Genomic DNA, 143,210 nt, shown 5'->3' on the forward strand with positions numbered 1-143,210 from the left:
CCAGCAGAGAGCAACCACTGACCTCCTCAAAAGCAGAGTTAGTAGTTTAATCTACTTCCCCTCGTGCTCCTTGTTCTATTATCACTAAAAGTAGAACGATGTTGTTTTGATAAAAATATCATGTCTTAGTCAGTTCATTAATCAGTGTTTACAGCACCCTCTGGTGGTTATTCTAACTAATGCAGCATAGGTGTGGTTTTATTTTGAAAAAACTATTTTGAACGGAAGTTGAACGCAGTTCATGGTGTCCCTTTGGAGATAACTGCTGTCTACACGTTTTATTTTAATAGAACTTTATTGAACAAACAAAAGTTGTACAAGTAAATTCACAAACGTTAAAAAATGAATAAAAATAATTACAGAGTAAATTTAACAAATGAAAACTGAAATACATAATAATAAAAATATAAACAAAATAAAACACAAAAGAGTCTGCTCATAGGATAAAACGAAACTTCTTAAGAGAATTGAGAGTTTTCCAACATTTCTGATTGTTTACTTGACCATATGCTTCTGTTTATGGTTGCATCGCCCATACCAAGTGTAAACGTTTGTAACTTTGTCTTTGTGAAAAAATGTTACTAATATATAATTTTAGTAACACAAATCCTTTTGTTACAATTAGCCTTGATTTGTCAGGTGGTCTGAGATGCCGTTTGTATTACGAGTTGCTTGTGATGTTTTCAGTTTCGCCCTTTTGAATGTCATCAAACCTGTTGACAACGCTCATCGGCCTTCAGAGTGGTGATAAAAGTGCTAAAGGCCCATGCACCATAAAGCACACTCCTCCTGCTTCTCATCAGTGATATTAATATTCCTAAGATGCCATAAACAATGTCTGGGATTTGGATTTCAGCTCCATTGACAAAATGAGGCTAAAATGTTCTCTTCTACTTTGTTAAACAGGTCAAGTATTTAGGTCCGGTTGGGGACACGTACCCCCAGTTCCTATGCCTGTAGTTGAAAATAAAATAAATGAGCCAATGTTAAATTATAATTACTAAACTAACAAAAACAAACAGGCCTAATATAGATAACATATTTAATGGGAGCTGGTTGAGGGAGAAATATATTATCCTGGGCAAAATATGCTTCTATAGAGCTCCGGACGTCACGTGACTCTCAGGGAGTAGACGCCATGTTGGCAGGCAACAAAGGTAAACAAAATGAACGGGATCGGCTTGGATTTTACTTTGTAGGAGTTTACTTCACACTTTAAACCGAAGAAATCGTTTTATATAGTCAGAAATTAAATAGACTAAACATCTCTGACCCTTACTGTGCCCCTGGGATACTTTTTAAAATCGCCAGAAGCTGTCGGAGCGGACTTCTTACCGGACCTGGCCGGGGAACACCTTGGGATTTACCCGGAGGAGCTGCCCCAAGTGGCTGGGGAGAGGGAAGTCTGGGCCTCTCAACTTAGGCTACTGCTCCCGCAACCCGACTCCGGATAAGCGGATGAAAATGGATGGATGGATGGACAAATAACAGATTTACATGTAAGTAGTTTAAATAGAGTGCTGTGCTGTTTGAATGTATAAACTGAACGCCAAGAGAAATCACTAGTTTGATTATTTTCCGTGAATAAAATAAATATGTCAGGCAGGAGCGTCTCAGGATCTGTCTGAGATCTGTCTCAGTGAGACAGATAATAGCAATCCAAAGTGCTTTTTATGTGTGATCTGACAATTGATCAACCATTGCTTAAAAATTAAATACAGCTTAGCCGGTTAATTGCCGTGATCATAAAACACGTAAACGGCAGCACGCAGAACTCACGACGCAACGTTTTACGTGATGTTTACTTGTTGCTGTGAGTAATAAGACAGAAAAAGCCACGCCAAAATAAGTTTAGGAAGCCCACTAAGAATCGTAATAAAAGCATTTAAAATAAATACCATACACAGTTGAGGAAACGTTGGTTTAAGTACCTGATATGAAGCGGTCGCTGCATAAGTGAAAACCTTTACTCTCGGGGTCACACAGCTTCATTTTAGCTTGGTCACTAGCACGTTTTATTACAATGATCCAACGTTTGCGGCGCTCCGGATCTTGGGGAATCCTGTAGATGGCTCATTCCTTATGTCGTCCGCTTCTGTTCTGCATCCTGGGGCACAACAGGAATCTACCATATTTCCCGTTAGATTGAGTTTTCTGACAATAACAAATAGTCCAGCTGCAGCCTTCTGCCTGCCAAGATGGCGCCGTTTCAATTTGAACTGTTGCACGCCGGGAGAAGTGACGTCAACTCCCGGAGCTCTATGTTCAGTTTATCAGAATTAAAGGTCAAGTGTGTGCATGCGACACACATCTGAGGGGGCATGGACTTAATTTGAGCGGCAATGCTGCCCCTTCTTGCCCCACCATAGAGTCGGCCTTGGCAAAGAAGCTTTTAAAAGCAAAGAGTAGATCCATTAACCCAGGATCACAGTAATCTTCACTGAAAGTAGCCTGCAGTTTAGCATCAGGGATTAACACAGTTAGGTTTTAAAGTGGGACAATTCAAAGATGGTGCGTGTGGAGAATATAACTTTTATCTTCACACATGCAGAAATGTAAAGTGTGTTTTTTCTGATTTTCTCTGTTTAGGACTGCAAGTGTACAGGGTCAGGAGAGGCTCACTGCTGCAACTTTACCCCAGCTTGTCCTCCTGGGCCCTAGGCCTTTTTCTTTGGGCCCTGGCTTCTCCCAATCAGGGGCCTTTGGAGTTTCGTGCCCCAAGTGTCAGTGATGGTTTGCGTTCCCCGAGCACAGCTACAGCTACAATCAAACCAGTTTGGATTGTAAACAAAGCAATGTTTGGTTTTTGATACATTAAGATAAAATAATACTTGAACTTTATTTTAGAAGAGCTGCCCTGTGTGAAAGTGCTGACAGGATGGAGGTTGTGAGTTCAAATTCCATTTAGGAAATTTAGTCAGTTGTTTTATTAATTCCAGGGGTCCTCGACTACATTTGTTCAAGTATTTTTTTCTCCAGCAGACACCAGAGAAGGTCAGATGCTCTTCTAAAATAAAGTTGAAATATCGTTGTATCTTAATTTATTACTATTTAAAATGGCCTTGTTTCCCATCTGGGCTGTTTGGTTGTGGTTTTAGTTGTGTTTGGAGAATGTGGACAGTTGTAGATTTTTGGGACATGAAACTGTAGAGGCCCCCAATCGGGGGGGGGGGGGGGGGGAGTTAGGGTTAAACAGGTTAATGATATTAACAATACCTCCTAAACAGGGGGAGGAGCAGGAGAAGGAGACAGACACCAATTACTCCTCAGATCAGCACAGGACTGCGCTGTGAATAGATGCATTTTACTGGAGCTGGTATACTTGTAAAATAAATTAGTTTACTCTTCCTGCGTTTATTTTTATTTTTTTTATCGAGAGCGGGATTTTAAGTTCCCTCAGTCCAGAGGTGGACTGGCCATCTAGCATACCGGGTATTGCCCCCCCACCCCCACCCCACACCCCCACCCCCAATACACTCTACCACCATTCCAGAGAGGGAGTTACTATTCCACCTCCTCCTCCAGTTCCTAATCCATAGAAACCAGTGCCTCAAAATGTCAGCTCAGAATTAGTTTGATCAGCTCCTGAACCACTACATAAACTTTGAGAACTTCGGGCATGCCGTGGTGGCGCTCTACTGGATCTTCACAGGAGACAACTGGGCCAACATCCGGAAGGTATGGTTTAAACTCACACGTGTGTTACGCGATGTTGACTCTGCCCGCTCACGCTTGCCCACCAGAGAATGATCTCTTGTGTAATGCAGGATGCTAGCAGAGAGTGACCTGGACACCTCCTGCAGAAGCAGTATCATTTGGATCACACTGATCTATTCCATTATCCTATTCATTAATTTTGCCAGCAATAAGAGAGGAAAGAGCAAAGGGTAACTATGCCATGATCTGTTAGGTCAAACAGGTCAAAAAGGCCAAAAAGAGACAATATTGCAAATTCCTAATGGATTTATCTTAAATTTGATTAGTTTTGTTATCTTTAAGTTTTGTGAGCACGGCCTTGTTAAGGATGGTGTTAGCAGGTTGGTGTTAGCAGGTTGGTTTTAGCAGGTTGGTGTTGGTTGTGTTAACAGGTTGGTGTTAGCAGGTTGGTGTTGGTTGTGTTAACAGGTTGGTGTTAGCAGGTTGGTGTTGGTTGTGTTAACAGGTTGGTGTTAGCAGGTTGGTGTTAGCAGGTTGGTGTTGGTTGTGTTAGCAGGTTGGTGTTAGCAGGTTGGTGTTGGTTGTGTTAGCAGGTTGGTGTTGGTTGTGTTAGCAGTTTGGTGTTGATTGTGTTAACAGGTTGGTGTTAGCAGGTTGGTGTTGGTTGTGTTAACAGGTTGGTGTTAGCAGGTTGGTGTTGGTTGTGTTAACAGGTTGGTGTTAGCAGGTTGGTGTTGGTTGTGTTAGCAGGTTGGTGTTAGCAGGTTGGTGTTGGTTGTGTTAGCAGGTTAGTGTTAGCAGGTTGGTGTTGGTTGTGTTAGCAGGTTGGTGTTGGTTGTGTTAGCAGGTTAATGTTGGTTGTGTTAGCAGGTGAGTGTTGGTTGTGTTAACAGGTTGGTATTAGCAGATTGTTTTAGCAGGCTGGTGTTAGCGGGTTGGTGTTGGTGTGTTAGCAGGTTGGTGTTAGCAGGTGGTGTTAGCAGGTTGTGTTAGCAGGTTGGTGTTGGTTGTGTTAGCAGGTTGGTGTTAGCAGATTGTGTTAGCAGGTTGGTGTTAGCAGGTTGGTGTTAGCAGGTTGGAGTTAGCAGGTTGTGTTGGTTATGTTAGCAGGTTGGTGTTAGCACGTTGGTGTTGGTTGTGTTAGCAAGTTGTGTTGGTTGTGTTAGCAGGTTGGTGTTCGTTGTGTTAGCAGGTTGGTGTTAGCACGTTGGTGTTGGTTGTGTTAGCAGGTTGGTGTTAGCAGGTTGGTGTTCAAAGGTTTGAAAACAAGAAGCAGAAGTTTGAAACTGATTCTGAACTAAACGGGCAACCAATTGAGTGATTTAAGAATGGGTGTAATTTATATAGCGCCTCTCGAGATAAAAATCATGAGGCGCTTCACAAGAACAAAAAATTCAATAAACAAAAAATCTTCAAAAAAATTCATTAATAAATTTGGTTAAAATTTGAAGAAAAATATAGTTAAGAATTGTTATTAAAATGTAAGGAAAAGGAAAGAGAAAATGAATAGGAAAGAGGGAAATCAGTGGATCCTGGGAAAAGTGGAATAGGTAGAAAGAGCAGAACAAGGGGAGGGTGGTGATGAAGGTCCCACCCGCATGAACAGGTGAGTTTTCAGCTGCTTTTTAAAGGAGACCACTGAGTCCACTGATCCCAGGCTGAGAGAGGTCCAGAGTCTGGGGGCCACAGCAGCAAATGATCTGTCACCTTTGGTCTTTGTATAACATTCATTACATAATGGCACTCTCAAAGCAAAGGACTGTAACGAGGCCTGCTGATGAAGATGAAGGCCCCTTTAGAGGACTCAGAGATGATCATGTAGTCTGATTACTGAAAACACCTCAGATTAACAGGTACAACAGTAAATGTTCAGTTTTCTACACTAGGATTGAGTGTTTTTTATTTAATTTATTTGTTTTTTCAAATCAGTTGAAGTGTCCGTTTCTTGTTTTTGGCTTTTTTCCTGGCTGATTGGATATTTTGCAAAGGCTGCAGTAGTAGGGCTTCCTGAACTTCTGTCAGTGACTAAATACAGCCAGCAGGGGGCGAGAGAGCGCCGTGCTAAAGGTCATTCTTCCTTCAATTAGACAAAGAAGAACGGGAGGCGGGTTAGTCTGCAGGGAAGAAGAGAAGAAGAAGGGCTTCTTTTAGAGGTGAGTACGCTAGTTTTAAATGAATATTTGTGTTTTTTAAACTTTTTAATTAAATAAAAAGTCGATGTTTTTAGTTTAGATCCTGATTTTTTGTGCTCATTTACGTGAGCCGAGGTGGTAAAAACGTCCCGTTTGAAAGCTGAGTCACTTTCTTGCTAGTTTAAAGTTCATTTTTCCAACCCGAGCCCTTCACCAACCTTTCCCTAGTTTTAAAGTTCCTGTGTAGGTTCTCCTGCTGAAGTCTGGGTTCCCACCTAAAGCCTGCTGCTCCCGGGAGTTTTGCGATAAGATTCAGACCGTCCGTTAGTTGTTGTAATTAACGTGTCACTAGTTGTTTTGCTAATAAAATACCTCAGTTAGGACTACTCTGTTAATTGTTATGGTTTTGTATGTGTTCTGTTTTTAGTTCACTTTTCTAATGTTTTTTTTATTCTAATCCGTTGTTTTTTCCCACTTTTCCATCTTGTAGCCATTTAAACCCTGAAGACAAAACCAAATAATTCAGTTTGAATAGTAATAACATTTGGTTATTAAAGCTAAAAGATGATACGTGTTCACAGGTGTTCTGATAAGAGGCCTGTAATGAGTGTTGGATCTTCCCAGAGAGCCTTTAGGCCTTGGTCTGAGTCCAGCTGCTGTTTGGAGAAGCTTGGACATGCATGCCTGCTCTTTTCCAACAGTCACTGAGCAGGAAAAACACATTCAGACTAAACAGACCTGCTTCCCCTCTCTGTGTGTTTTGTTTGGTAGATTTTAGACTAAAAGACAAAAGATGCAGACACCTGCAGAGTCGATCCTCCACAGCGGATATTTCCACCCAACTCTCAGATCCTGGCAAACCTGCGCTACCGATCTGAAAGCCGACAATCTCATCTACCCAATTTTCATCACGTGAGTCAAACGTTTCCATTTTATGTGAATGGGTCTCAATCCTGCGGAGTTCAAAGCACCGATCTGTGGTATTTTTCTGTAGGAAAGTGGGTTTTCTCATGAGATACTCTTGTTTATTTGGGTGTTACAGAGACAGTCCAGATGCGGTGGAGCCCATTGGGAGCCTGCCAGGACAGGCCAGGTATCTATAGCATCATGCACGATGATCCAGAGCCGCAGATGCACAAAGACATGGTTGCTATCAAGAGTTGTAGTGATGTTTTTGTGCCGGGACTCTGGTGGAAGAGTCAACTGGCAGTTTTCTGTGCTCACCGTGGGAGTTGTTCTCAGATAAAAGCGGTCAGGAAGGGCGGATCCACAGCCAGACGCTGGACCGACACCGAGATAAGAGAAGAATTCGTTAAAAACGACAAACCAGGACTCACATTTAGCGTGTGCCTGTTGTGTTACGGTGGCTCAAACAGCTTTTTCACACACTGAGACTCTTGAGTTGTAAAACATGACTTTTATTTTCTGCTTAGACTGTAGCAGTATTCAGATGCTGCTTAAGACTCGCTTTTGTTATGTTGAATGCTGAGTTTTAGATTTTATTTCTATTAAATGTCTCTTAATGCATTTTGGCGAGCTTCTGAGTGTTTTACAGGAGCTATATAATAACACTGCGACTGTAACTCCGTTAGATAAAATAGCCGTTTTTGTTTTTTTAAAACCGGTTTGAATGAAGTTCTCCATCTGTAGATACGGGGTGAACAAGCTGGAGGAAACGCTGCGGCCGCTTGTTGAGAAAGGCCTGAAATGTGTTCTGATCTTTGGAGTCCCGGCAAACATATCTAAGGTTTGTTGAAGTAAAATGAAAGGAAATGCATTTTTATGACAAAACCTGATGGTTAAATGTTGGCCTTGAGATTTGGATTAGTTATATTTTACAGTTTTGACAGAAAAAGGAAAGAATTCACCTTTAAATGGATTTATGAGTTAGAATTTGGAGCCTGGTGTTATGTAAACAAAGCTCATTTCACCAGTTTAATGTTTGAGCTCATCTTTTTAAAACTGTGTTTCGTAAGAACCGAGCGGGTTCTGCACAGGAACCTGGTCTCCAGCGTTCTAACGCCTGAACTCCGATCTGGGGGACACGTTTCTGGGAAGTGGCCCGTTCCACAGCGCTGGTTCTTTGTGTGTTTCCTCATCAGGATGAAAAGGGCTCGGGCGCCGACACGGACGACACTCCGGCTGTTCTGGCGGTGAAAAAAATCCGATCTCTGTTCCCGGAGCTGCTGGTGGCCTGCGACGTGTGTTTGTGTCCCTACACGTCACACGGACACTGTGGTCGGTGGTTCTTTGTGAAGTTGACCTTTTCTGATGTCACACAGATCATCCGTGGCTCAAATTCAGCTCCTTGTTTGTGTTTATTTAGGAATCCTGAATGAAGACGGAAGCCTGAACAATGACGCCAGCTGTCTGCGCTTGGCTGAAGTTGCGCTGGCGTACGCACGAGCTGGTGAGTAGTTTAGTTTCTCCTTCTGGTACGATTGTTTCTGTTGAGTCAGACGTCTGATAACTCGTCTCTGCTGCAACATGTGGACACTGATGAATCCTCGCGGTTCTGCTGACGATCAAACGTCTACTGAACACTCTTTAGTGTTTTGTTTACAGCAGAATTGGGTGATATGACGACATACCGTGTTGATCACTGGCAAGAACTGAAAAATTAACACCAACATGTTAATCTGTTCAAAAATGTCGTCTGGCCTAAATTTAGATTTTTTTATTATATTTTTACACAAGAAAATAGTTTGAGTCGTAGATTGTTTGCAAAATAACAAAAATTCTAAAAATCAATGCAAAAAAGTGATAAAATTGCGACTTTACTGTAAAATAATGAGATATGATGTTTTTTGCCGTATTTCCACCCCTAGTTTTGTGTTTAAAGTATTTATAAAAGTTGATGCCCAACAGACGCTGATCAGATTATCTGATAAATGTTGGTTTTAGGTGTAAACATTCTGTTTTTCATTTATTTATCTAGAAGAAGTTAATAAATGTTGTGTTTTCTGGGCTTTTATTTTGTCATACTGACACTTTGATGCAGTAACCTAGCCTGGCCTGTTTACGTCTACACAGAGAGCTAGTCTGGACGCTGTAGTTTTTTTAGCTGTGGTCAAAAATGGCGTCTGGCGACAGCACAAACATCTTCTTTAGTAGAAAGGCTTTTAGCATTTCTTCTTGTGGTTTTAAAGAGCAAGTCGCCCCCTACCAGAGTATTACTCCACTCCCACTTCCTGTTTGAAAAATGCAACAAATGTTGTTGCCTAGCAGACCGAGAGGGCGGAGCCGCTAACAAATACACACACACACGCAGGCTCATAACGACATTATGACATCATATGGTACCAGCTAACGTTCTAGGGTACCTCTTAGCCAATAGCGATGGCAGATTTAAATTCAAATGCAGTGCAGAGTTTTTACCTGACGACGGCACACCACTGACAGTTTTAGGCAGAAATTTAAGATTTTAACTAAAATGCACTAAAGTGCAAAACTACTGACGACACGTGTCTGCAGCACGATTAGACACGCATTTATATAGTTTATCAGGAAATAAAGTTGATTTGGGGGTGACTTGCTCTTTAAAGACGTGCCCAAGTAATTTAGAACAGAGGAAAGAGCCGCAGTGAGCTCTGCTTCAGACGCCATGTTTATGACAAACTCGGCGTCGTGGTGTGTGGCGTACGCTGCTCACCGCTGATTGGCTCAGTTCGAATTCTCAGGGGGTGGGGTTATTTGAATAGGAGAGTTCCCTGGCTGGCCGGGCTCGTGTGTTGGTAAAAATCTGGCGATACGATTTATTGTGATGATATTTGCAATTTTTAAGACTGAATTGAATCGGAAAGCTCAGGCTGGATGCTTCCAAGACACACCCAGTGTTCTCTGTAAATTCTCCATAAAAAATTTTACACTTCTTTTAAATATTGACTCGGTATCATAATTAAGCAATATAACACTCAATGTCGTGCGTTGTTGCTGAATATCAGCGCTGGTGCGATTCGGCCGTAGATGATCACGCCAGTGCTGATATTCAGCAACAACGCACGACCTCTCGTGTGATGTTGCTTTTATACAACAGGTCTACCTGCTCATTTTATTTTTAGAACAACAATAAGCAACAACAGATTGTGATTTGTTCATTTAATCATTTATCAGGCTCCGCCCACACAAATAGTCCCAACACCAAACGGAGACTCAGACAAGGCTGTTGCTAGGCAACACAAACATTTTCTACAATAACGGTTGGAACGCCTGTGCACAGCGGAGTGATACTGTTTGTAAACAGTCCCAGTGCTGTTATAGTCCAATATCAGCACTCTTGGAAAGTCTCTTGACCAATCAAATCACCCGGTCGGAACTAACTGTTGTATAACTGGAAAAATCGCAATATTTCAGCATAGCTTTTCTACCAAGAAGTAAAAATAACGGTTATAACTTATTTCAACTGTTGAGAAGTAATAGCATTCCGTCATATCGGAGTATCATAAATGAGGTTTGTCTAGATGCATGTAAACTATTTAAACTGTTGTTTTAATCAATCAATCAATCAAAGATACTTTATTAATCCCAGAGGGAAATTAGAGTTTCAGTACACACAATTCAGAGATCAGACATACATGGGCAAGACACGTGACAAGAATTGGTGACTGTGGTCATTCACAACCCTGAGTCGCGCTACCTTAATAGAGATAAGAGAGTTACATGAGGATTGGTTCAGGTGGAGGGAAAAAAGGCACTAAAGAGTTACCCTCCACCAGGAGGGCAGCTTTGCTCTGCAAAAAAAACCACCTCAGACAGATATGCAACAGACTTCAGACAACACAACATAAGTGTCCACTAGGTGGGGTGGTGGGTTGGGACTATCCCCACTTCAGTTCCAGCAGCCACGATAAGCAGCGCATGTCACCTCAGTGTGGATGGGGGGGGCATTGAGGGTTGGAGGGTTGCAGTGACCCTGGAACGTTTCAGCGGCCTTTCCGCAGTCCCGCCCAGGCTGGGATAGGAGGCAGAGTTGAGTTGCCATAGCGACGGCACATTCCACATATCTTCTGAGGGGGGAGTTTTCGTTGTAGCCTTGCAGGCTCAAGGGCACCAGATTCCGATTAGAAATTGTTTGGGGCCAGACAGATAATTTCCTCTCTGTCTTACAGTTTGTTGGTCCTCAACCTCTCAGAATCCCAGTAATGGACGTTAAACTATCCCAATCCGTGCTGATTCGTCCACTCTCTCCTTGATGGCATCCATCTTTGTGCCAAAGAATGACAATCTTGGCCAAAGTCCCAAGCTTACGATTCATTTAGACAATTATGTGAGTCTGTGAATTCACAGCGCGGTGCAAACCATCTCTGAGCTCTGGGATCAGGCCAATATTCCTCGACAGCTCGTTAATTTCCCGACAAGCCAGGTAGCCTCCAATGCCGATCAGCAGGAAACCTGACGCCAACACCACGAATATCCACACGTCTTCTGAGTCCTCCACAGACAGCTGGTCTGTCCCGGCGGGACATCCGGGAGCCCCTTCTCCCGTTCTCATCGTTGAAAAAATGTTATCAACCGCGTTGAGACCAGCTGACGAGATCCATTTTAGTGAATTTCAGTTTCCAGAAAAAATGCAGAAGCAGCCGTGCACCCAGCACCCACAGGCAGGCAACGGCCTTGAGGATTAGATATGGAGGAGAGGAGAGGAGAAGCGTCTGCACCTGCCAAGAGCCGGAAGAAGAACAGTCTTTAGTTGTTTTCTCATTTAGACACTTGGTTGCTGTACTTTTTCTGATCTGATTTAAAGTTGCTTGAGCTGAGTCTGAATGTTCGTGGCTGCAGGTTGTGACGTCATTGCTCCGTCTGACATGATGGACGGGCGAGTGCGAGCCATAAAACAAGCTCTGCTGTCCAACGGGCTGGGAAACAAGGTAAAGAAGCCAGATTGGTGCCGCAAATCCTGTAGTTAAAAATAACAACACGGTAAATGTTGTTTTTCTGAACTTATTTAGATGCATTAGAGCCGTTTAAAGTCAAAAGAACAAACTCATGAAACGCTTCCAGAATCCAGTTTGTGATTTTCTCCTCCAGGTGTCAGTGTTGAGCTACAGTGCAAAGTTTGCCTCTTGTTACTACGGTCCGTTCAGGTAAGCGAACGCCTGTGGTTGGGTTTCCGTCGTCATGGAACGTCTCCAACATCCGTTTTCGTTCAGGGACGCGGCGCAGTCCAAGCCGGCGTTTGGAGACCGACGCTGCTACCAGCTGCCTCCTGGAGCCAGAGGACTCGCCCTTCGAGCCGCGGTGAGTCGGCTTGCGTTTGCGTTCGTCGTCAGGGTGATGACAGCTGGTGATGACGTCATCGCTTTGTGCTGCAGGAGCGAGATGTGAGAGAAGGAGCGGACATGCTGATGGTGAAACCAGGTCTGCCGTACCTGGACATCGCAAGGGAGGTCAAAGACAAGGTGCACTGTAAAATCTGATTGCACACTTTTTTCAACAAAGTGGAACCACACTCTAAATTATGAGTACTTGGAGCTAGGTATTTATGTTGGAGCTACTGATGCTTACAAAATAAAATCTACTTAGATACCGGTTATTTAACTAACACAAACTAGTACAAAGTACTTAATGAACTAGTATTTGAGTTACTTCAACAGTAACAGGGTATCTACGGGTCCTTAAAAAGTCTTAAAAAGTCTTAAATTAGCTTTTCCAAATTTAAGGCCTTAAAAATTACAAATAATCCTTAAATTCAGTTTCCAAAGGTCTTAAATTACCAAAAACCCAATAAACAAGATTCTTTTATTTTTATAAAATTTTCGTGAATTTCTAGTTAGTGTTCAGCATTTTTTGTGTACGATGTTGCCGTAAGCGGAACCGTACACATTCAGTTGGTTGTGAAAGGGGGCTATTTTTAGATGAGCACATTAGCTGGTTAAGCTAGTGGGAGCTTGAGCCATGGGGAAGTTTAATGGTAACTGGATGGCTAATCCCACGTTCGCTACGTGGTTAGCACCGGTTCCAGGCAATAGCTGGAAATTATAGCTTAATTTTAATTAAAAAAAATAGCTTAAATTTGGTCAAAGTGGCCTTAAAAGAGGTCTTAAAAAGTCTCAAATTTGGCTCCCTTAAACCTGCAGATACCCTGAGTAAACTAAGCACATTTTTAAGTACTTTATACTAGTTAGTCTGAGTTCAAGTAACGCACATCTAAGTGTATTTTACTTTGTGAGCAGGAAAATGTTCTAAGTTATTGAAAAGGGATTTTGAGGTGAAGTTTTTATTTAAATTGTATTATTTTATTTAGCTTATTTTTTACATTACCCATTAGTTAAACCATATTGTAATTCTCTTTAGTTTTTAATTATTTTTTTCCTTCTTTAAATATTTTTCCGTTTGTTTTTTCTCATTTTTTTTAAAGGGAAATTTATTTTATTTAGTTTTTGATGCTTTATTTTTTGCAAAATATCTCAAAAAATTCTCGCTGGTTGTCATTTTGAGTCCTAGAATCTCTCACGTGTCGCTGGAGATTAGAACCAGTCTGAAAACATACCAGACAAGTCTAAGGTGACCAGATCCCAACTGGCCAAATGTGGGACGTGATGTTCCAATGTAATGAGAAAAAACCAAAAACAAAAGGTATATTCTGCCTTTTAGCCCTAACATCACTGTTACATATACATGAAGTTATATTCTTATTATCATATATTTCTTGTATACATTTTATCTGAACTAAACAGGAACAAGCAAACAGCAAAAGCTTTACGGTTCCACAGTTCCTCTCACGTTACCACACGACTCTGTAATGGCTCTGATCATTTTAATAACAAAGATCGGCCCACAATAATAAAAACATGCAGGTTTAAGCAGCTTTTCAGAGTTCTCATTCAATGTTTTCCACAACAGAATGATGGTAAAAGTACCAGTAATAGTTTTTAGATCTATTTATGTTTGTTTTTCATTCATTTTCCACTAAAATCAGCATCTCGTTGAAAAAATATCCACTTTTTTGCTATTTTTTCATAATTCAGAAACAAAACGTTTTTTTAAACGTGACGACAAATCTCTTCTAGATTTTAGGTGTGAGAATAAATAAACATCAGATTATAATCTCTAAAAAATTCAGATCTAATCTAATAAAAGTTTCTTACTTTTTGCCTCAAAATTCTGAGAATAAGTGATGAAAGCTTCATTTTCTCATTATTTCTTCACTGTGCTTTAAGGGGCTCAGCACACAAGTACCCCTGATGGCAGTACGCAGATCAGGGTGGGCGGAGTCAAATGTTTGACTCCGCCCACCGCGCCCCGCCCCGATCTGCGTACTGCAGTCAGGGGCTACTCACTCAGCATGTAGCAGGTATCTGAAACCGCAGCACCGTGTCTGTGTTAGAGCCTCCATTGTGTTTATGGACCTGTCTAATTCCTGGAAAACCTGCTTTTGACCTCTTCGTATCAGACTCCGCGCCGAGACATGAAGAATGACTCAGAAACAACAGAGTGTCGAATATCTCTGAACACGTTTAATTCACGAGTTTACAGCATCTTCTCCTCCGTGCTCACTCACGCGTGTTTTGGTGGTTCGGGCGCGCTCCACGCACGCTCCGGATCTGCCATAAAGCCCCGCCTCCGTTTGATTGACAGCAACAGGCAGATTTCTCCACAGTGTCTTCTATAAGGTTGAAACTCGAAACGGGAAACTGTCAATAATGTGGGACGTGTGAAAAGTACTGAAAGCGCGGGACATCTGGTCACCCTAGTCAAGTCTCCAAGCTGTCCCAGACTCGTCTGGCTTTAGTTTACAGGAGTCGGGAAAACGCGAGGCGATTTTGGGAGGCGAACTAAACCAGGAAAATCGGATAAAGACAAAAAACTTGTACAACTCCGCGTGTTTGTGACGCCCCGCATGGCCACCGTGACGGATGGGAATGTTCATCTTTGTGACCGCGAGCAGCTGGGTCTCATTCACTCTAACTTTATTGACAACCTGGTCTCCAACTCGTCTCAGACTTCTCACACCTGCTGATGGTTCCAGACACCCACAGAGTCCGAGACTCGAGTGGAAATTCCAAATTTTTCGAGATGTTCCTGAAACTCTCCTAGGTGTCTGTAGTGAACAACCACATTCCCGCTTTAATGACAGTGTTTTCCTGGTGTTTCCGTCAGTTTCCCAACCACCCTCTGGCGGTCTACAACGTGTCGGGGGAGTTCGCCATGATGTGGCACGGAGCGAAAGCTGGAGCGTTCGAGCTGAAGACCGCCGTGATGGAAGCCATGACCGCCTTCCGCAGGGCAGGTGAGGCGAGATGCCACTGGGGGGGGGGGTGACTTCAGCACCCCGTTTTACATTAGCTACACGTGCTGCTCACCACTGCACCCCCGGCTCACCGGAGAAATGACTGTGGGGGAGAAGAGTACCTTTTCAGTTTGAATCTGTCAGATTTTTGACAAAAGTTTTATTCATGTGAGCCTGGGGGGTTAATCAGCTTCAAATATGTTTAATTCAGTTGTAATATCAGAGTATTAGACCTTTTTACAAGTTTAAACATCAGATTTACAGAAAACCCAAATAAACGTCCCTTAACAGCTGAAACCAGGGGTCCAGGTCCTCGAGAACCTTCTCAAAACTCCAGAAACACGGGGCTAAAGTCCTCTGACTCGCGTGGAAAATAGTCCCCAGTTCGCGTCCGCCTGCTGCTCCTCTGTGAGATCCTGGTTCATCTGCAGAATAAGCCGAATAATCCGAGTCACAATCAGCTCAAAGTGTTTAAACCTCGACGGTGAAGCTTCACCTTTCAGGAGAGAAATGTTATTGATTGATTTTCAGCAGAAATCATTCAAACTTCAGACAAAATGTAACTGGGTCAAAAGCAACAGTAAAACTTTGGATTAGTCGTATTTTTTTAGTCGTTGTGAAGAAAAAAACCTGAAGGTACTAATAATAACATGTTACTCTCTTTGACATTGAATGTGCTACTACTAGTTTACCCGTTTAATCATAGATTCACTAGAATAAAAACAGTGAAGTTTGAGTAGATTCACTAGAATAAAAACAGTGAAGTTTGAGAGAGAGAGAGAGAGAGAGAGAGAGAGAGAGAGAGAGAGAGAGAGAGAGAGAGAGAGAGAGAGAGAGAGAGAGAGAGAGAGAGAGAGAGAGAGAGAGAGAGAGAGAGAGAGAGAGAGAGAGAGAGAGAGAGAGAGAGAGAGAGAGAGAGAGAGAGAGAGAGAGAGAGAGAGAGAGAGAGAGAGAGAGAGAGAGAGAGAGAGAGAGAGAGAGAGAGAGAGAGAGAGAGAGAGAGAGAGATCTGTCTTCTCGATCCCCAGTGAGTCGTGGAGGATGGCTGCTTATACTGAGCCAGGACACTCTGGAGGTTTCTTCCTGTTAAAAGGAAGTTTTTCCTCTCCACTGTCGCTGCATGCTTGTTCAGTATGAGGATTGCTGTAAAGACTCTGACACTAGTCAGTGACTCGATGCAACCTGCTGGGCTCCTTATATAGGAAACTTTTTACTGATTGGCTTACTGACCTGACCTGTGTTGTAATGATAACTGTGTGAAGATCCTTGAGATGGCTCTTGTCGTGATTTGGCGCTATATAAATAAAGTTGAATTGAAGGTTTGTTTGTGTTTACCTGTTTTTACAGAAATCACAGGTGAGCGTAAACATCCATGACTTCTTTAGTGTTTAAATGAGGCAGCAGGTGGTTCAATTAAAATCAGAGGTCAAAATCAGAATGAATGGTTTTGGTTTTACTTGTTTGTGTCTGATTTGTGATGCAGGTGCTGACATCATCATTACCTACTACACACCTGAGCTGCTCACCTGGCTGAGAGAGTGAAGAATGACGAACCTGCAGCTCTGATTCAGTTCAGGTGGTCTCGGGCTCATTTATGATGAATGTTCAACGTGTAAAGATGATTTTCTGTAAGATGAATATAAAACAAGTGTTTTTATGGAAGGTGATTTCAATGTTGGAGCTGCCTGAGAGGATTTGTATTTTCTGCTGAAGATGATTTTAGGAAAAGTGGGAATAAAGATTCTAAAGATGTTTCATATGGAATATTTTCTCAAAAACAGAATAAAAAACTTTAAAATAAAACGTAGAACAAAAAATTTCACCAACATTTTTACTTTTACTTTAAGTTTTAATTATTAAAGTAATTCTGTAAAAGTTCAAACCTGAATGATTACACTTTCTACTTTATAGTTTAGAATATAAAAAAATATATATCCTTGATTTTACAAACTTGGTTCAGATTTTTTTTGCTGTCCTATAATGAACACCTCAAATTCCACTGTAAAAACAAACTAGGAGACCTTTAAGGGTCAGAGGTCATGAGACTCCGCCTCAAAACCAGCTGCTCAACCCTCTGCCTGAAGGAAGGAGGCTGACTAGAAAGCTGGATCTGCCGTTTCATCAGAAATAAAATAACTTATTTCTAAACGTGACGGTAAAACAAACCGATGATCATGACGTCACAGTCGGGCCTCAGGGCTGAAAAGTGCAGTACCACATACAGCCACTAGAGGCGTCTTCTGACAACTCATGGCTCAAACATATCTTTCCTTCATGCTTTAAAAGTCCAATTTACTAACAAATATGATTTAAATAACTAAATAACATAAAATAACTTCCCTCTGATTGCTGCAGTGTTAAAGTCTTAAAGTCATTTATGTGATGGCACCATCTAGTGGCTGACACGCATATCACATGTTTCCTTTTCGTATTTGCAGCCGAAAGCAACGCCTCTCGTTCATGACCCGCTCCTCTATCTAAAACCTGTTGTTTTACAATCTTGCCCCTGAAGAAGAAGAAAATATAATTTCTATATCGTCTCTCAAGATAAAAATCACGAGGCGCTTCACAAAAACAAATAATGTAAAAATACAAAAAAGAATTTAGAAAATGTTTAAAAATGTATTTAAAATGAGCAAAAATGGACAATTGTGATAAAAAATGTTAAGAAAGAGAGAGAGTGAGCAGGAAAGAGGGAAACCAGTGGATCCTGAGGAAGGTGGAATAGGTGGGGAGAGCAGAATAAAGAGAGAGCGGTGAAGAAGGTCAATGCTCCGAGTTGGTAAGAAGGCTAACCATGAATTACAACAAACTACAAAAGTTAGGGTTGTAGGAGTTAAGCGGGCCATAACTAAAGCAGTGAAAACTGGTAAAATGAACTTCAATGAATTACAAAAAACAGTGACGACTAAAAGTGGAGAACTAACAGAAATTCTGTATTTTGGGTAGATAAAAATGCTAACCAGGTGTTACTTGGTGCAAGACGACTGTAACTAAGGCAGTAAAAGCTGGTACAATGAATGGCAGACCAGAAATAAAGCTGTGAAACTGGTACTAAAACTACCAGATCGGGTAGGAAGGCTAACCAGGAGTTACTAAGTGTAAGGTGACTAAACCAGAGCAGCACTGAGTGGATTACTAAGCAAGTGAAAACATTAATTAGGCTAAAGGCGGAAGGTGGCTAGAACTAACGCAGTAAAAGCTGGTACAACGTACTACAAACATTGATGATTAAAATTAGAAACAAACAAATTCATTACTTTGAATAGGTAGGAACTAGGCCAGGGGTGTCAAACATGCGGCCCTCGGGCCGGATCTGGCCCGCAAGCAGGTTAAATCCGGCCCGCGAGATGGTTGTGTAAACTTTATTTTCATACTTTACAATGTAGAGTTAAAATAAACTTATCTTTGTGAGCAAGTTTTCTCTATAACGAGTGTAAATAAAACAAAGCTGCACTCAAGGCTCACACAAGAACTTGAATCACATCCTGAAGTTGGCCGCCACTCAGGATGTGACTTCTGATGTTGATGTGCTGGTGAAAGCTAAAAGATGTAAAGAAAAATGAGTCAAATATACTTTTAAGTGCTGCATGAAACTGATCTAGCCATGTTATCTGTAATCTCTTTGAATCACTAAGGAAAGTTTTTTTTATTGATTTATTAATTTTTATTTCTTTCAAATTTTCAAGTACACTTCAGGTGTTGTACTTGTACTATTTTGGATACACTGTCCTCAGGCTGCAGCCTTGTTTTATAGTGATTGTATTAAAACAAAGAAAACAATCTGAAGTTGTTTTTAATTTAACGGTCCGGCCCACTTGGGACTAGATTTCCCTCAATGTGGCCCCTGAGCTAAAATGAGTTTGACACCCCTGAACTAGGCTAACCAGGAAGTGTGAGGTGCAGAAAACTAACGTCGTATAAACGAGAGATAACAAAAAGTGGTCAGTCGGAAATAGCAAAGTATACGAAAGCATTGATTAAACTACTAAAACTAACAGTGAAACGGGTAAAATGAACTACAAAAACAATGCTGGACAAGACCTGGAAGACTAACAGAATATCAGTTAAGCATTGAGTAGTGTTGAGTTGTTTATTTGCACTCCATATAAGTTCATGTATTCATGTTTGTTTATTTTGTTCTCATTTGTCAAAAGTCCCTTGCTCCGCAGTTTTGCTTTACCTGTTGTGACAACCAATGAGATTGCTTTCAGCACTGCATAAAAGACGTGACTGGAATAATAAACTCCGCCCTCTTGTGAATGGAAGCTGACATGTCCGTATGGTTTGGTTTTCTCCGTCAACCCTGATGATGACAACCTGGGAATGTTGAGCTCTGCTAACAAGTAGTGAACTAGCCAGCCAGGAGTTACTGAAAAACATTTATTAAGCTAAAGGTGATTATTATTATATAATTATTAATAAAAAGCTACAGGTGTGAGGTGAACTAGGAATCTTAACATAAGGAAAAGAGTAGCAGACCAAATACTGAGCCCTGGGGCACACCACATTGGAAGGAAGCCTCCTAAGGGCAGACATCACCAAACGCTGACAGACATGGTCCCATCAGACACGTATGATCTGAACCAATTCAGGGCGACTCCCCTTAGGCCAACATAAACTTCCAACGTTAAAATAGAGCGGTCAACCGTATAGAAATACGGTTTCACCAGAATCCGTAGCCAGCATGGACGTCACTAGGATTGAGATATAGGGGGGGCTTAGCCCCAGGAGCTTGACCTCAAACGTTTTTTGTCACACCCTGCAAAAACTTTGTCAATTAATTCATTATCTGAAGAACATTTAACAAAACCTATTATTTTATCACTTTCTTTTCCTTTCCTACTTTTGTGCATTTTCTCTCTTCTTTTTATAAATAATAACACTTAATCAGTTCATTAGTGGGGTCTATGTTGAAGAAAGATTTTATGTAAGTCCATTAAAAATTAGATATGTTATATTTCCAAATAAAGCTATTCATTTCAGTCTACTGCACTTAACAGGGGGAAATGTTGTAGTCATTTATTTGTTTAATTACAACTTGTTTAATTATAACTGTTACTGAAATGTGACAATAAAGAACAAATGAATAATTGTAAAACTTTTTTTCTGCCAAATGAGTGTGCAGTTGACAGTTTTAATATATGAATAACACTGCTATGATATGGAATAAAGGAGTGTGTAATTAACTATTACAAGACAAAATAACAGTATATATAAAAATATCCAGCAAGTAGTAGAACTTATAATACAGAAAGTCAACTATACAGATACAACTTGACATAAGGTTGCAGGCCAGATGATAATTATAGTTATTTTTTTCTCAATGTCTCTTACCTGTTCACTCCTAAATAGAAAACTGTTCAATTTTGCTTGGGAACTTTGTGCTCAGGTAAATGGTCATAACGATGCACTCGCCCCTGTTTTCGCTGTAGATCACTGACCTTGACCATGCAGATCTCCTCAGCATCAACCCCCTGGTCTCTCTCCTGTTCCTCACTCTAGGAACCTATAATCTTCGTATATCCATCTAGCCAACACATTGAAAAACATTTTCAATTTCTAATGCCAAGACAAATGCTACTATGCCATTTAGTTTTCACTCACAATAATTGAAACAGCCATTGGTGGATAAATGGGACAGAATATGGACAACTGTTAGCCTAATATAGCCTATGCTTGGTTGCTCATGATGATGGCATTTTCCATAACATCACATTAAGCTGCCAAAATTTATGTTAAAGTTAGACGGGTACAACATCTCCTTTCTTTACCATAGGTAAACATAGGAAATATTAAGCAATTGACAACCCACATGGAAAGAAGTCATAAACGTATAGGTTTTAATATATGTTTTGATATAGCTTTTAAATATATGTGACATATATAAAACTGGCTGTTTATTATAGATACATATATGTACCTATAATATAATATATATATATATATATATATACAGGTGCTGGCCAGTAAATTAGAATATCATCAAAAGGTTGAAAATATTTCAGTAATTCCATTCAAAACGTGAAACTTGTACATTATATTCATGCAATGCACACAGACCAATGTATTTCCAATGTTCATTACATTTAAATTTGATATTCATAAGTGACAACTAATGAAAACTCCAAATTTGGTATCTCAAAAAATTAGAATATTCTGAAAAGGCTGAATATAGAAGACACCTGCTGCCACTCTAATCAGCTGATTTACTCAAAACACCTGCAAAGGCCTTTAAAAGGTCCCTCAGTCTTGTTTTGAAGGCACCACAATCATGGGGAAGACTTCTGACTTAACAGCTGTCCAAAAGACAATCATTGACACCTTGCACAAGGAGGGCAAGACACAAAAGGTGATTGCTAAAGAAGCTGGCTGTTCGCAGAGCTCTGTGTCCAAGCACATTAACAGACAGGCGAAGGGACGGAAAAAATGTGGTAGAAAAAAGTGTACAAGCTCTAGGGATAACCGCACCCTGCAGAGAATTGTGACGACAAACCCATTCAAAAATGTGGGGGAGATCCACAAAGAGTGGACTGCAGCTGGAGTCAGCGCTTCAAGAACCACCACGAGGAGACTCATGAAAGACATGGGATTCAGGTGTCGCATTCCGTGTGTCAAGCCACTCTTGAACAAGAAACAGCGCAAGAAGCGTCTCGCCTGGGCCAAGGACAAAAAGGACTGGACTGATGCTGAGTGGTCCAAAGTTATGTTTTCTGATGAAAGCAAGTTCTGCATTTCCTTTGGAAATCAAGGACCCAGAGTCTGGAGGAAGAGCGGAGAAGCACAGAATCCACGTTGCATGAGGTCCAGTGTAAAGTTTCCACCGTCAGTGATGGTGTGGGGTGCCATGTCATCTGCCGGTGTTGGCCCACTCTGTTTCCTGAGGTCCAGGGTCAATGCAGCCGTCTACCAGGAAGTTTTAGAGCACTTCATGCTTCCTGCTGCTGACCAACTTTATGGGGATGCAGACTTCACCTTTCAACAGGACTTGGCACCTGCACACAGTGCCAAAACCACCAGCACCTGGTTCAAGGACCATGGTATCCCTGTCCTTGATTGGCCAGCAAACTCGCCTGACCTTAACCCCATAGAAAATCTATGGGGTATTGTGAAGCGGAGGATGCAATACGCTAGACCCAACAATGCAGAGGAGCTGAAGACGACTATCAGAGCAACCTGGGCTCTCATAACACCTGAGCAGTGCCACAGACTGATCGAGTCCATGCCACGCCGCATTACTGCAGTTATTGAGGCAAAAGGAGCCCCGACTAAGTATTGAGTGCTATACATGCACATTCTTTTCATGTTCATTCTTTTCAGTTGGCCAACATTAGAGAAACAAACATTTTTTCATTGGCCTTTAGAATATTCTAATTTTCTGAGATACCAGATTTGATGTTTTCATTGGTTGTCACCTATAAATATCAAAATTAAACGTAATAAACATCGGAAATACATTGGTCTGTGTGCATTGCATGAATATAATGTACAAGTTTCACGTTTTGAATGGAATTACTGAAATATTTTCAACCTTTTGATGATATTCTAATTTACTGGCCAGCACCTGTGTATATATATATATATATATATATATATATATAATAGAAAATATATATATATATATAATAGAAAAAATATATAATATAGAAAAACGGTCAATAATATACATTCGGCCAGATTCTGATTCAGGTTTTTAGTGTGGAGTGATTTTTGTGCCACCAACTGGAGTGTGCAGTGATAAATCTGCAAGAGCACAACGTCGTATGCAGCCCTCTTTCTGCATGCTCAACTCCGTCTCTGCCTGCACAAATCTCCCTGCTGTTGCTCAATTTGCAATTTACAAAGCAATGTAGCCTCTCCGTCAGCCAATCAGAGAGCTCTCCATTATGCAATCAAAGCATGTCCAGGAAATACTGGCAGGAAAATTGCACTTTTTTCAGATAAAGAGGACTTTATATAATTATATTTAATTAGGTTGATTAACCCTCCACTTTTCCTGGGACATTTCCACTGTTCACTTCCTTTTACACATCAAGGGATCATTTATGTCTGACCAAACAGAGAAGAAACACTTTATATGTTGAAATTAAAAGTCATTTTTAACTGAAAAGAGTGCAATTTAGCAGTTTTAGGAAAGGGCAATGTGTATTTTCTGGAAGTCAAATATGGTCACCCTAATCATGACACATGAATTACAACAAATTATTTTGCAGGCAGTGGATGGTGACTGGTAGCTAACCAGCAGCAGAAAGCAGTTCAATAAGCTGTTAAATGGGTGTTTTTCTGTAAAGCAGTATTTCCTGGACATGCTTTGATTGGATAAAACAGAGCTGTCTGTGATTGACTGTTGGAGAGGCTACTTGTTGAGGAGAGCAGGGAGAGATTTGCATCGCAGAGACAGAGTTGAGCCCACAGAGGGCTGTAGCTCCTGCACACAAGCGCAGAACAGGTTCTGTTTGTGCAGACTCATTACTGTACGCTCAAGTTGGTGGCACTAAGTCACTCAATGAACTGGCTGGCTGGTTAATCATGTCACTTCAGGGGAGTTTTCCGACCATTTTACTTGACATCAAAGCTTTTCATTATGGTTTGCGGCATGTAAACATGCTAGCGGAGTTAGCATTAGCATGTCGGTGCGGTAGCATTTTCCACTCTCGTCTGAACTATAACCTTGAAATGTTAACGGTGTGCTGCTGTTGCTGTCTTACCCTAATGTGATGTTGAGTGACTTACATGAGCGCTGAGCAGGGTTTGCTCATCGATATATAGGTTTTTCTGTATCGACCCGCCCCCTGACTTGTCAACAAAGCTGCGGGCTTAAGGAAGTGGAGGAAGTTCTTTCTTGATACTTCCTGTGTGCGACGGTGTAGTTCTATATTCATTAATTATTATTTCTGTTTCAGACTAAAAAACTCATGTACCAACTGCACGTGTCGTGATTGTGTTCAGCATGTAGATGTGAACAAATAAAAAAAAGTTAACTGAAAAAAATAAAATAAACCAAAATGATAGGGGGGCTTGTGATTATTTTAGGGGGGCTGAAGCCCCCCTAAAACGGACCTAACGACGTCAGCGGTAGCCAGGAAAATGTCATTAAAAACGTTATCAGTGCAGTGCGCCTCCGCCAGACCTCTCTTTATGACACTAAACCAAACGTTTATTTAGAAATAATATTATGAAGCTCAAACCGTAACATTTTTTCTGTAATAATTCTCCTCAGCAGGAGTTTGAGCGATTTGACTAAAATCGTTCCAACAGCAACTCTAACTGCGATTTTCACCTAAAACTGGTTATTTTAAAACTTTTAAACTAAAACAGTGAAACAGCAGGACAGAAACAAAAAATAAACACGAGATTAGAAAAATAAAAACGATTCTAGATCAAAGTAAAAAAAATAAACAATGAATATTTAGCAACCTATCAGAGAAAAGATAAAATAGGTGCAGATTTCCATTGTTTTAGAGCCTGTTAAGTGAAACGGAATCAAAAAGGAGTGAGGTTTTAGGTAAGAATGAACGGGTGGAAATATAGTCAGGCAACAAAATCGGATGAAAGCGTTAAAGCTTTGGTTTAAAGTTGATCAGCCAAACAGTGAAGACAGCAAAATAAACCAGAACAAATCAGATCGATTCCACAAAAAGACAGATAATGTTTTATCATTTTAAACATTTTAAACATAAAGTCAAAGCAAACAGGAAAAAGCTTTGATTACAAATCTTTATTATTCTGTCCTTTTTTTTATCAGAAAGACTCTTGGTGCAGAGCGTGAGGCAGCCTGCAGGGGGAGACTCGTTCCTGTACTTCTCTTTTATTTCTATAGACTTTTTAAATTCGCACACAGTAAAAAGAAAAAGCTGAATTTTAACTCGGTTTGCTTTAAATCTTGATTTTAGAAGCAAAAAAGTCAGATTTTTTTTAGATTTGCTTCATAATTTTTGGGAAACAACATCAGAGTTATTATTTAAATTCGGCGTGCTGATCAGAGAACAACAACAGTCAAATATATTTAGTAGCTCCGCTGAAGCTGACAGGAACTCGGAGGTTCTGGTCCAGGACCTGGAGAACCCGTTCGTGTCAGTGTGACGTTTGTAGGGGGAGGGGGGCTGCTGTGATTTAAGCCCCAGCCACCCGGACGTTTGTTATCACTCTGAGGGAGTCTGGCACCGGAGGACCGCGCTGCACCGGGAAACGCGCTGTGGAAACTACAACTCCCTCTAAGGTGGATTTTACGCAGCGGGACGCATGGCGCAGACCGGCACAGCGGGATAACGCCTTTACCGACTCTCGCTGACTTTAGCAACAAACAGCAGGACCCCTCTGGTGTGGAGTGACCGATCCGTGGCCGGCAGTGCCTCCTCTCCGCGCTGTGCGCCCTCCGTGTCCGTGCGTCGCTCTCCAGGACCAGAGACATGGGATGCAGGAGCGCGCTCGGATGCTGCCTGTTCGCAGCGCTGTCCTGCTGCCTCCTCCGCGGCTGCAGGAGCAACATCACGGTGGCCGTGATGTTACCGGACGACCACCAGAAGTACCCGTGGGCTCTGCCGCGCGTCTTCCCGGCCATCCTCATGGCGCACGAAGACCTGGCCGGTAAACACAAGCTGCTGCTCGGCCGCACCATCCGGATCCTGAACTACAGCACGGAGGACCCCGCCGCGCGCACGTGCGCGGTGAGCCGGGCGCAGGTGCTGGCAGTGGACGCGAAGCTCTACGTGCGCCCGGATGTGTTCTTCGGACCGGGTTGCGTGTACCCGCTGGCCTCCGTGGCGCGCTTCGCGTCCCACTGGAAGTTGCCGCTGATCACCGCAGGAGGCCCCGCGCACGGCTTCGACGACCGGGTGGAGTACCGGACCATCGTGCGCAGCGGGCCCACCACCACCAAGATGGGGGACTTTGCCAACGCGCTGCACACGCACTTCAACTGGACGTCCCGGGCCGCGGTGGTCTTCTACGACCTGCGGCAGGACGACCGGCCGCACTACTTCCTGACCGAGGGCATCTTCTTCAACCTGGACCGGGAGATGAACGTGACGATCGAGGCCCGACCGTACACCGACGAGACCGACTACAAGGAGCTGATCGCGTTCATGCAGGAGAACGGGAGGAGTAAGTTCAGCAGAGCTCCACTTTCTCACCCTCAGAGCCCAAAGTTCAGCTGCTGATGGGCTTCTGTTGACGTCACCGGTTTAATATCACAACAGCAGAAACGGATCTGAGCTAAATAATAGATACTTAATAAATCCCTCCTCACCATGAAACGTTTCAGCTTAATAAAACCACCTGAAGCTGAAGCACTCTTTACTTGATGGTTTAAAAACACAAACATTCACTCAGAAACAAGGAGCTGGAGGATCCAGAAGGCCTCAGCTGGAATATTTGTGCTGATTTGTGGAAAAGTTGCAGACAGCTGCAGAGATGGTCTCAAACAGGCTCGTTTCTGCAGCACTTTTATGAAATCAGCTTTAAAACTTAGGTTTTCCCCCTAAATCTGAGGCTGATTTTGATATCCAGAGATAACTTGTGAGCACAGAAACCCAGAATGGAGGAAACATCTGGAGGGAATCACCTCTGGAAGCAGCTCAACGTCTCCATGCTTCCAGACAGCAGGCCCGGCAGCGTTCCGGTTCTCCTGACCCACTGTAACACGGAGAGGGGAATCAGCTGCTGCACAGAGCTGGAGGTCATATGAGCTGATGGGTTTGTCCGGGCTTGTCCTGCCTCGGCATTCCGCTCGGCTCTCCTTCATCCCAGCAGAATTCCTGCAGGCAGAAAAAGGCAGGAAACGTTCAGATGAAGCTAATTTTCGTGCAAAATTCACCCAAAACACATCTTAGTTTTCTGGTGAAGTTTGTTTTTCCTGGTTAGGAATGGCAGCAGAGTTTGTCAAAGGCTTGATTCCCAACAGACAGGAATGTTGTCCAGTTTTAAACTCACTGGAAAAAGAAAGAAAATGCCGGGCTCAAATGATGCACCAACTTTCTCTATAAATCTTTTTTTCAGGACATAACATCCAGATAAAGTCTGGAATTTTCTGTTATTTACACACAGCAGCAGAAATTCCCTCCTGGTGATCGAATTTGCAAACAAGCGCCCACGCTGCAGGGAACAGAAACACGGATTCAGAGGAAAATTCATTAATTTAGCTGCAGTAAAACCCGCTAAAATCAACTCTTCACTCATAAAAACTCATCTGGTCTGAATTTTAAAAAGTCTACATGATTTTACAACCCTCACACGTCTCAGAACATCCCATAATTTACCTTAAATGATAAGGTAACGTTGCCTGGTGCAGTGTTGCCTTTTTAAACACCACTGTTTCCCTGCTGCCACACCTGACTTAAATGAATGAGTGGTTAACGGGCATCTGCAGCACTTGATGTCCTCCTGAGGAGCCGACGTAATCCTGGTGTGCTGAAGCAGAGACATGGAAAACCTGAGGACCAGGGTTGGGAAACATTGGCCCAGTGAGGGAAGCAAAGTTTTTTATTAAACATTAAAATACCTTTTTGAAAACACAGAATAAACACATAAATACCAACAGCTGGATGGTTATTACATGTTTGTAACAGACTTGAACTAAAAATGGATCCGGCCGTTTTCCGTCAGGATTTGAATCCAAAGAAAATGAAAAATACCACCTTAGAAAATTCTTCCAGATGATTTTCCTTGTTTGTAGACAGAAAGCAGATTGGTGACTGAATTAGACCACGTTTACATTTAAACTCTCGATATCTGGATGTTCTTTTAAATTAAAGAGCAAGTCACCCCCAAATCAACTTTTTTTCTGACAAACTATATAAATGCGTGTCTGATCATGCTGCAGACTGCAGGAGCTTAATTACCAGGAGCATGCATGACTTTCCACTGGTGTAATTAAACAAGGCTTAATGCTACAACACAAAGATGTCGACTGGGACACTGAAACTATTTTATTTGAGCACAACGTTTAAACTGTTAAAGAGCAAGTCACCCCCAAAACAACTCATTTTCCCTGATAAACTATATAAATGCGTGTCTAATCGTGCTGCAGACAAGTGTAGTCAATAGTTTTGCACTTTAGTGCATTTGAGTTAAAATTTTGAGTTTCGAGCTCACCCGAAACTCTGGCTGAATAGGACCCACACCCACCCTCAATGTGTTTATGTAGAAGATCATCAGGGGGTCTTTTGTTCCCTCTTCGGGGGGAAACTCCCACGGGGTTTAAATCTGGGACTCTCCACCATTTGACCTTAGAACTGAAGAAGCCTCTCGGATGAGAGGTGAAACGTCTTCAAGCAACTCAAAGAAGTCCAGATGCTTTTCTTTCAAAGCTCATCAGACTACAATGACCTGGATGACTGAGAACCTTCACAGACAGTTAAAATTTTAATTTTCTGCCTAAAACTGTCAGTGTTGTGCCATTGTCAGGTAAAAACTCTGCACTGCATTTGAATTTAAATCTGCCATCGCTATTGGCTAAGAGGTACCCTAGAACGTTAGCTGGTACCATATGATGTCAAAATGGCGTTGTGAGCCCGTGTGTGTGTATTTGTTAGCGGCTCCGCCCTCTCGGTCTGCTAGGCAACAGCATTTGTTGCATTTTTCAAACAGGAAGTGGGAGTGGAGTAATACTCTGGTAGGGGGTGACTTGCTCTTTAAGAACCAGCTTTGATGCTTTGTTTATGGAATTTCAGAAAAGTTAATAAAGCTGGAGCTTCAGATCCATCCCTGATTCCAGAAGATGTGAAATCTGACGTGTGTTTGCAGGAAAAATGCTGTGATTTGTTTAAACTTTCTCCCTAGGCTGTGATCCCTATGCACAGCCTCGCATTGATTTTAATAACTTTAATGTACTTAAGGTCTGAAGTCTGTGCAGTAAAAACAAAACAATGCACGTACTGGACTCGGCAGATCCTCCATCTTTGATGACATGAATCGGTGGTGGTGGGGGGGGGGGGGTACTGTGCATTAGATGATGAAACTGTTCTGAGGATTTGTAGAGGTGTGAGCTTCTAAAGGCCACAGCTGGAGGAGGCGTGAGCCTTCGAGCATCAGAGCTATAAAAAAACCGCCTCATCACCCCGATCAGGTGTCTTTAGCCTCGTCTTAAACCCGCATTAGCAGGAAGCCACGATCCCTACAGATAAACACAGAAACAGATTCAGATTGAATGTTGTGAGAAAGACCCTGGTCCAGGATCTGCGACGGGACGGAGTGAGAAGGTACGGCATGAGGACTGAGACATCCAGCAGCTCGGGTTAGACCCACCTGCAGTCCAGATCCGCCTCCCGAAGACGAGGAAAATCAAAGCTTTTATTGAAGAGAGGTGGCAGAATCATTTTGCTAAGTGGCATCAATCCTCTCACAGCCAAACGCATCCAAGTTCATTCAAATCAAGGTTAATGGAAAACGAAGACAAACAAAAACCTGAAAGCAGCAAATTCTTTGTCTTTTATTTCCATTAAATTCAATAAACTGAAGATGGTTGGAAAGAATTTGCGTTGCTGAATGAAAATCTAAATAAAATTATTTAGTTTTTTTAACAATATAAAAGTTTACGTATTTATTGACACAATTCAGTCCTATAAAGGTTTCCATGCCTCCCATCACCTTTCAGTAGTTTCATGTTAGATGAAGGGTCGGTGTTGTTCCAGCAACTCCCCTTTAGAAAAAACACAATTCAAAGGTCCAATCCCCCTTTCTTTAGGCCCCGCCCACAAGCTATACTGGAAAATGGCGAACGCAACAGAAACGTTCCACTACCAACTAGAGAACATAGTGTTATTGTACTTTTTGGACCCGTTGGCACCTTTTCTGCCATAATTCCTGATGTAACACACCTACGAAAGCCTCTGGGATTCTGACACAGTCTGATGCTGGTCTGGAGTTCTCGCGACTCTGTCCCTGTCTGAAAGGTTAAGAGAAAAAAATCCACTGGGACGTTTAGACATCCAACTGGGAGGACTGGGATTATTAAGAATTGTTTATGCTTGACGCGTCCGCGAGGTCCGCACGTCTCCGCACGGCGAAATTGTGTAATTTTAACAACCACGCCCCTCCACCGCGCCTAGGAAATTTTCTAACCACGCGGACGGTCCGACGTGGAAAAACATGGCGGACCGGCAAGAACTAGTACGGCAGAGGTTGGTAAATACAGACATTTGTATGATTCAGCTCTCAGAGATCACCGTGATCAACATGTTGTTAATAATTCTTGGAGAGAAATAGCTCGCACTGTCGGAAAAGACGAGGACGCTGTTAAAAATGCTGGAATGCCATGTTGTAAACAGTAATTTTTACTTCTACTATGGTGTAGTGTTGGATGCATGCCGTAGAGCTCCATGCTACTCCCTACGGTTTGGGAGAATATTGGCTCACCGCAGAGACGAGCCACACGAACCATAAACGCTGCGAGTTGTGAAGCGCGTTCCATCCGCGAGCCGCATCACCAAGCGGAAAGTGAATGCATCAAGCATAAACCAAGCTTTACACTGGAACCCCCCTCTGCTACGTCGGCTCAGGCTATGTAATCGTGTAACAATTTAGCAAGCTAGCTAATGTAGCTAGCCCGGCTCAGGCTTCACTTCCTGTTCAGCTGCTCCAAGCTGAGAGCGCACAATTTGTTCAAAAGAAGGGTATGAGCAGAGGGACAGCTAGAGGACAGCCTGATGGATAGATCAGGCTCCAACCATTAAGGACAGGATGCTCAGTGATTGGCTGAGATTTGTTTTAGGATTTTGTGTTTCAGAGGCAATTCAAATTATTCCTTATTTTGACATAACATTTACTTAATGGTTGCCATATGAGAATCTTTCATGCTATTTGGTAAAAATGCTCCAGAAAAACACGGATTTATGTTTGTTTTTGTCTACTCTAAGAACCCCTGGTGACGGATACAGCTCAGCTACAGGATCAGCCCAATAACCATTAAACTGACTTACAGGTGTTAGCTTAGTTAGCTGTGGCCACCATCTTTCATCGGGTTGACTCTAAGGGTGTTTCTCAGTGCCAAGGAACCTCGCCTTGATGTCTTGGCCCCGGCCCGGTTGCCTAGGAGATACGTCATCGGGAGCCGCCAAGATGTGTTCCAATGTTCATGTTCTACCAAGGCTTGTGTTCTCCATTTGTTAGCCGTTTAGCTAGCTGAGCGAGGACACACGGGAGGTGTCTTGTAGCCTAGCCTTGGTCAAAAATTACCCAGAATACACCGCGGTATTTTCAAAAAGACGGCGGATCAGAAGCCGGCAGCTACTTCGGGGACAAATTTCAAGTTTAAAAGTAAGTCAGCTAATTTAAAATGTTTTTTTTAGATGCAAATAAGTTATCTATGGTTGGTTAGTTGCTTAGTAGTTGCAGCTTCGGTGGCTAGCAGGTAGTAACTCATTTATATTTTTAATTTAATAAACATATACACAATTTAAAAAGTAAAAGTCTCGTTACATATTTATATTGAAACTAATACGTATAAAATATAACATTATCTCCCGTGTCACGTGACGTTACGTGACCGCCGTGGAAGCCGCGGTCACGTGATGCAAGTCTGTTCCATTTAACCGTTTTCTTTGACCAAGGAAGGACAGTGTCCTCGTAAGCAAGGCGCCTGGCATTGAGAAACACCCACAGCGTTTATCAGCTGTGGACAAACATCTGATGGAGATCTTCTAAGAGATTCATTCAAATCTGTCCAGCGGCTCATGAGATATTTAGCTAACAAACACAAGTACAGACAGGCATAAGCAGTAACACCCACATGGAGGCTTGTTAAAGCAGCATGAAGGGCTCATTACAAAGTCCCATTTTAGTCAAATTACTGAGAACTTTTTTCTGTCCCTCGCTGTCTTTGTGTCCTGAACGGTAGCAGCTCACAGCGGGAGTAAAATGAGGATCTCATCATAATCACAGAAATCATGTTTCCACACAAAACAAAATAAAGATTCACCACCCACAACCTGCTCCCTTCTTCTTCTGTTGTCTGAGCAAAGCCAGCCAACAAATTTCCAACTGAGTCGAGCAAAAAAGAAAAAGAAGCCTGTCAGACAGATCAGATGATACACAAACATGGAGCCGGGGGTAGCCTGCCTGTCAGGAGATCAACCCAGATTCCACCAAAGGCAACAACAAACACTTGACTAGGTGTAGTTGGATCAATCTACCTCCCTTTTCCTTTTCAAGCTTTGTTTTGTTTACTTGTTTTTTATTTGACTGTTTCCTGTCCTGTCTGTCAGATCTTCCTGCACCTCCTCTCAGTCCTCCAGAAAAACTGCTGCCTGGCTTCCTACTTTTTCACCTCATGATTTACTTTTGAACTAAGCAGATCAAAGGGAGCTACTGATCAAAATAAGTCTCGGTACGCTGAGAGTAATATAATAAAGGTTCAAACTGGATGTTTTTTGGGCTCCCCCTAGGTGTGTCAGTCGAGGGCCTCCGGGGAGCCCGGCTCCCCTGAAAAGGTGACGGGCTCCCCCTAGCTCTCCTGTAATTTGAACCATGCATAGTGCCATTGGGGTAAACTGGCCAATTAGCCTGAAGCAAATTTTAATTGAATGTCCTGACCGAGTGGGAGGGGTTAACCAGTCTTTTCTTTGTAGGACTATATTACGGGGTTGCGTTTGGCTCCTGGGCCATTTTGAGCCCCAACAAAGTTTCATTTGACATGAAGCAGCGCAAAAGACAGTTTCCTGTTGTAAAATGCATTACTCCCATATTTTAAATTTAGTTTGCTGATCTGAACAGTTTAAACAGAACATAATATACCTCTTATTAAACCAGTTATAATACTTCTATGGTCCAATCAAAACACGTTTATGAAGTTATTTGCATCAAATCCACATAAAGCAATCTCCCAGCTCTATTCGTGACACTTTCTGTGCCTTTCCACAATGAGCCATTTCAGAGCTCTGTCATTCAAACTCAAACACACCATGGCTGGCCACGCCCACACATCCCCTGATTGGCTTCTCTGTGACGAGGAGCTTGGCTATCCAGGAGGGGCTCAGAGTTGAGCTGCTGCTCCTCCAGCATTGACATGTGCGGGGGTTTCCATTGTAATTTTCCTTATTGTGATGTCACAATCAGGGACCTTTACAAACAGCTTGTAGAATGATGATTCCTGAAACCAAACACAAATGGATGTTATTGTTCATGTTTGGAGTGTGTGTAGAGGCAGTGGAGACCCATGTGGCAGCACGATGGGATGCAAATAGGGAGATTTACATAATTTGTCCCCTTTAAGTGACAAAAACACAAAAAAGTCTAATCTTTGATATTTTCACACCCTGTTGTTGGGTTCCTCAGAGAGACTTTAGAATAAAATGCATAATAATAATAACCTGGTTGCTTGTTTGTGTCATGAGCTCTGTGTTGTTCCAGCACTGATTCAGCTTTGTTTTTGTTTAAATGCTGTTTTGTTTCAGACTCACTCAAGTAAGTCTCTTTGTCTGTGGAGCTGTCTCCCAGTTTCCCACCGATCTGAGCTCAGTTATATAACCAAAGTCCACAGATCTGGCAAATGAAAACCTGCTACTGAAATGATCGATAAAGAGCGAGTGAGTGTTATGTAAGAAAGGAGGAACAGCGGCTGTCTGAAACACATATTCTGTGTTATCTTATAAAACTGCTCGTTTATCATCTCCAGCAGTAATTCAGCTTCTATTTTCTCACATCTGCTGTTTTCTTTGTGATGATTTCAAATGGGCACGGAAAATGGCTAAAAACGCTCATCTGCCATGTTTTAGATCAACCAGTTGTGTCTTATTTGTGTTACACAGCGTTTGTGATTCAAATAACAGCTTCTCATCATTTCTCATGTATTTTTGTTGATTTCCATGAAACATTAAACTCCATCATGTGACAGGAACGGACTAGAACGGGACGAGGGACAGCGAGGCTGATCAGGGTAAAGTACAGCAAGGATGACTTTTCCCCTGGATTTATTTTGGGAATGGTCCAGGAGACGATGGGAAATTTCTACATGTTGCAGGAGACGAGAGTTGAGGTCAGAGACTTCTTTGGTCGAAAGAGCGAGGAAACGTCTGCTGACCGGGAACTCCAGTTTTCTAATTCATGACTCAGCAGCAGGAGGGTGTAAGTGGCAGGATAAAGGCAGGAAGCTCAAACGTGTTCAGAAAAAAGGTCCCCGGTTTGATTCTTACAACTGCCTAGAGCGCCGTTGAGCAACGCAGGGGGGTATCAAAGACAAATATATGATTTCTTCTCCTAAGTTTATGAACATCGTTGACTGAAAGAATTTTATTGAGACTCCTCTCCATCTAAAGCAGGGGTGTCAAACTCAAACTCACAAGGGGCCGAAATGAGACTCTGGCACGGAGTCGAGGGCCAAACTTAATATTTTTTGAAAAAGTGACAGCAAATTTGCACATTTTCTTTATCAATATATATACATATATGCAATTTTGAACCTTTAAATTTGGAAACAAACATATGTCTGCATTAACACTGAATGTGGAATAACCAAATGACACACGAGCAAGTCAGTTACAAATAAAACACATCAGTGGTATTCATTACTTGTGGTATAATCAGCATTTTAAAATCTATTCAGGATTTATGTTTTCTTGTTTATTCATTTTTCTTATTTTTATTCTCCTTTTTTCTCCTGTAATACGTGTCATCGCTGCTGTGACGTCTAGCTTTCCCCACTGAGGAACAATAAAGGGATTTTCTATTCTATTCATCTATCTGCAGCCTTTCCACTTCCTGTTTACTGTAGGTTAAATCTTTTCTCACGGGCCAACAACAAAATAAAAATATCATTTTATCTTAAATGAAAATGCAACATCTCACCTGTTAACTTTCATGTTTTGGAGCAGAAAAAGAGCATAAAAGCAACATATTTAAAGCTCAGTTTGCTCCACTGGTTTACTGTGATGCTCACCTGTTCCAGCCAGATACCTGCATCATGGGGTTGATCTGAGCTGAGGAGGAGACTCCTGTTGTTTTGTTCATCTTCATCATAATAATGACAACATTAGATGACAACAGGAGCTCACATAGGTTTGTGCTGCTGAACATGTCTGAGCAGCTTGACCACGTTGTTGTGTGTCGGGGAGGAAACACAATGACAGAGTCGTGCTGGTTTGAGCGTGTCGCTGCTCGCTGGAGTTATATCAGCTCTGTCTGGAGGTTAGTTGGAACACTTTCTCTTTCAGTTGTGAACACATTACTGAGTGGCTAGAATCTCCGTTTCTGGGCTTCAACGTCAGAAAACAGCTGAGTGAACTCGGCGCTGAGTGAGAGGAGTGTAGTTTGTCCGAGACAGCGGAGCTGCAGACACCCAACTACCCCTGACTGCCTCGGCGCTGAAAAAACACAAAGGAGGGGGCGCGTCTGCTCCGTGCTGGCGCCGCAAAGCATCATGGGAGTTGTAGTCTTTGCGGTAAAATCGGCCAGCGGGCCAGTTTTAATATATTTTTGATATTTATCTCGCGGGCCACATAAAAATGCTCCGCGGGCCACATCTGGCCCTGGGTCCCATCTCCCCAGGTTCCACCTCCTAATCTCTCCACCACAGCTAATATCGGCTACATTAGCCAATGAAATGTGGCTACATCTCGGTCAGTTTTGCTGATAAAGCGCTAAGATTTGGTATTCTAAGCAGAGGCGTGTCCAGGGGGTGGCCTGGGGTAGCATATGCCACCCTTGGAATGTGATTGGCCACCCCACTGAATTTCCTTTAAATAGACTTGACCACAAAAAGTTTGGGGTAAAAAAGAAAAAGTATAACCATTGGTGCCACCCATGCATAAAGAAGTGTACTACCTGGGCCACCCCATTTTAAACGATCTGGCCACGCCACTGATTTTAAGCCTGTTTCACACTGTTTGGTTTTTGGCCACCGTAACGGACCACCTCGTGTCACACTGCAAGCTCTAGCGAGGTGGCACACTGTATGGCTCAAGATTTCAGTGAGTGCAAAGCTAAAGCTAACGAGCATACATTGGTAAAAAGGAAAGAAAGCGCTAGCACCAACGCTTCTTTTATTGTTAGATATAAAGAGAGGGCTGTGGCTTACTGCTCATGTTCACACTGCTACTGGTGCATCGTTCTCTCGTCACTCCCTGGGTGCATTTTCATTGGTCGATTGGAGACTGAACTAGATTTTCTAACTCTGCTTGAAGTCTGGGTTTGATCATGAGAGTGGACCTGTCTCCATGGACGACCAGAGACCTGAGAATCACACTCACCTGCACCGTTTCTCATTGTGTCTCTATTTATGATGAAAAAGAGCCGGAAAACGCTCCGTGAACCGGACTTTAGTAGTGAATCGTTTCTAACAGGAATTCCAACAGATCCCATAATAGCTTGAGATTAAGGCGGGAAATTTCTTCAGAGAGCTTTAAGAAGTCTCAACTAATGTCCATATTTGGGAGACATGAAATGAAAACATCATCCATTCTGCAGCCTTAACCTCCTACAGATCATGAGCGACTGCAGGCTGAAGTGTTTTTAGAGTCTGAGAGCCAAGTCATCGTTTTAAAGTGAGAGACTGAGATGAATGTCTTCTCCTCCCCGTTCTGTGTGCAGTTATTTACATCTGTGGGCCCCTGAGAACGTTCCTGAGCATCATGAAGCTGTTCCAGAGTGAGATCCACGACCCTGAAAACTACGCTATCTTCTACCTGGACGTGTTTGCAGAAAGTTTGGCGGATGGTAAACCGTGGCAGCAGCCGAACTTCGACTTGCCCAACCCCATCGAGGTCTTTAAGGTAAACGAAACCCGGATCATGTAAACCTTGTCTTCCTGCTTCTGTAACTGGGAACGAAACCCTGGAACTGCGTGACTTCATGAATGTTCATTCACGAGGCTGAGGCCAAACGCACAACTACAGATAAACAACGGTGACACTTTAATGCCGCGTGTTTATGGAAAGCCGAAGTTCCACCGGCTTTTGCTGGAGTGGTTGGAGGCGCCTCCACCACTTTAGGAAGTGAAATTCCCAAGTGACATTAGTGAATCAAAGGACGTATTGTCACAGGAAGACATTCGGCCTCCACTAATGAATGAAGTCGTACACCCTCAGAGATGCATTTGTCAATTTATCTCCTTTAATGTCACACAGGCCTGCCTTAATTGTCTTAATTTATTCTTCACAAAGTTCAGAAGGAAGAGTTGTTTTCCGGAAGCATTACAGTAATTAGACTTGATGGTATTTTAGTATTGACCCTTTGCACCGACGTCACCTAACCACGTGGGTCCACCATGGTGGACGGCAAAAGCGTGTAAATAGTGAGCGACACGGTTACTAAACAGAGGGAAAAGTAGAGCCTGAAACTGTTTTTGCGATCAAAACAAAAACAAAACTGCTCCAGCATTCCTTCAACTAGTTCATGCCCAGTTCAGTTATCAGAAGAAGTAGCGCATCTAGCGGGGGCTCATAGAGAGCGGTATGCTAACTAGCTTACCAACGTTAGCTTACGTTCTCTCTGCAGCTGTTCACCGACGTAAACATGTTGCTGACTTTGCCTAAATTCACCTCTCTGGATTTATAACTTTATGTTGTAAACAGCGTTTCACTTCACACCAAAGCTGATTGTTAAAAAGTCCGGATCCCTACCAGCTTCTGTTGCTGGTGGTGTTACCGGGTTCAGCTGCTGCTCTCACACCGGAATGAGAAGAGCTCTGAACGCCGACGCTCATATAAATAAATAACGTCATTTTAACACACTTAATCATACATCAGAGCTTTAATATTGTTAAAGGGACTTTACGGAGTTTTGAATGTTTATGCTCGCAATTGCCCCCTCAGGCCAAAAGTGTAACGGCAGCTTCAATAGTAGGCTCGTGCACGAGGCGCGCATGCTGTACGTGCACACTCCTTAACGAAAATAACAGCTGAGACAGTCCCTTGTGTGTGTGTGTGTGTGTGTGTGTGTGTGTGTGTGTGTGTGTGTCCCGGAGGGCAGAGGACAGGAGAACTTACAGCTAATTAATTAAATAATTTGGTTCTGTAGCTTTCTCTTCAGCACAGCCGACAAAGGTTTATGATGGGTCAGTCCTCCTGCATGCTCAGATCATTCCCTTCCCTTGCTTTAAAAATTGTTCCAAAATGAAAGTTGAACCCACATCTTTTTTATCTGTGAATTCAATGCCGTTCGGCGAGTCTCAAATAAAAATTTGGGCGTCTTACTGTAAAAAAATATACCATTAATGTAAAAAAGAAACTCTAAATAAACTATGTTCACATTCAGAATCAAACCCGAATCTACCACATGAGAATCCGACAACTTACCAGGTGAGCTATAGCACCAGCCAGGGGTGGACTGGCCTATCTGGCATTCTGGCACTATCCCGGTGGGCCGCTTAGTCAAGTGGGCCACTTGCCCAGCTTGGGCCGTCCCAAACCAAGCCCCCGTCTCACATGCGACAATAGAGACAAGTCTGCGAGCAGCACACACAACACCCCGTCCCTCCCCCCACATTTGGCGGGATAGACGAGTCGCAAGCAGCAACCTCCCCTACGGAGGGCCGACGGTTCATAAAAATGCCAGGGCCAAATTTTGGTCCCAGTCCACCCCTGGCACCAGCAATATACTTTGTATCTGTAACGTTTATATCCTTGATGACAGCTGAAACAACGTCAAACCAAAGAACGGTTCGGAGTGAAAATGGCTATTTTGTTGCTAATTTGCAGGAAATATCTAGAAGAAAGTTCTACAGAAAGTAGCTAAGGGTCCTCAGAAATGTAGCTAGCTTCGTCACTAGGCGTTAGGAACAGCGACAAAGACTAAAGCTACGGATAGCAAATGCTACGGGCGATGCCTGAGCGTGAACGCACATGAAGCAGCCTGCTCGACCCGAGCATCTCTCTTTTTCTGTGATTTTACAGAAAAACAGGCAATCACAGTAAAAATGCCAGGGCTCATTCTACAGGACCAGGGCATTGCAGGAGAATGTATGAAGAAGACATTTATTATTTCTATACATGTTTTGGCTGTCACACTTCCATAATGCACCTTTAATAATTGTCTCGCTTTACACTACAGAGGACGGAGCGCAGCCTCCGTGGTGAAATACCCATCCATCAGGATTATCAATAACTAGTATAAACACATCACATTTATCCCTGTCCCTGTCTTCCTTGTCAAATAAATGAACGTTAATCTTGCCCGCTAACAACACGTTCGCTGCTAATCTGAGGCCTGCTAGTCCGCTTGATTGATCGCTGCAGTTCATCTCCGTCCTCAGTCTCCATCAAAGTTATTAAAAAAACAAAACGAGTCGAGTTTACGTCCTCGTCTGTTAGTGCAGCCAAGGCAGCAAGCTAAAACCATTTTACTGTCAAATCAACTCAATAAAAGCCATAAAAGGCTACAATCTGGCTTGTTTTGGCTAGCTTCACTGGAGTTTCTACGGGTGTAAACGGTCTTTTTGCCGTCCATCATGGTGAAGGGGGCGGTCACATGAGTGGCGTGACGTCACGTGCAAAGGGTCAATAGAGGCTGTTCACAAAGTCTCAGATTATCTAATTTGTTAAAATAGAGTTTATAATCCACAGTTTGAGTCAGGAGTACATTTCTGATCAGCTGTAGTCAGATTAAAACATCCTGTCTCTGTACACAACGTTTCAGCCTGTAGCTAATATGAAATTATAGCTCTGTCGTCTGGTTTAAGAAATAAACAGATGTAATCTAATTAAATGCAGTCTTACAGCTTCATAATCTGCTGACAGCTCTAACAGGTTCGCTTCAGAGCGGATAGCTTAGCTCCTTAGAGCCTAAAGCTAACATGGAGAGAGTCACGCATCTAGCCACTAAAAACTGTGGTCACCGTTCAGAGCTGAGCTCCTATCTAACACTGCTTCAGGCTTCTTACATGACTTTGCTGTTTTAAGGATTAGTGTTGACTAGTTATCGTTGGATCTGCCTGTCGTGGTAGCAATCCCCGAGCCGGCTGGTGGACACCAACGGTTAGGGATGCTGTCAAGCGGAAGAAAAAGTCCTATCAGGTATTTTTGCCCTGTGGGACTCCAGAGGCAGCTGATGGGTACCAGCAGAGGTTGTGAAGGCAACACCCGGGCATGGGAGCGCTTCGGTGAGACCATGGAGCAAGACTTCCGAAAAGCTTAGAGGAGATCCTGGTCCACCATCCGGTACCTCAGGAGGGACCGGTGTCAGAGCTTGGTCTGCATTACCGGCAGTAAGTCGGGCTCATTTCCGGTGAGAGTTGGTCTCCGCCAAGGCCGATTTTCACCGATTCTGGTCATAACCTTTATGGACAGGATTTATAGAAGCAGCCAAGGTATGGAGGGCATCCGTTTTGGTGGCCTGAGGATCAGATCTCTGCTTTTTGCAGATGATGTGGTCCTGTTGGCTTCATCAGAACGTGATCTTTAGCTTTCACTGGAGCGGTTCTCAGCCGAGTTTGAAGCAGCTGGGATGAAAATCAGCTCCTCTAAATCTGAGACCACGGTCTTGATTCGGAAAAGGGTAGAATGCCTTCTCCGGGTCAGGGATGAGGTCCTGCCCCAAGTGGAGGAGTTTAAATATCTCGGGGTCTTGTTCACGAGTGAGGGAAAACTGGAGCGTGAGATCGATAGGTGGATTGGTGCTGCATCTGCCGTGATGCGGGCGTTGTACCGGTCTGTCGTGGTGAAGAGAGAGCTGAGTCAGAAGGCGAAGCTCTCGATTTACCGGTGGATCTACGTTCCTACCCTCACCTATGGTCATGAGCTTTGGGTAGAGACGGAAAGAACGAGATCATGGATACAAGCGGCTGAAATGAGTTTTTGCTCCGAAGAGTGGCTGGGTTCTCCCTTAGAGATAGGGTGAGAAGCTCGGTCATCCGGGAGGGGCTCGGAGTAGACCCGCTGCTCCTCCACATCGAGAGGAGCCAGTTGAGGTGGCTCGGGCATCTGGTCAGGATGCCTCCTGGACGCCTCCCTGCAGTTAGAGGGATCCTAGATTGGGAAAACAGGAAACATGATCCTGAAGAATGGCTACTGAGCAGAAATCATCACAGGGAAAATTTCTGTCCCTTAAAAAAACTGAAATTCAAAAATCTGTTTTTCAGAGCTAAATTCTTATTCATCAATATTTATTTTGCACTTTCTCACCAGATGAGCATCAAACATGCATTAGCGTGTACATATAGCATTAGCATACATTGTCATAATAACCATGTGTGCAATAGCTGATTAAGAGGGACACTTTTGTGCTGTCATGTGGGTCTCTACTGCCTCTGTAAACACACCAGTGGTGAAAAAACAACAACTTTCATCTGTTTAATGCAAGTGTTTCCAAAAAGTCCCTGTTTGTGGTGTCACAAACGAGGAAATTACAACAGAACCACATCTTACATGCAGGAGAGAGCTCCTGCTGGAGGAGCAGCAGCTCTACACCCAGCCCCTCCCAGACATCAGAGTTTCTGAGCTTGCAGCAGCCAGAGCGGGGCGGTGGGGCGTGTATGGGGTGTAGCTCAGGAGGAAGAGCGGGTTCCAAAAGGCTGCAGGTTCGATCTCGGCTCCTGACAGAGATTTCTGCTGCGGTCCTTGGTCAAGACACCTAATCCACCTTTCCTGCTGGGGGTCGGAGGGACCGGCGGCAGGCCTCCCCTCTGTCAGCGCGCCTCAGGGCAGCTGTGGCTACGATGTAGCTCATCTCCACCGTGTGAATGTGGTTGTGAATGGATGAATGCTACTCTGTAGGGTAAAGCGCTTTGGAGTCGTCTGACTGTGTGTGGATCGTTTGTCATTAGTCCCGGCCTTCCGTGTTAACACAAGTCTGCATGTGTTAAAGCTCGAGTCAGGCTTGTCTGTTTAGATGTTTACGTTTAAATTCAAACGCGACCTCCATCAGACTCCGGTGCTGGGGTCTGGGCCTGAGGAGCCGGGGTTGTGCTAGCTGAAGATTAAACTTTCAGGAATGGATTAAAAATGTGCAAAAACGTTGGATTTGAGAAACGTCTTCCTGCTGTGTGAAAACATCTGATGATTCATGGAAACCTTCAGATTTTTATTATGTTTCTTCTAAAATAACAAATCGTAGTTTAGGTTTTCCAGTTCAGGATTAAACGTGATGCAGTCAGAATAATCTGCTAATCTGTAGATACGATTTCTCGTGAGATGGTGTTGGTTTCCAGTCTGCATGAAAATCTGGGTCAATCACAAACGGGTCGGCACATTATTGATAAAAACTTCCGTTGTTTTTGTTTTCTTTCTTCTTCTGAAATCGCAGAAGCTTAACAGCTTTCCTGTTAAACACACTCATCTTGCTGGAAGACCGCCCGAACCACAGATTGTGACGTTCTCTTCACTGTTTTTGCTCCACGTTGAACGTGCGACTGTCTGCAGATCATAACAGGGATTATTGTGGCAACGCGCCCCCTTAGCAGCAGCATGTGGAGCGTTGTGGTGAGCTGCGTGGTCGTAACACGAAGAAAAAGAACGATCTGACGCGTTTCGGCTGAACAGCAGTTGTGACGAGGCTTGTTTTGGAGGCTGCAGGTAGACGGGAGGAGGATCAAAGATCAGAGCTGGTAAATGTTTACTCTGAAAAGTAACGCAGCAACAAGCCAAATGACCTTTTAGGTGATTTTGAAATTTACTTCAGTCCTTATTTTAGTAAAATACCTTTAGCTGCATCTGTTCTTCCTTCTGGTTAAGCGTGAACTCTGCTTTTATGTGATTTACATTCAAAACAACAAGGCGGTCTTGGTGGATTAAAGATGGGAAATGAGCAAATGTGCATTTGATAAATTGTAAATGGTCTGTATTTGATATAGCAACTTCTAGAGTCCTGGAACCCCCCAAGGCGCTTTACAACACAATCAGTCATTCGCCCATTCACTCGCTGGTGGTGATGAGCTACGATGTAGCCACAGCTGCCCTGGGGCGCACTGACAGAGGCGAGGCTGTCGTATACAGGCGCCACCGGTCCCTCCGACCACCACCAGCAGGCAACGTGGGTTAAGTGTCTTGCCCAAGGACACAACGACAGCGACAAACTGAGCAGGGCTCGAACCTGCAACCTTCTGATTACGAGGCAAGCGCTTAACTCCTGTGCCACCGTCGCCTACAAACATTTGTCTTGCTTTTGTCGCTCCTTGAAGGATTGTCGACATCTTTCTAGAGAAAACAGAAATCTGTGCTGTGGCTGATGGCGACAAACTCCGAACAGGGGGCTTATTACCCCACCCATGTGTTTGAGAGGCTGGGCCGGACCCACGGGGGCAGACGCGTATTTACTTAAAGGGACATTATGGAAGTGTGACAGCCAAAACATGTATAGAAATAATAAATGTCTTCTTCATACATTCTCCTGCAATGCCCTGGTCCTGTAGAATGAGCCCTGGCATTTTTACTGTGATTGCCTGTTTTTCTGTAAAATCACAGAAAAAGAGAGATGCTCGGGTCGAGCAGGCTGCTTCATGTGCGTTCACGCTCAGGCATCGCCCGTAGCATTTGCTATCCGTAGCTTTAGCAGCAGAGAGAGAGGCAGTGCCACTTTGTCGCTGTTCCTAACGCCTAGTGACAAAGCTAGCTACATTTCTGAGGACCCTTAGCTACTTTCTGTAGAACTTTCTTCTAGATATTTCCTGCTAATTAGCAACAAAATAGCCATTTTCACCAGGGGCGTGTCCAGGGAGTGGCCTGGGGTAGCACATGCCACCCTTGGAATCTGACTGGCCACCCCAGGTGCCACCACACTAATTTACCTTTAAATAGGCTTTTCATTGTCCACAAAAGGCTTGGGTGTAAAACAAAAAAAGCATAACCATTGGTTTCACCCATGCACAAAGTTGTGCCTCACCTGGGCCACCCCATTTTAAAAGATCTGGACACGCCACTGATTTTCACTCCGAACTGTTATTTGGTTTGACGTTGTTTCAGCTGTCATCAAGGATATAAATGTTACAGATACTGTGAATGTTACTAGAGTGTAGCTTACCTAGTAAGATGTCTGACTCCCATGCAGAAGACCTGGGTTTGATTCTGGATGTGAACATAGTTTATTTAGAGTTTCTTTTTTACATTAATGATATATTTTTTACAGTAAGATGCCCAAATTTTTATTTGAGACTCGCCGAACGGCATTGAATTCACAGATAAAAAAGATGTGGGTTCAACTTTCATTTTGGAACAATTTTTCAAGCAAGGGAAGGGAATGATCTGAGCATGCAGGAGGACTGACCCATCATAAACCTTTGTCGGCTGTGCTGAAGAGAAAGCTACAGAACCACATTATTTATTTAATTAGCTGCGAGTTCTGCTGTCCTCTGTCCTCCGGGCCCCACACACACACACACACACACACACACGCACGCACGCACGCGCGCACGCACGCACGCACACACACACACGCACGCACGCGCGCGCGCACACACACACACACACACACACGGGACTGTCTCAGCTGTTATTTTCTTTAAGGAGTGTGCACGTACAGCATGCGCGCCTCGTGCACGAGCCTACTATTGAAGCTGCCGTTACGCTTTTGGCCTGAGGGGGCAGTCGCGAGCATAAAAATTCAAAAGTCCGTAAAGTCCCTCTACGGGGGATTTCATGAAAATCTTTAAAGTTCTGCCGGGCACGTGAACAAAAGCAGAACTGACAAACTGACCTCATTTACGCAGAGTACAGATCTGATGTGGAGCAGAATCCGAGCGGCGTCTGGACGAACTGCTGACTGCAAATCGTGTGACCAACGTCTCCGGGAAGTCTTCCGGAACCATCACACACTGTGAACCGATGTCCCTGTCATTAATGACCACAGTAGTGATGTGTCGGTCGCGAACGAACCGGCTCTAAGAGCCGACTCTGTGAAGTGAACGACGGGAGCCGGCTCGTCAGTAGGAGCCGTCACCCCCCTCAGCCCCCCCCCGCTTTGGTGAAAGTTACAGCCGATTGGTCAGCATGTGTAACTGCGTGTCCAAACTGTCCACACACAGAGCAGTAGGGGCGGGGAAGAGGGAGGATCAGACTCAGACCGGGCGGAGGGAGACGAGAGGGAATGAGTGCGATGAAGACGGTGAGAAAATGAGCGACAGCAGCCGGAGATGTCTTAAAGTGTTCAGTTAATAAATCCATAGAAATGATAAATATTTGATATACTGCATTTTTTTACATTAGTAAATCATTTTACATGTAGTTTTGCATTATTTTGGTTATAAATGTACTCTACTCAACAGAAAATCTGAGGAGCCACTTGGGAGCTGAAAGAGCCGGCTCTCTAAAAAGAGTCGGAATTCCCATCGCTAGACCACAAATAGACAGAATGATGCAACATGGGTTTTATCAGCCAATCAGCTGGCTTTATCAGAATATTCATGCAGATTTCCATTGGTCATTTATAGCAGAAAGTGGGTGGGAGGCAGGATTCATAAAGCTGTGCGTAAGCAGAGATTTGGAAAGTTTCATAAACGAAGCCCGAGTCGCTGTATTCCTGTATTTTACGGAAGGTTTTAGTGAATTCCTGCATGCAGGAAACCTTTAGGCTGCACGATGCACCAAGCATCTGTCTGTATTCCAGCTCTGCATGCAGACAAACCCCCACACCAGCTGGTATATTAAAACAAAAAAATGTTGTTTGTTAAATAATAAAATGTGATTCATCAAAACTATCGTCGTGGCAGCATTTTAGACGAGCAGCTAAACGTAGAGCGGCCCCGTCGTCTGTTCAGCTCTGGATTTCAGACCCTCTTTGTGTCTCCTTCCAGTCTGTTTTCGTCATCACGTACCACCCTCCGGATAATCCCGAATACCGGGACTTTCAGAGGAAACTCCACACCCGAGCTCAGAGGGACTTCGGCGTTCGCTTGGAGCCGTCGTTGGTAAGTCTCTGCCTCTTTAACTTTTTACATCTGATTCTGCATCCCGCTGAGCCGGATAGTTGTCTGTGCTTGATGATAAATGATCTTTACGACGCTGTTAGCAGCTGCAGACGTTTTTTATGAGCATCTCATAAAAAAATACAAAACCATGAAGTTGTTGGAAGAAAAAGTCTTGATGTGAAACCCTGGCAGGAAGATAAGCAGCCTCCATTACTCGGGCGTGTTTTGATCAAACCTCGTTTTGCAGATGGACTACATCGCTGGCAGCTTCTATGACGGCTTCTTGTTGTACGCCATGGCCTTGGAGGAGACTCTGGCGGAAGGCGGAGCCCAGAACGACGGCATCAACATCACGATGAGGATGCAGAACCGCCGTTTCTGGGGTGAGCTGATGTCCACATTGTGTGCATTTAGAACAAATCACGGAACATTTATCCTGGATGTTAGACAAACACTGAGCTCTGGTTTACATCAGTTATCTCGCCACAAAGCAGCATTACGGAAACTAATGGGCCATTCCCATCTGTACCGGGTCGGCCCGGGCCGGGTAGCGTAGGTTGTTTACATATCTGGGTGGCCTGGTATTTTTCCGGGCCAACCGAGGCTCATTCTCAGCCCTCTTCTGGAGGGGGTCTGCTTCAGGCCGACCAGGGCCAACACACCCACTGCTGACAGCAAATTCACACCTTCCATTAGAGCAAGCCTCTGATTGGTGGGTAGAATCAGCCCACATGGGCTTAAGGCAAGGATGTGTGGGATCAACCGGGCCAGGCTGGGGCCGACTGGGGCTACCCGGCCCGGGCCAACCCGGTACAGATGGGAATGGCCCATAAAACACACCAGTGACCCCAGAACGAGACTGAGATGATCAGAAGTATTCAGGTCTGACTGACGATGATCACCAAACCCAGCATAGATGGTTGAAGAAGAAGAAGAAAATATCATGTCTATAGCGCCTCTCAAGATAAAAATCATGAGGCGCTTCACAAAAACAAAACATGTAAAAATATAAAAAATAATTTAGAAAATTATTTAAAAATATATTAAAAATGAGCAAAAATAGACAATTGTGATAAAAAAATGTAAAGAAAGAGAGAGAGTGAACAGGAAAGAGGGAAATCAGTGGATCCTGAGGAAGGTGGAATAGGTGGGGAGAGCAGAATAAAGAGAGAGAGGTGAAGAAGGTCATACAAAAGCCAGCTTGAACAAGTGAGTCTTCAGCTGCTTTTTAAAGGAGACCACTGAGTCCACTGATCTCAGGCTCAGGGGGAGAGAGTTCCAGAGTCTGGGGGCCACAGCAGCAGATGATCTGTCACCTTTGGTCTTTAGCCTGGTGCTGCACAACCAGTAGGCTTTGATCACTGGACCTCAGGGACCTGCTGGGGGTGTAGGGACTAAGAAGATCACCAATGTAAGATGGTGCTTGTCCATGTAAGGTCCTATAGACCAGAACCAGGATCTTGAAATGAACCCTGAAGTTGACTGGCAGCCAGTGACGTGGGCTCTTCCTGACTTATGCAGCTGATCACGTCAAACTCACAGAAGCAGAGTGATGATGGAAATCTGCTTGGGCTGGAAACCTCCATGAGGGCTTTTTGTTTCAGGACATCTAAAAATCACTCAGAAAACTTGGAGGTGAGGAGAACTTTTAAAACGTAGCAACGAAGCTCCTATTAAACAAATAATACACCAATTAGGCAAAATAAAAGTATGTGAGCTATGAAAATCCTGCAGACTTTACTTTAGGATGAGTTTGGCTCGTGCACTCCAGGGCCACTTTATTAGATACACCTCTTCAGTTGTTTGAACACAGACAGCCAATCAGGTGGCAGCAAGTTGATGCAATTTGGTATCCAGATAATTAAAACTGAGCCTCAAAACACCGGAGGAGGAGGATTTACGGCACTTAGCTGTTGGAGCCAGACAGGCTGGTCTGATTTACTCCAAGTTAAACCAGCTTTCTGAAAAAGATGTGGGGGAAAAGCATGATGTGGATGAAAATGTCAGACTGCACAGCAGCTCAGATCAGCTCCGGTTCCTACCGAGGTCTGCAGAACACCAGCTGCTCCAGATGGACTCCAGCAGCAGAAGACCACACCAGGTGTTTCTCCTGTCAGCTCAGAATCTGAGGCTAGAATATCCACAGGATCACCAGAACTGGACCAGAAGAGACGGGAAAACCTTTCCTGGTCTGATGAGTCTGAATTTGGTGTCACCAACATGAAAACATGGATCCATGAAGACCAAAGGTGACAGATCATCTGCTGCTGTGGCCCCCAGACTCTGGACCTCTCTCCCCCTGAGCCTGAGATCAGTGGACTCAGTGGTCTCCTTTAAAAAGCAGCTGAAGACTCACTTGTTCAGGTTTTGGTGTGACCTTCATCACCACCTTCTCTTTCTTTACATTTTGAATCACAATTGTCTATTTTTGCTATTTTTAAATATATTTTTAATCATTTTCTAAATTCTTTTTTATATTTTTACATTTTTCCGGCACTCGCAGAGTAGAGATGCTTCTGCTTTTGCTCCCTTATCTTTTTTTCCCCAAGGCTCTTTGTCCTGTCTGCCTACAGAGCGCTTCTCTGCATTTCTTCTGAAAATCCCTATTTTTGGAAATGGACTTAATTAACTGGTCATTCAACACGATTGATAAGATTTTTTCTACGATGAGAACGGAGCAGGGGGCTCCCACTTGCCCTCAAGGGACACACGCAGCGGGATATATGTTCGATTCCTGGAAAGAATGGAGGATCGTATGCCTCTCCCAGCTGTCCATTGAGGACGTCGAAGATATGTGGATGTTTGGCCTGATGATCACTAGATTTCTTCTGATTGGAGTGGGAGGATATCTGGTTTTCTGGAAATTTGGGAAGACGGGAGCGATTGGAGGGCGACCCGCACCCACGGAAAGCACCGCCCGGGCGGTGACCTCACACACTGGGACGTTACTCGAGGTGAATCGTAAGCTGGACAGTGTTCTAGCTGCGTTACCGGTATTAGTGCGCAAAATGGATGTCATCTCGGAGAGGGTCACCGGACGGTGTGGAGATGTTTAAAACCTAAATTGGCTTCACTGGAGGACTTGAATGATCGGTTGCAGACTGAAGGCAGAGAGGAAAATTATCTCTGCCTGACCCAAACAAAGTCTTGTTATCCAAATCTGACGCCAAGGCAGCTTTCAAGCTGCTAACAACAACCACCCCCCACGAAGGAAGGAATGCAGACAGATGCTGTGAACACCCCCCCCCCCCCCCCCCACGCCTTCAGATTGTGGACTTCTGGCCAGCAAGGTCATCAGCCTGCAGGAATCAATGTGCTCTGCGCCCCTCCCAAGATTTCCCTCCCTCCTGTGGCTACATGTGGCTGAGCGCCATACAGGGCTGCTCCCGCTGGGGAAACAGGATCCCAGCCCCCCCCTCTCGCCGCCTCCCTATCGGAGTCTCATGTTGTGAACTGTGATGTTCGTGCTTATATGTTTGAAGCGTCTTTTTTGCATAGTAAAGCTACGCCCTGCCGGGAGTAACTCTGGTATGCCTTTTTCCCCCTCCCCCATTTTATCCTCATGTAATTCCCTTTTCATCTATTAAGGTAGCGCGACTCGTGTTGTGAAGGACCGCAGTCACCAATTCTTGTCATGTGTCTTGCCCATGTATGTCTGATCTCTGAAATGTGTGTACTCAAACTCTAATTTCACTCCAGGATTAATAAAGTTTTGATTGATTGATTGATTGATTTTTTGTTTTAGTGAAGCGCCTCGTGATTTTTTATCTTGAGAGACGCTATAGAAATTATATTTTCTTCTTCTTCATTGTGGTGGGCAATCTTCTGGTCTCACTTTGGACCTCGTAGTCCCACCTGAGCCTGGATCAATGAATGAATGAATGAATGAATGAATCAATCAATCAAACTTTATTTATAAAACACTTATCTTATAAAGGATGCAACTCAAAGTGCATTACAGATTAAAGTGACCCTAAATCCCACCCCTCCCACACCATTTCAAACCCCCCGAACCCAACTCTCGTACACACACACACACACACACACACACACACACACACACACACACACACACACACACACACACACACACACACACACACACACACACACACACACACACACACACACGCCAGAATTTGGAAACACTAATGAATCAACATAGAATCTATGGTTTGTTTTATTCAAGACAACATCCCATTCAGGGGGAGGAACTTAAAACCTATACTGCAGCCAGCCACTAGGGGGTGCTTTGTTTCACATCAGCTTTGTTTGGTTCTTGTTTCTAGTGCAATATAATGTGTTTGTTTCAACTAAATTTGCATTATATGATGTTAATATAAATTGTTTCTGTCACTCAGGGGTGACGGGATTAGTCACCATCGATGACAAAAACGCAAGAAATATAGACGTGGACCTGTGGACAATGACTAACCAGGAAACAGGAGAGTTTGGGGTAAGTTACGTTTATTTTTTTCATTTATGTTTTTTAACTCCAGTGTAGTTTTTAAAAATAAATCTCTCATCTTATGAGATCAGTTTGGACTATTAGGGCTTATTTAAGGCTTTAATCTTTTTCTTCAGTTAACAATCCCATAAGAGCTGACGGTGTTGGAATGACATTAGAGTAAAGTTTTTAACTTTAATTTATTTTTAATTTACTAAAAATAGTTAGAAATAAACAGCTTTTGTGGGACATAGTTAGTTTATTATCTTCCAGTGTTTAATTGATAATCTCATATTTTATTTGCGTTAAAATATTTCTCTCAGATTTGTTTTGGTCGAACATAATCTTCCATTTGAACTCTAAAGACAAAAAATGCTGAATTAAGAGCTGCTAATAGCAGTAGAAGAATAAAATTGTGTTTTATTGGGATGTCTTTCCATTTTTTATGCAGATGACACTCAGATTATGATCCAACGAATCAGCAAAACAATTGTTCTGCAAATAGAGTGTTGAGGGGCAAAAGCTTGGATGTCGTGTAACTTTTAGCATTTCAATGACAAAAGACTGAGGCTTTGCTGTTTGGACACAGGGTGGATAGTCCAAAACCTCACGTAGATCCGGGCTCACCAAATCAGTACGTGTTAACCAACCTTGAAGTACAGCTTAAATCTGACACTCGTATAAATTCAGTAGTCAGGACTTTTCCATTTAAGACAGCGAGCTAAGGTAAAACCTTCCCCATCACTGTATCCCTTTGAAATGCTGATTCATGTTTTATCACCGCTGGGTCGGCGTTAGGATGCTCTATGTCAACCAGAAATCAGCCTCCAGACTTCAGCTGGTTCTAAATGCCACCGCTCGGCTTTTAACTGGTACCAGAAGGCGTGAACACATCACATTCATCCCTCAGTATCTGGCCGCTCCGCTGCAGTCATACATTCCCTCACGCTCACTCAGGTCAGCAGATCATTTGCTGTTAGTCGTCCCAAAAACAAAGACGAAGTTGAGAGGTAATCAATCATTCTCAGTTGCTGCCCGCAATTTGTGGAGTAGTCTACCACTACATATCTGACAATCTGAGTCTGTGTTTTTAGTTATTCCCTTAAAGGTGTGGTTCACTGAAAAAAAATACTTATTTTCTTTAAATGATTATTTCTGATTCTAACGGGTCACTCTGAGTGTTTCATGCAGGCTGTACATGAAAATAGTCTCCTACACCTATCTCCTGCATTAGCTTCTGACAGAAAACAGATGGTGAAACTCTAGAATTAGAAAATCCTGACAGATCTACGTCACACTGTCACTTTTTCTCTTAACTGATGGCACCATCTAGTGGCTGACAAGCATATCACACCAAAAGTCTGTCAAGCCGTTTTTTTAAGATGGTGACTCAGGGTTTCTTGTTTGTAAATGTGCTTCTGTAGCCGACAAACAGAGCTAAACACATTTTTTTTACAAGAATTATTCTCATGTCATGTTGTGCTTTCATATTTTTATGTTTTAACTCATTCACTGCCATTGACGACTAAAGTCGTCATTTGCATGTTTTTACTGTGTGGGCGTCGGACGAGCCCCCGCACCGTGAGAACAAACATCTCAGCTTTAAAGCTGCTCCTCATCCACATACGTCACACGTCACGTGATCAGGAAGCAGAACATCCATGTGTTAGGAGATCGTTTTTGGGCCGCTGCTGTAAAAAAAAGTGAGGCGCGAACCGGAAAAGCATCTGCTGATCACAATTCAACAACGGATTATGAAAAAATGGATAACGCGCGGATTCTTCCTGATGTAAGAGGTGAGTCTCCACTTTGTTTTGGAAGTTTTGGCGTCGACATCATCCTAGCGCGCAACGTTCGGTGACTCTTAAATAAACAGTGAAAACGGTGAGAAACGCTGGCAGCAAAGGGCTTTACCGATCAGGAAACGGCTGGCAGCGAATGAGTTAAAGACTTACTTGTCTGTGAAAAGTTCATCAACTCTGCATTAGCTGAGGTACTTCCTTAAATTTGAAGCAGTTAAGCGGTAGTCTAACGCTAGTGGTCAGTTCTGGTCAGTTTCCTATTGCACGAAGCTCTGCGGGATAGGGGGCGTGCTTAGAAACAAAAAAAAAAGACGTATCGCTTACATTATATCACAGTTCATGGTAAGACAATCACTTTTATGGATTTCTGAAAAATCATACATAACTTTTGGAGAAAACTCCGGAAAGCTACTAACCGTTAGCATTAGCAACTACACCACACAGCAGAACTCCTCCAGGCTTGTGTTATTTGTGGAGATAAAACTTTAATGTTGCAGAGCAAACAGAGTCAGTGGTAGAGTCGCGCTGCTGTTAGCCAATCAGAGGGGAGATGTCCACCTATCAGGAAATAAGACTACAGATCCTGTCATCTGAAGTAGGGATGCAACGATACCACTTTTTTCCCAACCGATACGATACGATACTTGGATCTGGGTACTCGCCGATACCGAATACCAATACAGATACTTCTACCATACAAAAAATGCAATGATTTGGAATACAGGTTTTATTTTCTTCTCTGATTTCAACAGGAAAAGACTGTGAGGTAGATAAAAAGTAAAATATATGAATGGAAATCATAACAAAACTAAAATATTAGGTGAACAGAAATGACAAGTTACAGTGAAGCCATTTTCAAGCAACTGCATTGGTATCAGTTCCTGGTATCGGTTAACTTCTACCGATACCGATACTGGTATTGGTGCAGATACCGATACCAGTATCGTATCGGTGCATCCCTAATCTGAAGCTCAACTCTGATCTTGATGACTTAAGAAAATGATGCGCCGCTGCTTTTCCCTCCAGAGTACAACTTAAAAGATTTGTACTAGAACCCACCGCTGATGTAGACGTTCATCGAGTGATCCGCACCGTTAAAGCTAATTTTTTCCCACTGGCTTTTAACTCAACATGATGTGTTGGTTTTCAGGTACTCTGTTTTACTACTTTACCTGTTTTTTGTGTTTGTACATATGGACTATACCTATAAGATGTACACCACTTTGGTCAATGGTGCTGTTTTTGCTTTTGGTGAGATGAAATCAAATCAAATGTTTAATATCATGAACACAAAGCAGATGTTGGTGTCTGAACAGAACTTTGAGGTCTTAACTCCTCTAAAGATGAGATGAATAAAACCTCAAATGCTGCTGTAAACGGTTCTCATGCTCATGTCCGTTTTTTCCTCTGAGGGGTGAAGAAGTGGGTTAGCTACATTTGACTTCAGTTAGAATTTGACAGCAGTCCTTGGGGCGATCAGCGTGACTTCCTGGTCTCATTTCTCTTTGCTTTTAATGGGTTCTTTCATATTGACCCAAGTTAGCAGCCGACTGGCTGAAAGCATCAGAAACGCTTTCAGCCTTCCGGATCTCAGGGTTGGTGGGCAGTTACGATACCTGAGGTGTTTTCTTATGGTTATGGATGTTTGGATTCATGTGTGGATTCATTTAGGTTTTATTTCATCTTTAGTTTTTCATTCATCAGTGTGTCAAACTCGTACTTAAAGATCACTAATGAGAGTAAATATTTCCAGAATGCTGTTCTGTTATTGGACTTCTGTGTAAGATGCAGTTTGGTCATAACAAATATATTTGAACATAAGAATGCCCATCGGTACACATGGTGCCTGGGCAGCCTTGGTCACAGGTCAGTGATTGACCTTGTACTCATCTGACCTGTGGCCGTATGTTTTGGACAATTGGATGAAGGTAAGAGTGACAAATCACTACCTGGTAGAGAGTTGAATCAGATGGCATGGGAGGACAACACGTAGAACTGCTTGACCAAAACCTAGGGTGAGGATATGCTGGGAAGGCCTGAAGGAAGAACCTTCAAAATAGTCTTCAACTCCCATGTCTGGCAGTGCTTTCCTGTGTCCCACTGGGGTGAGTCTGAATTGGCCTTGTGGATGCAGCTAGTTGTCCACATAGTTGACCATCCCATCTAAGAACAGGATGGGAGGCAGATCTTTTAGTTATCAGGCTCCTCTCCTGTGGAACCAACTCCCAGCTTTAGTCCGTGAGGCAGACACTTTGTCTACTTTTAAGAATAGGCTTAAAACATTTTTATTTGATAGGGCCTATGGTTAAAATCTGATGTTAGCCTAGATCTGGACAAGTGGGGGAGTAGAGGGAGGTGGAGTGTACAGTCGGTAAAGACGACTCTCCCTTGCCCTGCCTCCTACATGCCTCCATCTAAAAGGCTAGGTTATCCAGAGTTATCTCTGTAGTTATGCTGCTATAGGCTTAGACTGCTGGAGGACACACTGACCTCTAGGGATGAGCGAGTACACCACTATCTGTAACTGTATCTGTTCAACCATCTAAATTATCTGTATCTGTATCTGTACTCGGAATGGGCGTGGCATAACCCGGAAGTGGGCGTGGTTTACATCAATATATTATTTCAAGTCTGAAATTGATATGGATTGATCAGAAGTTGATATGTGTATTGTTTATTTGAAAACTATTTACAGAGCAGCTTCAGAACTGATATTAAATATTTTTGATCACAATAGTAAAGAAATTATTTCAGAACAAGTGTTTCAATAAAACCAGAACATTAATGTTTAAGTGCATGAATTAATACATCTGAACTCATGCAGTAGGAACTAGGAAATATGAAATGCTAGAACCAGACACTTTATATTTTTTTTATTTTAATTTGATTAAACAGATTTTTTTCTTAATGTTCTTGGCGTTTTCCCACACAAAGTTAAACAAAACAATGTTGATTAAGGTGTGTGTGTGTGAGAAAGAGAGAGGCAGTTAAAAAAAAACCCGACCGGAGCGGAGGCAGTGACTGACGCAGCACGTCGGCTCTGTCTTGTCAAATGCACCACGTACATTACGAAAAAGTAACTTTAAATATTAAACTGAAAAAGAAGCAAACTGAAGAAAACCTAGGGAGTTCTGAAGAAACGTGAGCAACAGTGAAGCAAGCACAGAGAGATCCGTTACTGTGTGTGTGCGTGGATGAGCCGGACGGACTGAGGTCCCGGCCGGCTAGAGAGTTTTGTGTGTAGGGAGGGGCGGGCGCTCTATGTGACTGGCCAATCACAATGCGTGAAGACAGTCAGTTACCCAATGAGGATTTTCTTTCAGCACGATTACAGATATTTATGAGTTTTACTCATTTCATGCTCGTATTCGTCAAAAATGCTTTATCTGTACCGGATACTAGTCTGAGACGAGGATCCGGCTCATCCCTACTGACCAATTTCCACACTCGACTACTTTCTTCTACAATCTGCTCTTTAGCTGTATTATTTCCTGCTATTTCAGCTGTTAACTTTATTTTTTCTCTAAGTGTTTTTCTCCCTAAGTGTGGTGGCCTCATGAAGGGGGCCGTAGGCTAGCACACTGCTGCTAACCACTTAAACATTCTCCATCTCCTGACAGGGACGAAATTTTGATTTCAGAAGTGGGGGGGACACAGCAGGCTTGTGCGGATTTGGGGTGGGGGGTTTTATGTAAAGACCCCTTGACACATCACGTGCCCATCTCAATAATTTTTCCATCCTCAATATATATATATATATATATATATATCAAAGTTAAAAAATGTACAACTCTATTATTATTTTTATTTATTATCATTATTGAAGAGCAGTTTTGGCTGTTGACAATGGATAGGCCATTGTATTTATTGTTTTGGGTCTTTTTTTATTGTTTTTGGTGCAACATTTTCTAACCGGGAGTGAGATTCCATTTTTATTTAATTTTTGTTTGTTATTTTTATTCATTTAGAAGTTCTGGTTCTGGATATTTCAATGTTAAATGAAGGTTTATTTGTTGCATTTTAAAGGGTGTACTTGCATTATTATGATATATTAACATTATATTAGTGGTTATTTTGGTCTAGATAATGTTGACAATGATATCGTTTATCATCAACAATTTGTTGGAAAAAATATCGTCCAGCAAAATTTGTTACTTTCCCAGGCCTAGTCAAAAGTATAAAAATTATTTATACATAAACGGTCCCTCCTGAGATCTGGCCGTTTGTTCATTTGCTGTGTTAGAGGACATGCTGAACTAATGTTTTACACATGATCATCACCCTAACATTTGAGTGTATAAAAACATATTAAATATGTTTTTCCCTTAAAAGTGTTTAAACAGTTGTTGCATTTCAACACACAAAAAATAAAAGGAAAAAATAAGATAAATCTAATGAAAAGTGTACATCTTTGACATTAAGCTTAAAAAAATCTGTTGACGATGATGATACTGTTCATTTTTCAGAGCTTTTTAATGTGAAAATATGCATTGCAATAGATAGGTTTACAATAAAGTTAAATGATAAAAGTTTTGAAGTTACACTTCTACTACTACTACTACTAGTAATAATAATTATGATGATAATAGTAATAAAAAATAATAATAATTATAATAATACGAATAAATTGTGTCTGAGGAGTCAGTTATGTGGAGGAGATGAGTTTGTAAAAGTTAGTTTTGAGTATGTTTGTGAAGGAGGAGGTGAGTCTGAGCTTAATGCAGGTCTGTCACATGTTCCAACTTACGTTTTGACTTTGAAAGAAGTCTCTTATATCCACTTTTCGTTTTCTTGACATGCTGCCTCCTGGCTGTGCCTAACTACCAAAGACTCACAAATGAACACTTATTCAAATGTTATATAATGGAAGCTGAGCTGAGCTCTGATATTACACAGCGTCTAGTTGACGATGTGACTCAGTACCGGTGTTCCCTAGCGGCTCCAAACTAGCAAAACAACGTGAGCACGTTCTGACTGTTTACAACTTGAGTGACAGCAGCAACAGCCAATAATACGTTAGCAAGTATCAGCAGAGCCAATAGATTAGCTTTTGGGCGGGTCTAATAGGAAACCGGTTTCCGTTTCGGTCCTAGTGCTCAACCAAATCCTTTTAATGGAGCGTAACATTGTTTTTGGACGGAAAAAAGTGCAGGGGACCAAAACTGCCTTTTGAAAAAGTGGGGGGGGACATGTCCCACCCGTCCCCCCCCAAAATTACGTCCCAGTCTCCTGATAATAACTTTTTGCTTTCCTTGACGTTGAATGTGCTACTACTAGTTTACCCGTTTAATTATAGATCCACTAGGATAAATACAATAAAGTTTATCTCTCACCAAATAGAATATTTACTAAGACATCACAATGTTACCATAGAAACACTACCTGGTATATATATATATATTGTGTGTGTGTGTGTGTGTGTTTGTGTGTGTCGGCTCTGTCTTGCTGCTTATACTGAGCCAGGATTCTCTGGAGGTTTCTTCCTGTTAAAAGAGAGTTTTCTTCTCCACTGTCGCTGCATGCTTGCTTAGTATGAGGATTGCTGTAAAGACTCTGACACTAGTCAGTGACTCGATGCGACCTGCTGGGTTCCTTATATAGGAAACTTTTTACTGATTGGCTTAATGACCTGACCTGTATTGGATTATTTACTGCGTGAAAGTCCTCGAGACGACTCTTGTCGTGATTTGGCGCTTTATAAATAAACTTGAATTGAATTGAAGTTGTCATAACGTTGCTGGTGCTAGCCCTGGTGGTAACCCATGGACTCAATGGTGGACATCATAGGTTAGGGAAGCTGTTGGGCTGATGAAGGAGGCCTACAGGGCATGGTTGGTGTGTGATCTTCCAGAAGCAGCTGACAAGTACTAAAGGGCCAAGCAGTTTGCAGCGGTGGCAGTTGCTGAGGCAAAAATTCAGGTATGGGAGGAGTTTGGTGAGGCTGCTTAACCAACAACAGCCTTCCCCATCATGAGTCAAGATGGGCGAGTCCATGAATGTTAAGTGACAGTGTCACGTAGATCTATCAGGCTTTTCTAATCCTAGAGTTTCACCGTCTGTTTCCAATCATATTCTATTTTCATCTTTCGTTTAATGTTCCGCGACACTATCGTTGTTCTTATCGTCAGTTTTGTGGTTGTGTTCAGCACCTTGGGCTTCTGATAAGCTCGTGGAAGATGCTTTATAAATAAATAAAACTGAACTGAAACTGAGAAGCTAATGCAGGAGATAGGTGTAGGAGACTATTTTCATGTTCAGCCTGCATGAAACACTCAGAGCGACCTGTTAGAATCAGAAATAATCATAAAAAATGTTTAATTGTATTACTAGAAAGAATGACTGAAATGGAAGAAAATAAAATCCATGAGAGAAATAAATGAGCTTTGCAGCTCACAACGGAGCGCTAAGACAAGATGGCCTTCAGTAAAAATGGTAAATGGTCTGTATTTGATATAGCGCCTTCTAGAGTCCTGGAACCCCCCAAGGCGCTTTACAACACAATCAGTCATTCACCCATTCACACACACATTCACACACTGGTGGTGATGAGCTACGATGTAGCCACAGCTGCCCTGGGGCGCACTGACAGAGGCGAGGCTGCCGAGCACTGGCGCCGCCGATCCCACCGACCACCACCAGCAGGCAAGGTGGGTTAAGTGTCTTGCTCAAGGACACAACGACAGCGACAGACTGAGCAGGGCTCGAACCTGCAACCTTCCGATTGCGGGGCGAGCACTTAACTCCTGTGCCACCGTCGCCCCTCGCCGACTCTTCCCCTCGGCTAAAGCACAGCAGCTTTTTCAGACAAGGATCGTCATCAGCCATCACTTCCTACGTTGTTCTGATCAATCAATCAATCAATCAATCAATCAATCAATCAATCAATCAATTTTATTTATGAAGCACTTTTCAAACAAAGTGTTTTACAAAATGACCCCAAATTCCCATAACAGTTTAAAAACATTAACAGACATATGCACACACATGCACGCACGCACGCGCGCGCACACACACACACACACACACACACACACACACACACACACACACACACACACACACCAGTAAAAATTTACATTCGGCTGAGTCCAGATGAGCCAAGTAAGGTAAGTTAAGGAAACGCCATCAGAGGAGCCGTCTGCCCCGGCAGCATCAGGCCTTCCACAGCAACTAAGCCAGGGCGCTCAGACGACCTTTGTCATGGGTGAAAGCCTCAAAGGGCTTTTGGAGACAGGACACAAGTTGTTAAGGGCGAGGGTGAAAAACACACTAAGTCCTCCAAGCAATGGTGTGAACAACAAATTATTATTATTTTTTTAAAAGCAGAAAGAGAACAAGAAATTTGCTCAGATAATCAGTTCCTAACTTTGGAAAGGTGTGTTACAGGATTTGTTTCCTTGGTTGGTAGGTCGTGGCTTACTTCAATGGAAGTACCAAGGAGATCATCTGGTCCCAGACAGAGAAGATCCACTGGCCCAGTGGAGGACCACCACTAGATAATCCTCCTTGTGTCTTCTCCACTGACGATCCTTCCTGCAACGACGGTATGTATGTGTCATTAAGCCCTTGAACACTTGAACTATCCCTAACCCAACAAAACAGGAATGAGAACAGGAGGCTAAATGCTAATGTTAGCATGCTACTGAGAAAAAACACATAATTACTTGTACAGGAGAAAATACACTTTCATACCTCCAAGGCTGGGAAACATTCCCAAAAAGGAACAAGAACTCTAAAATTAATTATATTTTTTTGTTACATTTTAATTACAGCTGACCTAGATGGTGTTTTATTTAGAAAGGTTTGGGACAACTACAATAAATAAGTGAATCAAATATAAAGCAATGCTATTTCTATTCAAATTAGAATCTGAAAATCCTCTCCCGGTTTAAGGAAATCTACAGAAACCTTCTCACACAGCACTCGTATAAGCAGCTTCAGGTCTGGTTAGCTGATTTCAAAATGTGATTCTGCACGCGAGTCTGCCTAAAGGGGAAGAGTGTCTTTGTTCTTCATCCTTTAAGACCTGCAGATCTTTCTCTCTGTCACTTCCATCCTTGCTGTGAACATTTTCTGTTTGTGCAGAGCGATCAGACGCTAATTGAGTGAAAACTTCTCTAGCATGCTGCACATGTTTCACGCTGTTTGCTTTGAAGTGTGATGCTGACAAGGAGCAGATAGCGGGAGTGAGAAAATCACAATAAACTCATGAACTTTACAAAGTTAGGGAGAGTTTCATTGGATCAACTTTGACTTTTCACTAAACGTTCTGGAGTAACCTTTAAAAAACCAAGACACAGAACTTCAACATATAAATGACAAAAACCAGTAAAACAAGTCCAAAAGTCACAGGAAACCCTAAAAACAACAGTTTTGTTGTTGTTTATTCAACAGCTCCTATGCTGTTCTCTATCATCTTGTATTTCCTCATATGAGAGTAAAAAGTAGATTGTTAAACCTGGGTTCGTGTTGACATTTAAACAAGAAAAAACACTGATATTAAACATAATGGACCATGTTCCTGGTAGCAGAGGTCTAAATGTGTTCGCATGTTTCAGAGCCTCTTTAGATAAGGTCAAGGTCAATTTTATTTATAGAGCACATTTACAGCAGCAAAGCTACACCAAAGCGCTGCACAAGGTAAACAAACCAAGATAGAACAGATCAACAATAAAAACCTAAAATAAGATGAGCACACAGCAGTCACAATCTGTAATAAAAACTGTTAAGATGCTCAAGTCAGCCTGCATTAAAAGCCAAATAAAAAAAAACAGCGACGGCACGAAACCCAGGACCGACTCAGGCTCAGAAGTCGGTTTGTGCTTTTTTGGTTCCTTTTATTGTGGGCCACTCTGTAGCCAGGATTCTTCTGATTTCTGTGTTTTATGACTCTGTTCTTTGCTGAACCGCATATTTAACCTGCTGAAGATTGAAGATGCTCCTGGTGAATCCCGGAGACCCGTTTAGGACGGCAGCAGTAAATCTTAACAGCTTCTGGTGTTGGCTGAGTTTTAATTCATAGCATCAGCTTAAGCCGTGATTTACAGCCAGACTTAATTATGAACAAACATGGGAGCCGTGAAGCTGTTCTGGTGGTTTGACTGACTGCAGCGGTGCAGCCGGACTCCAGGAAGTCAGCTGAGATTTACACAGAACCAAATTCTTTCTCTGAGAAGCGCCGATGGACATCTGCTGAACATACGACGGCGTAAGACTTTTTCTTTTTTATGTCTCCTATTCCAGGTCAGCTGCCAGTTCTGGGTATCGTAGCCGTTGGCTCTGGATTGGCGCTTATCATTTTTGGGATCTCCAGTTTCCTCATTTACAGGTGAGTTTGATGACATCATGGCACTTTCTGTCTGTGCTGCTTTTCACTCAAATTCTACTTAAAGATCAAAAGGGTGAAACAGCGGGGATAGAGACGGAGAAAAGTGTTTGAACTGGGAGTTCTTTGGGTTCTGCTTCGGTATTTATACAGTGGTTGCCACAGCAACGGCTCAGCAGGTGACGGTGCTGAAGCAGCAGCAAAGTGTGCTTAAGCTGCCAAGTGAGATCATGTTCTGGCCCCAAAAGCTGCCACTCTCATTTAACGATGGTATTTTCCTCAGTCTGTGTTTTAAAAAGGCCCGTATTTGTAGACTTTTATGTGATTTTTTTCTAATAAAAAATATTTTGTATGACCAGAAAAATGTATACATTTCTAACTGTTGCCATAACTACTCAGTGTGTGTATCTGTAGTCACACATCACACCCAAACAGGCAAACGCGGTCCTTCCACGTCACGTTTTAGACTTTTAAATTCATGCACGCCCGTAAAAGATTTTAAAGTCTTGTTAAGATTAGCTCTATTTTATAAAAAGGCTGTTTAAACGTTACGACTCTTAATTTCACTTTGCTGTTTTACACCATATTTTACCAAACAGAGTTGATGCATTCAAAGATACTTTATTAATCCCAGAGAGAAATCAGAGTTTCAGCACACACAATTCAGAGATCAGACATACACGGGCAAGACACATGACAAGAATTGGTGACTGTGGTCATTCGCAACCCTGAGTCGCGCTACCTTAATAGAGATCAGAGGGTTACATGAGGATTGGTTCAGGTGGAGGGAAAAAAAGGCACTTCAGAATAGGGCCCGACCGATATATCGGCCGATATAGAGGTCATTAACACTATCGGCTATCGGCCAAAAAGACGAACAAGTAAGTAACATTGACCTTTTTCTGGTAGACATTCTGGAATATTGTCAGACAACTTCCTCCGCTCTTCAGCAGTCTTTTCAAACTCACGTGGTTCACCCGCGGCTCGCGAAAAAAATAATGCAGACGCCGAAACGATCGCTGCACGGCGCGGGCTGGAGCGCCGGCGCGCAGCGCTTCGGCGGCCCATGTGGCCTATAGAATAAGATAACAAGAGCGACGAATGAAGGCGGTCCTCATTTCGCGGCGCTTCGGCGGCACACGACCGTTGTCGCAGCTGAGGACGGGCGAGGGGGGGTTGGCAGCAAAGCAATGAAACGCTGTGCAGGGAGTCCCCCTCCTCTCCCTAGCTGGGAGAGGAGTAGGGGCGGTAATACGAGAAAATAAACATTCCTCTCTACAGTAGAATAAATCTATTGTATTTTTCAGCCTTATATTTTACATAAGGCTTATACACTGCCACATACTAGTCATTTAACGTATCTTATTTTTATTTTCCTAATACTGTCGGCTTTGGAAAGGATCAAAACACAAAAGTGTAAAACTCCACAGACTCAGAAAACAAAAAACTTGTTGTTGTTGTTAGATTTATACTGACTGAGTTTGTGTGTTCTGTTGTTTTTGAGATTGCTAAATAAATCTTATTTGCATTACTTGGAAACCCTAGTGAGTTATTGAGACACTTCTTTGGTGTGTAACAGAGAAATAAGTTAGCATCAAAAAGGCAGAGGATGAAGGGTTTAATCTTAAGAACATTTGTATTTATTTCTTTTTTGTGAGGGACATTTATCGGCCATTATATCGGCTATCGGCCTTTGTTAAAAGTTTTATATCGGTATCGGTCCCAAAAAAAAGCATATCGGTCGGGCCCTACTTCAGAGTTACCCTCCCCCAGGAGGGCAGCTTTGCTCTGCAAAAAAACACCTCAGACAGAAATGCAACAGACTTCAGACAACACAACATAAGTGTCTACTAGGTGGGGTGGTGGGTTGGGACTATCCCCACTTCAGTTCCTGCAGCCACGATAAGCAGCGCATGTCACCTCAGTGTGGATAGGGGGGGGGGGGCATTGAGGGTTGGAGGGTTGCAGTGACCCTGCAACGTTTCAGCGGCCTTCCAGCAGTCCCGCCCAGGCTGGGAAAGGAGGCAGAGTTGAGTTGCCATAGCGACGGCATATTCCACATATCTTCTGAGGGGGGAGTTTTCGTTGGAGCCTTGCAGGCTCAAGGGCGCCAGATTCCGATTAGAAATTGTTTTGGGGCCAGACAGATAATTTCCTCTCTGTCTTACAGTTTGTTGGTCCTCAACCTCTCAAAATCCCAATAATGGATGTTAATCTATCCCAATCCATGCTGATTCGTCCATTCTCTCCTTGATGGCATCCATCTTTGTGCCAATGAACAAATCTCCGCCAAAGTTCCAAGCTTACAATTCATCTCGACAATTATTTGAGTCTGTGAATTCACAGCTGAACATTGCTAAGCGTACGTAGCACACTCAGCAGATTTCTGATTCTGGAAACTCAGCAAAGAGTTGATAAAATAATTCTCGAGAGGAGCCAGTTGAGGCGGCTCGGGCATCTGGTCAGGATGCCTCCTGGACGGCTCCCTGGTGAGGTTTTCCGGGCACGTCCAACCGGGAGGAGGCCTAAAGGTAGACCCAGGACACGGTGGAGGGACTATGTCTCTCACCTGGCCAGGGAACGCCTTGGGATTCCCTGGAGGAGCTGGCCCAAGTGGCTGGGGAGAGGGAAGTCTGGGCCTCTCGCCTTAGGCTACTGCCCCCGCGACCCGACTCCGGATAAGCGGATGAAAATGGATGGATGGATGGATGGAAGTAGTGTTGAAATGTGGTAATGTAGTGATGAGTCAGCAAAAGCTGTGAGGAGGGCTCACAGTTTAGTTTTCCTCGACTCTTCCATGAGAATCAGTCTGACGGCCATTTACTGCCTGTATGACCCCCCCCCCCCACACACACACACACACACAGCTATATGGTTTTCTCATGTAATCCTATTTTATCTGTTGCAGTCGGCTCTTCAGTTTGTAGTCACGGATTCGTTCTGGCCTGACTGACGGGCTAACGGCTAGGGAACCTGCTCCGTTCTTAAAACCTTCACAGCGACTTGTGAAAATATGATTCTACAAACCTGTGATGCCTCTTCAGATCATGTTATGTAATATTTCCATCATAAAAATGGAGCTGCAGCTAAAAAAACGTAAAAATCTAGCTAAAAAACAAACGCGACGACGGTGCTGGAATGCAGTTTTTGGGATTTTGGAGCAGGCTCCTCTTGGACTAGCCGTTATCCTGTTAATCCTGTCAGAACTAATCTGTGTCTCCAAACTGAAACTGATCAATATGCTTCCTACAACAGGTAAAACACCTGCATTATCCCTTTAAGATGCTTACTAAGCATCCCTCTGTGTTTAAAATTTCAGTAGTTGAATTTAAAAAATGACACCATTAGGAGTTTGGCTAATGGTTGAACTGGGATAATCGAGCCCCTCAGCTGTTTAGCTTCACGGGGAACTTTTTTAAAGAGCAAGTCACCCCCTACCAGATTCTTACTCCACTCCCACTTCCTGTTTGAAAAATGCAACAAATGCTGTTGCGTAGCAGACCGAGAGGGCGGAGCCGCTAACAAATACACACACACACAGGCTCACAACAACATTGTGACATCATATGGTACCAGCTAACATTCTAGGGTACCTCTTATCCAATAGCGATGGCAGATTTAAATTCAACAACAGTGCAGAGTTTTTACCTGACGACGGCACAACACTGACAGTTTTAGGGCAGAAAATTAAAATTTAAACTAAAATGCACTAAAGTGCAAAACTATTGACTACACCTGTCTGCAGCATCTGCAGCAAGGAAATAAAAGTTGTTTTGGGGGTGACTTGCTCTTTAACGGTTTACATGTTGTGCTCAGCTTTCAGCTGTATAAATAAAATAGTTTCAGTCGACATCTTTGTGTTGTAGCATTAAGCCTTGTTTAATTACACCAGTGGAAAATCATGCATGCTCCTGGTAATTAAGCTCCTGCAGGAGCTTCTTAAGCCCTGGCTAATGTCACGGGCGTATCTGCGAGTAAGGACAGGAAATGAATGTTTCTGCTTCTTCTTCACTGATCTTATAAATGCACTGACCTTAAAGATGGGCTGATCTTTACGCCGCTGCACAGCTAACAAAATCACGTGGATAATCTGAATATGTATCTAATACTGACCATTAACACAAACCAGTGTTAATCACCAGCCAATCAGAATGGATTTTGATCAGAGGAGTAGCAGAAGAAAGATGGAGGAGCAGCTTTCCACCTGAGGTAATTTCACTAAATCTGAGTTAATCATGGCACAAAAATCAAATAACTAACAGATAATTAGATGCAGGGGGTGAATTTAATCCCAAATAAATTAGCTTCTTCTTCTTCTCTTTTATTCCTCAGCTCACAGTTCAGCGAGCGCTGCAAGGTTTCCAAACTGGCTAGCTAGTTTTCCTGAACTGGTCGGGTAAGTTTGTGTCTTTGTACAAAAATATAATAATAAAAATAAATGATTGCATCCAGGTTTAACATCAATGACAACAAGTATCTATTTCTATTGTGGGAGTGGAAAGCGGGCAACTGTGATGCATTTGTGGTCCTGACCCACATTTGGGAACTTTCAGCTCTAAATTTAGAATATTCCACAAACTTTGAACAGACCTGAACAGCGAGCCCCTTATTGGACTTAGAAGCAACTTCACGCTCCCAAATGACATTAAGCTGTAGAAGTAAACCTCCAGAGAGAAGCTGAGCCTCTTTCCTGAATTGAATTTCACGTGTCGGAGTTGTTTAAAAGCAGGAGCTAACGGATCACTTCCTGTTTTTGCAGACAGCAAAGCAAGCTTTCACCATGGACCCAGAGGTGGACGGCGGAGCTTCCCAAACATCGGCCAGCTGCCGAGGGGCGTTTGACATTTTCAGAACTTGACCTACAAATACGCCACTAGAACGTTTTACGTGTGTTGTCACTGTCGGTACTTTCTCAGAACAGAAGATAAGCTTCTCAACCTCAAGGTGCAATTCTTACATCTAGGATGCTCAAACATAATTTTATATTTTTGATAAGAAATAAAGTTTTTATAAAACTTAAATATGTATAATTACCGCTGCTTTGATGCTGTTTTCATCAAGTACATAAACTGTATATTAAAAAACAATCTGTGGTTTCTAGAGGGATTGTGATTTGTGGGCTCTATGCTCAGATTATGTGAGATTACTGCCGTATTTTGAACAAAAACACAGAAAAAAGCTGAATGAATAATTGGCAGCACTGTAAAATGTACGCAGTAGCACATCTGACTGAAAGTAAAACAGAATAAAAGAGGACTTTTGTGTTGAACCCTCTGCATCTTTGTTTTGCTTTTATTTTCTCATTAATACCAGCTCAGTGGCCTAGTGGTAAAGCGTCCGCCCTGGGAGGTTGTGGGTTCAAATCCTGGTCGGGCCATACCAAAGACTAAAAATGGGACCCAACGCCTCCCTGCTTGACACTCAGCTTTAAAGGTGCATTATGGAAGTGTGACAGCCAAAACATGTATAGAAATAATAAATGACTTCTTCATACGTTCTCCTGCAATGCCCTGGTCCTGTAGAATGAGCCCTGGCATTTTTACTGTGATTGCCTGTTTTTCTGTAAAATCACAGAAAAAGAGAGATGCTCGGGTCGAGCAGGCTGCTTCATGCGCGTTCACGCTCAGGCATAGCCCGTAGCATTTGCTATCTGTAGCTTTAGCAGCAGAGAGAGAGGCAGTGCCACTTTGTCGCTGTTCCTAACGCCTAGTGATGAAGCTAGCTACATTTCTGAGGACCCTTAGCTACTTTCTGTAGAACTTTCTTCTAGATATTTCCTGCAAATTAGCAACAAAATAGCCATTTTCACTCCGAACCGTTCTTTGAACGTTGTTTCAGCTGTCATCAAGGATATAAATGTTACAGATACAGAGGATATCACTGGTGCTTTAGCTCACCTAGTAAGATGTCAGACTCTCATGCAAGAGACCTGGGTTTGATTCTGGATGTGAACATAGTTTATTTAGAGTTTCTTTTTTACATTAATGGTATATTTTTTACAGTAAGATGCCCAAATTTTTATTTGAGACTCGCCGAACGGCATTGAATTCACAGATAAAAAAGATGTGGGTTCAACTTTCATTTTTCAAGCAAGGGAAGGGAATGATCTGAGCATGCAGGAGGATGTCACACCCTGTCCTGTCTCCCCATTCTGTTCAGTCCTGTGTCCATGTTAATTGCTCCCACCTTTCTCTCGTCTCCCAATCACCCAAGGTCCCAGCTCCTCCTGTATTTAAACCCTGTTAGTCCATTTTGTCTGGTTGGCTCATTGTTTCGTTATCCAGCGTGTGGTCATCATTAAAGGCTCTTACTCGTTCTGGTTTGTCTGCCTGCCTGCTTCCCTCACCCGCGTGTGGATCCTTGCCACCGCTACACTCACCGGCACGCGCTGACAGAATGAGCCAACCCGCTAAAGGATCCAGCGGGGAGATTCTCCCCTGGGAGTGCTTGCTTCATTTCCTGACCTCCAACCACCAGCTGGCTTGTCCTACTCCGGCGTCGCCTCGCCACAGACGTCGCCGCCGAACTTCAGCCTCGGTGGTCCTCTCCACCCTCCCGGAGCCAGATGGAGACTTGGATGGGGAGGCGCAGACTGACCGCTCCTGCTATGTGGGCACCAGACTGGCTATGTGCTCCCCCGGAGTTGGCCCACGGCGTTGGGAAGGATGCCGGGCTGCGCCGTCACCCCTTGTCCCAGGACGGAGCCGCGAGCTCGCTGCTGCCCCGGCTCGGTGCGCCAGCTTAGACCCACCCCCAATCAGATCAGCAGTCCCATCTCCGGTCCAATCAGCGCCTCCGTCATCAGCAGGCGAAGGAACCACGCCTACACCCCAGCTGACAGAGCTCGCCGGCCTCCAGGCGGAGCTTGGCCGGATCCTTCAGCTCGTCAGCTTCCAGGAGTCCCAGCTGGACACCCTATCCTCCCCGAATCACCAGGAGAAGGTGTTGGTCCAGTCAGCAGCTCCCTCGTCTCCAGGCCAAAGGATCGAGTCCGCAGTCCACCCAGCAGAGCTCGCCGGTCTCCGAGCTGAGCTGGCCCAACTCCATCAGAGCCTCAGTCTCCAGGAGCTCCAGCTGGACACTCTATCCTCCCTGCTCTCCCAGTTTCCGGCGCCACCAGTTCAGTCCGTTCGAGTCCCAGCAGTGACCCTTGAGGCTCTTCCCCCGGGCCGGCCAGTCCAGAAGTCGGCAGCCCCTCCTGCAGCGGCTCCGCCTCCACTCCAGAAGTCGACGGTTCCGGTCTAGAAGTCGACGGTTCCATTCCAGAAGTCAGCGGTTCCGGCCCAGAAGTCAGCGGTCCAGAAGTCGGCTGTTCCGGCCCAGAAGTCGGCGGTTCAGAAGTCAACGGTCCAGAAGTCGGCTGTTCCAGCCCAGAAGTCGGCGGTTCAGAAGTCGGCTGTTCCGGCCCAGAAGTCGGCAGTTCAGAAGTCGGCGGTCCAGAAGCCGGCGTCGGCGGTCCAGAAGCTGGCGCCTCCGGACCAGAAGCCGGCGGTCCAGGTCCAGAAGTCGGCGGTCCAGGTCTAGAAGCCAACGGTCCAGAAGCCGACGGTCCAGAAGTCGCCGCCTCCAGCCCTGAGGTTGTCGCCGCCGCCTCCAGTCCAGAAGTCAAGGACGTGTCCTCCGGCGTCTCTGCCTCCGGTCACCGCCAGTCCTGCCCTCACCAGGCCTCGGGCCCCCAAGAGCCCATCGTTGCCTCCTCCTCTGCCCCAGGTGCAGGCCCCCGGACTCTACTGGTCCCTGCCTCCTCTCCATCGGTCCCTCTGTCCCTCTCGGCCCTCCCTCCGGGTCCCCCTCCTCCCGCCCTGCTCTATGTTTCTGTGGGTGTCTGGAATCCACCCTTTTTTGGGGGGGGGGGTACTGTCACACCCTGTCCTGTCTCCCCATTCTGTTCAGTCCTGTGTCCATGTTAATTGCTCCCACCTGCCTCTCGTCTCCCAATCACCCAAGGTCCTAGCTCCTCCTGTATTTAAACCCTGTTAGTCCATTTTGTCTGGTTGGCTCCTTGTTTCGTTGTCCAGCGTGTGGTCATCATTAAAGGCTCTTACTCGTTCTGGTTTGTCTGCCTGCCTGCTTCCCTCACCCGCGTGTGGATCCTTGCCACCACTACACTCACCGGCACGCGCTGACAGAGGACTGACCCATCATAAACCTTTGTCGGCTGTGCTGAAGAGAAAGCTACAGAACCACATTATTTAATTAATTAGCTGCGTGTTCTCCTGTCCTACGGCCACACACACACACACACACACACACACACACACACACACACACACACAGGACCGTCTCAGCTGTTATTTTCGTTGAGTGTGCACGTACAGCATGCGTGCCTCGTGCACGAGCCTACTATTGAAGCTGCCGTTCTGCTTTTGGCCTGAGGGGGCAATCGCGAGCATAAAAATTGAAAACTCCGTAAATTCCCTTTAAGGGGTTGGATTGGGGGGGCTTAACCACCAGATAGTCCCTGAGCGTAGCCACAGCTGCAGCTCACCGCCCCCCACAGGGATGGGTCCGATGTGGAGATGTAATTACACCAACGTGTGATGATGACTAATAGCACTTTGACTGTACTTCAACTTAGAAGTGGGTAATTTAATCTTATGTGAAGCTAAAGCTGGATAAAAACTTAAAATATTAGATTATTTTTATTTAAAGTACCAGAAATCTTACTCTCAAATGACTCTTAACAGCATATCTTTTGTAGAACACTTTATGACATTAAAAATTATCTCATTTTGTAGAAAAATGTTAGCGTTCGACAAAGGGAGTGAAAGATGTTGGAGTCGAGACCGTTGGCGGCTCCGAGTTGATTTTGGAGTCTGCCGAGCAGCAGGAGTGTGAGGTGATGCTGAGCAGAGCGGCGCTGACTTTGTTGTTTTAGCGGAGGGGGTTGGTCCAGCAGGAAGGTATTCACAAATGGGAGCGCTGAAACAATAGGCCCAGTGTGAAGCCCCACACTTTGCCCCTCTGGCTGCCAGGAGTCTCTAAACAAGCCTCTTTAAATAGAAACGCACCTCCTCTTTATTTGGTGGTGTTGGACGCAGCCGGAGGGCTTTAATGTCCTCAGAAGGCTTGCAAACATGAGCGCATCGTTTACGTTGTGGAGCTGCCCGACAGCAAAGTTTGTACTGGTGACACAGAGGCAGAGAAGCCTGCACGTTCAGGGCCAAGTTGGCTGAAACACGGTGATGTGCGAGCGCTGCAATCATTCCCCGCAGACATCTGGAAGTGTTTTACACCTTTTAGATTGCCCTGGAACGCTCCGGCTCCTCTCAGTTTTCATTCTAAGTCTCTAACCAAAAAATAAATCCTTTCCCTCCAAGAAGAGCAAGCAAATACAAGCAAAATGAGGAGCGTTGCTTCTGAAACTGCAGGGTTTCACATCTGAATACTTTCTTGGGTGCGATCATTAAAATGTCATGAAAACAGCAGCTCCTGTGAGATTCGCCCCAGATGTGTTGGTTTGCTGGAATGCCTCTTCTACATGGAGGCTGCCGATCAGGCCGGCGTTCAGAATAAAACACCCAAACACTTCAGGAACATCACCAACGAGATCACGAGGAGATGGATCACTAAGATGTGTGGATATTCGGGGGCTTGCTGTCATTATGGAGCAGCTTTTACTCCCATCTGCTGCTTCTTGTTTCCACAAAAAGAGACAAAAACAATCAAATCAGTGGATTCCAGACCTCTCCGACCGCTGATGCTGGAATGTTGCTTTCACACAGCCTCCCTGTCCATCTACAGAACGTTTGGCCCTTGCAGATCTTTGTGGGACTGATAAAACCATCAGAATCCTTTCATTTTAGTGCCACTTATTGGAGCTTCGCTGTCATTGTTTCACCTAGAATTTTATTTTATTTGTTTTAGTTAATTGAAAACTAAACTTAAGATCATTCATCAACACCTGCAACAGATAAGAGAAGGTCTTGGATCTCAGAGCCGACCCAAACGCCTCTCCTTGGCCCTATCCCATCGGTTTGGATCCACGTGGCAGGGGTGAGGAGTGAGCACCACCTCAGCCCTGCCACGTGGACCTCAAGGGATAAACCATCAACACTGCTCAACGGTCATCTTTCCTCACGGGGTCACACCCATGAAGACAGTGGGGGGGGGGGGGGGGGGGGGGTGTAATCAAAACGAATAAAGGTGCAATGCAGCACATCGCCACAGGCTAAACTCTCCCAGAGTTACCACAAGTGCCACCCCAAAAATGTATTCGGCCCCATCTGGCCACCCCTATCAAAATTTTCTGGAGGCGCCCCTGTCGCTCTTCTTTCATTTCTGGATTTAAAAATCTTTCTGCCTTTGAAATCAGCATCAGTATCATATTTTAATACATCCAGGCTACTTGTTGGTGCTTCTCTGTATCAGCAGCACTGACATGTGCAAACATTCATCTTCCTGCTTATTGAAACTTTAAAAAGTTGCTTTCAGTTTTGCCAAACTTCAGTTATGGATGTGTTGGATTAAGTCGGAGCAGCGGGATGTGCGGATCTCCAGACTGCTGTCTCAGTAAATCCTGGATTCAGGGCAAACGGAGCAGATCTGCTCCGTGTTTGAGGTGATTTAAGACCAAATCCATGCTAACATCTCACAAATCCCACTTCTTCTAAACTAAACGTTGAATCGACGGCTCGCCCGTTTCTTTCATCCCATTTGTTTGGGAAACATCGGCTTCTGTGTCCTCGTTGATCCTCATACCTGTTGCTGTAATTACAGGAAACTGAAGCTGGAGAAGGAACTGGCGGGAATGCTGTGGAGGATCCGGTGGGAAGACCTTCAGTTTGAAAGTCCCAATAAATATCACAAACGAGCAGGAAGTCGACTAACCCTCTCACAGGTGAATCGGAGCTCTGTTTTCCCATCATCCTGGACGTTTGACTCGTTTTCCAGTAGGAGGCCCCTGGACGCGCCACGGCCGTAAAATTAGGCCCTGCTGGAATGTAAAACACTAATTGGATCTGTCTAAAGTTGTTTAAACACTCTTGCGCTGCGTGTTAAGATATGGCCACTTGTTTTTCTTAGAAACAGAAAAAAGCTGCAGCCCTGCGAGCGCTCCTAATCCTTTGTGAGTTTACACATTCCTGAGAGCTTTTCCAGCGGTTTGTTGAAGGTGGCCGGGCTTACAGCGGCAGAGACGAATTAAAACCGCGGTTAAAATAAGCTCTGGTCTGGGCCGCGCTCCATTAATGCCTCCGCACGGCCTTCCAGGACCGGGCTCTGTCTTCTGGAGGCTTTGGATTCTGAAACGCTCGAGCACACACCTTTTTCACGACAGCTTTCCAGCCCGGTTCCTGCTGTAGTCTGTGGAAAACAACCTTTAACCCCCAAACTTTGTGTATTTTCCACGCCAGCGTGTATTTAGCTGAGCATGGGGACGGACACAGAAATCCCTGTTTGGGAATTTATGTTGCATTAAGGTGGAATTTGATTCCCAAATGAAGTTTTTTTCTCCTATGTGGACTAACAGACGACTTTTCTTCTCGCTGCTCCCTTCCATCTTCTCAGAGAGGCTCCAGCTACGGCTCCCTGATAACTGCCCATGGAAAATATCAGCTGTTTGCAAAAACCGGCTATTTTAAGGTAAGGCTTAGTGAGTTCTGACATTTTCAACTCCTGCACACACTCCTTCCCCACCCACACACATGTGCACAGAGAAAGCTGGAGAGGCGAGAGGAAGAGAGTGCGTGGGCGAGTTTAGGTAGCTGGTTTTAATGTGAGCTGCAGAATGCGTCAGTTTCTTCTGGTTCTAAACTCCCGCCTCGTAGTCTGGACGCCGCCATCGCATTGTTGCTGCTAATGCATCCGTGTGAGAAGGAGGAGGCGTGAGGAAACGTGACATGAACGCGGCGCTGGAATTAAAGTCTGTTTACAATAGAATGATGCTCGTTATGTATATATGTCATGGGTTTTCCACGGGGAGGTGCAGGTACGACTCTCAAATCCAAGCCAGACCACAGATGATTGAATCCAGAGAACAAATGCAGTTGCACAAGAGCCGTGAAAACGTGCAAATACTGCAAAATCAGCCTTTAATTCTGCAGCAAGATGCAAACACTCAGTATTATCAGCTCCTAACATGCATTTTATATTACATAAAGCTTACAGGAACGCAATCAAACGCACAAACGTGCAACCATGTTTGATCATTACAGCAACAGTTTTTACTCCTAGAAGGTCACCGCTGTGGCTCGGAGAGATTGCATCCTTTGTTTACAGCTTCTCAAACAACACACGCGGTTCTCCCTCTGCAGCAGACGGAAATAGGCTCCGCATGCACCTGCAGGCTCAACCCAGCGCCGCCTTCCTCCCTTCCACCGTCTCTCTTTGTGCTTTTGTCGAGCGTGCTGCAGCTCCCTTCTCTCTGAATAAAGACGTTGTCTGCTAACTCTGACTGGTTTCTCTGCTGTTGCATGCAGGGGAACCTGGTGGCCATCAAGCACGTCAACAAGAAGAGGATAGAGCTGACTCGGCAAGTTTTAATGGAACTCAAACATGTAAGACTTTTCATGCTAAATGCCAACATGATTTATTCTTCAATGCAGAAACGATTTGGTCTGAACAAAGTGCAAGTGTTGGTTTTTATTCGGCTCAAATTCATGGATGTTTTATAAAGCTGTAATTGTGACTTTAAGGAATATTAAAGTTCCTGATTCAGATCCCAATAACTTACTATGCTAACTAGGTTAGCGATGGGAATTCCGGCTCTTTCGGCTCCCAAGTGGCTCCTCAGATTTTCTGTTGTGTAGAGTACATTTATCACCCAAATAATGCAAAACTATAAGTAAAATGATTTACTAATGTAAAAAAATGCAAATATCAAATATTTATCACTTCTATGGATTTATTAACTGAACACTTTAAGAAATCTCAACTTTCCGACCGCTGTCGCTCATTTTCTCACCGTCTTCGTCGCACTCATTCCCTCTGGTCTCCCTCCGCCCGGTCTGAGTCTGATCCTCCCTCTTTCCCGCCCCTGCTGCTCTGTGTGTGGACAGTCTGGACACGCAGGTACACATGTAGACCAATCGGCTGTGGCGGGGGATGGGGTGTGTGTGTGTGTGTGTGGGGGGGGGGGGGGCGGCTCCCGATGACGAGCCGGTGCAGGATCGGCTCGGGGTCCTTCGACTGCCGATGACGTCAGAGTAGTTGATTGGCTGAACATGAAGCTTACGGGATTATCACGTTATGATTCTGATTGGTCAGAACAAACTTGCGGTCGTAGTCTTAGCGGTTGTAGTCCTGTAGTCCAAAAATCAACACTTATTGGAGAAAATGTGTTTGAATTTCTAAAGGAAATGTAAAATATAAGCAAATGATAAACTGTGACCCTCAGAAGCTCTTGATGTTGATGAAATGGGGCAAAATAAAATATAAGAACTTTATTGAAAGACACCAAGCAACATTTAGAGTCAAAGAATGTATTTAGATACCAACTAAGGAAATATACAGACGAACTCCACATGAACACTAACAGATGTGGCTTCACATATAAGAACTGTTTGTTTGTCAGTCCGATGTTGGTTTTATGCAGTTTCACATTCTTTACAAAACAAAGATAACATGGTGTTTTATTAACAAATTACAGTTATAAAGAAAACATTTAGGTGATAACAAACAAGAATTTATTAACTAAACTGCTGATGTCTTTCCTAAACGTGTGTGTGAAAGCCGATTAGGTTTGCAGTCATGTGACGTCATCGGCAGTCGAAGGACCCCGAGCCGATCCTGTACCGACACCGGCTCCCGTCGTCCACTTCACAGAGCCGGCCCTTAGAGCCGGTTCGTTCGCGACCGACACATCACCAATCTAGGTAGCTTGGCAAGCTAACAACAAGCTAGATTTTTCGCAACTTTCAGAAGATCTGAACAGCTTGATGCTGACTTACAATCAGATGGAAACTCGTTATTAGCTGCTTTATTTGGTTTGGGCCGACTAGAAGGGTAAAATGGGTCAAACAGCCAAAATGTGCAAAACTCTTATATGAAGAAGATGAGTTTAAATAAATGTGGCTGCTTTTCCTACACCATCAACAAGAGTACCTGAAAGAAATAAACATTTATTGGTAGTATTTTCCCAGTTGCTATGAATGGATTCACCCTTTCGGTTTTTACGATGTACAAGATTTCGTCTGACAGCATGTTAGTTTTTGTTTGGAGACGAGAAACGGACTCGTGTCTGAATGTGGATTTTTTCTGACTCAGCGTGACAGCAGAGGTGTCGCTCACTATCTTTCATGTCAGAAGCCTTTTATTAACATCTTTACCGGAGAGCCGCGAGGCGCTGCAGCTTGTTTTTCATAACAAAACGGGAACGTCCTCAACCTGATATCGGCCACAGCAGCTGCTGAGGTAAAACCTCCTTCAGGCTGGGAAATATTTACGAGTAAGCGATAAGAAGGCTGAAAACTCCCAAGTAAATGCGGTTTGGTGATGGAAGCAGAATGGCACGGGGGGTGGGGGGGTGGGGGGGGGGATTCCTTGTGTTCTATTAGATCAGGGGTGTCCAATCCTGGTCCTCGAGGGCCAGTATCCAGCACGTTTTCGTTTAACCTGCTGCAACACACCTGATTTCAATCAGCAGGTGATTAACAGGCTTCTGCAGAGCCCGATGAACTGCGGCACAGGTGATTCAACCAGCTAATCAAGCGTGTTGAAGCAGAAAAACCACAAAACCTGCTGGTTACCGGCCCTCCAGAACCGGGATTAGACACCCCTGAATTAGATTCAACTCAAGTTTATTTATAAAGCGCCAAATCACGACAAGAGTCGTCTCGAGGACCTTCACACAGTAAACACTCCAATCCAGGTCAGGTCATTGAGCCAATCAGTAAAAAGTTTCCTACATAAGGAACCCAGCAGGTCGCATCGAGTCACTGACTAGTGTCAGAGTCTTTACAGCAACCCTCATACTAAGCAAGCATGCAGCGACAGTGGAGAGGAAAACTCCCTTTTAACAGGAAGAAACCTCCAGAGGACCCTGGAGGTTTCCTGAGTTGGGAATGAGACCGGCAGGCGTGGACTGGATGGATGCTGGTGGAGAAGACTTTTGGCTATTTTCTTTTACATTTAATCTACAGCAGTCTAGTTAGATTCTGGGTCTCGGCACAGAATTATGGGTCATTTTGTGTGAGCTGCAGTCCGCTGGAGGGGAGCGGTTAGTGGCCACCGGTCAGCAGGCTGCTGTCAGAGTTGGCAGCTTTTAGATACCCCGGCGGCCTGATCGCCTGTCAAACCTCAGCTCACCAAAAAGCCAACCAGATGGAGGAAGAGACGGGCCTGCCAGAGGAAACTTAACTGCTTCTCTTCCAGGGAGCAGCAGGGGAACATATATGGGCCAAAAGGCAGGCTAACAGCATCTCCTGAGTCATGAAACAGGAGCCAGCGACGCTCGGCGTGACAGCGACTGTCACTTACAGAAGGAAGGAGCTGTGTTGAAACGACGTTCAGCGCTTTAGCGGTTAAAGGCTGACTGCAGACTCCTGTGCTCACGCGCTCTGTCTGCGTTTCTGTGTGGAGGAATGAAAGCAGGAGGATTGTGCTGCTTGTTGCTACAAAAGAACATTTCACACGTTCTTAAGGACAGAATCCAGCAGCAAATGTCCCTCCTGAATCTCTTGACCTCAAACATCTGCGCCGCCGCTCGTATTTTAATAGATGTTTCACGTTTCTGCTTCAGGAAGACCAGAGTGACTGGAGACTTTTTCTCTGGTGGAGAAGATCTACTCCTCATGCTAAAGAGCGGATCTTTTAATCCTCCCCAGCACACTGGCCCATTCATAACCTCCGAAGGGCGATTCATGCGTTACGTGCGCGCGTGTCAACGGTGAGCGGCGCCGCAGCTCGACACAGCGAACGGCACAAGCAGGTCGACTGCAAACAGACGGCTCTGCTGAAAGGTTGGCAGCGTTAATCCAAAACCGGGTGCACAAATGAAGCGTCAGTCCTCTGTTTCCATGGAGTTTGGGAATGTGATGGTTGGAAAGCACGGAGCTAACAGTTGCCATGTGTTTGTGTGGTTGTTTTCAGATGAGAGACGTTCAGTTCAACCATCTGACCAGGTTCATCGGGGCCTGCATCGACCCTCCCAACATCTGTATCGTAACAGAGTACTGCCCCCGGGGCAGCCTGCAGGTAACATCTGCAGATCACATTTGAATCATAACCCAGTTAGTGTTAAACGTTTTTATGGTGCAGACTGATTTAGTTTTACTAGAAGGCTGTTTTATCTCTGCTTCCTACGGAAGCGTATGTGTAGCAAAAATCATGTTTTTACGCAGTCGCAGAAATGATATTTCATTTTCATATCACCACTGCTGTGTTTCTTATTTACTGGACTAATGGATAAGCTCAATATTTCTTAGAGTTTAGTGTTTTCTTCATCCACGTGTGCTGAAAAATCATCCGTCAGAGGAAACAGAAAACAGTTACGATTGTTGGAAAACGCACAACCACGCTCAGAATGTTACTGATAACAGACGCGCTGATTTGCTATCAGTTTTTTTACATATTTTCATTTTGTTTTCCAAAGTATTTAGAGACAAACGGTAAACACGTCCAGGGCGTTTTCCTGGTTTTTAAAAGTGTTACGGCGGTAGGAGTGAGCGCAGCAGGAGCCCGACGCTTGAGCTGCTTTTGTGGCGTGTTCTCCGCCCACTCTCGGTGTCGGTACAGCATCGGCTCGGGGACCTTCGACTGCCGACGACGTCAAAGTAGTTGATTGGCTGAACATGAACCTTACGGAAGTTACGTAATCACGTTACGTTGTTAACACGTTACGTTGGCCCAGGCAAATGTTTCTGTTGGAAAGATGGACAACTTTTACAAAGAAATCCATCATTACCTCTTTATACACTTTTAGCATAGAGCTGCATGTATATTAGGGCTGAAAGATTAACTGCATGTGCAATTAAATTGCGATGTGAAAAAAGGAGATTTTCTAATCGCAAAGGCTGCAATTTGGCAGCGAGTGGTTAGCGCAATGCTAATATTCATGGAAAAACCCATAGAAATGCTAATGCTAATATCGCCGATTACATTATTACAAATTATGAATTAGAAACGTGCCAAATGATTACATTTGGAGTCTAATAGAAAGTAAAACTACCATCAATCAAATAAGTACAGACAGGTATTTTAGTAAAGCCAGAAAACTTTTAACTCCAGAGTTTTGGCTTGCAGCTATGAGCGTACCTGAACTACTCATGGACAAGACGTCAAAAACTCTAAACACAAAATACTTCAATAAACGGGACACACTTCTTTCCTGCAAATACAATTTCACAGGTGTTGCTAATACCTATGATCCTTCAAGGTATGTGCTCAAAGAGGAGTTCAACATTATGAATAAAATAGTGTTTTATTTTACAAATACCATTATAAACACAAACTTACGTCTTAAGAAACATTATTTTAATAACGAAACTGCTAAATTCTTTTCAACAGTATAGATGTGTAGTGTATTTTGTCCGAGTGGGTTTGCCGTACTTTGACGTCATTGGCAGTCGAAGGACCCCGAGCCGATCTTGCACCCGAGCAGATCCTGTACCGACACCGGCACCGTTGGTGAGTGTGAGGCAGATCGACTGATAGCGACTTACCGTAATAAAACTTCTCTTCCTTCAAAAACCGTTGGAGTTTTTCTGATGACACAAACTGTTGTAGAATCGCAGTAAATCAAAGTAAGCCTTTCGGCTTAGTTCGGTGTTAAGCTCCATTCATGCCGAGGAACGCGGGTCAGAATCTGTGTGGCTGCACAGTGGAGCAGATCGGGATGTGGAGCTGCTGAATCTTCTTGCATGGTGTCCATTTCTTCCAGAAACCGCATGAGGACCACCGTGAAGTTGAAGAAGTTGCACGAGCCATAGAAAGTGAGAAGTGTGGCAGCTAGGGGCATCCGGTTTATTTTGAGATAAAACCCGTGTTGCGTCGCCACTTTTGTTGTTACCAATGACAGCGATGTTAGTTGGAGGAGATGAGTGTGGCTTCGTTTACCAGCTCCTTTCAGGAGCAACTTTGCGGAGATGTTCTGTACACGATCCAGTCTGTAAACGGCAGTCCGTCCGGAAGCCACGCAGGTTCTGGTCCGCGTCTGTTTGCACTTGGAGTGAACGTGGCGGTAGAGCGGTGTTTGTCCGCGAGGTCGGCACGGCTCCGCGTGGCGAAATTGCGTCATTTTAACAACCACGCCCCTCTACCGCGCCTCCGCACGGCCCAAAATTTACGCACTGCGCACCTAGGAAATTTTCTAACCACACGGACGGTCGGACGCGGAAAAACTTGGCGGACCGGCAAGAACTAGTATGGCAGAAGTTCATAATAATAATTCTTGGAGAGAAATAGCTCGCACTGTCGGAAAAGACGAGGATGCTGTTAAAAATGCTGGAATGCCATGTTGTAAACAGTAATTTCTACTTCTACTATGGTGTAGTGTTGGATGCATGCCGTAGAGCTCCATACTGCCCCCCACAGTTTGGGAGAATATTGGCTCACCGCAGAGACGAGCCGCACGAACCATAAACGCTGCGAGTTGTGAAGCGCGTTCCCTCCGTGAGCCGCATCACCAAGCGGAAAGTAAACACGTCAAGCATAAACCAAGCTTTAGTCCCTACACCCCCAGCAGGTCCCTGAGGTCCAGTGACCAAAGCCTACTGGTTGTGCAGCACCAGGTTAAAGGTCAAAGGTGACAGATCATCTGCTGCTGTGGCCCCCAGACTCTGGAACTCTCTCCCCCTGAGCCTGAGATCAGTGGACTCAGTGGTCTCCTTTAAAAAGCAGCTGAAGACTCACTTGTTCAAGCTGGCTTTTGTATGACCTTCTTCACCTCTCTCTCTTTATTCTGCTCTCCCCACCTGTTCCACCTTCCTCAGGATCCACTGGTTTCCCTCTTTCCTGTTCACTCTCTCTCTTTCTTAACATTTTTTTAATCACAATTGTTTAGTTTTTGCTCATTTAAAATATAGTTTTAACCATTTTCTAAATGCTTTTTTAAAATTTAAAATTTTTTGTTTTTGTGAAGCGCCTCCTGATTTTTATCTTGAGAGGCCCTATAGAATGATACTTTCTACTTCTGTAGATTTCATTAGAGTATTAGCTTCTAGTGTTTTGATGTTATGATGTCATTTCCTGACATGTTTGTAAATGTTACAGTACATTGCAAATATAGCGCTGTAGCTTGATCTGAAGAAAATCGTGAATCGAGTTGAAATCAGAATTTCTGCCAGAAATGTTGTAAATCAGTCGTTTCCTAAAATCAGCAACAGACGGGCTCCTGGTTAGGGTTAGGTTCTGGTGGTGTTCATAAACTTTATTCACAGAAACAATGAGATGGAGTCTATTTTCAGAAGAGCTTTCTATGCTTTGAACCGCGTTGTTTTTCACAGCAGACGCTAACCCGACAATCTACTTTTGCTGGAAATGGCCCGTGTGTGTTTAATTCAATTCAATTCAATTCAATTCAATTCAATTCAAGTTTATTTATAAAGCGCCAAATCACGACAAGAGTCGTCTCAAGGCACTTCCCATAATAAACATTCCAATTCAGGTCAGTTCATTAAGCCAATCAGAAATAATGTTTCCTATATAAGGAACCCAGCAGATTGCATCAAGTCACTGACTAGTGTCAGTGACTTGATGCAATCACTTACTTTGATTTACTGTGATTTAGCGCCTTCTCAGGGTTCTACAGCCCCCCAAGGCACTTCACAATACGATGTAGCCACAGCTGCTCTGGGGCGCGCGGACAGCGGCGCCACCGGTCCCTCAGACCACCAGCAGCAGCAGGCAAGGCGGGTTAAGTGTCTTGCCCAAAGACACAACAGCAGTAGGAGCTGGGATCAAACCTGCAACCTTCTGATTACTGGACAACCCACTCCACCTCCTCAGCTACCGCTGTCCCGACGTGATGACATATTTATTTTGAACTGATGAGAAGTTCTCCGTGTTATAATCAAACTGGTTCTTGGCCTCCTGACTTTAACGAACACGGAGGAGGCGGGACTTCATCAGCCTGACTCTGCGCAGGACATTTAGGCAGATTTGATGTAGCTGGATGTCAAAGCCGGACCTAGATTCCAGGAAGGGGGCCAGATTCGGGGCCTTTGACTCGTTCGTTTATCTCCGGCTGAGCGTGAAGCATGAAGATGACCAGAACAGAGAAGTGCTGGTTCTGCTCATCCTCCTTGAAGACATTATTTTGCAGAACTGAGTTGATGAGAAGTTACAAGAGATGAAATGTTCCTACAGTTTTGCATCTGCCCTTGCTTTTCAGGACATTCTGGAGAACGAGAGCATAAACCTGGACTGGATGTTCCGCTACTCGCTGATCAATGACATAGTGAAGGTAAGTGGCCTTCAGGCCGAACGCACAGCTAGCAAACAACCCAGATGTCCACGGCGGATTATTGATTCATATCACGAACGCCGGCAGAAGCTTGCTTCTTACAGATGTGCACAGATTTGTCCTGGTTGCCATGGTTTCACATGGACAGGAAGTCGACAGAGGCAGAAAAGGAAAAAATCAGATCTTCAGCTGAGTGTTCAGCAGGAAACTACAGTTATTAAAGCTAAAACGCCGTCAAATGTGTTGCTGAAGTTCAATCGGAGCCGGTCGTGGATAACGAAGCAGCTTCTTTGTAATCTCTACAAACAAAGACGGCCTTTAGTCAGGAGCTGGACGACATGCACGGCTGAGCGCTTTGGTTAGACCGGTCCACACTGATAGAAATGTTCTGCAGAGAAGATGTTTGACTCACTGTTTCCACCAAGTTGAACACGAGAGCAGCGAGGACTCGCCTTCCCCTTCCCAAAGGAATGAACGGTAGTTTCACTGAAATGACTGAGCCGCCCTTCAGACTCCTGCAGCAAATTTAAACCTGCCAGGCTGCATTATTTCCATTTGTTTGTTGCTTTGATGAAGAGAAAAAAAGAGCAGTTTTAATGCTTCGCTTTTCTGCACCAGGGAATGAACTATCTCCACAACAGCTACTTCGGCTGCCACGGAAATCTGAAGTCATCTAATTGCGTGGTGGACAGTCGATTTGTTCTGAAAATTACGGATTATGGCTTGGCCAGCTTCCGCTCATCCTGCGAGAATGACGACTCGCACGCCCTCTATGCAAGTAAGTCTATTTCTTGTTTTCAATCCCAAACCCGTCGGCTCGTTGTTTATTTGTTGTTGTTTTTTTCTCCACTCAGAAAAGCTTTGGACAGCTCCTGAGCTGCTCATTTACGACCGCCACCCCCCTCAGGGGACTCAGAAGGGTGATGTGTACAGCTTTGGCATCATTCTACAGGAAATAGCTCTGAGGAATGGACCTTTCTATGTGGAAGGCATGGACCTCAGCCCTAAAGGTAAACACCAGCCTTCTTCAAAAGCGTCTCAAGGACTGCAATGACCAATTTCACTTAATATGGTAAATGAACTGTATTTGATATAGCGACTTCTAGAGTCCTGGAACCCCCCAAGGCGCTTTACAACACAACCACTCATTCACCCATTCACACACACATTCACACACTGGTGGGGATGAGCTACGATGTAGCCACAGCTGCCCTGGGGCGCACTGACAGAGGCGCCACCGGTCCCTCCGACCACCACCATCAGGCAAAGTGGCTTAAGTGTCTTGCCCAAGGACACAACGACAGCGACAGACTGAGCTGGGCTCAAACCTGCAACCTTCCGATTACGGGGCGAGCGTTTAACTCCTGTGCCACCGTCGCCCAAATTCATCTGCTATAAATCTGCACATTAACATGGTAGGCATGCACACCAAAGACGAAGGAAGGACGCTGAGAAATCTGTGCAAATGCAAAAACACGGAAAATAAGCGGGGTCCTTCCACCGCGACAGAATTCAAGCTGTGTGCTTTTCACTGGCGTTTGAGAATGGAGCTCTGTGAGGTCAAACTACTTTATATTCTCTGGCAGACATGCACTGAAGCCAAGAACACATGATGACCAGACGCCCAATCAGGTGGAGTCCCACAAGCTAGCACAGGTCGTACCTGAGACATAAAAACTGGATCGTATCAAACGACGACAACAATCCAGGCCAAACCATCAGTAGGGATGAGCATTGTTGACGAGTACGAGCATAAAACAAGTAAAACCCGTGAATATCTGCGTCTGTGCTGAAGGAAAATCCTGACTGTCTTCACGCTCTGTGATTGGCCAGTCACATAGAGCGCCCGCCCCTCCCTACACACAAAAGCAACAGACGACCCGGCCCGCAGCTGCTGTCCCACACACACACACACACACACACACACACACACACACACACACACACACACACACACACACACACACACACACACACACACACACACACACACACACACACACACACATACACTGGTACACGGTTGGAGTGGATGGTTTTCAACACGAGCCACAGATCTAAGTTGTTATGAAAACTTAGTGGAACCTAGCTGCACTAGTAAGCGTCTACGGAGCCAGCTCTGGCGTGAGTTAACGTGATGAGCAGCTCCTGTCTAACGGGGACAGCGGGCGGAACAGGACCCGACTGGGGAGATTCCCCGTGGGCCGGTCTGGTCGGTGTTTTGGGCCGGTGTTGACCCGTGGTACGCCGACGGTCACCTGCTGCTGATGAGAGGATTTCTCCTGTCAGTGTGGAAGGACCAGGTGAGCTGCAGCCAATGAGCTTTTGTTAGAAACACTTTGTATGCCCAGGCTGCAGTGACCTGTTATTTATAGTTTATAATTAATATTAAGTGAATGCACAAAACCCACAAGTGATGTAAAATTAGATTAAATACGCCTGAATATTTTCTACCTTCCAACAAATTTGATTATAAGATTTATGGAAAGAAGAGTAGTTATGATTCGAAAGGCAATCAAATACACACGATACCAAAACAGGATAAATATAAAGGAACGTTGTGTATCACTGTATGGAGACAAAATGTGGAATAAATTAAGTACCGAAATCAAGAATACCAAAACAATAAATACCTTTAATAAACATCAAAAATGAAACGCTTCGCTTATATGATGCTATGAGATGAACGTATTTATGAAGTAGAGAGAATGAAGGGAAAACACACATTGTTTGTTCTACTTTGTTTCATTTTAGCTATTTTTGTGTGCGTGTTGTTTTGCATTGATTGTTTTCTCCTTTCATTAATATAAGAAGAAAAAAATATTTTTGGGCATTTTTATTTTCTCTCCATTTTTTTCCAAAGTTAAAACGGTAAACCAGGTCAGACATTTTTTTAACTATAATAACTTTGTTTGTTGTTCATTTTCTGTTGTCGCAAACCTATTTTGTTTTTATTTGTGAATAAATGAAGATAAACTTTAGAAAAAAAAAACTCAAGCCTGGAGGAGTTCTGCTGAGTGGTGACGTCTCTGACGTCAGAGACGTTCTCTGCTGTTTCCTGGACGCTGAACCAACAACAGCCTTCCCCGTCGTGAGTCCAGATGGGTGAGTGCATGAATGTTAGTGACAGGGTGACGTAGATCTGTCAGGATTTTCTAATCCTTTGAGTTTCACCGTCTGTTTTCTATCAGAAGCTAATGCAGGAGACAGGTGTAGGAGACTATTTTCACGTTCAGGCTGCGTGAAACTCCCAGACAGAGCCGTTAGAATCAGAAATAATGATTAAAAAATTTTTCAGTGGCGAACCTCTCTAATAATCCACAACAATAGCAACAAAGGAGATAATACACAGCAATAATGATGAGGCTCAACAATAATAAATGATTAAAAAACATCATAAGGTGGCATCACACCCAGGATCCTGAAAACGTGTGCCTGCCAGCTGTCTCCTGTACTGGGTCATCTGTACAACCTGAGTCTGAGTCACAGAAAATCCCAGGACTATGGAAGACATCCAGCCTGGTTCATCCCATGTGATGAAGGTCCTGAAGAGACTTGTCTTAGCCCAGCTGAGGCCGCAAGTGAGGATGTCTCAGGACCTCCTACAGTTAGCATACAAGCCACCTTAATATTTAATCAACAGCACCTCTCTGTAGTTCCTGTTCTACATAACACTAATGTAACTGATCATTGTCCAAATAATATTCTTACTGATGAAATTTGAAAAGTTATGAACAAGTAGAAATTACATTTAAGTAATGAGTCATCTTCATAATAACAACTGCACTAGTAGGAATTAATTCATGAAGGTGTCTCCATCCTTCAGTGCTAACCCTGACCGATTATCAACAGTTAAACCTCTGTCTTTTTGCAGAAACTCAAAAAAGGCTATCAGGCAAATATAATTAAAGGTGCGGTTGACTGAAAAAACATTTTAATGGTTATTTCTGATTATAATCTGAGTAATCAGAGAGTTTCATGCAGGCTGAACATGAAGATAGTCTCCTACACCTATCTCCTGCAGTAGCTTCTGATAGAAAACAGACGGTGAAACTCAAAGGATTAGAAAATCCTGACAGATCTACGTCACACTGTCACTAACATTCATGGACTCGCCCATATGGACTCATGACGGGGAAGACTGTTGTTGGTTTAGCGTCCAGGAAACAGCAGAGAACGTCTTGACTAGTAGACGCTAACCATTAGCATTAACAATTCCACCACACAGCAGAACTCCTCCATGCTTGTCTGATTTGTGGAGAGGAAACATCAACGTTGCAGAGCAAACAGAGTCGCTGGTAGAGTGAAGTTTTCTAAGCAAAATCTCTGAAAAGGAACAAAAGATATTTCAGGGGTTCAAAACCTTGCTAGAACGTAATCATGCCTTTCATCAGTAATTTATAGGATGTGTGTGTGATTTATATGTTAATACAGATGTGAAATCAATTCATGTAAAATTATCATGAAACCGTGATTATTTCTCAGACTGTAACCGTTCCACCAACGGTTATAATCGCTGCAACCCCATGTGGAAGAAGTGGAGAACTACAGCTACCTGAGTGTTGTGATAAAACAACAGACTGGACTGGGCTTCTAACACGGAGGCTGTGTACAAGACGGGATTGAGCAGACTCTACTTCTCGCAGAAGTTGAGATTCTTCTATGTGTGCAGCAAGATGTTGGAGATCTTTTACCAGTCTGTTGTTGCCAGCGGCTTCTTCGTTGCTGTTGTGTGTTGGGGCAGTAGCATCAGAGTCAGTGACACTACTTAATAACACCATTAGGAAGGCTGGCTCTGTACTTGGTCTCAGACTGGACACCTTGGAGACCGTGGTGGAGACGAAGATGCTGAATAAACCTTTATCCATAGTGGACCATGACTAGCACCTCCTCCATTACACAGTAGACAGACAGGCTGCTACAGCTCCGCGGTGGAAGGGAAAGATCCAGGAAGTCTTTCCAACCATATGCCATCACATTGTACAATAGCAACAACTAAAATCTGGTTCATAATATACAGTTGGTGTGCTTTCACGTTTTATACTTAATGGCCTTTTTTATATTGCTATTGTTTTTAACTGTCTTAATGTGTGCAATGCTGCTGCTACACTGCAATTTCCCAGCCTCGGGTCAATAAAGTCCATCCATCCATAAGAATAAGCATCTGTAACAATGCACAATAACAACGATAAACAACTATAACCATGCAAAATAGAAAATAAAAAGAGGTTAACTTTTACAGCTTGAAACAAATGTGCTTCCTATTTTTATTTGTAAGCATCAAGTTTATTTCTCCAGCACAATAAAGCCCAGGACACCGTACTGAAGAACACATCAAGGTCCATTCAACTTAGCCCAAGTGCCTGGAGTTAGCTTTAACATACCTTACTAGCATTAGCATCCTAAATAAAATAGCCTTTTGCACGTAAGTTGGACATTGCACTTTGACCAGTTTCTTTTCCAGACCCCACTCTTACGAGCAAAAATCCAACCTAGGAATGACTGAAGGAGAAACTGTACCAAAAATTCAATTAACACACTGAGAGTGTAAAACCCTCCTGGGTGTTTCCTCCAGGTGATTTGTTTGATTATAATCTTTTATTCACAGTCATGCTTGGTGCTGATTGCTCAAGAGGATGCTACTTATCCATCATCAGACTGAGGGCAGTTCAAGCTAACACCTGTTCTCCACTGTTTTTATGTAAAAACAGCATTATACTAAATATAAACTACTAATAACAGCCTATTAACAGGCTATCGGGACTCTTGATGGTATTCAGAAAGGGTTAGAGAGAGAGAAAAGGGCTTTTACAAAGCTCAGCTACATTTGAATGAAAGAGGGAACATCTGCGCTAACAAACAGCTGAATATTAATCACAACATTAACAAAAATATAATGCCACACAATATTAGCAATATTCATAAATACACGTGCCTTTGTGTTTTAGCTTTTTTCAGCAGAACATCCGCTGCACTTAAAGTCAGAAAAAGAGATAAAGACGTCCCACCGAAGGAGTTACCAGCTGTTCGTTAGCATGATCAGAGCGGCAGCCAGTTGTAATTAATCTCAAAACCAATCAGTCAAGAAAGTGAAAGAAAAACAAGTTTATCGCATAAGAACACAGTTAGAACACGTAAAATATTCCTGATGTTTCTAACTGATGTAGAAGTGGGGGTTTGTCCTTTTTTTTACAGCTAGCTTAATTTTTTAGCTAATCTTATCTTAGCTAATGCTAGCCTAGCTGGATCCTGGGAGAAACATCTGCATTTGTCTGAAAATGATTATATATATCAAATCTTTATTGGGAGAGATGGAGTGATGACAGGAATTCCAATTAACTTTTTGAGGCAGGAAAGTTTTTAGCGATTTTGAACAAAAGTCAATAAGTTATTTTACACTAACATGACAATTAAATCACTAAATTTACAAATAATAAAGGGTTTTGGTGATGTTATCAACATCTTTGATCAAAAACATATTTTATGTCATCAAAACTTAACTTTTTGTATGTTAACAAGTTAGCTGAAGACTTTTATGTTTATTTACATTATTTAGCATCAAATCATCAAGTCTTTAAAATATGCGTGTTGGTGTTCTGATTCTGGACGTTTCTGCGTCCCTTCAGAGATCATCCAGAAGGTGAGAAATGGTCAGAAGCCGTACTTTCGGCCAATAACAGATAACAGATGCCACCCAGAGGAGCTGACGATACTGATGGAGGGCTGCTGGGCAGAGGACCCCGCAGAGAGACCCGACTTTGGCCACATTAAAATCTACATGGCCAAACTCAACAAGTAAGACCACACTTCTATTCTCACGTCAATCTAAAGATGTTTTCATTTAAAGGATTAACTCACCTAACAAAACCGTTAAAATGGCAGAAACCTTCAACAGGCAGGGGCTGTTTTATTTAATTTGACTCAAATTTATGCAATGTTGACCATTAAAGTGTGAAAGTAAACCAACTCCAAAGCACAGAACGATTTCTTAATGTAACATTTGCTGTGTTTTCCATCTCCCTCAGATCTGAGATAATTGGACAAATTGAGAATGACAGAGCCCCCCCTGGCCAAACTATCACTCTGTCCTGCCAAGTCCGATAAGTGAGCGCAGAACCCTGTGTTCCTCCGACTGCTCTGATAGTCAATGCGTTTAGTCATTTTGAAAGAGCAAACAGGAAGAGTCATGTTCAAATAATCACTCAAACAACCTCAGAGATAAATGTCTGTGAAGGTTCTCAGTCATCCAGGTCATTGTAGTCTAAGGAGCTTTGAAAGAAAAGCGTCTGGACTTCTTTGAGCTGCTTGAAGACGTTTCACCTCTCATCCGAGAGGCTTCTTCAGTTCTAAGGTCAAATGGCGGAGAGTCCCAGATTTAAACCCAGTGGGAGTTTCTCCCCGAAGAGGGAACAAAAGACCCCCTGATGATCTTCTACATAAACACATGAGCCAAGGTGTGAGGGTGGGTGTGGGTCCCATTCAGCCAGAGTTTCGAAACTCACACCTTGGCTCATGTGTTTATGTAGAAGATCATCAGGGGGTCTTTTGTTCCCTCTTCGGGTAGAAACTCCCACTGGGTTTAAATCTGGGACTCTCCACCATTTGACCTTAGAACTGAAGAAGCCTCTCGGATGAGAGGTGAAACGTCTTCAAGCAACTCAAAGAAGTCCAGACGCTTTTCTTTCAAAGCTCATTAGACCTCAGAGATAAATGTTTGTTTGTGATTGCTGACAGGCAGACAGGAAGTGCTGTCTTTGAGTCTGCTTCCCTCCATGAGAGCAAGTGTGCTTGTGTAAGAAACAAAAGTTTGAGCCCGTGTTTCTGTTCCTGCTATTGTTTTCGATGATCTTATGAATCGTTCATGTGCACATTTTGGTTGGACGTTTAAGTTACTGCAGGAGGGGAGGCCTGCATGTTCCTCTGAGTGTGACAGACCTGTCAGAAAGGATTGCTGTAAGGATCTGGGCTGTGACACTAAAGCAGACACGTAACAGAACCCAAACACAGCGTTTGCCGTTTGAATCTGTTTCAGAAAAGAAACACAAACAGTAAATGTACATAAAGCTGGAGATCAGTGATTAATCAAGAGATCAGTGATTAATCAAGTACTCGGTTAATCTGTGAAACAACAGTTATTTCAAACATTTTACTCTAGAAGAAGAAGAAGAAGAAAAGATGTTTTCTATAGCGCCTCTCAAGATAAAAATCACGAGGCGCTTCACAAAAACAAAAAACGTAAAACTATAAAAAATCATTTAGAATATGATTAAAAATATATTTTTAATAAACAAAAAATAGACAATTGTGATTTAAAATAAATGTTAAGAAAGAGAGAGAGTGAACAGGAAAGAGGGAAATCAGTGGATCCTGAGGAAGGTGGAATAGGTGGGGAGAGCAGAATAAAGAGAGAGAGGTGAAGAAGGTCATACAAAAGCCAGCTTGAACAAGTGAGTCTTCAGCTGCTTTTTAAAGGAGACCACTGAGTCCACTGATCTCAGGCTCAGGGGGAGAGAGTTCCAGAGTTTGGGGGCCACAGCAGCAGATGATCTGTCACCTTTGACCTTTAGCCTGTTGCTGCACAACCAGTAGGCTTTGATCACTGGACCTCAGGGACCTGCTGGGGGTGTAGGGACTAAGAAGATCACCAATGTAAGATGGTGCTTGTCCATGTAAGGCCCTATAGACCAGAACCAGGATCTTGAAATGAACCCTGAAGTTGACTGGCAGCCAGTGAAGCTGGAGGAGAAGCGGGGTGATGTGGGTGTGTTTGGAGACTTCCAACTTGTGCTGAGAATAGAAGCTCTGCCTTCCCCTTTTTAACTCATTGGTCTATGAATGTTGGACGGAAAAGTGACTTATGCCTCATGATCAACCACCATCCCAGGGCTAGACTACTGTTTGAACCTGCCTCATGCTGGTCTCACTGTAAGGACTGACTTGGTTTTCATCGCAAACACCTTGATTGTTCTTGATGTTCTGCTTGAATGTTTGATATCGTCCCAAGAATCTTTGTATTTTTCTTCGTATGTCACACACAGCATTTCCTTATCATGATGTCCGACAGTAATAACTGTCCCTTTGAAACACGGGGGGTGTTTCTCAATGCCAAGGAACCTTGCCTTGATGTCATGGCCCCGCCTCGATTGCCTAGGAGATACGACATCGGGAGCCGCAAAGACTTGTTCCAATGTTCATGTTCTACCGAGGCGTGTGTTCTCCGTTTGTTAGCCGTTTAGCTAGCTGAGCGAGGATACACGGGAGGTGTCTATTAGCCTAGCCTTGGTCAAAGACTACCCACAATACACCGCAGTATTTTCAAAAGGATGGCGGATAGGAAGCCGGCAGCTACTTCAGGAACAATTTTCAAGTTTAAAAGTAAGTCAGCTAATTTAAAATGTTTTCTTTAGATCCAAAGAAGTTATCCATGGTTGGTTAGTAGCTTAGTAGTTGCAGCTTCGGTGGCTAGCGGGTAGTAACTCGCTTAAATTTTTAATTTAATAAACATATATACAATTTAAAAAGTAAAAGGCTCATTATATATTTATATTGAAACTAATACGTATAAAATATAACGTTATCTCCCGTGTCATGTGACGTTATGTGACCGCCAAGGAAGCTGCGGTCACGTGATGCAAGTCTGTTCCATTTAACGGTTTTCTTTGACCAAAGAAGGACCGTGTCCTCGTAAGCAAGACGCCTTGCCTCACAAGACATCGCCTCATAAGGCCAGGCGCCCTGACACTGAGAAACACCCGGGATCTCTAAGCATCAAGCTGTGGTTCACGTGAGGCATAACCAAAATTATTTAGACTTGAGAACTATTTGTAAGTCGTTTGGTGATTCATTTCAACCTTACAGCTGAGAAGTATTACAACCTCTGATTTTTACTGTTAGATTGATGGATGGAGTATTAGGATTATCACCTTCATCAGCAACCAGCCATACCCAGCCCTGTACGTGTCTACTGCCCTCAGATGAGGGACATAAATGTGGGAAAGGCCTATTTTATTTCTTTATTACTGTTATGTTGTTGTAGAATGACATTATTAAATGCAAAGCAGATGTTTATATAGTTGTATTAACATTAGACAAAAGGATTAATGCAGAAACAGGACAGAAAAGCAACAATATAAGTTACTAAATGATTAATCAGTAAATGTGTTTCATCATGATTGTGTGGGAGTATTTGAACAAGGCAGACAGTGACTGAGAAACCCACTCATTGCCATGACCTATAAAGATAACCACATTCGAGTGCCTGAAATGTGACTGTTCAAATTTATTCACTACAATGTGCAAATTCCACAGTTGGGTAACAGAACATTTCTGGGAAATCCTCAGTTTTTGTTCCAAAGAGGAAAAAAGATTTTTCTGTTATTTTTGAAAACAAAAAACATCGACTTTGACTCCGACCCTGTCACTCATAGCTAAAGACACATTAAAATATGTTGCAGGGCTTTATAAACAGCATTTTAAGAATAAGTACGTGAATTATATTTACATATACACAATTAAAATAATATTTCCTCAGTTTAGAGGTTTGCTATGCTCAAGGAGGCTGAATGAAGAATGCATTTTAAAAAATGATTGCTTACAAACAAATAAATGTGTTCAGTTTTTGGTGTCCAGTGAAGTTTGACTTGACAACAAACGATGGCGGATTTGAATCATTTGTGCTTTAGATGCTTTGATCTTGATTATGTTCAATTCAACTCAAATTCAATTCAAAGATACTTTATTAATCCCAGAGGGAAATTAGAGTTTCAGTACACACAATTCAGACGTACATACATAGACATAGACACATGACAAGAATTGGTGACTGTGGTCATTCGCAACCCGAGTTGCGCTACTTAAATAGAGATCAGAGGGTTTATATGAGGATTGGGTCAGGTGGAGGAAAAAAGGGCACTTCAGAGTTACCCTCCACTGGGAGGGCAGCTTTGCTCTGCAAAAAAACACCTCAGACAGAAATGCAACAGACTTCAGACAACACACAACATAAGTGTCCACTAGGTGGGGCATGCAGCCGCGATAAGCAGCGCTCATCACCTCCGTTTGGAAGGGGGGGGGGGGGGGTATTTGGGTTAGAGAGCACAGTGACTCCTGGAAACGATTCAACGGCCTTCACCGGTCGCAGTCCCGCCCAGGCTGGGATAGGGAGACAGAGTTGCCATGGCGACAGCAGCATTCCACATTTCTTCTGAGGGGGAGTTTACACTTGATCCTCACAGGCTCAAGGGCACCAGATTCAGATAAGAACTTGTTTTGGGACCAGACAGAGGTAATTTCCTCTCTGTCTTAAAGTTCTGTTGATCTCCAACCCCTCTGAATCCAATAACGGCGTAATTAATCTATCCCAATCCGTGCTGATCCGTCCACTTTCTCCTTGATCGAATCCACCTTCTGTGCCAGAACCTGAATCTCAGCCAAAGTTCCAAGCTTACGACTCATCTCGACAATTATATGAGTTTGTGCGCTCACAACACGGTGTAATCCATCCCTGAGCGCCGGGATTGAGCCAATATTCCTCGACAGCTCATTAATTTTCCAGTGAGCCAGGTCACCACTCAGGCCAAACAGCAAGAAACCTGACCCCAACACCACAAATATCCAGACATCTTCAGAATCCCCTACAGACAGTTGAGAGAGGCAGATTGTCACGAACTCCTCCAGCTGACTGCATTCCATTCATTCCTGCCACTAACGTGGCGACTGACGTCATCACGCCGACACTACTTAAGGAAGTGCCGGCGTTTCATTCATTGCTCAGTCATCGTTCTCACCAGACTTTGCATCGAGTCTCCAGTCTTACCAGCCCTCTAAACCCTCAAGCTACACCTACAGGAAATAACCACGCCGGTTATCTCCGTCTCTCCGCGTCTGGGCAACAGAACTCTCAGTCACGCTTCAGATCTGCCAACGAACCCGACAGAGATCAGGTTCCACTGTTTCCAGGAGTCCATGATATGCCCAGCTGGCTCTGTCCCAGAGGGGAAACTGGGAGCCCCTTTTCCCGTTCTCATCGTTGAAAACATTTTGTCAATTGAGTTGAGAGACCAGCTGACCAGATCCATGTTTAATAATTTCCAGTTAACAGAAAAAATGCAGAAGCACCGTACACCCAAAGACAGACAAAGAGCCTTGGATAAGATAGGGGGGAGAGGAGGAAAAAAGCGTATGTACTCTCCAAGAGCCGGAAGAAGATAAACCTCATCTGCAGGACAATTGTGAAGATTTATCAAATCAAATAAAACTTTAATCATTCTAAAAATAATTAATATTATCTTTTCATTAACCAAGTTTGTTTTCCCCAACCCCCATCACCTGAGTTACATCGTTTGGAAAACAGTTGCATTAGTAATAGCCAGGGTGTTTCTCAATGCCAAGGAACCTCGCCTTGATGTCTTGGCCCCGCCTCGGTTGCCTAGGAGATTTGTCATCAGGAGCCGCCAAGACGTGTTCCAATGTTCATGTTCTACCAAGGCGTGTGTTCTCCTTTTGTTAGTCGTTTAGCTAGCTGTGCGAGGATACACGGGAGGTGTCTTGTAGCCTAGCCTTGGTCAAACATTACCCAGAATACACCGCGGTATTTTCAAAAGGACGGCGGATCAGAAGCCGGCAGCTACTTTGGGGACAATTTTCAAGTTTAAAAGTAAGTCAGCTAATTTAAAATGTTTTTTTTTTTAGATCCAAAGAAGTTATCTATGGTTGGTTAGTTGCTTAGTAGTTGCAGCTTCGGTGGCTAGCGGGTAGTAACTCACCTATATATTTAATTTAATAAACATATACACAATTTAAAAAGTAAAAGGCCCTTTATATATTTATATTGAAACTAATACGTATAAAATATAACGTTATCTCCCGTGTCACGTGACGTTACGTGACCGCCGTGGAAGCCGCGGTCACGTGATGCAAGTCTGTTCCATTTAACAGTTTTCTTTGACCAAGGAAGGACCGTGTCCTCGTAAGCAAGACGCCTGGCCTCGCAAGACATCGCCTCGCAAGGCCAGGCACCTTGACACTGAGAAACACCCTATGTCACAGCTAGTAGAAGCTAACCAATAGCCGTCTTTGTGTGTTCATTCTGTGTGTTTTTCCCAACTGCTTTACTTGGTTCTTAATTTAACACAGAAGAGACATTTTGGCCACTGCTGTGGTCTTTTTCAGAGCTAGCCGCTGTTGGTGGCGCCACTCCCTTCTCCGTTCTTCCGCGAGCAGCAGGGGACGGTGTTGCCCTCTGCTGCCGGCGCTCTCCTAGCCGATGACACAGTCTCGTGTGTGATCCAGCGTGTAGACCCCATCGTCTCTGTTCATGGTTGTGTGTGCATGTCTACTTATTTCTATGGCTTCCTTAATCCATTTTATGTATTTTATTGCTCTGTGTTTACGATCCTTGTCCTAGTGTTACTGTTAGCCAATCAGGGGTGATATGTTTGCATATCATGGATATTAACGAGTAAGACTCCTAATCTTGTATTTTCCCACAAAGCCCCAATCCTGACCAACTTTGCCCCCTTGAAACAGGAACACCAGAGATTTTTCTGCACAGGAAACGATTCATACGGCTTTGTTCAGACTAGAGATCAAAGCAGATTTACAGAAATAACGAGTGACTGGGAGATTCAACGCCACCTACTCATCTAAGAGTAGGGACAAAGGTAGAGAAAGCAAAAATGAGAGAAAAGTTTGCAAGGTGATGTCAACAGACTAGAGACAACATAGGACGTCAACAGTGGGCATAAAAGATGGATAGAATAAATATCAGTCAGCTCAAATCTGAAATATTCATGACAACAAAAGGTTTTACAGTGTGCTGCAAGTCTACTGTTTATTATAAAAATATGCAGGGAGGGGAGATGGGGAAAGGTCCGAGTCTGAAACCAGTGTAGGATGACATTCAGACCCTTAGACAGGAGGAGAAATCACATGAGAAACAGTCCAGATCGATGCAGCCACATGGACTCATGAGAACCTCAGAAATCCATCGCCACTCAGCGCGGCGTGCAGCAGCATCCAGAGATGTAACCCGACACCGCATTAGTATACAGTACACTCTGATGGACAGGAAGACAGTAAACACGACTCCATGTTTCAGGAGCTGTGAGGGAAGAATGGAGGTGCAATCTGTCTTCCGAAGAAAGACTTTGTGGATCAAAATGTAATTTTAGCAAACAGACGCTTTCTGAACCTCAGCTCAGACCTCTCTCTGTTTGACCTGGTAGCAATAAACAGGAATAAGTCCAACAACTGAAGACTGAAGAACAAATAAGAGGTAATTTAGCATTCATGCAAGAAGTGTACATCAAACACTTTTTCTGTACCTCTCTGATCTTCTTGCGATTTATACTCCCGGTCGCACACTCAGGTCCTCTAGCCTATTGTTCCTCGAGGTACCAAAAGCGTGTTATAAATCATGCGGACAAAGAGCTTTCTCTGTTGCCGGTCCTAAAATGTGGAACGAACTTCCAGCCGCAGTTCGACTGGCATCCTCCTTGGCAGTTTTTAAGTCTAGACTAAAGACACACTATTTTAGCCTTGCTTTTAACAGTTAGCTGTTATTTTGGTTTTTACTACTCTTATTTTATCATCCATTGTAAGGCTTTTATCGGAACTTCTTTAATGGCTTGTTTCTTATCTGTTGACTGTATTTTATTGCTCTGTTTTATGTTTTTATCTTTGTTATTGTGCGACTGTTCAGCACTTTGGTCGGCCGTATGGCTGTGTTTTAAAGTGCTATAAGAATAAAGGTGGTATAGTATGGTATGGTATGGTAAAATTCTTAAAACTTAACTAAAGTTTTTATCATGAAATAAATAAATTTAGAAAATTTTTTTAAGAAGATAAGTTTAATGAGAAATTGAATGAGAAATTAAAATCAGTAGTACAATAAAATAGTACATCAAAATAACATTTGCAGGTTTACAAGCAAACACACAACTTACACAATGCTAAGAATGGGTGCAGGCAGAAGCAGAAGCTTATAAGCCCAACCCCCCAAAACCTTTGAACTTAAGCAAAAATTTAGAATAGCATACCAATTCCATAATTTTTACATCATATTTGAAATGTTTGGGAATATATAAATATATGTTTGGGCTGCATGGTGGCGCAGTGGTTAGCACTGTTGCCTCGCAGCACGAAGGTCGCAGGTTCGAAACTCGGCTGTGGCCTTTCTGCGTGGAGTTGCGTGTTCTCCCCATGCATGAGTGGGTTTCCTCCGGGTACTCCGGTTTCCCCCACAGATCACTACATGCCCTACAGGTTATAAACTGTAAGTCGCTTTGGATAAAAGCGTCTGCTAAATAAATAAACATAAACAAATCCCCATTCTTGCTTTATAAAAAATAATGACCTTTAATATTTTATGCATTTTTTCATTGACTTGATTCATAATATTTAATCACATTTGATTTAAACAAACCCTTAAACTTTACCATTGTTGAACAATCTTTTTGCTCCTGGTCTAATTTATTCCACACATCAACCCCAACACAAGAAACACAACGTTGTTTCATTTTAGTTCTTACTTTAGGCTTTCTGAACATTTTATACCCTCTGAGATCATAAACACTCTCTCTGATCTGGAACAGATCCTGAATTTGTTTTGGCATCAAATTATACATCACTTTATACATAAACTGTGCAGTTCTTAATTAAACTAATTCTCTTAGCTTTAATACTCTTAAACGAATAAAAAGTAAATGTGTATGCTCTCTACAAGCTGCTTTATTTACAAGTCGGATTACTCTCTTCTGAATTATAAACAAAGGCTTTAAGTGGGTTTCGTAGGTGTTTCCCCACACTTGAACACAATACATGAAATAAGGCAGAATTAAGGAACAATACAAAAGATATAAAGCTTTTTCATCTAAAAATTCTTTAACTTTATAGAGAACTGCTAATGATTTAGATAACTTTACTTTAATTGAGTCAATACGCGGTTTCCAACTTAACTTTTTTTCTATGGTTACGCCAAGAAATTTTATTTAATTCCCTCTTTCAATTTCTGTATAATTTATTTTGAGATGTGTATCCGCTGTAATTGCTCTATTAGTAAATATGATAAATTTTGTTTTATTTAAATTTAAAGTTAATTTTTTAAAGTTAAACCAGCACTTTAATGCATTTAATTCTTTCTCAACCTTGTCCATTAATGTTATTAAATCTTTCCCAAAACTTAGAACATTCGTATCATCTGCAAATAGTATGAAATGCAGTGTTTTAGAAACTAAACATGTCATTAATATAAAGAATAAACAACAAGGGACCTAACACAGACCCCTGTGGGATACCGGTGGTCACTGTCAGTAGCTGTGAATCAGTGCTGTTAACGTGGGCATATTGGAGTCTGTTCTCTAAATAACTCTTAATCCAGTCATAGGCCACACCCCTGATGCCATATCTACACATTTTTTTTATTAATAAGTCATGATTAACAGTATGAAAAGCTTTGGTCAGGTCTAAGAACACCCCAACAGCATATTGTTTGTTGTCAGTTGCATCAGATATTTTCTCCACTAGATCAACAATTGCCAGAGAAGTTGTCCGATCACGTCTAAAACCATATTTTTTGTTCAGAAAGAATATCATGATGCTCAATAAAGTCATACAATCGTTTATGAAATATTGTTTCTAGTATTTTGGAGAATTGAGATAAAATAGAAATTGGTCTATAATTAGAAAATTAGTTAAGACTAAGGCTGAACGATCCAATGCTGTTTAAAAAAATGAGATTTTCTAATCGTAAAGGCTGCGACTGGTCGCGAGATCTGGGAAAGTCATGTGAATGACGAGGCGAGCGCCTCAAACGGAACAGGAAGAGAAGAAAACGCTGCGCCTTACCCTGTCATAAAATGGCCTCAACAGAATCCAGCGCTGCTGTCATGATCCTGCCATGCCCTGACCTCCATGCTCCATCATTCATCTCATCAGCCTTCATGCATCACACCTGTCCCCTCATCAAGCTCGACAGAATCCAACGCTGCACACAGTTCGGTACCAAATAGGAGCCACACATCAGTTGTGTGGAATTCTTTTAGCGACAAAAAAGAATCCAAAATGATTCAAATGAAGGCAACTGGACTTCTTTGGTTTCTTGGAGATGTTTTGCTTCTCATCTGAGGAGCTTTGTCCATTCTGACTGGAATATGGGAGAGTCAAGCTTGTAAACTGTAGCTGTCTGTTGTTATTTAACTAGCAGAAACTACTCTGTGTACCCCTCCTCTCTACCGCCTGATGAGTCGTTAGCCTCTATTGTGAGGGAGTGGTTGTGTTGATCAGATGCAGGAAGGTGTGACCTAGACTGAAACTGCTTGGGAATGACATCCAAAGCTGCATTCTAGGTGCTGGAAAGGTGAAATCTAAGCCCCTCCCCTATTTAAAGTGCGTTTTTCATGTTTGACATAGAAAGCTTCTTTTACTCAAACCATCCATCTTCTCTGTCCAGAATGTGTACTTTGTCCTTTTCAAAGGCGTGTCCTTCAGGTGTAGGTGGACTGCAGAGTCGTGACCTAAAGAGGTGGCGCTCCTGTGTGGCGCCATGCTCTCGTGTAATTGTTGTTTGGTTTACCTCGGGCTGTTTAGGCGCCCAGAGTAGTTTCTGCTCGTTAAATAACAACCGACAGCTACAGCTTGACGCTCCCATACCCCAGCCAGAACTGACAAAGCTCCTCGGATGAGAAGCGAAACATCTTCAAGAAACCAAAGAAGTCCAGTTGCCTTCATTTGAACCCTTTTGGATTACCGTGACCTGGATGATGAGAACTTTTACCACCATACAGAACAGATGATGCTGCACAACATGGGGTATTGTGCAGAGCCTGCCTTTCTACTTTTGCTATCTCATTACGAACCTTTATCAACACCTAAAAACACGTTGCACCACTATATACGAGAGCTGAATGGCTAAAGTGCCAGCAGCCAGGGCTTCAGCCTCCAGTAAACAAACTAAAGCCTGAGTCATGCTTCTCCGTCTGCGTCAGAGCGGAGACACGCAACGTCCCTGCGGGCCTGCCGGAGAGCTCCGCAAGGACGGACGGAGTCGAGCTCTCTTTTCTAAACATCCGTCAGTCAAGACGGACAATGCAAGCTTGTGATTGGTCAGGACGCCGTTGTCGTCTACAGCGCCGCCATCACGCCCTCAAAAACATAAGGAGAGCCGAGGATAACTAGCGGCAGACACGGAGAAGCTTGAAGAATACCTCGCGAAAAAACTCCAAAAACATGAACGTTTAATCCCCCCGTGACTGGAGGAGTGAAAAGATGCGCAGCAAGCGTTTTCTTTGTGGACGGAAATGACAGGAAACGTGGGTTTAGAGGTGGCGAGTGCATGAAGAGGTGGAGGAGAATGAGAGACAAATATGTCCGTGTTAAAAAGTCTCTTATATACAAAAACACAATATAAACACACTATCTTGGACCGATACATGACAGGATACCACAGAACAGCGCTACGCCCTCTGCTGTCCTGGCGGGGAATTGCTTTGCAACACTCCCCAGGAGACGGAGAAGTATGAGAGCAAAACGCTTCCGTCAATCCGTGCGTGTCTGTCCCTTGCGGAGCTGACGGAGAAGCATGAACCAGGCTTTAGGGGTCGTGATGGATGCTAACCTAAAAATGGACATTCATGTCAACCAGGTAGTCAAGACCTGTTTTTCCCACCTGAGGCGTCTCTCTAAAGTTAAGCCTATTTTAAAAAGGAGTCATCTCCATTCAGTTGTCCATGCCTTCATTGTAGTGATGGGAATTACGGCTCTTTTTAGAGAGCCGGTTCTTTTGGCTCAGCTCACCAAAAAAAGCCGGCTCTTTCGGCTCCCAAGTGGCTCCTCAGATTTTCTGTTGCGTAGAGTACATTTATAACCAAAATAATGCTAAACTATATGTAAAATAATTTACTAATGTAAAAAAAATCAATATATCAAATATTTATCATTTCTATGGATTTAATAACTGAACACTTTAAGAAATCTCCACTTTCCGACTGCTGGCGCTCATTTTCCCACCCGTCTTCGTCGCACTCTCCTCTCTCGCTCGCCTTTTTCCTCTTCCTCGCTCCCTCTCGTCTCCCTCCACCCGCATGTGCTCTGCTGTGTGTCTGAGTCTGATCCTCCCTCTTCCCCGCCCCTACTGCTCTGTGTGTGGACAGTCTGGACACGCAGTTACACATGTTGACCAATCGCCTGTAGCTTTCACCAAGGCAGGGGGGGAGGGGAGGGGACGGCTCCCAATGACAAGCCGGCTCCCGTCGTTCACTTCAAAGAGCTGGCTCTTAGAGCCGGTTCGTTCGCGACCGACACATCACTACTTCATTACCTCCCGTCTCGACTACTCTAACTCAGTGCTATACGGTATCTCCTCCTCCACTCTCACTCGCCTTCAGCTAGTGCAGAACGCAGCAGCTCGATTCCTGACCGGCACCAGGCAGCGAGAACACATCACACCGGTTTTAGCAAATCTCCATTGGCTCCCCATCCATCTCCGGATAGAGTTTAAGATCCTGGTTTTTGTGTTCAAATCCCTCAATAACTTAGCACCTGGCTACGTGTCTGAGCTCATTCACCCTCATGTTCCTACGCGATCCCTCCGATCAGCCGACCAGCACCTCCTACATGTCCCTAGCTCCCGCTGTAAATCCCGCGGGGAGTGCGCCTTTTCAGTTTGTGCACCGAAGCTCTGGAACCACTCGGCCCTCCCGATCAGACTCTCTTCCTCTCTTTCCCTTTTTAAGTCTCGTTTAAAAACTCACTTTTACTCTCGGACTTTTAATTCAGTTTAACTTATTCTCTTCCTCCTTTTATTTTGTATCTGAATCACTTGATTTGAATGGATTTAGTTTTTATTTTTTGATTGTTTTTATTGTGTGTTTTTGTTCAGGACGTTGGTCGGCTCTCGTGCCGTGTTTATGTGTGCTAAACAAATAAACTTGGTATGGTAAACAAACATTCAGCCAACGGAGATCAGAGTTGTATAAAAAATTATGTGTAATAATTCTGATATTTTTGGTATTTTCTTACTGTGTCCCGTTTCTAATTCCATTTTTAGTTCTTTTTTATGACAGAAGAGGTTTTTTTGCCTTGCTGACGGTTTCGTTTGCAGAAGTGTCGGAGTAGGAAGTGACGCCACCGTCAGCGTCAGCTCTGAGGAAGTTCTGCAGTCGGCAAACAAAACTGTCAGCAAGGTAAAAAAAAACTTTTCTGTTATAAAAAACAACTAAAACTGGGATTCTGATATTGTTTATAATAATAATACAGAACATTTTCTGTATATGAGCCATAAAGGCGCCTCCTGTTGGGTCAGGTTTGTGTAAAGAAAAAGATTGCATTACTTAATTATTAGATTAACACTATTCACGAATTTAGTTGTTGTTTTTCATTAGAAGCTGTCAGCTTATTGAAAGTTGAGATGATTGGGTAGAAAAGATCTGAATCCATCCAAATCCACAGGGATTAACATGGGAATGGGATCTGGGAGTTAATGGTTAACGTCACATTCGAGACTTTTTCTGGCCTTTGAGAGTTCACATTACTGTTCAAACCTTATTAATGTTTCTATCCATTAAAACATAAAAGTTATTACAACATCTAATTATTCTTTACTATAAATAAAGTTTTTTTTTTGCTTAAAGCCTTATTTGAGGCTCATTGTAAATAACTTAATAATTATAATTACCCCAACTACGCAACCACAAGACCTGATGAAGATGGTCAGAAGTCTAATGTGCAGTTTGAAGTCATTATAAAAACCATGTTACACAAAAACAGATAAATAATGATGTTAATGAGAATCAAGTGAACAGATGTTTGGACTCAAAGCCGTTTGGAGACAGGAAATGAAGACAGTCTTTTATATTAATGTCCAGTTTTCTGCCACCTTCTGACCCCTGCTTGGCTTTGACGCAGCTCTATAATTAGCAGGATTATTATTAGAAGGCTGAAAGCGAGTCTGGACTACGGTGCCGATACGAACCACATCCTGATGCAGATTATTTTAGACTGACGCGCCTCAGGATGCGTCTGCCGTATCTGCTCTGAGTGGGTTAGAGTGGTGAGGTCCTCATGATTGATAACCTCGGAAGCACTCAAGGATGCTCTGGACAGCTCCCCCCCCCCCCCCCCCGAGCTTTAATGCACTGTCTGCCGGTTATTTTCATTAGCTAAATGCATGTTGTTGACATGACGTGATGGGTGGCTCGTTATTTTTGGCGTGAGTGTGAGCTTGAAGGGTGAGGTAAGCAGAGGGTGCTCACCGCAAACAGCTGTCCTCTCCACGAGCACATCTGGAGTTCCAGAGACGACCTTAGATGTTAATACACAGATGTTCTGGGGCTTGGGTGCATTTCTGAATATCTGATCAATCTTTGATATTTAAAAGGAGATCCGCCTTTAGGATGCTGTAAAGAACCAACAGACCGACTGACAACACACATTCTGTGACTCAGGCGGATGAAATGAGTTTCGTAGGGTTTGATTAAACATCAGCAGCTCTAAAACGTCATGAAAAGCCATCTGATGCTCCATTGTTGGTTAATTTATTCAATAAGTCTGTTGAAGTTGTAGCTGATTTATGCTTCTTAAAGAAGTGCCTGTCTGTGTGTGTGTGTTCCTGAGTAATCCACGTCACGAACAACTGGACTGACTTTAATAAACCTTTCTGACAGCGGATGGGACTCTAGCTGTGTTTGCAGGAAAGGCCGCCGCAGCTGTTCAGCCTCAGCAAAGACAAAAACGGCAAAACTCAGGTTTACAGCTATGGAGCTAAATTATTATGGGGAGAAAAAAGTCTCAAAAGACCTGTGTGTGTGTGTGTGTGTGTGTGTGTATCTTCATTTTTGTGTGGATGTAGATTTGTATGTGTATCTAGATCTGTGTGTGTGTAGATATATCTAAGCATGTGTAACTTCATCTCCTATATACAAATCACTGCAAACACACACACACACACACACACACACACACACACACACACACACACACACACACACACACACACACACACACACACACACACACCACCACCAGGTGCACATGGGCAGAACTACATTACACACAGATCAGTTTACCTCTAAAACATCTGAAACTGTCTAAGATAATAAGTGTCTCATCATAACCGGACTGCAACGTTTGCAGGTTTAACTTTTACTGACTTCAGAGGAAAGATCACCAGGATGCAGCGCCATCTTCTCGTGCCTTCTTCTGGTTCGAAGCCTGTCAGAAAAACACTTTGTCATCTAGCGGTCATTTCTTATAACAGGAGCTTCCTTTTCAATTTTCAAGAAACTCCTGAAGACCCTGCTCTTCAGAGAGCATCTTCTAAACTAGCACCCTCCCTGCACCCGTCCCCCTCTCTACTGTCCACTCCTTGTTCCCTCCTCTCCATGACTGATGTCAATGTTGTTGTTGTTATTGTTGTTGTTAGCCTCAAGGGCAACATGCCGATTATCACTTGTAAGTCGCTTTGGACAAAAGCGTCTGCTAAATACATAAACATAAACATAAACATAAACATAAACATAACACTTTGACAACGTTTTCATGGTTCATAAACACACATATGTCTAAATAAACAATTTTAGATCATTAAAAATTAAATGTAGGTCTATCTTTTATACCTACAGGATCACAACATACTATATTTTTCCACAGAAAAACATATTTGTCCTGTCAAGACAAAATTTGACTAATTTCAAAGGAAATTCTGATTTCCCAGCTTCCACCCAGCATTCAAACGCACCATGTACGCACAAATCAGTCAGGTGAGAAAAGAGTCTCATAAAGATTTTTGTACTTGTAAACTAATCTGTGTGTAATGTAGTTTTGTCAGTGTGTACCATCTGATAAGTGTGTGTGTGTGTGTGTGTGTGTGTGTGTGTGTGTGTGTGTGTGTGTGTGTGTGAATTCAATGATTTGTATGTGTAGGAGCTGAAGTTACACATGAAAATGTAAACACAAGTTAGAAATCAAGAGTTACACATGCTTAGATCTACCCCCCCCCCCCCCACATACACACACACACAAATCTAGGCGCGCGCACAAACACACACAGATCTTTTGAGACTTTTTTCTCTCCATAAACTCTCCTCTGTTGCACAAGATTGTGCATGAATTTCAAGATGTGACCAAAACATCTGGAAATCAGTCATTTCTTAAAAGTTATTTTGATTGGCCTTTTCAGTGGCGCTCATTGAAACGTGGAAATTGTTTAAGGGTTAATACCCCCCCCCCCCCCTAAAATGTTTGTATTGATAAAAATACCTCCTCCAGTCCTGGCCACCATCCAACAGCTATTAGCTGTTTCCCTGCTCCATCACACCTGATTTATTTTAATGAGTGATTAGCTTTAGTTGCAAACTGAAAGGTGCCGTTTCTCTGCTCTCAGTGAGCTTAAGTGATCCCTTAAAGCATGATTTCTTTTCCACAATAACGCCTGTCACTAAATTTTATTACTGGAAAAAAGATTATTTTAATTTCTGTGAAGGAAAACTCCCAAAGCCGAACCCTGTCAGTCCAGGTCTAAAGACACTGGCGTTACAACCATCAGCCAGATAGAAGTCTGTAAACCCACGTTTAGAGGAGACTTGTTTATTCTGGAGCTAATGGTTTCTATTCTAAGAGAACGCCTATTATACTCATTTATTCACATTTGACAGGATTCACAGCATTTGCAAATAATGAGTTTTGATTTTGTTGTCCTATAAAATAAATAAAATGTGTACATTCTGTGTAACCATTGATGTGGATGTGTGATGGAGAAACGTAAGCTAAGTGGTCTTCATGATTGGATCCAGAGAGTTTTCACTCATTAGTCTTTCATGTCGCTCTCTGATTTCTGCTTCTTTAAACCTTAACAGCAGGTGGGCGTGTGTAGGTTGTGTGACCCGGCAGAAACTGGGAAGATGCCAGACATTGATGCTTTTAGCTCCCATGGCGGTCGGCGTGACTCACCTTCTTTCTCCGTCTGAGTAAATGTGCGTTTATGTGCGTAAGCGTGTGATTGTAGAAATGGCCTGGGACATTATACAATACACACGTTATGCAATTACTAAAACCTACGTGAGATGTGATCGCAGCGGTAGTTATGAAATGAGTCCAGTCATCGGACATATGGAGTGTTTCCCTCTGTGTTTAGGCTCTTTTCACATTGAAGCTTCTTCAACTTTCATGTCTTAGAATCAAATCAAACTTTATTTATCTAGCACTTAATCATGCAATGCATGCAACTCAAAGTGCTTAACAAATCAAAAAAGGCCCCGCATGCCCACATGCCCTCCCATCCCCAGAATTTTAAAAACAGTCTGACAATAAAAACTCCTTCACAACACTCATCCTCTGACACACACACACACACACACACACACACACACACACACACACACACACACACACACAGAGAGAGAGAAAAAACACGATGGGCTGAGTTTAGATGAGCCAAACCAGCTAAGATAAGGAAACACCATCAGGGGAGTCATCCGCCCCGACAGCAGCAGATCCACAGCAGCAGCCGAGGCACCGACACAGGGTGTGCCCAGGGCAGGGAGGGCGGAGATCCCCACCTCCACCCAGGCACACCGGGAAAGCACCCAGGCCGCCACAGCCAACCACCGCCCCCGGGGCGTAGGGCCCCCACAGAGGAAACACTGGAAAAAGGTTAAATTAATGTTAAAATATAAAATAATAAGAGCTAAAATGAGAATTGTAATATAAAAAGTTATATAGATATTAAAATAATGTTGATCATAAATCTATGGTTAAAAAAATTAAATAAATAACCTAAATTAATACATTTAAATAACCTAATCATTTAGGAAGGCTGGACTGTGTCTGAGTCATGTGGACACTCCACCGATCTGCTTCAATGAAGGAGGGCCTAAGCTGACGATGCAGTTGGTAATTTTCTGATCCATCTACATTCAGAACTTTTTCCTCGGTCGTGGACCTCACACATGGCGATGAAAAATCCTGGGTGTATTAGTTTTGGTATCACAGTGTGTGTGGTGCGACTACACGGATCTTGGAAGATCAGTTATCACTTTGGAGTAGACAAACGTGGTGGAGGAGGTGATTACAAAAGCAAAACTTGCGGCTTGTGTTTACTTTCATTTTCAACATATTTCCCTTCAGGAGCTCGGCAGTAACTCCCCCCGTGATCACGACACCTCCCCCTGTTGCACCAAGTCGAAAAATGCATTTTAGTCCAGTGTTGCGGTAATTTCACTACCAAGTGTGGCGGCACGAATGCCGCAAAATTCCCACATCGCGTTCATAAGACACGCCTGGCAGTGTTACGCTGATCTGCTGGCATGGTGTGTCCTCTAAAAGGAGCTTATGAAGACGAGAGCACCACACGTCGCTAAAGTGTCTGATGACTTTATCTTTAGAGCCATCACGGTAATCAGTCGCTTCCTTTAGGATTCCAGTCAGGAATCTTGGCGTGACCTTTGACCCAGCTCTCACCCTGGATTCTCATGTCAGTTCTCTTGTTGGCTCTTCCTTCTTCCATCTCAGGAACGTTGCTAAGCTCAGTCCCATTCTGTCCCGCTCTGAACTTGAGACAGTTCTCCACACCTTCATCTCCTCACGCGTAGACTACTGTAACTCTCTTTTCACGTGTCTGAGCAGAACCTCCCTGAACCGTCTACAGGTGGTTCAGAACGCCTGTGCTCGGCTTCTGACCAAGTCCTCCAAACACACCCACATCACCCCGCTTCTCCTCCAGCTTCACTGGCTGACAGTCAACTTCAGGGTTCATTTCTAGATCCTGGTTCTGGGGCCTCATTTATCAAGCTTGCTTATGCACAAAACGGGGTCGGAAAACTGCGTAAGCAACTTTCCATGCATACTTTGGGATTTATGAAAGAAAACTTCGCTGAAAAATGTGCACAACTTTAAGTTGACTAAGGACCTGGCTTACACACATGTTGGACATGGAGAGCACCTGCAGTGCTGCTGCTGAGAAGATACAATTATGAAATCCTGCAGCATTATCACTTGTACCGCTTCGTTTTCACACAGAACAAGACCCCCCACACGCACGCACGCACGCACACACACACACACACACACACAGCCTGAAGCCAGAATGCAGAATACCAGCGGGGGACAGATTGAGACAGAACATCATGCATCTGTGACGGTGAGCGTCCTGCCACTGTGACCCGATTCATCATGCGCCCTGGCTACTTGGACAAGGGAGATCTCTGTTTGGCTGACTGGTTAGCGTATGTGACATTCACCCGGGAGTCTGGGGATTGAATCCTGATTGGACCATTTTTTTATATCCGCCACAGATCTCTCTGAAGAAGTCAGCATTGACGGCTTCAGCAACGCTGTGCCACTCCGTGGATTTTCTCTTATTTGTTTTGCAAAAGCACTTCCTTTCATTTCTCCAGCTCACCCACAGGTACCTCAACTTCTGCTTCTGTGAAATAGCACTTCCTTGATCTGCGGTTGTGATCGAATGCTGCAACAAGCTGGCTTATGTATATGCATGAGATCCACAAGGCACTTTGCATTGACTATTTATGGCAGTAAGTGGGCGTGGTGAGGGCGGGATGTGACTAAAAAGCAGCTGAGAATGTTTCTAGATAGTTTCTGATTTATGAAGCGGAGACTGCGTGCAGCCGTGCGTCCTCCATGTTTGATAGATCACACACCTGCTTGGCATAAGTACATTTTTTTTTGCTGAGCTTAAGTACGGTTTTAGTAAGGACTCTATACTATGTTTGATAAATGAGACCCCTGGTCTATAGGGCCTTACATGGACAAGCACCATCTTACATTGGTGATCTTCTTAGTCCCTACACCCCCAGCAGGTCCCTGAGGTCCAGTGATCAAAGCCTACTGGTTGTGCAGCACCAGGCTAAAGGTCAAAGGTGACAGATCATTTGCTGCTGTGGCCCCCAGACTCTGGACCTCTCTCCCCCTGAGCCTGAGATCAGTGGACTCAGTGGTCTCCTTTAAACTCACCTATTCAGGCTTTTTCGTGACCTTCGTCACCTCCCTCTCCTTATTCTGTTCTTATTCCTCCTTTCCAAGAGACCAAAGGCTCTGAAGAGATGATATACCTGGGAAGACCCAGGCTGGACGATCTGGATGAGAAAACTAGAGGAACCAGTCCAAAAGAATTTAATAATAATATGATTGCACATTTGTATGGAGCTATTCCAAATTAGGGACCCCAAAGCACTTTACATTAAACTATTCACACACGATGGTGATGAGCTACAGCATAGCCACAGCTGCAATACTGTATTATACTCTATCATAATTTGTTGTTGTGGAAATCTGCTTTTTTAAACTCCTCCTCTTAAGGTCAGGAAACGAAGGGAACAAACAAAAGCCAGGCTTAAGTCCAGGCTCAAGACCCACCTATTTAGGTTAGCTTTGATCTAATTATTTACTATAGTTTTATTTCTTGTTTTACATGATTTATATTTATTGCTTGCTTTGCGTGTTTTATATGATTATATTTTAGCATTGTTTCATTATTTAATATTATTATTTTACTGTCCATATGATTTAATTTATTAATTATTTTCTTACCTTTTGTCATTTATATTTGCTCTTTTATTTTCATATTTTTACTCATTTTAATCCAGTGTTTCCTCCGTAGGGGCCCTCTGCCCCGGGGGCGGTGGTCGACTGTAGCTTCCCGGGCGCTCTACAGGTAGTGTTTAAGTGGAGGTGGGGGTCTATCCCCCCCCCCCCCCCCCCCCCCCCCTCTGAGCGCCCTGACATAATTTGGAAGACCTGATGCTGCCGGGGCAGACGGCTCCTCTGATGGCGTTTCCTTGCCTTACCTTACTTGGCTCATCTGGACTCAGCCGAATACAAATTTTTACTGGTGTGTGTGTGTGTGTGTGTTTGCATATGTCTGTTCATGTTTTTTAACTGTTATGGGAATTTGGGGTCATTTTGTAGAGCACTTTGCTTGAAAAGCGCTTTACAAATAAAATCTGATTGATTGATTGATTGATTGATTGATTGATTGATTGATTGATTGATTGATTGAAAAGCAGCTACAAATCCCACCCAGAGCTTCTACCTGCACTGATTTGGAGGAAAAGCATTGTCTCTTTGGTACAACTTGTGATTTTCTCTTTCACGGTGTGGGACATTTTCCAAGAAAGTCCAGTTAGATGTTTGAAACAGAAGCAATGGCTCACACCAGTCCAACACTGGACCTGTCTTGTGCTTCGTTGCATGTGTGTCTCACAGGGAGGGCAGCACCAGCATTCTAAACAACCTGCTGTCCCGGATGGAGCAGTACGCCAACAACCTGGAGAACCTGGTGGAGGAGCGAACACAAGCCTACCTGGAGGAGAAGCGGAAAGCTGAAAACCTCCTCTATCAAATACTACCACAGTAAGACGAAAGAACACAACCACCAATTAACTAGAAGTCAGTAAGTTGGGCGAACTGCCACCATGATCCAGAGACACTCTGTCGGCCGGTCGGAGCCTCTGTGTTAATTAAAGACAGGACTTTTTCCAACACTGAACGTTACTAACAGGAACACTTCTCCCTGTGGTGTGATCCCGCTGCAGATAAAAGGAGACCGGAGGAAGCTGAGAGGCAAGCGGCTCATTAAGGAGAGACCGAAGCAACAGAGAGTTTAGCCGATAAAACCACAGAGACAAATCCGGTCTTTCTCAGTCGTTTATCCTTCTCTCCCCTCCTCAAGTCAGAGGCAGACAGTCAGAAAAGGGCCTGAGAGAAACAACAGATTTGATTTCTCACCGCCGTCCTGAATTAAACAACCTGACCTCAGTCTTGTTTTGCCTTTGGTGTCATTTGATTAAAGCAAAATTAGCATGAGCAGAGATTAAATGACATCGATGTAACCAGGCGTTCGGCCAGACCTTAAAGAACGTTCAGTAAACACCTGTTCTCCGGCTCGGATCATCGGATCTATTCTTGTTTCTGTATTTTTACAAACACTCGGATCTTCCAGCGTTAACGGTCTGACTTTTCTCTGTCTTTGTGAAGTTCTGTAGCGGAGCAGCTAAAAAGAGGTGAGACGGTGCAGGCGGAGGCCTTCGACAGCGTCACCATTTACTTCAGCGACATCGTAGGATTCACGTCCCTGTCTGCAGAGAGCACGCCACTACAGGTACGCCGTATTCAAAACGCCTCAAGTGGGTGATTCCCACTCTGCTAGACACCATTTCTGCCTGTGAGACGTTCCTCGACATCTCCGAAGCTTTTCCAAATCTCCAGTCGTGATGGCGGCTGCGGCGAATCTTCCTTCCTACTAATGCATTAAAGAGCTCATCAGGATCAGGCTTCTACCTCCGGTGTGTCTCACAGATCCCACGGAGTGTTCCCACACACAGGCTGGGACTGAAAATAGTAGCGCTGATGGATGGAAGAACATGCTGACGCAGAGTTGAGTCACGTTATCTGAGCTTTCTTGACTTCAGGCATGGTGTGTCACAGGGTCTCAGTGCTGATGGGCGGCAGCTCCACAACAAACTCCCTCTCATCTGCACCACGTTCTCACCCTTAAAGAGAGTTTAAGCCCTTCTGGTGGAATGTTTCTGTGTAAAACTGTAACCCGAATCCTACCGAACAGCCTCTGTTCACAGTAATGTAGCCCAGATGTACTGGAACTAATAACGTGTGGCGGTTAGGACAGCAGGTGCAGAGATTTACTTGCTGATTTATCACTTTAGTCTGAGATATGAAAACTAAAATCACTATTTTAAAACTGAACATTTTCTTGTCTGTTGTTAATGTAACAACTATATCATTTAGTTGAATTAATTTATGTAATTCTATAACAAAATAACATTAATAAAGAAATAAAAGTGGCCCTCGCCACCTGTAGATCCTCCACCAGGGGGCAGTGAACACGTATAGGACTACATATGGCAGGTTTCTGATGAAGGCACTAATACTGATGCTCCATCTGGAGGTTTTAAGGCCAGAAAGGGTTTGATGAGAGACAACCAGCTACATAAACCTTTCCATCTCCATTAGGTTGACATTACAAGCTCTTTTAAGCTAAAACTTTGAGAAATTCTTGCCAGATTTAACCCTGGATGCGTCAAAACTAGGGTGGCCAGATCCCAACTGGCCAAATGTGGGACGTGATGTTCCAATGTAATGAGGAAAAAACCAAAAACAAAAGGTATACTCTGCCTTTTAGCCCTAACATTACTGTTACATATACATGAAGTTATATTCTTATTATCATATATTTCTTGTATATATTTTATCTGAACTAAACAGGAACAAGCAAACAGCAAAAGCTTTACGGTTCCACAGTTCCTCTCACGTTACCACATGACTCTGTAATGGCTCTGATCATTTTAATAACAAAGATCGGCCCACAATAATAAAAACATGCAGGTTTAAGCAGCTTTTCAGAGTTTTCATTCAATGTTTTCCACAACAGAATGACAGTAAAAGTACCAGTAATAGTTTTTAGATCTATTTATGTTTGTTTCTCATTCATTTTCCACTAAAATCAGCATCTCATTGAAAAAATATCCACTTTTTTGCTATTTTTTTCATAATTCAGAAACAAAACAGAGACTCCGCCCACATTTTGCCCCGCCCCGATCTGCGTACTGCAGTCAGGGGCTACTCACTCAGCATGTAGCAGGTATCTGAAACCGCAGCACCGTGTCTGTGTTAGAGCCTCCATTGTGTTTATCATGGACCTGTCTAATTACTGGAAAACCTGCTTTTGACCTCTTCGTATCAGACTCCGCGCCGAGACATGAAGAATGACTCAGAAACAACAAAGAGTGTCGAGTATCTCTGAACACGTTTAATTCACGAGTTTACAGCATCTTCTCCTCCGTGCTCACTCACGCGTGTTTTGGTGGTTCGGGCGCGCTCCACGCACGCTCCGGATCTGCCATAAAGTCCCGCCTCCGTTTGATTGACAGCAACAGGCAGATTTCTCCAGTTTCTTCTATAAGGTTGAAACTCGAAACGGGAAACTGTCAATAATGCGGTACGCGTGAAAAGTACTGAAAGCGCGGGACATCTGGTCACCCTCGTCAAAACTGCTATGCGATTTTTACACTTGTAAACAACCATGTGATGCAAACTCATGTCTATAAAGTTGTAAAGGATAATAATTGCATGGAACATTGGTGACACCGAAGCTGTTTGAAACCTTTAAAGAGCAAGTCAACCCCTACCAGAGTCTAACTCCACTCCCATTTCATGTTTGAAAAATGCAACAAATGCTGTTGCCTGGCAGACCGATAGGGCGGAGTCGCTAACAAATACACACACACACAGGCTCACGACAGCATTGTGACATCATAATGTACCAGTTTACATCATAGCATACCTCTTAGCCAATAGCAGTGGCAGATTTAAATTAAAATACAGTGAAGAGTTTTTACCTGACAACGGCACAACACTGCCAGTTTCAGGCAGAATATTTAAATTTTAACTAAAATGTACTAAAGTGCTAAACTATTGACTACACGTGTCTGCATCACGATTGGACACACATTTATATAGTTTATCAGGAAAAAAAGTTTATCTGGGGGTGACTTGCTCTTTAAAGAGTCGGTTGTGAAGGGGGCTACAGATTAAAATGAGCAAATATGCTATAATCTGGCTCGTTTACGGTCTGTAAGAAAAGTACTTGATTGTTCATGAATGTGCACGGCCCCAAATAAATAAATAAAAATAAAAGTACTCAGAGATTCAAAGTTCAGCTGGAAGTTATTAAAGGATTTTGCTTATTTACTCATTTGATGATGTTGTACTTTTAAAAAACTGTTTCTTTTCACTGTTTATTATTTCTTACTTATAAATAAATTTTGGAGGTTTAAACTGTGAATCAATATTCATAGCATGTTTAAGTGGGTTGAAATTGGAGCAACCTACTTTAGTCTTCCATCTATATTTCTGTGAACAGAGGCCATTCAGGTATGAGTGACAACATGAATTTTGCTCAAATGCACGGAGACAAATGTCATTTAAATAATGGGACAAAAGATGCTGGAAAGCACATTTAGTCCAACCCAGAGAGAGATGCTGGGGTTTGAAAAGCCTCGTGCCAAACGCTCCCTCAGCTCGACCGGTAATTGCCGAGGCCGCTCCGTGTTTCCAAACAGTTATTTTCCGAAAGCTGCGGAGCATCTCTGACATCCGTCAGTCTGAGAGCAGTTAGCGAACAAACAGCTTGATGGATGTCACCTGAGCCCAGAAACACCTGGGGAAGATTTCACCATCTAATGAAGGAGCCAGCTGTCTGTTTCAGGGTGAGAACATGCAGGGGAGAACTGGAAAAGGCAAAGCAAATAATAAAAATACGCAAAAACACAAACTTTACTCTGGCAGCAGCCGTTTGCCGCATCCTAAACTTCTCATAGAATGACTTTGTTTGAAATAAATACATGGATTAAAATAACCTTAAGAGATTAGATTAGACTCAACGGATAATTAATTTTTGTCCTGCGCCGTCCCAGATGTCATAAATACTAAAATAAAAGCATCGATCAGAAGCGCAGGTAAACCACAACTCCTGCTAAAACAAAGTTATGCTAAAACCTTGTGTAGTGCACACAAAATAATGGTGTGATCATTTATTTGTATGCACTACACATAATTACGCCAAAAACACGAGTAAATGAGCGTTTAAACTCAAACTCTAACTTTATTTATACAGCACTTAATCCTACAATGCATGCAACTCAAATTGCTTAACAAACTTGAAAAGGCCCCACATACCCCCCCCCCCCACCCCACCCCCAGAATTTTAAAAACAGTCAGACAATAAAAACATGCCCCCCCCCCCCCCCCCCCCCCCCAATGGAAAAAACACATTGGGACTGAATTCAGATGAGCCAAACCAGCTAAGGAAACGCCATCAGGGGAGCCATCCGCCCCGACAGCAGCAGCCGAGGCACCGACAGAGGGTGCCCAGGGCAGAGAGGGCGGAGACCCCCACCTCCACCCGGGCACACCTGGAAAGCACCCAGGCCGCCACAGCCGACCACCGGCCCCGGGGCAGAAGGCTCCCACAGAGGAAACACTGGAAAAAGGTTAAATTAAGGTTAATATATAAAATCAAAAGAGCCAAAATTTGAATTGAAATATAAAAAGTTATATAGATATTAAAATAATGTTGATCTTAAATCTATGGTAAAAATCTCTGTTTAAAAATAGCACGTGTAAAGAAAGAATACATAAATAATCAATCAATCAAAGCTTTATATATATATAGCGCCTTCCGCAACCCTGTCGGGTAGCCCAAGGCGCTGAGCATGGTACATGACAAAGTTAAATATGGTGAATAAATCGAAAATAAAAGCAGTTCAAATTACAAAAAAAGGTAAACATTTTAGTAGAAGACAAAGGGTAAAACAAGGGATAGAGTGAACCAATGAAAACAGGGAAATAAAATCAACATACAAGAGGGCCAAATTCAAACACGTTCAGGGAACACCAAGGGGAGGAGGTGGGTTTTTAGGCGACTCTTAAAGACTGGCAGAGATGGGGACAGCCTAACTGAGGGTGGCAACTGGTTCCAGAGTGACGGTGCTAGGACTGAGAAAGCCCAGTCCCCGCGAGTAAATAAATAGCCTAATTAATTTATTTATTTAAAAAGTGATAGTAATCAGCTAAAATCTAAGCTAAAAAGATGGGTCTTGAGCCTGTTTCTAAAAACATGAACGTTGTCTGCGGCCCTGAGGCCCCTGGCAGCGGGAGCGTTACAGCGGCGTGGCGAGTCTGGTGATCATGTCCTGAACGCTCTTGTTTTATCTCTTTTAACATTGCTTTTGTTGTGGCGTATCTAGTTCAATGAATTATTGAGAATTTACCAAATGATCAGTATTTCACCCAGAGAGCCTAGTCACGTGGGGCCTGACAGAAAATCACGTGTTACCAATTTAACCTTATTTCATTAGAAATTCACTTTCCAACTCATCTCCAAGTTTAAACACACGTCTTGCATTTTATGACTCACAGAAAGTAAACCGTGACAAGTTCACCATCCAAAGACTCTGCAGCCATTCCGAGAGCGGATTTGTCCGACTGTCCAGCAGAATGTGGTTTTACGGTCTGCAGACCCTGTGGAGGTTGAATATGGCTTACAGGACTTGTTAAAAATCTGCTTTTGCACTGAAACCCGATCCTGTTGTCTGCAGGTCGTCACTTTGCTGAACGATCTCTACACGTGCTTTGATGCCATAATTGATAACTTCGATGTGTACAAAGTAGGTAGAACATATCTAATAAAAGCTTGTGGTGTCATCATATTGCTGTAATACATCTAAATGATGACATTATTGATGGTCTTTGATTGGTCCGACAGGTGGAGACCATCGGAGACGCCTACATGGTGGTGTCCGGGCTGCCGGTGCGGAACGGTAAACTCCACGCCCGAGAGATTGCCGGCATGTCGCTGGCTTTATTAGAGCAGGTCAAAACGTTTAAGATTCGACACAGACCCAACGACCAGCTGAGGCTCAGAATAGGAATACACACAGGTGAGTCAGAGTCTGACACGTAAAGAGGGTTCAAGTCTGACAGACATCCCCGACGCTGCTCTTTGTGGACAGCGGTCGCGCCATTCGGGGCGCTGAGCAGAGAGCAGGAAAAGCAAAACCCATCATTTATTTTTCTTTCAGAGGCAATTTTCTACTGAGTGTTTTTTTCTTCGGGTCGCTTCAAAATGAGAAAATTGTTCACGGCACTCAGAGTCCGTCCACAAACAGCAGCTTCTCTCGCACAATTTCACCCGTTCCTAAGTGAGTTTCCCTGTAATTTTTCCAGAATTGGAGCTATTTTCTCCCTCTTTGGCAACAGGAGGTTAACCAACCTATTACTAATCCCATTAAACTGCCCAGGATTAAACACGATGTTAGAGCTTTTTAAACAAGTCAGGCTGCACCCGTCCGCCACCGACTCAGAGAATAAAACCAGCTAAACAAAAGCAGATTTGGTGAGAAAACATTTCAGTGCAGCTGTAATCATTTCCTGTTCAATGATTTCTTCATTTAATGTCAATTGTGCATTTTAGTTGTTTTTTTAATTGTGTAAATAAGCAGATATTTGTTGTAGAACTGCATCAGATTAAACATGAATGCCTACATAATATAATAAAAGGCTGTAATAAAGTGAAACATGAAAGATAAAATCAGCACGTGAACATGTAAAATAGAACTAAATAACATTTTCACACACTTGCAGAGATAAAATGACAGAATAAATATTGAGTAAATCACCTAAAGGATACCAAAAATGTGAATTATTGCATCTTTATTGATATTCTGCAGAAGTGCAGAACCCCTAAATGATCACAACACGAGTCAAGCATCAGAACCTTTTGAAATAAAACAAAATACATCATGATTAATATTAGTTTGTAATAGCCAACCTCTGGAAATGCACACAAAGGTTGTGAATAAACACTTCTATCGTGCTCTGTCTGCACCATCATCTATTTACAAGAGGCTTTTGACCCAGTGTTTAGACTGCGTCCTCTCATCACAGCTGTTTGTTTTATCCAGACACTTGACATGCACACAGAAGTGGGCCGGCGCGTGTAGGCGCCGCCGCCGTAGCGGAGCTGATTGTGAGATGTGACTATGTTTGGGTTGTGCTCCTCAGGCCCGGTGTGTGCTGGTGTGGTCGGGCTGAAGATGCCCAGATACTGCTTGTTTGGAGATACTGTCAACACGGCATCTCGAATGGAGTCCAACGGAGAGGGTGAGCGCAGCTGTCAGCGGCTTTTTGTTCTCCCCGCGTATTTATTTCTTTATTTCTCTCCCACTGCTGCAGTGCAGGCTGAAAATCTCCAGACGACAGGCAGGAACATATATCACACCAGTCTATGTGATGCTGTACTTTTTCTTTTTGCTGTTCGTCACAGATTTCCTTTACACATCAACTCTGTCACCCAGTCCCGATAATATAGACATATTTGTTTAGGACTTTTTAGAAAACTGAGATTTGAAACTAGATTCACCTTATGCTAACAAATATAGGGATGGGTACCTTTGACATTTGAATCGATCCGGTACTAATTCCCGGTACCTAGGAATCGATACCGGTACTTAACGATACCAATTTTCGATACTTTTGAGTGTTTAATATTTTAATTCTCTTTTATAATTAAATATATATTTTTCTCAATATATAACCATATTTCTTTGAACATCTTAGGCGTGTTCTTGCTGTGTCGTATCTCTAATTCCATGCTGTAGTTCTTTTTTAAAACACAGAACAGTGAAACGTAGCGGGAAAACACGTAAACAAAACTGCTCTGTGTTTTAAAAAAGAACTACAGCATGGTATAACCATATTTGATAAATATCACGATAAATAACATACAACTGTTTGTATTTTAACATCGTCCTTGTAGTTTTATAAGCTGATAATTAAACTGAAGCAAACATCTTAACTGTGAACTAAATTTACTGTGTATCTTCATTCCTTTTGCCGTCCTTTTTCTTTTGATTTTTCCTACTGGGAAGTTAGAATTTCCGAGGAGAAAGCGAACGCACCATTAGCTGATAACCGTGGTGGCAATGGAAGCTAACTTATCAAGCTAACGTTATCTTAAACTGTTTATTTAGCTGGTGGAGCAGATTAAAACGATGATGCCTCACACTTAGATCGTTGTCACTGGTTTCATCTTCATCCAATCACCCGTCGCATTTAGTAAAGTGAAGCCAAACTTTAGAGCGCGTTCATGTTCTTCTAGTCGGAACTTCGGAGTTCCGAGGAGAAAGCGAACACCCCATTAGTGAAATGTAAGCTAACATATCAAGCTAACGTTATCTTAAACGTTTTATTTACCTACCGGAGCAGATTAAGATGAGGATGTCTCACTTAGATCGTTGTCCCTGGTTTCATCATCACCCAGTTACCCATCACATTTAGTGAAGTGGACCCAAGCGTTAGCGTGCGTTCTTTCTACCATGCTGCTCTGTTTACAACTCGCTCGCAGCGACCGACGACATAACGCTCTTGCGCATGCGCAGCTGTCTAGGCAAGTTCTCGTTATGAAGGACGGGTACCGAAACGAGGCACCGTTTCAAATGATGTGAACTGGTGCTCAGTCGGTACTGTGGAATTCGGTCGGTACCTTAAAAAGTACCGAATTCGGTACCCATCGCTAAACATATATGAGCTTTTTGGAGGAAATCTTGAAGAAAAACGTGTGAGATGATTTGCTGTAAATGACTCTTAACTACTGACACACTAAATTATGGCTCAGCATCTGAACAACCGCCAATTATAACCGTTACTGTGTTTGCTAAGGTTGATCAGCTGTGGTGGCCATCTTTAATGTGGTCCACTCTAAAGGTTTATGAGCTGCCCGTGAACACCCGGACATTATTTTGGGGGGTTTCTTCACAATAATCAATTTCTGATCTTAACTGCTACTGACAGGAGTCAGAAGTTAGGAAACAGTGGTTTGATGTTTTGCGAGTGAATCATCAGATGTATTGATTATCTGCCGAGTGTCTTCCTGTATCGGGCATCCTCTGGTGAATAATTCATAGCTCTTAGGGCAAAGGGCCTTTAGCCAGCGATAAACCGTGCAGTTGGATGCTCCAGACAGGACACATCTCTGCATGTGGTGCATTATTTAACAAAACAAAGCACGTTTTCATCCCAGTTAGCGATTCAGCAGCTTGTTTCTGTACTGCATCGACTGCATCAGTCCTTTGGTCATCACCTATAACTCCAGTTAAGGGCGGATGTCAAACCAGTGCACTGATAGTTTGGTGTTTTTTTTTTTTTGTTTTTTTTTTTTACTTTCAGCCTTAAAGATCCACGTATCCTCAGCCACCAAAGAAGTGCTGGATGAGTTTGGTTACTTTGACCTTCAGTTACGAGGAGATGTAGAAATGAAGGTAAGATCTTGTTTTTTCATTGAAAATAAAACATGGTTATTGCGTTTATTGGTCTTGTGCTTGTGTATAAGTGAGAGCCTGTGAGGTTTTGCTATTACACAAAGTCACAAAGTCATGCCACTAACATAAAACCATCAGGATAGTTTACCCTGGGTGTTTCTCACCCAGGCGATGTCTTGCGAGGCCAGATGTCTTGCTTACGAGGACGCTGTCCTTCCTTGGTCAAAGAAAACGGATAAATGGAACAGACTTGCATCACGTGACCGCGACTTCCACAGCGGTCACATAACGTCACAAGTCACGGGAGATAACGTTATATTTTATACGTATTAGTATCAATATAAATATATAACGAGACTTTTACTTTTTAAATTGTGTATATGTTTATTAAATATATAAGTGAGTTACTACCCGCTAGCCACCGAAGCTGCAGCTACTAAGCTACTAACCAACCATAGATAACTTCTTTGGATCTAAAAAAACATTTTAAATTAGCTGACTTACTTTTAAACTTGAAAATTGTCCCCGAAGTAGCTGCCGGCTTCTGATCCGCCGTCCTTTTGAAAATACCGCGGTGTATTCTGGGTAATTTTTGACCAAGGCTAGGCTACAAGACACCTCCTGTGTATCCTCGCTCAGCTAGCTAAACGGCTAAAAAACGGAGGTCACACGCCTCGGTAGAACATGAACATTGGAACACGTCTTGGCGGCTCCTGATGACGTATCTCCTAGGCAACCGGGACGGGGCCAAGACATCAAGGCGAGGTTCCTTGTCATTGAGAAACACCCCAAGTGTGGGTAATTTCCACCCTGGGAGTGAGCGATAGTGGGAGGAGACTGCACCGATGACGCGAAATTGTACCAGCCCCGGTCAATCGCAAATTTAAAATGCAGTAGCCGCTGTTCTGCCACAGGGGGCAATACTGAGACATTTTAGACCTCGATTCTAGATTAAATCAAGTTTACACAAACATGTAAAAACAATTCACAGAAACAGAAAGGTTGCACTTGTAAGGACCCAATTATACAGTTTATAAGCAAAAAAATTTATTATTTTGGGGTTTAGTTACTCTTTCATGACAAATGACCACTGTAAGGATGATTTTTAACAACCTGGGAGGGGAAATCAACGTATTATCATGGCACAGCTTTTAGGGAAATAACACCAAACCAGAAAAGACAAGAAGCACTTCACATCTGTCAAAATGTCACTAACAGGAAGGTCCTTTTAGGGTTTTTTTTTTATTTGGAGCTTCATGATGTGTCATCTGTGGATAATGGTGGAGGTGTAATAAGATCCCCCTAAAAAGCTTTGGTATCACCCAGAAACAGAAAGCAATCTGATAGGAGGCATTCATCCCCCGTCTCTGCTGCATTTCCATTGATGAACCTATTGATTTCTGTGCTTTTCCAGGGCAAAGGCAAAATGAGAACATATTGGCTTCTTGGGGAGAAGACTGATGTGTATGTAATCTGAGAGGTCTGCTGACCACGTGGCAGGAGCTCCGGAGCCTCTACTTTATTTGTTCTAGAATAAGTCCTTTACTGTGATTTCCCCGCAAAGGAAAGGTGAACAACACCCTACGAGAGAAACCAGAGGGAATTCCAGGTATATTTATTACCTGCATACTGGAGCTGAGAAACACCACAGAAAAACAAAAGCCTGTTTTTGTATGAAGAGTCCTGAGACTGAGAGCTTTTCACAGATAAATTCTTATTTTTTGCTCTTTCTATATTAAGATTTGTACGATGTGTTTGGAAGTCAATGATGTATTTAATATTTTTGAAGCATCCATTGAAGTTAGATGGTGCAGATTAGCAACCATCGTTACTGCAGGGGTTGATCACCCGCGTAACACAACACATACATGTATATATGTATATCCAAGACACTGTAAAATATTTTGTTCAATAAACTGAGTGAAACACTCTTTTATAAATCCATTTGTTAGAATCTCTGTGTAATTTTGGGTTTATTTTGTGTTTTTTTATTGAATGATGGGATGAGAGGAAAATAAAAGGAGCAATTTTTTCATTATTATGGATTATATCTAAAAAAAAACAGGAGCAAGAATCTTTAAATTCTCAGTAAAATAACGGACATCCCACACAAAATGCAGCATTACAACGACTGGAATATCTGCAGAGCTTAGATTCATTTGGAAGATTTTCATTTTTATTTTGATATTTATCTGGTTAAATATTAATTTGAGCTCTTTTTGTTTTTGATGTTTTTTAGTTGAATTAGAGTAGCTGTAGCCCACGCGTATTCACCATGTTTTATTGTGATGAACATGCCTTAGAACAACAGCTTCTTGTGTCTGCAGCCTAATTAACCGACAGCAGCGGAGGATAAAGAGGGAAGAGAGTCGGCCTGTTGTGGCGATGACATCACTGCTCATTAGATGCTCGTTATCAGTGTTGAAACGGGGCCATGGCTGCTGTGTGTGGCGGCGTGTTTGAGCATTTCATCTCAGCGGGAGAGCGTTGGTTGTCATTATCGCCCCGTTTCCCTGAGCGAGGCTCTGCCAGCGCCTGTTAAAGCCGTGGCCTGCAGAACCCGACTCTGACGACCAACTTTCAGGATTTGTGTCATCTGTAACGCTTCACATTTGGTCAGGCCCATGAAGGTTCATCCGCAGGTGCTACTTGAAATAACTTTTTGTCTCTGAAGGGTTCTTAAAAACGACCTGATTCTTATAGGTTTCTCGTCTTTTTCTGACGCTCGATGCTTCAGTAAAGCATTCACTGGTTTGTAAGTCTTAACAACAAGACTGAAATCTATTTCATAAAACATTCTCACTTGGAAAATACCTCCTGGGGCAGATTCTCACCTGAAACCTAACTAACTGGGTTTATGTTAAACTTTGTGACAGGTTTTACAGTCGAGGAGGTCACATGGGGCGTACGATATTATTGCTGTTATTAAGGGATTGCTGTATAGTCTCTGACACAACAAGTCAGTGACTTGATGCTGGGTCTCCTTACATAGAAAGCTTAAGTAAGTGGAATAACGAACAGACCTCGGTCCACTGATAAGTAGGTATATCAAATCAAATCAAAGATACTTTATTAATCCCAGAGGGAAATTAGAGTTTCAGTACACACGATTCAGAGATCAGACATACATGGGCAAGACACATGACAAGAATTGGTGACTGTGGTCATTCACAACCCTGAGTCACGCTACCTTAATAGAGATAAGAGGGTTACATGAGGATTGGTTCAGGTGGAGGGAAAAAAGGCACTTCAGAGTTACCCTCCACCAGGAGGGCAGCTTTGCTCTGCAAAAAAACACCTCAGACAGAAATGCAACAGACTTCAGACAACACAACATGTGTCCACTAGGTGGGGCGGTGGGTTGGGACTATCCCCACTTCAGTTCCTGCAGCCACGATAAGCAGCGCATGTCACCTCAGTGTGGATAGGGGGAGGAGCATTGAGGGTTGGAGGGTTGCAGTGACCGTGCAACGTTTCAGCGGCCTTCCCGCAGTCTCGCCCAGGCTGGGATAGGAGACAGAGTTGAGTTGCCATAGCGACGGCACATTCCACATATCTTCTGAGGGGGGAGTTTTCGTTGGAGCCTTGCAGGCTCAAGGGCGCCAAGGGGGCCAAAGTTCCAAGCTTACAATTCATCTCGACAATTATGTGTCTGTGAATTCACAGCGCGGTGCAAACCATCTCTGAGCTCCGGGATCCGGCCAGTATTCCTCAACAGCTCATTAATTTTCCGGTAAGCCAGGTAGCCTCCAAGGCCAATGAGCAGGAAACCTGACACCAACACCACGAATATCCACACGTCTTCAGAGTCCTCCACAGACAGCTGAGATAAACAAATCAAGTTCCACTGTTTCCAGGAGTCCATGATGTGTCCAACTGGGTCTGTCCCGGCAGGACATCTGGGAGCCCCTTCTCCCGTTCTCATTGTTGAAAAAATGTTATCAATCGTGTTGACAGACCAGCTGACGAGATCCATTTAAGTGTATTTAAGTTTCCAGTTTCCAGAAAAATGCAGAAGCAGCCGTGCACCCAGCACCCACAGGCAGACAACGGCCTTGAGGATTAGATATGGAGGAGAGGAGGAAAAAAAGCGTCTGCACCCACCAAGAGCCGGAAGAAGATACCTGGAAAGTTTACTTTGTAAAGTGCCTTGAGACGACTCTAGTTGTGATTTGGCGCTTTGCAAATCAACTGAATTGAGTTGAAATTGAAAACAACTTACAGCAGGTGTGCCCAACCCTGGTCCTCCAGACCCCCTATCCAGCATGTTTTAGAAGTTTCCCTGTTTCAGCACACCTGATTTGAATCAGTGGTGATTAGCAGTGTTTTGCAGAGCCTGAGAAGCTGTTGAACAAGTGATTCCGTCACTGAATCAACAGAGTGACATACAAAACATGCTGGATAGGGGATCTTGAGGACCAGGGTTGGGCACACCTGACTTACGGCAATCATGCAAATTTTCTGGCTAAAATCTTGTCACAAAACAAGAAATATAGGAAAAATTACAATAAACCATTACGTAAACAGTGGCTCAGTTTAATAAAGTTTAAAAGTGAAATATCGAAGGTACAGGACAGGTGAGCAAACAGGACTTTTAAAAGCTTCTGTTCTGATCCGAGTACGACCTCATGGCTCGTCTCAGACTCAACAAGCACGTGAGGCACAGCTGCGCAAACATAAACCACAAACCTGGAATTTAAAAGGACGAACAAAAATGAAAATAGCTGTATCTCATTTCATTTTAAATATTAATCACAAATTTGCTCTGGGGCTCTGTGTTTCAGAAGCAAATTGGTTTTCCTGTATTATCCTGTGAGATAATGAAATGTTTGGAGAGAAAAGCTGCATAAACAGAAACTGAAATGGCTTGTCGCCATAGCTACGGGCTGCTAATCCCAGCTGAAGGCTCAGAAAGGACCAGGAAAGCCGGGAATTGTCCACTGATTGACAGAACACATATGAATCTGTAGCATATGAGGCATTTGGTTTCGTGTGAGGATGCTGTGAGCGCAGGTTTTTATAAAGATGGAGAGGTATCTCGTGGAGCTGATTTTCTTCTCATTCTAGTCAAAGACAGTAAAGGGATTTTCATCAGGAGTGGGAGGAAAAGGAGCTTTTTTGTTGCTCTGCCTTTGATTTCACAAATTATAGGTTGCAAAGACACATCGGCAACAAATATGAAACTAGAAAGTTCTTGAAGTAAATTTGATGAGGTCTGCCATCTGCTTGGCGTGGTTGCAGAAAATTACGTTGTCACAGTGAAAGGCGTTAAAATGCCAGGGTGTCCCCAGCTCTCTATGAGCCTGGCGGGCCGCTAGGCCTCGCTTGGACCCCGCCAGGCCAAGAGTCCGCCCCCTGCCCCACTGTCACAGACGACGCACGGTGTCGGTACAGGATCTGCTCGGGTGCAAGATCGGCTCGGGGTCCTTCGACTGCCGATGACGTCAAAGTATGGCAAACCCACTCGGACAAAATAGACTACACATCTATACTTTTGGAAAGAATTTAGCAGTTTCGTTATTAAAATAAGGTTTCTTACGACGTAAGTTTGTGTTTATAATGGTATTTGTAAATTAAAACACTATATTGTATTCATGATGTTGAACTCCTCTTTGAGCACATCCCTTGAAGGATCATAGGTATTAGCAACACCTGTGAAATTGTATTTGCAGGAAAGAAGTGTGTCCCGTTTATTGAAGTATTTTGTGTTTAGAGTTTTTGACGTCTTGTCCATGCGTAGTTCAGTTACGCTCATAGTTGCTAGCCAAAACTCTGGAGTTAAAAGTTTTCTGGCTTTACTAAAATACCTGTCTGTGCTTAATATTTAATACTTGTTCAGATAACAGACTAGGAAAAGAGATTGTACATCTCAAGTGCAGCTAATCCCTGCTGAATGCTCAGTGTCATGTTGTGTCCCCTTGGCCCCCAGCCCCCTCCTGTTCTTCCTCAGGTTCTCCTCGTGTGTCTTCTTGTGTTCCCCAGCTCCCTCTAGGCTTTCCTCATGTTTTCCTCCTAGTCACTCCCTTGTAATTCCCATTCGTTTGCATTAGTCCCCCTCATCCCGCTAGTTATTATTAGTTGTTTATTTCTGCCCTTAGTTTCTAGGTTGAGTTATTTAGTGTTGTACAGGTTATGGTTATCTTCCCCTCTGCTTGGTTTTCCCTTCCCATTTAGTTAATTGATTTCACCAGTCCTCCCTCCAGACCTCACTCCTCACACCTGTCACCTGTTCCCCTGATTGCTTCCCTCTGTGTTAAAAGCCTGTCTTGTCCCTCAGTGTTGGTTGGTTCACTGTCGTTTGTGTCTGCGTTGTTCGTTCCCCTCTCGAGTTTCCCGAGTCTGTGCTCGTGTGTGAGCTTTTGTTTGTTTTTGAGTTTTCAGTTGGTTGTTGAGAGTTAGTCTTATTTTTGTGCTTCGGATTTCGACCCCTCCTCCTTTAATAAAGGAATTAAAGGAATTTTCTTAAACCTCTCCTGCCTTGAGTCGTTCTGGGGATTTCTGCATCTTGGTCCAACCTCCTACGCTCATTGTGACACTCAGAAAGGATCAGGAAAGCCAGGAATTGTCCTCTGATTGACAGAACACATATGAGGCACTTGGTATCATCTTTAATCCTCTTAAAAATAAGTTCATAAATAAAGGGATTGGTTTGATTAACATTAATTAGATGTCTGATTTTAACACTGAGCCATGCACAAATTTAAGATTTAACTGTTGGTTTAATTCAGTGTTAAAAACCTGATGTTTTTTGTCACATTTTACCATGTGTAACGTGAGGAAATATGGGTTTTCAGTGCCAAAGGTTGTACTTGGCCCGGCTGGGTCAAGAGCTGGGTCACCAGCAACTTTCACCCACAGATTAAGACCTGAACGCCAGCAAGTCTGCAAGAGTCTGCTGCAAACCATAACATCTGAACACCTGCAGTGCCAGAAGATGGAGTTCTCATGGAATGTAGTCATAACAAAGTCTTAAACTTCCTTTTCTTTATATTAATGCTGAATAATCATTATTATCATTTTACTCATTATAAATGTGTTTTAATCAAATGAATGATTATTATGCTTTGGGTAATCATAATAACTAATGAATCAATGCTTAAGTAAATAATGTTTGAAGATGTTTGGTAACGACCTTCACACACTCAAACACTCACTCAAACACTCACACACACACAAACTCTCACAGTAAACTCCAAAACACATTTGCTCTGACGCACACGTTTGCTTTGAGAAGAGAAAGGCTTTTGGTAAGTTTTCAGTTCATGATTCAGTTTGGTGTTTGACAACGAAAGAGGGAGGACTTGTGAACAACGCCAACGGGGAACGGGGCTGTGGCTCCTTTCTCCCCCCTCACGCTATTCCTGCCAAGCCAGACAGGAATAGCTGAATTGCTACCGCTAACGCAAACTCGTCCAGAGTCTTTGATTTTCTGAGTAAATTAAACTTAAGAAAGCACATCTGCAAACGCTTTATCATCACGTGTACCAAGGGGGCATCTCTGGACCGGATCGGCGGACACCTTCGTCTTCCCTGCCAGCCGAGGTGCCCTGGATGAAACATCGTCCTTTGACGTTCCGGATCTGAACGAGGGTCCTCGTATGGTGAGGCAGAACACAACAGATAGCGTTTTGATGCATCATTTCCAACGAAACCTAAGTTTATTCAAACCATCACTTTTCACTCAGACACCTGTTTCTTCCTGAAGCAAAATCAGATGCACACACGCATCCATAATCACATCACTCTCAATCTTCAGCACATTCAACACAAGGTCTATTTGAGCAAGTTTACAATATCAACTGTTAAAGATTGTTCAACAAAGTTGCCAATGTTGATTGTTGTTTCCTATGCTTGTCATTTCAAAATCATTAGTTTAATTTGAAGAATTAAATCTTTTAACTTTCAAACTTGTCTCTTCATTGAACTGAAACACAGACCCACGGATATTATCGACAGTTTATCGATGAAAAAAACCTTTGAGTCTTCTTTAAACTATAATATTTGGTTATTAATTTATTAAAACTAATATCTCAAATTAATATGTAGAATGGTTCCTCTTTCATAAAAGAGCATAAACCATTACTCTACCTATTTGGCAGAGCCTACCCAGGTTCACTACACATGTAAAACAGTCTAGATGTTGGCCTGATATGAAAACCGACCCAAAAAAATTGGCATCACATATTGGCCATCAGCTGACCATGGCCTCTACATATCAGCATTAGAATGGGCATTATCAGTCAACCTACAGCGTGAAGCTGCAACCCTGCGGTTACGAGGCGGGCATTTAAATCCTCTGCCAACGTGTTTGACTAGACTTGAAGGCATCTACTGTATATTTATTCCAACATGATAATAACATTTACTCTCTTTGACATTGGATGTGCTACTACTAGTTTACCTGTTCAATTAATAATAGATTCATTAGGATAAATACAATAAAGTTTATCTCTTACTAAATAGAATATTTACTAAGAAATCACAATGTAGCCATAGAAACATTACTTGGTATATATCTTGGTGTGTGTGTGTGTGTGTGTGTGTGTGTGTGTGTGTGTGTGTGTGTGTGTGTGTGTGTGTGTGTGTGTGTGTGTGTGTGTGTGTGTGTGTGTGTGTGTGTGTGTGTGTGTGTGTGTGTGCTCCATCCCCAGTGAGTCGTGGAGGATGGCTGCTTATACTGAGCCAGGATTCTCTGGAGGTTTCTTCCTGTTAAAAGGGAGTTTTCCTCCCCACTGTCGCTATATGCTTGCTTAGTATGAGGATTGCTGTAAAGACTCTGACACTAGTCAGCGACTTGATGCAACGTGCTGGGTTCCTCATATAGGAAACATTTTACTGAATGGCTTAATGACCAGGGGCCTCGTTTATCAAGCTTGCTTACGCACAAAACAGGGTCGGAAAACTGCGTAAGCAACTTTCCACGCAAACTTTGGGATTTATGAAAGAAAACATCGCAGAAAAATGTGCGCAACTTTAAGTTGACTAAGGACCTGGCTTACACACATGCTGGACATGGAGAGCACCTGCAGTGCTGCTGCTGAGAAGATGCAATTATGAAACCCTGCAGCAATCAGTGTGTTTACATGCAGCCAGTAACCCTTTTAAAACTCGAATATTCACAATAACCCGGTTCCGCAGGTCCATGTAAACACCACCAAAAACCCGGATATGCTCATAACGGGTTTTTAAAACCCGGTTACTACACCTGGGGTAACCCTTTTCTAACCTGAATGTTTGGTCGTGTAAACGCATGTCGGGATATCCCCATCCAAGTGAGTGTTCTGCACATGCTCTGTTCGCAAGGAATCTTGGTCTTTTGAGTAGCGAGACGTCTTGTAAGCGCCAGAACACCGGAAGTAAACAACAAGTTGGGAGCAACATGGCGAGTCGCGGCACAGCACCACACTTTTGGAGTGACGAGGAAACCTCTGCCTTCATCGGTCTGGTGGAAAGTATGAACATTATGTCTTTTGTTGACGGCCAAAAGTACAGAGACAGCGAAATATGACGCATATTGTGTCTTGACGTAGTCCATACGTCCTGACGCTACCCCAACGTCCGCATTTAAATCGGGTTATGCACGTTAGGGGTAACTCTTTCTATTTATGCTTGTAAACGGGTTATTCTGATCAACTCAGAAACCCGAATACCGACCTTAACCCGATCATAACCCGGATATTGGCTGCATGTAAACGTAGTCATTATCACTTGTACTGCTTCGTTGTCACACAGAACAAGACCCCCCCCCCCACCCCACCCGCACACACACACACAGCCTGAAGCCAGAATAGGGAATGCAGAATACCAGCAGGGGGCAGATTGAGACAGAACATCATGCGTCTGTGACAGTGTGTGTCCTGTCTCTGTGACCCGATTGATCATGCGCCCTGGCTACCTGTACAGGGGGGATCTCGGTTTGGCTGACTGGTTAGCGCGCATGACTTTAACCCGGGAGTCTGGGGAATCGAATCCTGATCGGATCATTTTTTTATATCCGCCACAGATCTCTCTGAAGAACTCAGCATTGATGGCTTCAGCAACGCTGTGCCACTCAGTGGATTTTCTCTTATTTGTTTTGCAAAGGCACTTCCTTTCATTTCTCCACCTCACCCACAGGTACCTCAACTTCTGCTTCTGTGAAATTGAGCTTCCTTGATCTGCCTTGATCTACGGTCGCCATGTCATTGGCAGAGCGCTGCAACAGCCGGCTTATGTATATGCATGAGATCCACAAGGCACTTTGCATTGACTATTTATGGCAGTAAGTGGGCGTGGCGAGGGCGGGATGCGACTAAAATGCAGCTGAGAACCATTCTACATAGTTTAGATTGCGTGCAGCTGTGCGTACTCCATGTTTGATAGATCACACACCTACTTGGCGTAAGTACATTTGTTTTGCTGAGCTTAAGTACGGTTTTAGTAAGGATTCGACGCCCTGTTTGATAAATGAGACCCCTGACCTGTACTGGATTGCTTAGTGTGTGAAGTGCCTTGAGATGACGCTTTATGAACAAACTTGAATTGAGTTATATATTAAAAGGCTTTATCAATATGTTAGAGCTCAATGTCTCGTAACCCATTTAAAAACTGAATCTCATTTCTTGGTCAGTGCGTATCGATAACTCTGTAACTTGAAATGCCAACAAAGAGAACCGAACACCCCCCAACCAAGCCGGTATACTTGATGTATGATGTGTGTTGGTGCACGCTTCCACTCGAGACGCATTAATGGAAGAGTAAATACATAAAGAGACCCTTTTAGAGGGCCTTAACAATAGGTGCCTGCCCATTTATGTGGCAGGCACCATGACAACCTGAAAGCACTGATGGTTTATTTAACACATGGTGTTTATTGGCAGCATTACTTCTTCGAGTCGGCATTGACGAAACCCATCCAAAAACAGGTTTGAAGTGATTCATCTCAGCTGTGTTAAACACGAGCCATGTTCTGTGTTTTATTAAGTTGTTTGTTTCGATGGTGGCAGGATGTCTGAAACTTCATTTGATATTTTCTCTACCATCAAGCAGAACCGTACAGGTTCCTAGTTTATGGATTCTAAGATCGCAAAGGTTTAAAAAAGTCAGAGAACTGAAGTCAGCACACAGCTGTTGGATGACAGGTAAATACCATGAAGTTAATAAATTCAGTGGCTGACCTGGTTAAGGAAATCTGGTAATGAAGTCATACTCCGTCATCCTTTGGGGAATAAAATCAGGGTTTTTCCTGCGTTCAAATTAGCGTGCCGGCCGCCTCCAGCTAATTTTGTGCCACCCCAGCTTGATTTCACTCAGCCCCCAGCTACATGGATGTTATTTTAACTGCAGTTGCAGCGTTGCACCACTACGAGGGCGCTGTATCAGCGGCGGTGCACCGAAAAGCACTAAAACTGCTGCAGAAAAAGATCAAAAACTGCTTTTCTCGCTGGTTGGTTCATATCTATGGTTGGTGATATTGACGTCCCGATTTCCCCCCAGGCTCTTCAATATCAGAGCAGGGCTGTACAGCGCGTCGAAATAAACTTTCTGTGTGTGTCTGTCTATTTTTAAACGTAGCACGGGTGCAACATCTTTGATTTACTATTTTCCCAGAACTTTATTGAACAAAAGTAAGTTACATGTAAGAAAAATGCTTTTTACTGGCGCACAGTGTGGTCATCTGGATGCAGTGGAGGAAAATAAAGGAACCAGCAAAGGCAGAACCGGTCCAAAGTTTGGGATCAAAAGTGCAGCTACGCACAGATTGGCTAATGCTAAAGCTAACGGGTAGCAGTCTCACGATCAAGTGGCGCACAGAAAAACATGATGATCGTAAAACTAAGAAAGACTAAACTCAACAAGTGGATGAAAAGTCCGCACCGTCCAGTTTATTCTGCATCCTGCAGCGCTACGGATCAGAACCGCTGCAGGTACGAGTCACATTACACATTGTACGGCAAGCCGTTGTAGTATATAATTCACAAACGCTTCTATCTTTGAACATAACTTAAACTGGATTATTGCCAACCCGTACATAACAGACGTGCCACCATTTCATTGTTAGCAGCAGAAATTAAATGTTATTACCATTTCCAACACAAATGCATGTTAATGAAATGCATTATATTTTACTGTATATATTTACGTCATTTAGACTAAGATGAGTGTTATTAATACAAACCTAAAATGTTACTGAAATGTAGGTCAAATATTTAAAAATATTTTAACTACAAATATCAGATGGAAAAAAGAACTAAACACTAATCTAATGCATATTATTGAGCCTTTCATAATATTTGCCTTTAAAACGGTGAGGCAGTTGAATACACAGAGTGTGCATGTGCTGGCGCACGGTCAGGATGGTACCACCTCTGCCTCAGTTTGAGCCAGGAAAATCCCTGCTACCCTAAAAGTCATCCAGTTGTTCACTGATGGGTTTGCTGAACAGGGTTGACTTCTTAAAAGGTGCCTTTGGGTTCCTGATGGGTGTTACGCCCTATAAATAAATGAAAAAGAGCAAAAAACATAGTAAATTATGATAAGTGTTTTAATGTTTTATTAAAGAAAAAAATGATGAACACAAACTCGGGATAATAAAAATGGTCTTAGAAACTAATAAAATAAATCAGAACAAAAAGGACTTAAAATTAGAACAGACCTGAACCTTCTGGCAGTTTTGGCTCCAGAATGTTATGGCCTGCTCGGTTTTATAGTCACGATCCTGACAGCGAGATAAGAACACGGTGTTATGTGAATGTCATCAAACGTCTGATTCTGTCTGTTTCTACCGTACACCATCTGAGTGCTTCAGGACTGTTAAAGGCACGCTGAGGGAGATTTGGCGTGCTTTTAGCAGCCGGGCCTGCCAGACTCGACCTCTAAGTCTGGTAACTCACAGGCAGAGCGGCACATGAGGGGCGGGATTAGGCAGCTCAAAAATAACCAATCAGAAAAAAGATGGAAATGCAGACTGTACCGCGCGACGCTGTAGTTTTTTAGCTGTGGTAAAAAATGGCGTCTGGCGACGGCGCGAACATCTTATTTTTTTTTTAGAAGAAATGCTTTTAGCACTTCTACTCGTTGTTTTAAAGACATTCAAGTCATTTAGACCAGAGGAATGAGCCGCAGCGAACTCCGCTTCAGTCGCCATGTTTATGACAAACTCTGCGTTATGGCGTGTGACGTACGATACTCAGCGCTGATTGGCTCGGTTAGAATTCTCAGGGGGCGGGGTTATTTGAATAGGAGAGTTCCCAGACCCTTTCTCTGTGCAGAATTAAACAGAGGAGGAGTCTGGCGGGCCAGGCTACGCTTTTAGCTCCCCCGAGTGTCCGTTTTAAGTCGCTGTCGTAAAAACGAACTGTTGTACTCTCCTCCTCGCTGTGTGCTCGTGTTTTTAAAGCCTTAATCTAACGGCTGAAATGTCTCCTTCATTAGTTTCTACAGGAGTGGTTCAGCACATCAGCTGCGTACAAGCAGGGAAAGCTCTAAAACATACAAGAGACGTGCTGGAAGCACACTCCGGCATGTCGGCTAGCCACTTTGCTATCAAATAACAGCGTTCCTGTTCCGCTGCTTGGTTCTTGTCTAAACACACTGTAGTAAAGATTTGTTTTTAACCTTTCAAGCTGGCAAGTTTCGGCTAACAGAGCACCTCCGACGATGGCGTCACTCCCATCTCCGTTAGACGGAAGTGACGCCATCGTAATCATATGACAATGGTCCATCTTGAATGTATTTGTGACGGTCTGATGATGTTTGACGTTAAATTCAAGCAGAAATATTTTTTAAATGAAATGCAAAACAGAGGTGATGTCACACGTTTCTTCTTCACGTACTTTTGCTGTTCGCAGTCTGCAGGGAACAAACCCTTGGGCACAGAAGTCCCTCTGGGTTGTGGAGAGGAACTCTGTTGTGGGAGGGGGTGCTAGTTCGAGTTCTGCCAGAACCTCCTCTCTGTGGAAACAAGAAGCTGGTTTAATATTCTAGTTAAGGTTCCTTCATCTGAGCTCATCTTTGTTCCTCCTGATCTCTCACCAGACGTCACACCTGTTCTGATTTAAGTGCCTTCAGTGTAGAAGCTGTTGGTAAATGACGCTACATCATTTATTTGATGCTTCTCATCCAGGCCTGTTTTCATTTTTCTGTCATGTTGTTTTTGGATTTATGTTGCCGGACAACGCTGGATTCGTTATCCACAAATGGATTAGCAGAAATAATTTTTTGCAGTGTTTTTATTCATCGTTTAGGTCGATCATAAACAGAGGAAATTTCTTTCCTAATTCAAATCTTTCTACAGTCACTAACCACTTTATTAGGTACACCTGTTCAGCTGCATGTTAACACTAAATTCTGATCAGGGTCCAGGTACGGTCATGAATGAGCAGCAGGACGTTTGTCAGTGGCTGACAGCTGAACTGACCCACTCCTCCACCCCGCTCCAACAGAGAAACAGCAGAAAGATGCTAGTCTGCTCTGGGTTCCTTGCCTGAACTTCTGTCCCAGATCAGCTCTGCTGGTGGGGGGTGTTCTTGTCCCACTGTGGACCCCTCAGTACCTGAGCCTGGTCTAAACCCCACAGCCTACCTGAGCGTTGTTGCTGGTCATGTCCAGCTCTTTATGACCACATGGACCCGTCTTCTGATGCTACTTCCAGCAGGATCATGCACCGTGTCATAAAGCTCAGATCATCTCTAACTGGTTTCTAGAACATGACCATGAGTTCACTGGACTCCCAACGGCCTCCACAGTCACCAGATCTCAGTCCAGTCCAGAACCTTTGGGATGTGGAGGAACCGGAGCTTCTCATCTTGGATGGTAAATGTCCTGTATGTGTATAGCGCCTTCGTAGGGTTCTATAACCCCCCAAGACGCTTCATAACTCAATCGGTCATTCACACATTCACACGCTGGTGGTGATGAGCTATAATGTAGCTACAGCTCCCTTGGAGCGCACGGACAGAGGCGATGCCTGGCATGAACTGACCACCACCAGCAGGCAAGGCGGGTTAAGTGTCTTGCCCAAGGACACAACAGCAGTATTCTCTGTCCAGAGCCGGGATCAAACATGCAACCTTCTGATTACTGGACAACCCGCTCTTCCTCCTGAGCTACTGCTGTCCCTGGATGGATGGAGCTGATGCTGCTTGTCAGAATGGACCAGAACCTCTGGGGAAGGTTTCCAACACCTCGTTGGATCCATGGCATAAAGACTTAAAACAGCTTTGACAGTTAAAGACTTTCCATCTACGTATAGGAATGTCTACCTAAGAACGTGGCCACTGCGAGTTTAATACTGGCTGCATGTAGCATAACGAGACGCGTGAAGAATCAGCAGAGGAGTGAAATGAAGATGTGTTTATGTAAACTGCTGCACACAGGAAACAGTAGATGTTTAGGCTGTAGCCCGCGGTTCAAGTCTGCAGCTTTGATTCCCACACAGAAGAGCCGAGAAGTCCATCAAGGCCAAACAACTGTGTGGGTGAACCACTGACATCTGAGGGGTAAAGAGCACAACGTTTAATGACTTACACCAGATTATATAATCTCAAGAAGCAAAGCAGCTCAGTGATTACACCTCACTGAAGGAACAATGAGTCACAACGTACTGAGGTGTGATTTATTTACATGAAACCATCAAAATAAAAGCCCTGTGTGTTTCCATCTGGCTACATCTTACTACAAAACACTGTTTAACATAAACAACCAGTGGGCCTAGAAAATCCCTCAGAGCTCTCTGCTAAAGCGTAGCCTGCCAGGAATCATGTGGCATTAACGTGTGCTTGTAAAAATCACAGACATTTAGTAAACAGCTGAAGACTGTGGGATTAGGGTCACCCGACTGGTGTTGGTCTGACAATGCTTCTTTACAAGCACCTAACTTGTGGGAACAGACTTTATAACCCCATTAAAACGACTGGCTTCCATGTAAAATAACATGATAAAATCTGATTTAAAGGTATTACAACAAAACAAACCCAGACACCAGTTTCCTCCAACGTGTCCCTCTGCAGACGGATCAGGCAGACATCTGGGTTTCCATCATCGACATATACTGGACACTTCATTTCAATAGGCTCCAAAAACACGTTTTTGTGCCAAAATGGGGGGTGGCCACCACCGCCATTTTGACCGTGTCACAGGTTCCGTCAAGCCCAGACAATTCCACAAAAGGGAAGAGAGGAGGAGCTGAGGGTGGGGCTGTAAGGCTGGGATCGAGTGACGGCACCCGGTCGAACTAGCTACAAGCTAACCTGAAGCTAATCCAAAGCTAACGCGGAGGTGGGAGCTAAGCTAACGGAGGTAGCAACCTAGCTACAACTGGAGTTAACTGTGCACAACACCAGAGCTTCTGAGTCAGAGATACGCCGGGCTGACCACTGGGTAAAACCGGGTGGAACACAGACGTCTCCGAGAGCTCCACAAGCCGATAGTGGGAACCCAGCTCCACCAACATGTTATAATTCAACCCATTTTCTAAAGTGCAGCATTATGTTAAATGCACTGGGTTTTACCCTATTACATTTAAATTTCATGGTTAAACAGTACATGTTAAAATCTAAGCTCAGCTCGGCAGTGACCTAAAATACATAAATATAATTTTACTTACCGAAAAAAATGAAGTGGAGACTCCTTGGACGCTCTATTAGTGCAATTAATGCCACAGCAAGTCATTTTGTCCAACAATTACACAAATAATATCCAAACAAGAATACACAAACACAGAGACTCAAAATCCCGGAGTGGTTTCCAGGCCAGACCGAGGCTCTACTGAGGCCTTTCCACGGAGCTAGCTCTGTGGTCACGTGGGTCTGATGCTCATTAATTATACAGAATTTTAGGCTTTTAATACACTTAAACAGAAGAGTGAGAAAACCATTCACCCCCCTCAGAGTTGTCATGAATGTAAACTAGATCATTTAAACCTAAAACATGTTTTGGTACCAGGCTGTAAACATGTTTATTTCTGCTGTGAAATTGGTATTTTTAACATGGGAGTCAATGAGGATTTGCTCGTTTCTGACACCAGCCCCTAGTGGATGAGGGTGGAACTGCAATTTTTGGTACTTCCGGGTTGGCCTCAATTTTTGAGCTGCATTGTGGGGGCTTGGTTTCCATAAACAAAACACATCCAGAAATCGTTTTATTTAGCATCAAAAGACAGCTCGCGGTTGGCTTACCTTATCTTCTGAGAGAGACGTCTTTCCAAAAGCTCTCTTCTGGTGCCTGTACCACAGAAACATAAAAGATGAACTGTGAGAGCGTGGCAAATCACACTAAAGAAGATTTTCACTAAATAAATGGAGGTCACAGCAGTCATCAGTGTTTATCTGGTCTCCTATAAGCTCCTACACGTGAACAGAGCGGTTTTAAAACACTTCTCAACCCCTAAATGCCTCCCAATTCCATCAGATGAAATAAAGATACCTACCCCTCAGCTCGAATGCTGGGAGAAACTTTTCTGGAGAGACATAAGTTGCTCCGTATGTGGTAGCAGTTTCCATTTTAACATTGTGGTTTTCTGTAATTAGGTCTTTGACCCCGTGCGACCTCCCCGTCTCTCCAACTGCTCTCTGAAGGATTTATAAAAGTACAAAACCTGTTAGAAAATGTCATTCGGTTATTCATAAAAGGAATTTTCCCTTTAAGGGTGCAGCTCATAAAGGATAGGAGCCATTCATTTAGGAGCCACTGGTCTGAAGGTGTGCAGTTCGATTCCAGAGATTCAATATTACAGGAAAAACAGATATCATGAAATCTTTATTTAATTAAACAAAAATAAACTGTAAACAGAGAAACCAATTACCGTAGTCAAATACACACCAAAACTGGTGGTACTTTATAGAGTTTTCTATGAAAAAACTACTTACAACTTTTAATTTTGTGTGTTCAAATCTTTTTTAAAGAGTAGTTTTATCAATTATTTGATATCTGATAGTATTTTGTTTAATATACCTGCGAAATAAAGTTCAGCTTAACCATTTCATGTAGGCTGAGGGCTGAAATGAAGCTTTTTTGGTAACTCATAAAGATGATTTAAAACTTTGACCAAAGAGTTTCAGTAAAAGAGTTAACAGTGCAGCTGATACAACTCTGAGTTTAAAGCTGACGTTGTCATCTTCAGATTGTTATTGAAGCGTTTTTGATCGTTAGATAGCTAACACTCGGCTGGGCTAACCTAGCTAAAACCTTACCTCTTCAACCAAGTAATGCGGAAAACATTTTCCGGCTGCGGTGCTTGTCTGCTCGGTCATTATGTGAAATGAACCAACCAACACTGGAATAGAGTAACTAAACAGAAGTGGCGGGAGATAATCGTTTTAACTAGCAGTTTAAAACGACTTCGACACTGTTCTGTGTCTAACTCACGTGACGTACACAGAGGAGCGCTGTCCAGATGTTGCCATGACAACGGGGTTAGCTGTGTCCAGCCAGGCATTAGCTTTGCTGTGAGATAATAAAAAAAACGATTTGTTACCGTTTCAGCTTCCTTTAAATGCACAAAGTAGGCACACACTGAAACATTAGACGTTTATGATAGTTTATTTATCACTGCACCACCGAGAAATGTGTTTGTAATGAGTTCATTTGATTTTCATAGAGTTTTCATGCTAGCAAGATCTACTCATGCTAAATGTAGCTATTGACATGTAGCTGTAACAGACAGACAGACAGACAGACAGACAGACAGACAGATAGATAGATAGATAGATAGATAGATAGATAGATAGATAGATAGATAGATAGATAGATAGATAGATAGATAGATAGATAGATAGATAGATAGATAGATAGATAGATAGATAGATAGATAGATAGATAGATAGATAGATTCACTGACTGACTGATTGATTGGGGAAATAAATTAAATCATGAATTTGTCATAAAAGGGTTTGTGGCTTATGGTTATGTCCAAGGATGAAACCTCTTTGTGCATCAGTTTAAAATCTGAATGACGTCTCAAGTGAAACTTGATGTATAGGAAGGCAGGAAAGTCTGTTACAGGTTCAGTTCAGAATGAGCTCCAGCCCAGTTTGCTCCAGGCACTGTACATTATTTTGGTCCATTTCATCCCTTTTCTTTCACAATGTACCAGACCGGAGTCCTCTAAGGAAACTTGTTCAATAAACATGGATCAGGAATTAAAATAATGTGTAAAAAAAAAAAAAAATAAACATATCTGTATGTTCAACAGTGTCCACATATATAGATATAGATAGATAGATAGATAGATAGATAGATAGATAGATAGATAGATAGATAGATAGATAGATAGATAGATAGATAGATAGATGATAGATAGATAGATAGATAGATAGATAGATAGATAGATAGATAGATAGATAGATAGATGATAGATAGATAGATAGATAGATAGATAGATAGATAGATAGATGATAGATAGATAGATAGATAGATAGATAGATAGATAGATAGATAGATAGATAGATAGATAGATAGATAGATAGATAGATAGATAGATAGATAGATAGATAGATAGATAGATAGATAGATAGATAGATAGATAGATAGATAAATAGATAGATAGATAGATAAAATACAGCCCCATCCAACTATTGGCCAGTATTATTTGACCAGTCTCTCCACAGCATGGAAGCTCATGTCAGGCATCGTAGCGACTAACTTATTTATATTATATATACATATACTGTATATTGCATAGAGAATGGATTGAGACATTATGTTTTACTTTTGTAAAGATGTTTCATGTGAAGCAGAGTATGAGCAGAAATGTGATGGTATATTAGAGACATACAAATTTCACCAATCTGACTTTTATGATTAATTCCTGTTGTGTACACGAATTAGAATAAATGGGTTTAGTCTATCAAGTTTTAGGGTTTGCCAAGCTCCTTAGAATAAACTGGTTATAATTCCTGAAAGAAAACTGACGGATCTCTTCAAACTAAATGCATTTTGCTGGACAAATAGAAGAGATAGATATATCAGAAAGGAGATGGAATATGGCCACAACATACATTTATACAATCTGTGTTACATCTAAAATCTGTGGTACTTCAGTTAAGTTACTAAGCAACCTGATCTCAGAAGTAAAAAGGAACATTTCAGAAAAAATGTTCATTATTGCTGATGGAAATGAATTATGCATTTTGTATGCTAGTCTAATCCTGAAAGCAGCATATTTCTTTTGTACCTGTGTGTATACGTAAGGAAATGCTGTAGGATTTCAAATTAAATGTTTTTAATTATTTTGTCAGAACCAGCAGCAAGTTAAAGGAAAAACAATAAAAACAATGTAGAAGCCTTGACAAATCCATCCATCCATCCATTTTCATCCACTTATCCGGAGTCGGGTCGCGGGGGCAGTATCCTAAGTCGAGAGGCCCAGACTTCCCTTTCCCCAGCCACTTGGGCCAGCTCTTCCAGGGGAATCCCAAGGTGTTCCCTGGCCAGGTGAGAGACATAGTCCCTCCACCGTGTCCTGGGTCTACCTTTAGGTCTCCTCCCGGTTGGATGTGCCCAGAAAACCTCACCAGGGAGGCGTCCAGGAGGCATACTGACCAGATGCCCGAGCCACCTCAACTGGCTCCTCTCGATGTGGAGGAGCAGCGGATCTACTCCGAGCCCCTCCTGGATGACCGAGCTTCTCACTCTATCTCCAGGGGAGAGCCCAGCCACTCTTCGGAGAAAACTCATTTCAGCCTCTTGTATCCGTGATCTACTTTTTCAGTCACTACCCAAAGCTCATGACCATAGGTGAGGGTAGGAACGTAGATCGACCGCTTTTACCGTCTCTCTCTCTCTCTCTCTCTCTCTCTCTCTCTCTCTCTCTCTCTCTCTATATATATATATATATATATATATATATATATATATATATATATATATATATATATATATACACGTATATGTGTGTGTGTGTGTGTGTGTGTGTGTTTGTTTGTGTATTTTATGCATATATATATATATACTGTATATTCACAATAGCAACCCCCCAAAATTGGCCAGAGCACTCATTACGGCAGGAGGTGCAAATATTCACATTACGCTGTGTTGCTGGCAGCCCGTACCTGCTCCCTGAAATGAGGGAGATTTCTACGTACTAGAAAGGTGTTTACCTTCCTAGACAGCTGTCTCTTCTGACTGTGAGACAGACATGTGGACACTGTTGAACCCCAATTATTTTGCTAGCCATTATGAGTATCCTGGCCAGATGGGCCTTGTTATCCAAAGACCATACCAAGCTGTGGGACTAAAAGTTAAAACCAGCTCGATGAAAGGTCAATTAAATAATATCATTAACTTTTTTCAGTGTAAAAATGTTAAATTGCCTTAAGAAATAAAGTGATTGTGTGTTGGTGGACGTTAAGGAGGTCAGCAATGATTGTTCCCCGTCACAACCTGAAACCATCCACAAACTCCTCTCTAGATCCCGCACCATTGTTGCTACAGCAGGGGGGTGAGTTGATTGGTAAATGTGTTAAACCACTGAACTCTTGCATCAACGTGACAATTCCAGAAGCTCCATTTTCTCATTTACAAAGACGCCATTTGTCCTGGACCAACATCGAACCCATTAAAAGAAGTTCCCTTGTTCCAAATGTCTCTCAGGACGTTTTTTCAGCATCACGATGACTGGTGTGTAAAACCACTTTTGGGAGATTTTTTTCTCTGAGGCACCTTTTTCCTTCTTTAAATGAGCTTCAACCTCCCCTGTGTATGTGTCCATCTGCAACTCGACACGTCCAACCGTCCCCCTCTGTTGTGTCCATTCTCTTAAAGAGCAAGTCACCCCCTACAACTTACTCCGCTCTCACTTCATGTTTGAAAAATGCAACAAATGCTGTTGCCTGGCAGACCGAGAGGGCGGAACCGCTAACAAATACACACACACACAGGCTCACAACAACATTGTGACATCATATGGTACCATCTAACGTCACTGTGTACTTCTTAGCCAATAGCGATGGCAGATTTAAATTCAAATGCAGTGCAGAGTTTTTACCTGACAACGGCACAACACTGACAGTTTTAGGAATTAAAATTTTAACTAAAATGCACTAAAGTGCAAAACTATTGACTACACGTGTCTGCAGCACGATTAGACAAGCATTTATATAGTTTATCAGAAAAAAAACTTGGTTTGGGGGTGACTTGCTCTTTAAACGGGGTGTTCTTTTCCTAACCCTTTCATAAGAAGATACAGAAAATAAAAACACTTCATCAGATTTACTGAACCTAAACCGACATTTTTACATAAGGGCTAACTAGCTGATCAAATGAAGCGGCTCACGATGAAGATTTTTGTAGTTATCAAACTGTTGGCAGTTTTCTCTCACTGTAAAGATGCATTCTGCATGTTTTCCTTCTGCCGTACAATTTACACTGACACCTTGGCTGAAGTTGTTGTGGTAACTGCAACAAAAGCTGGAAGAAAATTCCCCGAGTGTGTGATCGTACTTGGCAACAAAAGATCTCTGATGTCAGAGAATACGGTGGAAAAATAAAAAATAAGCAAGCTGACGGTCCTTTTATCTGCTCAGTAACCTCGCCAAATCATTGTGTTTACTCATAACAGCGTGATACAACCCCTGCTAAATATAACACTAGGTGCTTGTTACCGTGGATGTGAACCACAGAAACAAACTGCTGCTTCTGTTGCTGAGGAACAGCGAGTGGAGCCGCGGCTGTCAGACAGCCGGAGCGTCTGTAAACACCCCTCAGCAAGGGGTCGCCAGAAACTGACTCGGTGTTTTGTGGATGTTAATCCGTGACATGCAAAAATAATAGGTGTCCATCCATGACCTCACAGCAATCTGTGATTATGCTGCTGACTCCATACGGGCTGCAGCATGCCCTGGAACAAATATCACATCATGATGCTGATGATTAAAAACCGACATATGGAACCAACTGCTGTGCTGGAAGGGGGAAAAAACTGCACAGAGGCTCTTCTAGAAGGATTCAGTGGCTTTTCTCACCAGCTGGAGAAACTGAGTCAGATTTACCGGGACAGGAGTAGCACAGGAGCACAATGCAGAAAGGACTTCAGGACTTTATGAGGGAACTATAACAATGGCAGCGGAGTTAAATGATGAATAAATGATAAATGACTCGCACTTGTGTAGCGCTTCAGTGTCAGAGGGCTCTGAAGTGCTTCACACAGGGTATCGTTCAGCCATTCACACACACATTCACACGCTGGTGGGGATGAGCTACGATGTAGCCACAGCTGCCCCGTGGCGCACTGACAGAGGCGACGCTGCCAAGCACTGGTCCCTCTCACCACCACCACATAACCCCGGTTCTGGCCTCTCTCCATTGGCTTCCTGTCTCCAACAGGATCCATTTCAAAATGTTACTTTTTGTTTTTAAATCCCTTCATGGCCTGGCTCCAGTTTACATCTCTGAGCTGCCGTCCGCTTACGTCCCTGCCAGAACCATGAAGTCCAGCTCTCAAGCTCTTTTAACAGTTCCAAAAACCCGCCAGAAGGCTCGCGGCGACAGAGCGTTCTCTGTGGTTGGTCCCAAACTGTGGAACAAGCTACCTCTTAACATCAGGACAACACAGAATCTAGAGCATTTTAAATCCCTTCTTAAGACACATTTTTTATCTGGCTTTTAATGCTGGTTGACTTGAGCATCTTGATAGTTTTTAACAGTTTTTGTTATAAATTGCGACTGTTGTGTGCTCGGCTTATTTTAGGTTTT

At 43.3% G+C, this 143,210-nt stretch overlaps 3 protein-coding genes and 1 long non-coding RNA gene across 6 annotated transcripts in view; 2 read left to right on the forward strand and 2 right to left on the reverse strand.

Annotated features, from left to right (window-relative positions):
• The first annotated feature begins 5,738 nt into the window (after positions 1-5,738).
• alad (aminolevulinate dehydratase) lies at positions 5,739-16,770 on the forward strand. The gene is made up of 12 exons (XM_015943459.3): positions 5,739-5,810; positions 6,561-6,701; positions 6,832-6,882; positions 7,440-7,536; positions 7,892-8,027; positions 8,116-8,199; positions 11,568-11,656; positions 11,817-11,872; positions 11,939-12,026; positions 12,101-12,187; positions 14,889-15,018; positions 16,502-16,770. Exons 2-12 carry the CDS (start codon positions 6,583-6,585, stop codon positions 16,558-16,560), a joined length of 996 nt encoding a protein of 331 aa, XP_015798945.1. The 5' UTR covers positions 5,739-5,810; positions 6,561-6,582; the 3' UTR covers positions 16,561-16,770.
• LOC107375101 (uncharacterized) lies at positions 15,201-23,871 on the reverse strand. Its single transcript, XR_011520910.1, has 4 exons — positions 23,752-23,871; positions 20,463-20,548; positions 16,545-16,644; positions 15,201-15,443 (listed from the first exon to the last, which is right to left on the reverse strand). It is a non-coding gene; the product is annotated as an uncharacterized lncRNA (long non-coding RNA).
• Positions 23,872-25,293: 1,422 nt separating this feature from the next.
• Positions 25,294-121,484, forward strand: npr2 (natriuretic peptide receptor 2). Of its 2 annotated transcripts, none has more exons than XM_054744691.2 (22): positions 25,294-26,121; positions 36,538-36,719; positions 45,668-45,781; positions 46,029-46,164; positions 50,143-50,237; positions 59,439-59,574; positions 61,274-61,358; positions 72,075-72,195; positions 72,864-72,938; positions 73,775-73,852; positions 77,385-77,489; positions 81,625-81,696; positions 82,315-82,474; positions 82,551-82,706; positions 88,323-88,491; positions 109,912-110,058; positions 110,683-110,806; positions 115,821-115,889; positions 115,988-116,162; positions 117,286-117,384; positions 119,449-119,540; positions 120,955-121,484. In XM_054744691.2, the coding sequence occupies exons 1-22, from the start codon at positions 25,428-25,430 to the stop codon at positions 121,015-121,017; spliced, it is 3,147 nt and encodes a 1,048-aa protein (XP_054600666.1). In that variant the 5' UTR covers positions 25,294-25,427; the 3' UTR covers positions 121,018-121,484. The 2 variants fall into 2 exon arrangements, with proteins under 2 accessions (XP_054600666.1, XP_054600667.1); XM_054744692.2 differs by having other exon boundaries at positions 115,988-116,042.
• A 9,629-nt stretch (positions 121,485-131,113) lies between these two features.
• spag8 (sperm associated antigen 8) overlaps positions 131,114-143,210 on the reverse strand; it is a 13,747-nt gene continuing 1,650 nt past the window's right edge. Inside the window, exons 2-8 of one of the 2 annotated variants that reach the window (XM_070552819.1) lie at positions 137,886-137,963; positions 137,711-137,807; positions 136,948-137,089; positions 136,697-136,742; positions 133,355-133,472; positions 132,175-132,237; positions 131,114-132,012 (exon numbers count right to left, since the gene is read on the reverse strand). In XM_070552819.1, coding sequence (XP_070408920.1) covers positions 131,923-132,012; positions 132,175-132,237; positions 133,355-133,472; positions 136,697-136,742; positions 136,948-137,089; positions 137,711-137,807; positions 137,886-137,923 — 594 coding nt within the window. In that variant the 5' untranslated portion in view covers positions 137,924-137,963 and the 3' untranslated portion in view covers positions 131,114-131,922. The remainder of the gene's footprint in view (positions 132,013-132,174; positions 132,238-133,354; positions 133,473-136,696; positions 136,743-136,947; positions 137,090-137,710; positions 137,808-137,885; positions 137,964-143,210) is intronic. The other variant, XM_070552820.1, reaches the window with a different exon arrangement.

This window comes from Nothobranchius furzeri, chromosome 6, assembly GCF_043380555.1.
Source record: "Nothobranchius furzeri strain GRZ-AD chromosome 6, NfurGRZ-RIMD1, whole genome shotgun sequence".
Taxonomy (NCBI): Eukaryota; Metazoa; Chordata; class Actinopteri; order Cyprinodontiformes; family Nothobranchiidae; genus Nothobranchius; species Nothobranchius furzeri.

Excerpts from the sequence above, each read along its gene's own strand:
- alad (XM_015943459.3), top strand. The coding sequence starts at position 6,583 with ATGCAGACACCTGCAGAGTCGATCCTCCACAGCGGATATTTCCACCCA. Across the intron at positions 6,702-6,831 it reads ATCTACCCAATTTTCATCAC|AGACAGTCCAGATGCGGTGG; the intron begins GTGAGTCAAACG and ends TGGGTGTTACAG. Across the intron at positions 11,873-11,938 it reads TGTTACTACGGTCCGTTCAG|GGACGCGGCGCAGTCCAAGC; the intron begins GTAAGCGAACGC and ends GTTTTCGTTCAG.
- npr2 (XM_054744691.2), top strand. The coding sequence starts at position 25,428 with ATGGGATGCAGGAGCGCGCTCGGATGCTGCCTGTTCGCAGCGCTGTCC. Across the intron at positions 50,238-59,438 it reads AGGAAACAGGAGAGTTTGGG|GTCGTGGCTTACTTCAATGG; the intron begins GTAAGTTACGTT and ends CTTGGTTGGTAG. Across the intron at positions 72,196-72,863 it reads GTCGACTAACCCTCTCACAG|AGAGGCTCCAGCTACGGCTC; the intron begins GTGAATCGGAGC and ends CCATCTTCTCAG.